Source organism: Xyrauchen texanus, chromosome 47 (genome assembly GCF_025860055.1).
Source record: "Xyrauchen texanus isolate HMW12.3.18 chromosome 47, RBS_HiC_50CHRs, whole genome shotgun sequence".
Taxonomy (NCBI): Eukaryota; Metazoa; Chordata; class Actinopteri; order Cypriniformes; family Catostomidae; genus Xyrauchen; species Xyrauchen texanus.
In genome coordinates, this window is record NC_068322.1 from 14,527,173 (window position 1) to 14,631,931 (window position 104,759).

At 37.6% G+C, this 104,759-nt stretch overlaps 5 protein-coding genes across 7 annotated transcripts; 1 reads left to right on the plus strand and 4 right to left on the minus strand.

Moving 5' to 3' along the window:
• Positions 1 to 2,474: 2,474 nt before the first annotated feature.
• On the plus strand, positions 2,475 to 20,190 carry LOC127638719 (N-acetylglucosamine-1-phosphotransferase subunits alpha/beta-like). Its single transcript, XM_052120370.1, has 21 exons — positions 2,475 to 2,717; positions 3,028 to 3,113; positions 3,316 to 3,435; positions 4,276 to 4,326; positions 4,610 to 4,806; positions 5,162 to 5,226; positions 5,650 to 5,784; positions 7,416 to 7,577; positions 7,701 to 7,880; positions 8,134 to 8,304; positions 8,419 to 8,542; positions 8,744 to 8,956; positions 9,927 to 10,951; positions 11,042 to 11,241; positions 11,513 to 11,732; positions 12,656 to 12,769; positions 13,864 to 13,949; positions 14,039 to 14,137; positions 14,566 to 14,733; positions 17,681 to 17,771; positions 18,945 to 20,190. The coding sequence occupies exons 1-21, from the start codon at positions 2,586 to 2,588 to the stop codon at positions 19,014 to 19,016; spliced, it is 3,711 nt and encodes a 1,236-aa protein (XP_051976330.1). The 5' UTR covers positions 2,475 to 2,585; the 3' UTR covers positions 19,017 to 20,190.
• Positions 20,191 to 20,476: 286 nt separating this feature from the next.
• LOC127638721 (cholinephosphotransferase 1-like) lies at positions 20,477 to 29,384 on the minus strand. The gene is made up of 8 exons (XM_052120374.1): positions 28,997 to 29,384; positions 25,655 to 25,802; positions 25,014 to 25,155; positions 24,813 to 24,897; positions 22,947 to 23,078; positions 22,672 to 22,830; positions 22,448 to 22,573; positions 20,477 to 22,070 (listed from the first exon to the last, which is right to left on the minus strand). Exons 1-8 carry the CDS (start codon positions 29,234 to 29,236, stop codon positions 21,960 to 21,962), a joined length of 1,143 nt encoding a protein of 380 aa, XP_051976334.1. The 5' UTR covers positions 29,237 to 29,384; the 3' UTR covers positions 20,477 to 21,959.
• Positions 29,385 to 30,884: 1,500 nt separating this feature from the next.
• On the minus strand, positions 30,885 to 79,856 carry LOC127638720 (myosin-binding protein C, slow-type-like). Of its 3 annotated transcripts, XM_052120371.1 has the most exons (31): positions 79,643 to 79,856; positions 70,939 to 70,956; positions 69,189 to 69,245; positions 65,092 to 65,133; positions 64,303 to 64,344; positions 63,593 to 63,703; positions 62,692 to 62,840; positions 62,482 to 62,599; positions 62,327 to 62,378; positions 60,381 to 60,437; positions 58,113 to 58,276; positions 53,769 to 53,901; positions 52,087 to 52,211; positions 51,172 to 51,277; positions 50,901 to 51,067; positions 50,603 to 50,768; positions 50,265 to 50,371; positions 49,612 to 49,748; positions 48,256 to 48,415; positions 48,063 to 48,167; positions 47,581 to 47,769; positions 44,536 to 44,670; positions 44,273 to 44,440; positions 43,370 to 43,458; positions 43,089 to 43,281; positions 42,760 to 42,899; positions 42,370 to 42,529; positions 39,543 to 39,679; positions 38,049 to 38,235; positions 32,806 to 32,845; positions 30,885 to 31,658 (listed from the first exon to the last, which is right to left on the minus strand). In XM_052120371.1, exons 1-30 carry the CDS (start codon positions 79,662 to 79,664, stop codon positions 32,829 to 32,831), a joined length of 3,453 nt encoding a protein of 1,150 aa, XP_051976331.1. In that variant the 5' UTR covers positions 79,665 to 79,856; the 3' UTR covers positions 30,885 to 31,658; positions 32,806 to 32,828. The 3 variants fall into 3 exon arrangements, with proteins under 3 accessions (XP_051976331.1, XP_051976332.1, XP_051976333.1); XM_052120372.1 differs by lacking the exon at positions 60,381 to 60,437; XM_052120373.1 differs by lacking the exon at positions 32,806 to 32,845.
• A 12,977-nt stretch (positions 79,857 to 92,833) lies between these two features.
• On the minus strand, positions 92,834 to 94,792 carry LOC127639293 (transcription factor Spi-C-like). The gene is made up of 5 exons (XM_052121228.1): positions 94,688 to 94,792; positions 94,246 to 94,330; positions 94,037 to 94,158; positions 93,856 to 93,949; positions 92,834 to 93,394 (listed from the first exon to the last, which is right to left on the minus strand). Exons 1-5 carry the CDS (start codon positions 94,688 to 94,690, stop codon positions 92,937 to 92,939), a joined length of 762 nt encoding a protein of 253 aa, XP_051977188.1. The 5' UTR covers positions 94,691 to 94,792; the 3' UTR covers positions 92,834 to 92,936.
• Positions 94,793 to 97,305: 2,513 nt separating this feature from the next.
• Positions 97,306 to 104,325, minus strand: LOC127639161 (dnaJ homolog subfamily B member 9-like). The gene is made up of 3 exons (XM_052121039.1): positions 104,260 to 104,325; positions 102,121 to 102,351; positions 97,306 to 99,658 (listed from the first exon to the last, which is right to left on the minus strand). Exons 2-3 carry the CDS (start codon positions 102,335 to 102,337, stop codon positions 99,246 to 99,248), a joined length of 630 nt encoding a protein of 209 aa, XP_051976999.1. The 5' UTR covers positions 102,338 to 102,351; positions 104,260 to 104,325; the 3' UTR covers positions 97,306 to 99,245.
• Positions 104,326 to 104,759: the final 434 nt, after the last annotated feature.

The window sequence follows — 104,759 nt, forward strand, 5'->3', positions numbered from 1 at the left end:
TTTTGTCTTTTCAAAATAATAGTCCCCAGTGTATTTGTTTTTTTTTATACTTAAAAGTCCTGCTTTATGCACCAAATCTTTGGTTGGGATTTTGGTTGAACAATAAACTGCATCTAAGATTTTATTCATTTAGGACTCTTTGTCATATAAGGAAAGAATAAGAATTGTTTTTGACATTCTATAGGCCATTTCAAGAATGTAAACAAAGATAAGTCCAAATGTTTTGGAATGCAAGTCTCAATGTTTTTGGAATGCTCTTGGGGAGTTTGGGCAGCTATGTAAACTTTCCCACCACCTTAGTTATTGTATCAGCAAAATCCACTATCGGTCAACCTCTAGTTTGGAACAACATGGGGGATGAGCCAAATATGACATACTTTTACTGTTTGGGTGAACTATCCCTTTAACTGTATTTATAAAGGATTCTGGGAAATACTGCCAGAAAGGCCAATACAGCAAAGAATGCATGGAAATGACATGCACTTTGAAGATCCGTAAGGATGAGAATGGTATGATATCACACTCTGAAGGACAGTGTACGTGACCCCAAAGACAAAGAACATTGCAGCCCCAAAGTCATGGACTGCCATCACTGTTGTCTCCTAGAACACAGCAAAACAGTCACAATGGCAAACAGATCAGTTCCATGAGTTCTATATCTATATACAGTTTATACTGCTCTAGAAACAAAATCACTGCAAAATTATCAGTTTCTCTGAATGTACTATTTATAGGTATTGGTTTGAGTAAAATGAACATTTTTGCTTTATAAACCACTGACAACATTTCTCCTAAATTCCCAAAAGATTCCAAAAAAATGGGAGAAATGTTGTCAGTAGTTTATAGAATAAATCTATTTTTATTTTATTTTACACAAACACATACCTATAAATGGTAAATCCAGAGAAACTGAGCAGTATATACAGATGTATATAGATCGATATAGATGTATAATATGCTTAACATCACAGTATCTGCTAAAAGCATATGATGATGCGAGTAAAAACACTGGATTCGTGGCCGGGGATAATTGAATCTTGCCTTCCCAAAACGTCTGGTGCCCCTGCCCTGCCTGATGGCAAATTTATCAACATTGCCCCCCTGAACATACAAGTGCCCCACCAAAAAGAAAAGCATATGAGCAACATCACACAACTCGCAATTGTGCGTTTGGTCTGAATATGATTACCTTATGATTATTTCTCAAAAACGTCAAAAATATTGTTTCTATATCTATAATCAACAGCCTAAAATCAATAGTTTTATATATCTGCCATTTTTGTATTCACTGGCATCATTTTGCAGTGCTTCATGAGATTGTAGCTCCTGCCCTCATGAAAGATGGGAGGTACACAGCCTTGTACCTTTGTCTTTTTATCCAATGTAAAAAAAAATCAAAATGTATTTATTTTTTTTTTTTCATCAAAACAAATTTCTTGATGTTGTGATTCACCTCGGAGCTGGTTGGTTTGGTCCATGGCTTACAACTCTTTTATGAACCATTTTATGAGAAGTCAATGGAAGAAATTAATGCTTCTGTAACCTAGACAATGCTTAAGTGTGCCGGGCACTCTATTAGACACTTAAAACTGCAAATAATAATAATTATATCAATATTAATAACAAAAGAATAAAATAATTTTGAAAATAAAATATTAACTCATTTTAAAATATTTTTTACATGTTATAGTTTAAATGATTGAAATTTCAAATAGTTATATATATATTTTTTTAAATAATAATAATTTATTATTTTTAAAGGATTTGTTCAACTAATAATGAAAATTCTCTCATCGTTTACTCACCCTTATTCCATCCCAGATGTGTATGACTTACTTCTGAAGAACACAAACAAAGATTTTTTTGAAGAATATCGTTTTTAGAAGATTATCTCAGCTCTGTAAGTCTTCACAATACCAGTCAAAAGTAACCAGAACTTTGAAGGTCCAATAGGGTCATAAATGCCTTATAAACGTATTTCATAAGTCCTTTTTTACTGAATATCTACACTTTCACTTCCACATTCTGGTGTGTCACTTTCACATTTAGCCACCTACAGGTTGGGGCTGCTCAAAGGTGGAGATTGATGGTATAAAATAAAAAAAGGCCTGTCACCCACAGCTATAATATTGCTTCAGAAGATATGGATTTTACCACTAGAGTCTTTTGGATTACGTTTATGCTGCCTTTATGTGCTTTATGAACCTAATTAATTTTGGTCACTATTCACTTGCATTGTGAGGTCCAACAGAGCAGAGATATTATTCAAAAAATTTGTGTTCGGCAGAAAAAAGATATTCATACACACCTGGGATGGCGTGAGGGTGAGTAAACCATGATATAATTTTCATTTTTGGTGAACTGTCTCTTTAAATCCCACCACTGTGAATGCCTGTCCTCCTAAACACTAGAGAGCAGCCCCGAGTCTGTCACGAAAAGAGGAACTGCAATGTTTGAGTGGTGATCATGTGACAGTGTGTTGTAGTGAATCATGTCTTGTAAGGAAGCTATTTTTAATGCACCGCTGGAAACGTGTCCTCGTTAAGTGTTTATGGAGGAGGAGATGTTGATGTCCGGGGAGCGTCATGGTGATCATTAATTCACTGCTAAAACTGATACAGCGACAGACATACACCTGTTTGTCTCATCGCTATGGACTGTACCTGTGCTTTGGAGGACTTGTTATTGTGATCGTGTCCGCCTTTCAGTTTGGAGAGGTATGTACAATATGTGGGGTGTCTGATTCACTCATCAAAACTTCCTTAGATTCACATTTTGACCATGAATGCACCCTGTTGTCTGTGCATACTCTGTGTCAGTCACTGATTACTGATCAAAAGATGATAGTGCAGTGTGACCAGTTACTTGAAATCAAACTTCCACGGTCACTATGGTGCATGCATAAAATGTGTAATGAGTCAAAGGTCTTTAGTAAAGTCTTGGTGATACCCTGGCGCATATGGTGTTGTGTTTGTCGCAATGGTCTTTTGATGATTGTTTGGGTCTGGTTCTGTTGTGTCTTTGCAGGTCGTGGTAGAGTGGAGTCGAGGTCAGTACCATGTGTTATTTGATTCCTACAGAGACAATGTTGCAGGAAAGTCATTTCAGACCAGGTGGGTAGCACGTAAAATTAATTGTGGTATTGCCACAGTTGCTGATGCATCTAATCTCAAAATGGTCAAATATTGACAGATTTATCAGTCAACTGCTGTTGACCTTAAAAAAATGCATGATTGTAAAATAAAAACGCGCATATGGTTGTATGCTGCTAGATTCCCAGGCCTTTTTTTGCTTCATATGCTTGTACTATTTCAGGCTTTGTCTGCCGATGCCCATTGATGTGGTTTACACTTGGGTAAATGGGACAGACACAGACCTGCTGAAGGCTCTCCATGCCATGAGACAGCAGTTGGAAGAGGAACAGAAGGCACTGAGGTACATCGCCCCTCCCACTAAACACAGATACACGCAGAGGAAAACTTTTATTTATCTCCATGGGAGATGAAATTACAAACATGATTAGCAACACTCCTCATACAGCATAGTCTAAATGTGACATTGTGTTTTTTTAACCCTTGGATTCCTAAATGTATTCGATCATAAAGGAAACATTTTATTTTTAGTTTTAAAAACAAATATATAATAATTTCCAATCTCTTTTTTTTTTATCTGTGTATGATTTTCAAGATGTGTATGACTTTCTGTCTTCTACAGAACACAAATTATGGTATTTAGAAGAATATTTCAGCTCTTGTTTGTCCATACAATACAAGTGAATGGGTGCCAAAATGTTGATGCTCCAAAAGGTTCATAAAAGCAGTTTAAAAGTAATATATATCTATATCTTCTGAAGTGATGTGATAGGGGTGAGAAACAGAGCATTCTGTAATGTAATTCTGTAACGGTAGATGGTGATATGCATGAAGTGTGGAAATGAAAGTTGAGATTTATAGTAAAAAAGGATTTAAATATTGATCTGTTTCTCATCCACACCTATCATATTACTTCTGAAGGCATGGATGAAATCCACAGGAGATGTGTATGGATTCATTTTATGCTGGCTTTTTGTGATTTTTGGAGCATCAAAGATTTGGTCACCATTCACTGTGCTTTGTATACACCTATAGAACTTAGATATTCTTCTAAAAATGTAATTTGTGTTATAAAAATTTTCATTTGTCATACACATCTGGAATGGCATGAGGATATAAATGATTACATTTTCATTTTTGGGTGAACTATCCCTTTAAGAGTTTTTATTTGTTGTTCTTTTAGGGAACGTCTGGGAAAGAATGCATCTGAAATGACCGAAGCTCCTAAAGGAAGGTGAGTGTCTAAAATAAGTAGAAAAAAGAAATTAGGCTAGAAATGAGTTGAAATGATTTCATTCTCAGCATGATCATGTGTACTGCAGTACTGTGTGGTTTGAAGGTTTTCTGTTTCTCAGCGAATAGAGCCTTTTTCACTGCCACATAGTTTTATGCTAACAGCACTTTCCAGTGTTAAAGCAACTGCAGCAACAGAAAATGTTTGTAAATATCTGATCAATTCTGTTTTAACGACCAGATCTCGTTGAGTCCTTTCATTTAGTCTGTGTGTCCTGTGATAGGCCAGAATGTCTGCTGTCCCACTGTATCATGGCTCCTGTGCTGGTGCTGGATCCGGCCCTCCCTGCCAACATCACCTTAAAAGAGCTGCCAACTCTTTCAGCTGCTTTCTCGTCTACCAAACAACTCCTACAGGTGGCCAAACCCCTTCATCCTTCCACAAGCGTGTCTGTCCTTCTTTTCCACTCCCATAATGAAGGTACATTCATAACCTTCAGACACGCACACATACTAAAAAATTACCAAATTCATATACTGTGGTATTTACAATACATAGAACTTGTATAATGGAAGAATACCATTATACTACCAAGGTACATGTCCCAAATAATCATGGTAATGCCATGGTACTTTTTTGTTATTGGCTACTTTATAATTCAAGGCCAGTTTATAAAATATGCTTTACAATTTTTAACATAACAATCAGGTGAATATCTGGATGGAACAACCCTTGAAATAAATGTAGACACTGCGTATTCCAGCAATAAATGTGAAATGAGTTCAACATTTATTGCGCATTCACCTAACGTTAGTCTTTATCTTTTCTACTCTAGCTGAAAAGGCCCATACAGATGCTGTGAAGAACTCCCTGACACATTCCATCAGCAGAGGTTACCTGGTGAGGAATCTAACTGCTGTTCTATCACTTTTCAGGTTGATAAATGTACACAACCAGAACAAACACTAGCATTCCCATTTTGTTTCTTTATGTGTCATCTTTCCAGCATTGGACACCAGAAATGTATGTGGTCAGAGAAATCAAGTTGAAATATCCCAGATACAATCTTGAAATGGAAAGCATGAGGCCAAAATATAAAGCCCCTCTTTCTGATAATGATCAATCCCAGAAAGGGAACTGTGGTTTCTGTGGTGTCTGTTGTTTATTGTCTCCTCAGGACATTTTACAGTTTGATCACCTTGTTAAAATCATGTTTTGATCTATGAACACATTACAACAGAGTTTCTGGCGCTCATGTTTCAGACCTTGTGAAACCTCTTTAGTCCAAACAAGTGATTTTTATTTATTTATTTTTTTGCACAGACAACTGATAAAGAGGCTCCTGGTTTGGTCCGCATGCACACTCTGGCCTACCTGAGTGGCTTCCCAGGGTCATTAAAGGAAACTGAGCAGCTCAGGGTCAAACTGCCAGCTGTGGTGACCAGTAAAATCAAACAGGTAAAAACCTCACAAACAAGTCAGTGTTCAAAATGACCACATGGTGGCGCACTAGATTGTAAAATTCATCAGAAACTCTGAGGTGTAATACCAGAATGAGTCATGTAGTGAACTTTTTAAAGACCTTGTTCCCATCAACACACCAGACAGTATTACAGAATTGGTCATTTGATCTATTACTGGCTATCAGGCAGAATAAGCACTTGTCAGATTAGATCTCACATCCATAGATTTATGAAATTATAATCAGTGTTGTGTTGTAGATCTCATATTTGTTAGGTTGATGTGTGGTGTCTGTCCTCGGGTCATGTGATAGGAGTTCAGGGTATTACAGTGACACTCGAGTGCAGTGACATTACAACAACTGTTTGAAATGGCCCGGCGCCAGGGTTTAGGTGACCTTCCATCTCCATTTCCACAGTCACAGTTCTTTCTGACTTTCTGCTCTCTTTATTTCTGACTTTCTTTTCTTTATTTCTTTCCTTCTTTCTTTCTCTCTTTTCTGTCTCTTTCTGACTTTCTGTCTTTTCCTTGCTTCCTTGCTATTTGTCTTTTCTTGCTTTTTTCTTTTTCTCTTTAATTGTTCTGTTTTTCTCTTTCTCTCTGTGTGTCTGTCTGTCTCCTTGCTTGCTTTCGTTTCTTACTTTTTCTGACTCTGTTTCTTTCTTGCTTGCTTTTTTGTATTTTCTTGCGGTCTGTCTCTTTCTTTCTTTCTTTCTCGTCTTGCTATATGCTGTCACTGTGCTATTGTATTTATAGTGCGTGTTAGCCTGTTAGCAATGTTGATTATAGCTCTCCCATGACCTCTGTCAAATCTACACACAGTTACTCAATACATACTGTCAGTGGTGTGTGTGTGTGTCAGCGAGCTAAAGGATGCATTCAAATGTAATGAAAGTTTATTTTCTAATAATACATTTACTAAAGATAAACTGCTGTGGCGGTCTGCTGCCTTCAGTTGGCATGTGAGAAGTCATACATGTTGTTTTAGAGGAAACTTGATCTGACAAACAGATTCATCATCAGAGGAGCTGTGGCTGCGCTCCGGCTGTAACAAGGCTGCTGGAATTCCTCTCAAACCTTCCAGACATAGGAAAAGGAAATAAAGAATAGCAGGAAAAATATCTTGTTTTGAAGAATTATCTACTCAATATTATGTACTAGGCATTTGTGTATGCATGTATATTGCATGTATAAAATACTAGTGGCATATTCTGTCTGTCTTTTCATGTAGAAACAAATAAAATAATAAAAGCTCAATGCATCTATACATAATTGCATAAATACACACGCTCACACATCTGGCACCAGGTATGAAAGTTATTCCCCCAGTCATAAAGCCATGGGGACACTGTGTGTCAGAGTGACTGTGAATGATCTTCGAATAGTGAGCTTTGTGTCTGTCTTCGGGTGAGCTCCCTTCTCAAATTTTTCACTCCCTTAAAGTGATAGTTAACCCAAAAATGAAAGTTCTGTCATCTCTCATGCACCCTCATATTGTATGACTTTCTTCTGTTTGGGTTAGTCTATATTCATTATGATTAACTTTATATAAAAAACAAAAGAAATCTAGTGTACATCTTCATTTAGACAGTTAAGTAAGCTTGTCTGTGTATGTTTGTGTTTCTCAGTTGCAGCTGTATTCTGAGGCCAGCATCGCTTTGCTCCACTTAAACAGCGCTCAGGATTTCACTGATCTCACCCAGCAGGCCAAGAAGAACCTGACGCTGGATGGGAAAGAACTGACAGTCAGCCCAGCATATCTGTTCTGGGACCTGAGCGCCATCTCACAGGTAGACATGTCACTCCAGTATCACTGCCGATTTTGCGTGTCAAAATTAATAAATGGAGTGCATGAACGACAGCTGCACAAATACAAGCATAACTGGATTATAGATGATCGTCCTCTCTTTCAGTCCAAGCAGGATGAAGATGTGTCTGCCAGTCGCTTTGAAGATAACGAGGAATTGCGCTATTCACTGCGCTCTATCGAGAAACATGCACCCTGGGTGCGGCACGTCTTTATTGTAACTAATGGGCAGATCCCGTCCTGGCTTAACCTGGATAATCCACGAGTTTCTGTGGTTACCCACCGGGTGAGCTCTGCAAAGCCTTTGTTGTTTAGCAGTGCCACAAAATGTATTTTTTAGAATTTAAATGTAGTTTTTGGGATGGCTCTGAGGGTTCCTTTGAACAGTGAAAAATGTGTGAGCTCCAAAAAGGTGTGCTGGGATGCAAACAATTTAGCATTAGCATTTATTGTGGTATATCGATACATCTTTGTAGTTTTAGGAAATTACTGGCAAGATCTTTTATGCCAATTTGGAATTTGTGTTTGCTGTCTCTCAGGACATTTTTCAGAACCAGTCCCAACTTCCTACATTCAGTTCTCCTGCCATTGAGACCCATATACACCGAATCCCAGGACTCTCACAAAAGTTTATCTACCTCAATGACGATGTCATGTTCGGTAAGGAGGTGTGGCCTGATGACTTCTACAGTCACTCCAAAGGTCAAAAGGTCAGAAAGACTGCCACTGAATTCACTGAAATATAACAGCCTTGTAGCTTAGTAGTCTGAAACAAATAATGATTTATGTCTGAGGAGCACCATTGATCTACTCTGCATTCACAGGTTTATCTCACCTGGCCCGTTCCAAACTGTGCCGATGGCTGCCCAGGCTCCTGGATCAAAGATGGCTACTGCGACAAGGCCTGCAATAACTCGGCCTGTGACTGGGATGGAGGGGACTGTCAAGGTGTTTTAACACTTTTATTTACATTTACATGTATGCATTTGGCACATGCTTTTATGCAAAGCAGCCTACAGTGCATTCAAAGGATTGATTCAGTATGAAATGTTGATATTTGTCTGACTTATAATTTTCAAACGAATGTTTGGCTCTAGTTTCTCCTACAATCCTCTCATCTTTTCCATCGTTTCTTGTGTTCTATGGCAGGTGCTGCAGGCAGCAGTCGTTTTGGAGGAGGTATAGGTGGTGGTTCTGTGATTGGAGGCGGGCAACCTTGGCATTTGTCGGGTGGCCTAGGAGGGCTGGGGGGCGTGTCCTTCTGTAACCAGGGCTGCGTTAACTCTTGGTTAGCCGATAAGTTCTGTGACCAAGCATGCAACGTTCTTACCTGTGGGTTTGATGTGGGTGACTGCGGACAAGGTGAGAGTGTTGAGTATTTTTTAAAATTACACCCTGAAAACCCTAATAAGTTGACTACTTTATTGTTTGAGTAAACTTGTTCCCTTTATTTAATTGAGTAATAACGTCTCCAAAACTTGTGTAAATAAGTTCAATTAACTTGGTGTTCAGATTGAATAAACTTTACTATTTAGGTTAGTATTAAGTTGGACTATTTACTCAGATTTGCTATATAAATGATTTTGTTTCAACTTAATAATTTGAACTGAATGGTCTAAAATTTAGATCATACAATAGCACAGCTTCAATTATGAAGATTATAACTGATTCTAGATACAAAAGAGCTAAAAATGAATTGTTTAATTTTACTATGACTTCTTAATAACAACTCTTTAAATGTCCCCATAAGGTCCCTTTGACCAAGGAAACATAGTTAAATAATTCAAGCGCATGGCATTGAGGGTATTTCCCACAGCCTCCGGTTTTTTTTACCCAATAGTATGGGTTATTAACACTTAAAACCTTAAGTCTATGAATTTTTAAGAAAAATAAAAGCAAGAAACTTAGATATTTGAGTTATTTCAAGTGATTTTTACAGTACTGACAACATTAGGGTTTGCAGTGCAGGCTTTCCATGATCATGGACAAAGCTGGAAATATCAGGAAATGTTAAAATTGTGATTTTCAGGCTCGAGAAAGTCATGGAAATTAATAGAATCTTTAAAAGTAATGGAAGTTTCTATTGTGAATATATATATTTTTTCTAGTGTTACTCAGCTCTAAAATATTTTAGCACCTAGAAATTGGCCTTTGTAACTATAAGCCTAATAAAATGATTTTTTTTTTAAATCTCTATACATTAATTACGAAAAAATGGGGAAAGTTGGTCTTCAAAACCCTGTAATTACTTGCTTATGGAATTTTACCAAGTCTATCAATGTTTGATTTGGAATTAAATTATTTTGTTTAAATTTTTTTGTGCTTTCCACAGATAATTTCAACCAGCTCCACCGTGTCATCCTCCAGAAAAGCCAGACACACTACACCCTGCCTCAGGGAGAACTCCGGCCATACTTTAGCTTCTCAGGCATGGCCAACCGTGTGTCAGAGGCTCAGGTCGGTGATAGCCCAGCAGTCCGTCACACTTCTGTCGCCAATAAATGGAAGACCATCCACCTACTGCTGCTGCCTGGACACAATGCCACCCAGATCCAGTACAACATCACTTTCCAGGGCACCGACAACCAGGACTTCACCATGATCTTCTCTGTTGTTGTGGATACCAGAGAATTACCCAAGTCTAATGTGTCTGAACCTGTTCAGGAGAAGAATGAGCTTGCACCTAAACCAACCGTGGTGACCCCAGAACCAGAGGTCCACTTTGAAGAAGTTGCCAAAGAAAAACAAGGCCCTAGAGTTAGAGAGATGACCCTTGGCGAGATAGAGACTGTGCAGGTGCCTGCGTTAAACGAATCTCTTTTGCCAGAGGAAGTGAAAGTTGAGTTACGGAAACTAAATGAGAAGCTAAAATTGGGTGATATCACCATTAAAGGCTATAATTTGACCAAAGCTGTGCTGATGGAGCCCTACAAGCACAAAGCTCAGCTTTCACTAAACAAAAAATTCCCTGCAGAGAAGCAGGACCAGAACAAAGAACAAAAAAAAAAAGGAAATTTAGCCAATACACAGCAGGCAGAGAAGGCGGCAAGGGTGAAAAAAGCACAAGAAGACCCAGGAGTGGTGAAACATCACCAAATAAAAGTCTTGCCATCTCTTATTCCAATCCAGATTGATGGGGTTACTCCCAAAGCTCAATCTCGATTGGTTGGCATGGAGAAACCTCATGCGTCTAAGTTCCTCAGCACCATGGTGGGGAACATGTCCAAAGAGAGAGGTCCAAAAAATGAAGCCCACATCCGGGGGCGGCCCATGAGCCGTAAACTCCAGCACTACACCAGCTCAGACCGTGGCTTCCTTCCATGGGAGAGGAGAAAGTTCTTTCAGGATCTGTTGGAGGTGAGATGTGTATAACAGCAGCGTAGGTTACATTCGCCAGTGTGAATGTAGTTTGTCCCACTCTGTATGTGTCTCCTTTGCGCTTAATAGGAAGAGAAGCGTCTGGAGAGAGAGCTTCTATATACAGCTGATAGTGCCACCTATGGCAGGAGGTTGCAGGACACTTTCGCAGACTCACTCCGCTATGTCAACAGACTCTTGAATGCTCAATTCGGCTTCACCTCTCGCAAAGTGCCCGCACACATGCCTCACATGGTTGACAGGCTTATCATGCAGGAGCTGCAGGACACGTAAGAGACACAACACACACACACCTGAGCACGGACATTACATCTGTCAAAGCAATCACATTTAGGAATGGGCTAAATGAATTTAGGAAATGGTTAGTCTGGAGCGTCGGGTTCCAGGAGTGCTAAAATGCACTATAGTAAAGGCTATTTCTTACCTGTTCATCTTGCTACTGTAGATATCACTGAACACCAGCCATCGCACTTGTCAGGGACTATTTCTAATATCATATTTTCCTTTTCTTTCTGTACTTACTGTCATCCATCCATCCAGTTTACCTCAGGAGTTTGATAAGACCTCATCTCACCGTGTGCGTCACTCTGAGGACATGCAGTTCGCCTTCTCTTATTTCTACTTCCTGATGAGTGCAGTGCAGCATCTCAATATATCAGAAGTGTTTGATGAAATTGACACGGATCACTCCGGTGTGCTGTCCGACCGCGAGATCCGCACACTGGCCACACGCATCCATGAACTCCCCTTAAGTCTTCAGGTATGCACAACCTTTCCATCACAGTGTGGTGAGAATGACATGATTTACCCAAGCCCTGATGTGTATCAGTTTTTCATGGATATATGTCAAAATGGGATTACAAAAGCAGATGTTGAACAGGAAGTAAGAATGGGCTCATATTGCATTGGAAAATGCAAATGAACAAGTTTTGTAACCACAAACCTCTTTCTTCACTATACGTTCATGCTTCTTTAAGATGCTGTAAGTGATTTTAGCCTTTCTGGACCTTCCATCAGACCAGCCTTTGAATTAGCCACACCTCCTATTTTCAAAACCCCTCTCAAAAAATGCGCACACAGACACAATAGAGAACTTGTTGGAGCAGATGGAGGGGGAGGTCTGACCCTGAGCATTGCACAGGAGCAGGACACCGTACTGGCACTTATGAGCATATAAGGGTTACTATTATGAAAACGCGCAATAATTGACAAGTAGAAAGTCTTTAGATTAGCTAAACAAACGATCTGACAGTGGACAAATCCCACGTTGTTTACCTAGCCTAGGGCTGTTACAGAGACAGGTGGGATATTTCATGGCACCTATTTCAGATATATTTGACAGGTAATAGAGGCATTTTCTGCATCTCATTCCATAACAAAAATAACTTACAGCACCTCGAATGGAATCCATTTACAATAGAAGAGTTCAGTCAAATATGTATACAACATAAAAACATAGTGTTTTGTCAAATGCTGTTGCACAACACAATACACACACACCTATCTATCTATCTATCTATCTATCTATCTATCTATCTATCTATCTATCTATCTATCTATCTATCTATCTATCTATCTATCTATCTATCTATCTATCTTATTGGTGTAACTGTGTTCTTTTTTTTTTTTTTTTTTAAACAATGTTTTGAGGAGAGGATATCTTGTCTCTATTACTATAAACAGGATTTGACCAGTCTGGAGCAGATGCTCATAAACTGTTCGAAGACTCTTCCATCCAACCTCATACAACTCCACTCTTTCAGCCCCACCCAGGAGGCCTATTATGACCCCAGCATGGTGAGAACCACCTTCTTTAGTCAGGGATAATACAGTCTACTGGTTATCGCAAAATAGACCCAGACAGTGTGATCACCCTGAAGTGGTTTATTTTGCAATAACAACCAGCTGACTGTACATTATCCCCCTTATTACATGGCTACTAAGCATAAATTTGGACACAAAATATTGATTTGCTTTGAAATTATGTGAGAAGAAATAAATGGCTAAACTGAGTTCTGTTGGTGTTTATTTTATAATTAATGAACGTCTGACTCCTCTTTATGCATCTTATTACAAGGCTACTTGACAAATAAATAAATGGACATGAAACATTGATTTGAGTTTAAATAATTTTAGTAACATACTTTTAGAGATTGCATCGTGATCTGAGAAGTAGGAAAGATGACTTGCAATACTTGAATGAGTGGCCTGATACGTCTTAATCCCTGGATATGCAGTTGTTACTCAGAAATAACTGACAGCTAGATGGCGCCATTGACCAATCAGATTCGAGTATTCCAGAGAGCCATGTAATGAGTCTTAATAATATTCGGAAAGACGAGGATAACCAGGGTACCACATTACAATAAATTTTTTCAAGTTAATGTTAGTTAATGCATTATGTATCATGAACTAACACAATATTTTGGACAATATGAACATTTTATAATTTTTACAGCATACCGTATATTTATGTTGCTTAGTGTTACATTTTTAAATATACTATTGCTCATTATTAGTTCAAAATGAATGTTAACGTATATCATTTTTAATGTAAAAAATATTGGTCTACAGGATGTTGAAATCAACTAATCAAATGCTTGAATGATGCTTATATAAGTATTGTTCATTATTTGTTAGTTCAACTATTACATTAACTAGTTTTTATATGCACAACCTTTGTAAAGTGTTACTATTACCAGTCTAATATCACATAGACCAAAACTCACAATATCAGATTGAACAATGATTATTTGGACACCATTACGTCGTCCATAGCTTTTGGCTATTGGCATCCAAATGTTTGCATTTGGGTACTGTATCATATCAGTTTTTGTATCTGTGGATTTGTTGGTACTGTTAATAAAATATGTGTTTTGATCTGTGTGCAGCCACCTGTCACAAAAGATCTAGTCATCAACTGCAAAACCATCACAGAGAGAATACACAAAGCCTTTAGGGTCCAGAATAAATACAAGTAGGTTTTCATTACCTGCCCAAAAGAACACCCACTTCATTGTCTTTTAAGTGACTGGATTTGTGATGCAGGCTCATGTTCTCTTATAGGTTTGAAATAATGGGGGAGGAGGAGATCGCATTTAAGATGATACGGACCAATGTCTCACATGTAGTGGGACAGCTGGATGACATCAGGAAGAACCCGAGGTATATGCACAGGTTTTGGTTTAATGTAATACATTTTTTTTATTGTTGTTTTCAATTCCCAAAAAATTACATAAAAGAATAAAGAACATAAAATATCACTCTAGAACACCCCTGTGCCCAAATGAGACCACATACAATGAAAACAAAAATGAAGTACACTAAACTTTTAGACCTTTTAGTCTACACCGACCAGTTCAGATGTATGAGACCTTTTTCATGAAACTGTGGTTATATCTTTGTATTGTGGTTTAGTTCAGTTCAGATACGGTTTATTGGAATTCGCCATTCAAATTTTACCTAATGATTTGAATTTCCCTCATGAATTGAACTTCCCATTAGACTTGTCATACCACTGCTTTAAATGATAGTTTTCTTTCATATTAAGATGAGGTTTAGCGACAACATTCACTCTATTATTTAATCCATAGGAAGTTTATCTGCTTGAATGACAACATTGACCACAGCCATAAGGAAGCCAGCACAGTTAAAGCAGTACTGAGGGACTTCTACGAGTCCATGTTCCCACTGCCCTCTCAGTTTGAGCTGCCTAGAGAGTACAGAAATAGGTTCCTCCACATGTCAGAGCTACAGGAGTGGTAAGAATTCAGTCACAAGTGGGTTTTATTTGTGATGTGAAACAAAAATTTGAAGAAATGCACCAAACTTTAATTGTTTTAAGTTGCACATTCCAGCTAGCCTGTGTTTGTTAAATGAGGAAAAAATAGCTCAACATTTGACAAAGCTGTTAAACACCTACAACAAGTCAAACTGGTTTGAACACATACCACAGTTTGTATTATCAGACAGATCAGGTCTGGCCAATTCTGATATGAATAGTTTTGTGAAACTTTCAGTAGCTTCTAACAGTTGAAAATGAAACCGAAACATTCACTTCATATATATTTATATAATATAGCATGTATATACTGTTTTTAAATGGGTAAATGTGGATATATTGTCCATGTATATATTAACCCGTCTGTCACCAACAATCATGCCACGGTCCAAATCACTGAGATCAAATTTTTTCCCCATTCTGATGGTTGATCTGTATATTAACTGAAGCTCCTGACCCGTATCTGCATGATTTTTTGCACTGCTGACACACAATTGACTGATCATGTGCCAGATTGGCTGGTTTGAGTATTTCTGTAACTGTTGATCTCATGGGATTTTCATGCACAACAGTCTCTAGAATTTACTGTGAATGGTGCCAAAAACAAAAAACATCCAGTGAGCGCCAGTTTTGCTGAAGGGAAATGTCTTGTTGATGAGTGAGGTCAACAGGGAATGTTCAGACTGGTTTAAACTGAAAGTCTATGGTAACTCAGATAACTGCTCTGTACAATTGTGATGAGAATAATATCATCTCAAAATGCTATTCTAAGATACGAGTTGGCGCTGTTTTGGTGGCACGATGGGGACCTACACAATATTAGGTAGGTGGTTTAAATGTTGTGGCTGATCGGTGTATGTGGACACAATATTTACTGTATGGTGAATTGAGGATTTCTTAAAAAATAATGACATAAATAGTTTTCATTTATCACTAAATGTCATATAAAGTCCAGTAAACAGAAAAAAACAAAACTGAAAAAAGGTAAATCAATATTTGGTGTGCACACTTTTACCTTCAAAACAGCACCAATTCTCCTACTCGCAGCTGGACACAGTTTTTCTTGGTTGTTGGCAGATAGGATCTTCCAAGCTTCTTGGAGAATTTGCCACAGTTCTTCTCAACTCCTTCTGTCTCTTCATGTAATCTCAGACTGACATGATGTTCAGTGGGGGGCTTTGTCGAGGCCATGACATCTGTTGCAGGGCTCCCTGTTCTTTTATTCTAATGTATTCTGTTTTCTGTTTGGGCGTTTAAAATGTATTTTTCCCATTGACAAATTCTATTAAGACAAAGGCTTTTGTAAGACATCTTAAGTGCCTAAGACTGCACTGTACATTGAACGTTAGTATGTTTTTGTTTTTACCAGGATAATATAATCGTTTTAATTGTAATGACCTCAAGCCTGTTTTACAAGTCGGTGTGTGTGTGTTTAACTATAGTTGTGTGATTGTACTCGTATGATTTATAGCCTGTTTCTTTTGCTCTCCTTGTGTGAATGAAAGTAAACAGTCCTTCCTGTCATCATAGTGTGAGATGGGTTATAGCTGTCATCACTAGCTGGAATTCTGAGTATGGGGAGATGGTAGAGAAGCCGTTTGTGTGTCGCTCCTTTGGAGGGGTACTGGCTGGAAATTATGACTAGCACATTCACCATTCATGCACAAACAGCCAGAGCAGCTCTCTGTTACACACAGATGCCCCATAAAGCCTCAGCAGAGCCATGTGACCCTCCTGCCTGCCTGGACAGAGGGGCAGTGCGTTATTTTTGGGCACTGCCAGGCTCAAATAACCCCATTGACTCCGTTTAGGAGCACTGTGTCCATGCAGATTGCCTCATACATACACAGAGACACGCACTCTGGTGACAAAAGTGTGAAAGGCTGCAGTCTTCAGAGTGGGTGATGTCACCTTATCAACCTCTCACCTCAGACAACCCGCTGGGTTACATCAGAACTGAGCCAATGCCAGTAGGCAAGGACGTCACTGTAAAGTGTTTAACATCTTCAGAAATATATTGTATTTATATTTAGTTATTAACAAATTAAATGAAATTACATTAGGGACATGTAAATGCAGTTCTAGACCCTGTTTTTTGTTAAATTAAAAAGACAACATTTAATCAAATCTACGTGTTTTTGTTTGTATTTATTTTAATGAGTTGACATTGAACAGATAGTCAAATTTATTGTTTTATAATTATACAATGGAGACATTTGATTGTTTAAGTTAGCTACTTCTCATACTGATTTATGTAAAATATTAGTTTAGGGCTTTTCAAATCAGGTCTTTGAGGGCCACCATCCTGCAAAGTTTACTTTCAGTGCTGCTTTTACACACCTGCGTGTCTTTTTTTTTTATTTTTTTTTTTATAGTCCAGAAGATATTTTTTATCCCCCCTTTTCTCCCCAATTTGGAATTCCCAATGCGCACTATGTCCTCAGTTGCGTCTGAGACCGTCAATCTGCGCATCTTATCACTTGGCTTGTTGAGCACGTTTCCGTGGAAACACAGCGTGTGTGGAGGCTTCACGCTATACTATACTTCACGCTATACGCTATAGGCATCCACACCCAACTCACCACGCGCCCCACAGAGAGCAAGAACCACATTATAGCACCTACGAGGATGTTACCCAATGTGACTACCCTCCCTAGCAACTGGGCCATTTTGGTTGCTCATGAGTCCTGCCAGGAGTCACTCAGCATGCCCTGGATTCAAACTCGTGACTCCAAGGGAGGTAGTCAGAGCCACCCAGACCCCCCCAAATAAAAGTTAATCTAACATATGTAAAAACCTAGGATTTGTGCCTCTAATGCATTATTGGGTCACCGTTTTTTTTTTTGTCTATTTATGGAAAGTGCCATTTTGTTGTGGTATATATTTAAAGTCTTTACAGTATCCTTCCTTTTTTTGGGCTTTCACAGGCGAATATACAGGGACAAACTGAAGTTCTGGACCCACTGTGTGCTTGTAACATTGGTTGTCTTCACAGTCATGTCTTTCTTTGCTGAGCAGGTCAGTACGTTTCAGCTTACACTTCCATTGTCCACTTTCTTTTATATACACACACAAATGCACACACACACACAATCAATCCAGAATCATGTGTGCTAAGTCTCTGCAGCCTTGATATCCCATATCAGTTCCACGAGTAACTAACATATTGAAATTTACTCAGCTGCCATCTGTCATGGTGTTCTTTTAAGGAAATAGTACTAGGCAAAATGCTTACGCTGATATCATGATATCATGCCTATGATTGATTGACATTTCTCAGCCTCAACCTTGCGGCTCGCTGAAAGTTGTTGCAGTATTCGTCGCTGTATCATCTGTTTTCGAGAAGAGAGCTCAGGTTTTTTTTGTTCTGATCCTGGGGAGAGATTAATGGACACGGTGACCTTTTAAGACAATATGTCTTCATCTGTCCATAGTGACAGAACAGGAATCTGGACACTCACCATGAATTTAAAGATGGAGGTGAGACATTCTCAGTGACATGCCTCCCGTGCATGCTGTATATGTAAAGACGTGTTGTTTATATTGTTCAGCAGCAGTCATTATTTTTTACGGACTAGCCCATTAACAGGCCTAATTACTGTACTATATGTCATTATAACAGATTTACAGTCTACCGCCACATCGTACTGCCTCTTCCTTGTTTACTTGACAGATGGCTGCCTTCACGTCATGTTTGAATGAACATTTTTCCAAGAAATTAAGCAATAACCAGTGGAATTTTCTTTATGTCTCAACTTTCCACATTGCATGTCAATGAAATAACAATAATGATGAAATTCACCCAAAAATGAAAAGTCTGTCATCATTTTACTAACTCTCATGATGTCCCAAACACGTAGGATTTTTTCTTCTATGGAACACAAATTGAAACATCAGTCACTATTCACTTTCATTGCATTTATTGTCATACAATGAAGTGAATGGTGACTGAAGTTAACATGTTGGAACATGAGTGAGTGTAAATTATGACATAATTTAATGTTTTTGGGTGCACTATCCCTTTAAAATCACTTAAACACTGATCACGTCATAACTACAACTTCCATACATGAGTTTTTCTCTTGTTTCTTTCCTTCCCTCTTTTTACTATCATGTGTCTTGTCTCAAGTTGACTCGTAGCATTCATAACCGCTTTGGTTGACACTCCTTCCTCTTCTTTCTGTCCCTCAGCTGATCATGTTGAAACGCCGGCTTTTCCCCAGACGCAGGGTCAGTAAAGATGTAAACCCTGAGCGTGTGTGAGCTTTACGGCCATTCCATCTTCTCCTCACTGAACACTGTCCCTTTCACTCAGAGGGCTTGAATCAACAGGCATGCAAGGAGAATATGACATACTCTGAACCAGAGACCAACTCCTCAAATGCTTATGTTAATGTCCGTCATACAAACCGACATTTGTGAGACCATTTGGATGTGACTGGACCACAGTTCTTGGAGAAACGTCATGGTACATGCCTTTGTGAGCTGCCTCCACTGAGGGCAATTTGTGAGACTCTGCAGGCACAAACTTGCTTGCCTTGTGGACCGCAATCACAATTCAGGTTGCGTATTGACTGAACTGAACTCAAATATGTGTGTTGCACTCAGGGACATATTATGACTTGCAATTATCTCCAAGGACCCATTTTTCATTGTTGATGTATTTTTGAGCGAGGGGATCACCAAACTAGATCACGCAACCTTAAAGGCAAGGGCCCCTGGTAGTCAAGGGCCCCTAGGCACTGGCCCCATTGCCCCAGTCGGTAATCCATCCCTGGTTGAACTACATGCCATATGACCTTATGTGTTTGAATTGTATTTATTAAAATAGGATTTTAAATTCTACCCATTGAAGGGATGTTCTCTCCATTCAGTGCCTGCCTTTACCACATGAATGAAGCCAGTGAACTTTGATCTGAATTGCAATTCTGAAATAAGGAACATTTGGGGGGGTTGATTTACATATATAAGGAACTTTCTCCCTCTCTCTGTTTTAAATGCTTGCCATTCATAATGACAACTTTTGCTTGGAAGTCTTATACATGCTTGTCTCTTGGTGAGACTATTAAATACTGACTGTCTGAAATTCAGATGCCACATCCTGTGGCCCTGGTGTGTATTAACTCAATTAATTTCTTACTCACACATTGTTACTACTGACCTACCCATGTGACACAATGTATACGTGCCTGGCTAAACAGACTTGAGTATTGAATGATGATGCTGATCTAGGATGAAATGTTTACGTTTATTTATTGGAATATAAAATATATGATTAATCTCCTTTTGTTTCATTTTAAAAGTTTTGGTTGCAGAGATTCTGCATCCTAAAAATATTTTTGTTTTCCTCAAAATTCTTCTGACATCTGATCAATTTTATCAGTTGTAAATTCAACCAGCAAGGTGCCATGTTATTCTTTAATTGCTCGAGGACAAAAGCCAGTTTAATAATGAACTTCTACACTTGACATAATCTGAATGAGAATATAATGAAATGGTCAAATCTGTTTTTTATAAAGTGTGACTTCAAAGCATGATTTTCAAAGTCACGATTGCTTTGATATGCCTAAACAGTAGGTAAGAATAAAACGAACTGTGGTTAGTTGCTGAACTTATCGGTTCGACTGTTAGTGGGCAATTCTGGGCCAGAATAAGCTGCAACATGCACCAAACTTTGAAACCATGAAACTAATAATGCGACATGTCAAGCAAATCTACATTGATCGTTTCGCCAACAGTCAGGGGGGGGACCCAAGGCAAATATCGATTGGCAATGCTCCCCACCCCATCAGACCCAGTCATGCTCCAGATTGTGAAAACTTTCAGACTTTGCCACAACCATACATGTATCAATACCCAAAGCACTCAGACACTTCAGACCATGTTCTATATTTAAATCACAAGAAATTTGTTTTATTAGCCCTTTAGGGAGGAGAAGATTGTAAGCAGGCAAATATGTCAGTGTATCAAACAACAGGCACAAAAGATCACCACCCCCAAACCCCCCAAAACAGAGTAAAAGACAGAACACAAGCTCTGTAAAGAGCTCACTATGAGCTGGAGGAAGTAAAATATACATCAAGGACATCTGTGTACAATGGGATTGGGTGACTGGGGTAAAAGGGGGTGGAGCTCTTCTCAAAACAAGAGATTTATGTGTTTTTAGCACACAGCCACAATTAAACTTGACAATTACATTTCTAATTTTAAACAGACTTTAATTATTTTAACACAGAATTTTGTCAAATTACTAATATAAATACAAACACTGTAATCACTGGACAATCACTAAAAGTTTTTCTTAACATCTGAAAGCTACAATGACTGTTTGGCCAAAGTTATTTTTTTCTTTCTTATATAAAGTCTCACATGATCTACAAATAGCTGCTTGTGTTTTCTAATGACAATAAAAATCTTCTACCATAAAAAAGGTTGTGTGGTGTAAACCACTGGCAGTTTGGTGGGTATATAAGGTCATAAAACAATAAAAATATGTTCTTAAATACTTGTACTGTAAATAAATACGGTAAAACATGGGACTAAATGAAATTATGGATTTCTACGGTCGAGTTAAAAAAAAAAACTGCCAGATTGTTATTAATTGATGCCCAAACTGCAGATGTAGCTTCCCTTTGTTTCAATAAAAATTGTGACTTTAAATTCAGCATAATCAAACCCAAAAAACAAAGTGCAAATTATTTTGTAAAGCTCTCCAAAAATTATGTTGGACAAAAGCTCGAATTGTTAAAATTTACAAAACCATTTGGTTATAAAGGGCCAATTCAAAATCAGCCAGATTAATATTATTCGATTTCCAACCAATTATCATTTTGTCTTTTAAAATAAAAATAATTTTGGGTGCATTCCCGAACAGAATGAACCATTTAAAGGCAACAGATAAACTTTCACTTTGCTGAGCCACCCCGAGGCCTTGTTTTGTAGATTTGATTTGGTGTCTAAACTCTTAATTTTCATGCAGTGACATACAGTCCAGTGTGGTTAAAAAAAAACATGTGCTGGTCTTTCTTACGATGGTCCAATCAAACCTGGTGAAATGCTGACGATTATTTTCCATTCTTTTAGTTTGTGGTGGTAATGCTGTCAAGGCCGTTGCGGTTTTGGTTTGTGGGGCTCTCCTGCTCTAGCTTGAAGCGAGACAATGTCTTTCTTTTTAGATCCCGCTTCCTCCTCCCGCTGGGCAAAATGTCAGTCTCTGTGGGCCTGTGGGGCGATGCTGAAAACTCTGATTCGTAGGTGGGAGGCAATTTGTAGGCACAGGCCTGTGCAGTAATGCACCAGATCTATCAGGGACAGCACCTGAACATTACATGATGGAGAAGAGAAAGGTTTATTTGTTAGATGAACAACTGTCCATCTATGATTAGCAAACTATTTAGTTTTTTGGCAGCTATTCTGCACCAATCAGACATAATTTTGCTTTGTGATGTACTCCAGATATTTAAAGCTTAAGCTTAAAGCTAAAGATAAAATTGCCCCAACTTTTACTTTAATGATGAAGCGCCACATTTGAAAACCTTTGTTTTTATCTTCTGTGTCCTTGTGACCCAACATCCCCATTGAAATGAATTGATTCGCAGTGTAAATTCTATTGGATATGCAAGGAAATACTGAGTGCAGGTGAGTTGTGTTGGCTTGAAGATGCATGTCTGGCTCTCTGATCAATTGGAGCTCACCATGGCTATCCAAAGGACAATGTGCTCATCAATAAAGCTGTTGAAGTACTGGTTCAGGAAGAGCAGCCCAGGACCAATGAAGGCAGTGTCATGAAGATGAAGCTCGCTTTTGGTCATATGGGCCACCTGTTGGATAAGAAAGTGTGCTCGAGACAATGTTTTTGGATAACTTTATATTGTTAATAAACTTCGAATATCAACACAGAGGTACTAGCACAACTTACCACCAGCTTATTAGAGATCTTTGCAATCACCATGCCAAAGGTGAGGATGTAGAGGCATGGATGATGCTCAAAAAGCTGGCTGGAGGACTTCTTAAAGATGATGAAGGCCAGAGTGAGGATGAGGCCGACGTGTAGACCAGGAGCCAAAACACTGGTGTCCTGAGGAAGATGTGCACCGTTATAGTCAACATTGATCAAAGTTGAACGTATTTTACGTTTTTTAATACAAACTGCTGGTGTTATTGTGAACGATTCATGCTGGAGAGAAAACTTACTGCAACAGTTGAGCCGTTCTTGCCCACACCGCCATTCAGGATGACGTAGAAGTAGCTGTAGGTTGAAAACAGAAATCCGCCAATAATGCCAATAATTGGAAGGGTTCGCAACTTCACACCAAGCACAGGCAACTGGGTGAAAAAAAAAAAAAATCCATTGGGAAGGTTAGAAAAGTCTGATGTGCCTGTTGACCTCATCTGCTGTTTTTTTGGCAAGATCATGTCTATGGGTGACTAGTAGCCATGGTAACATTTTATACCTATATTTACCTTTTCAGTCTGCTTGTCCTCTGGAGTTGGCAGAGAACAAAAGCAAGACAGACATTCAATTTCAAGAACGCATTCATAAAGGCGGCTGGTCAGGATTCACATTTTTTTATTTGGAGAATTTGATAGTTTTTTTTATTTTGTTTAGCTTTTTACAAAAACTGTTATTTCTTGCACCTTTTAAACATATTGCCAAACTATAGCCACAATTCACCTGAAACTGAAACATTTGTCATTATTCACATTTTCTTTCTTCTTTGAAACAAAAGGAGATGCAAGCACATATTCCACTGGTTCTCACGTGTCACATGACTAATCGTGATGCAGCAAATTCCAGGCGCTACAACTGCCAACAACACAAATAAATGGTTTAGAGCGTTCACGTCGACGCGTAGACAGACTCAAGCCGTTACGTTGCGTCAATGGAAGCCCGGTGCAGACATGGTGCAAGGCAGAGGGCAAGACTGTCAGTTAATAATGGCATGGATTTCTGTCACAAAAACCTATGGTACTCCTATTTAGCTTTTTTTCCTTTAAGGAGCTTGGCAGCAGGTCTGTCATGATTATTATTATCATTTTTTCACCAAATTTGGTATGCCCAATTCCCAATGTGCTCGTGGTGTCGTAATGACCGGAAGGTGGAGGACAAATCTCAGTTGCCTCCATGTCCGAGACCATCAATCCATACATCTAATCACGTAGCTTGTTGAGCGCGTTACCGCGGAGACTTGGTGAGTGAGGAGACCCAAGCTATACCCTGCGGCATCCACGCACAACTCACCACGTGCCCCACCAAGAGCGAGAGCCACATCATAGTGACCACGAGGAGGGTAACCCAACATGACTCTACCCACCCTAGTAACCGGGCCAACTGGTTACTTAGGAAGCCTAACTAGAGTCACTCAGCCCGCCCTGGATTCGAACTTGCGACTCCTGGTGTGGTAGTCAGTGTCTTTACTTGCTGAGATACCCAGGCCACCAGCCTGTTGTGATTATTGTGCGCTACAAATTCCAATAATATTTTAGTATCCAAATAAGTGTTTTTTAAAGAATGTTTGTGTGTCTCATTTTTCAAAGTTATGGCATTATGTGAACACTCCAACTGAACTCCGACCATCTCATTGAGCCGCACCGCAGACCGTACTCAACAACTTCTGAAGAGCACATGATGATTCACTACCTTGAAGCACTGTGATACATGCATCGTTTCCAGAGAGTCGCACCAAAGTCCCGCAAAAAGATAAACAAGGATTTGGATAGTGAAAGCAAAACTATCTGGTTTAACTTTAATTTAACAATTGTGTACTGGCAAATGTCCTTGGTCATTGAGGGTTCATACACAGTGTTAATGACACACAGTGACACAAAGCAGGAGATACCTAAAGAAAATGCACGCATGAACATCTCAACGCTAATGAAATCTCTTTATGAGAAATGAGTTTGTAGGTTTAATCCAAGAGCTTTAAAATTCTTTGTGAAAGTGAAAACTTTAGGACAGAAATATTTTATTCTTGCATAGCATAATATAATATAATACCACCTGTTTTCAGCATCACATATCTCTTAGTATAATCCATAAGAGTATTAAAAGGTGCATACCATAGTCTCCCATAGACTCACTCCTCCGAAAGCTGACATCATATACATGATTACAATAGCAATCTGGACCTCTGTCACGTCAACCCTGCAGAAAGCATGTCAAATACACTTTAAATAAAAACATCAGTACTGGAGTTTTCTACACAGGCTATGACATTTTTTATAAAATTAGTAGAATATGCCATGATAAATTGCACTCACAATCCAAAGCGGAGTGTTCCAGACACATATGTTTGCCAGTGTGCGCAGAAAAACATGAACATGCCAACAAAGCCACAAAAAAACATCCAGTTGGGGTAAGCACCAATCCCACAGGATATACACGATCCCACAGCGACAAACACTATAAAGAGAGAAATCCAATTAGAGAGCTGTGAATACATGCATTCAGATCAATATATAACCCAACAGCATAACAGCAAATCTACTGCCTAAAATCAACAGCATCATCAAATTTTCTGAAAAAAAAAAAAATGTTAGTGGTGCAAAAGGCACCTCCAAGATGCAAGGGTGTTGTGAGTGGTTGCTAGGGTGTTGTTCTGATGACTGGACCAAGTCAAAAGAGCCCACGCACAAGTCTCTATATTCTGGTCCCTAGTCTTCTACTCAAAAACCATAAGAATAATCACTTAGAAAAGTAATATCACACCTCTCCACAACAAGCGGCATCATTTGAGGGATCGGTCATGTCATGGTGCAGGATGCGTTACACAAGTATCAAAGTTTTGATACTTAGTGGTTTGTTTGAGTAGGAGCAATTGTAATATTGATGCTTGACTTGGCAAACATGACAAAATATTTGTCCTAACTAAATGTTGGATGCTTGGACAAACTCTTTATACCTGTGGAAACGGCATCACAGCCATGGTCAAAGAGCTCCCCGAGAGCTGAGCTGCTATTGGTCCGTCTGGCCTGCTTGCCATCAATGGCATCCAGTGATTGGTAGATGAAGAGACCTAAGGCGCTGAGAAAGAAGGCCCAACCTGGAGCCTAAAAAAGGATAGACACAGAGTCAGTGCAAGTGAAGAAATAAAAAAAATACAAAAATCAGATGATCATGAAGTACAGTTCACTGGCTAACTGGATGTGAAACGGATAGTTCACCAAAAAATAAAAATTATCATCATTTACTCATCCTCATGCCATCCAAGATGTGTATGAACGTCATTCATCTGCTGAACACAGATGAGGATTTTTAGAAGAATTTCTAAGCTCTGTAGGTCCATGCAATGCATGTGAATGGGTGCCAAAAGTTTGATGCTCCAAAATCCACACAAGGGCAACATAAAAGTACTCCAGACGACTCTGGTAGTTAAATCCATGTCTTCTGAAGCGATATGATAGGTGTGGGTGAGAAACAATGTATGTCTTTTTTACAATAAATTTTAATTTTTGGGTGAACTATTCCTTTAAATGTGAGATGGAACAAAGCAGAGAGGAAAAGCTCAGACATTTTAACTGATTGCAACACTGACACACTTGCCTTGATCAGAAACAAAAAAATAAAACTGTTTTGAACATCTTTGTGGAAGGCAGTGAACTTGTTTGCTCTACTCAGTCAAATCAAATATGAAGAGTAGCGTACACAACCTCATTGTCTTCAAAAACCAATAAACACAGACACTGATCAAGCCTAATTCAATAATAAAGCATTAGATCCTTCACCCAGTTCTTCTTGTTTGACTAGGCCCAAAATCATTTTGTAAAAATAATTGTAAAGGTGACTCATTTATTTGTATTTCCCTACATTAAACCCATGAAGCTTCCTTGAGTGTTTGAGTGGATGTCTCTCTTATGCAAGAGGAGAAAGCAAAACCTTAGACTAAACTTTGACCTCTAACTGTAGATATGGATGCACTTGTGATAGCAAGAATGCTTGTATTGCTTTCTGCAAATTAGACAAACTTATCAGGGCTCACAAACATTGACACAAAGGTACTGTTTATCTTATTTGCTTTAATACAGTAGATACCATTATCTACACTGTTTTACCATACTTTCATTTCCTTTAAAGGCATTTTTGGAAGGAGCACTTTAGAAACAGCCATATACATTACTAAAAGGTAACCAACCTGAATAAAAATAATAACAATGTAAAATGTAGCTGCAAATTTGAAATGACTTTATCCCTTAGAGGACACTAGCATAATTGCCTGCCCTAAATTGGTGACACTTTGCTTTAGTCTTCATTTTTTTCCCCCTCTGTATCTATGTTGCTCTTCTATAACCAAACTCACTGTATATTATGAAAGTTAAGATTAGACTGGAAAAATAATTGTGTATGAGTTATAATAGGGTAATAATAATCGCAAAGGTCTAAAATAAAATAAAAAACATCATTTGGGATTAAGCAAAATAAAAAAAACACAAAAAAAACAAGCTGTTATATCAAGAGCAATCTGACTATGTATGTGTTTTGTGTGTGTGGTACAGTCTGATATGGGCAAGTTCCATGTGACCTTACTGGGTCACTGCATACAGGCCATCTGCTTTGACAGGCAAGCCAATGCTCATGCTGAACAAACCCCACTGTGTTTAAGAGCACTTTTATCATACCAATACTTTTCAATAAAGAAGCTCCAGCAAGAATGTAATGTATCAATGAATTCTCTATGCAGTTTAATAATAATATGCATAATAAATGTACATTCTGCTATGATTGAGCGCTTTATGCTAGTATGTGCTTTAAGTGGTTATTGGATGAAATCTGGCCCTGAATGCATTGTTTATAATTTGTTCATGAAATGTGAATATCATGTGAATATTTATAGTTTTGTGTAAAATAATCAGATTAGCATTTCCTGGAGCTAGCTGACATACTAATTTGGTCTTTTGCTGTACATTCAGCAACATTTATGCATTTTGAGCTGTGAATGTGTTTTCTAACAAACTGTTATAACAATGCTGTATTTTAAAAAGCAGGCTATTATTACTTGAACCGATTCCTTTGTTTCTGGGTCAAAGGTCAATCTAAGGCCACTTTTATCAATGTTGCACCCTGGTGACAGGTGGGTTAAAGTTGTGCATTCAGCAACAATCTCCAGAACTGTGTAGCAATAAACAGTGGAATCTGGACTTTGTCGATGGACTGTAGTTTGTGATTCTAGATATGTCCACACACACTGACATGAGGGCATAGTCTAGCCCAGAAACTGATAGAAAGAGTCAACAGCTAAAAAGCAAATAAGGTTATCCGAGCTGATTAAAAAAGAGCAATCTTTAAAATATCTAGCTTGAAATGCATGTCAAGTAAAACATTTATAGCATTTTCTTCTTCAAAAAAATAAAAAAAAATTATAATAATGCCTTTAAAAATGTCAAGTGGTGTAACCATGAAGTTAAAGCTATTAAAATACTTTCATAGCACCTTGAAATACATGTGAGTGTATTTAACTTAATGATGTTTAAAAAGGTTTTCAAGCATATATTTCAAGTTCTTTATATATCTATATCTATATCTATATCTATACATATATATACAATGAGTTTTTGAGTACCGAATATCATGACGTTTTCTTAGGGTAACTTAATTTGACCTGAACATAAAGCATATTTTCATAAAAATTATATAATCAGTAAACATAATATAATGTTTTAATATGTTATAATATGTTTTGTTTTGAGTTTTGTTTTTAAGTCATGAGTGTCTAAAAGGTGTCATCTCTGTTTTATGGTCACATGCATCATAGTTACACCACCTGATTTTAATGGACAAAACCTTTGTTTTATATATATATATATATATATATATATATATATATATATATATATATATATATATATATAAACAAAGGTTTTAGTATTTTAGTTTTATATATATATATATATATATATATATATATATATATATATATATATACATATACACACACACACTGTATATTTCACCAGATGATGTTTTTTATCATTATTCATGATATATGAAGTTGATTGTGAAGACAATTTATATGTTGACGGGGCACGTTAATTTCCAGTCACATTTTTCTTTTCATGGTCTCGCTTCAATTTAGACTACTTGATATAAGATATACATATATATATATATTTGCTTCAGCACCACCGAAAGCGATGCGATCCACAAATGTATGTTTATTTATATCCCTGCAGGTCATTGAAATAGAATGATACACGTCACGCTGTCACAGGCTCGTGAGAAGTTTCACTGTGCGTCTCACTCAACTCACCTCCTCCGTAGCTGTGGGGCAGTAATACACGAGAATGACCGTCGTTACAATATTAATAAGAAGTCCAATGATGGTCAGCGTGTTCGGCGCGACCCATGTCGGGATCTGCTGGACCAGCCAGTTCCAGTATATCTGGCACGGCGGCTCGAAGAGCGAGCGACCACACGCGCTGTACTTGTGTTCCTCCAGGCGCTTGAGCTGGACAGCTGACAGCGTCTCCAGACACACGCACTGGGCCATTGTGAGCGCTCACAGGGTCAGTGCGATGTTTTGGTTCAAATCCTCTGACGGTTACGTGTAGATCGTCATTTTGGATGAGCAGAACCGACAGTCTCCCCCGTTCCTTATAGTTGAGAGCAGATAAACGTAACGGAGAGACGCAGGAAACTGCGGTCCGGAAGAGGACGCAGCAGCCGGGAAATTTGAAAGGCTGCAGTACCGCGTCTGACCACTATTGGTGGGTTGTGAGCAAGTGTTGATTGACAGCTGTCAATTTCATAGTCTATTCTCACCACTTGTCACTTATTTTGGCATTTCCTACTAAATAAAACACTACTGGCTGGTGTGTGCTGTACAATTTAGAGACAAATAAAGTAGAATCCAAAAGTCTGAAAGCACTAGTAAAAATCGGCTCCACAAATTTGTGCACAAATTGTGTACTTAATTGGAAACAAGAAATTCTGACCTTTATCAGAGAAGTTAAAGGGATGGTTCACCCAAAATTTTAAATTCTCTCATCATTTACTCACCCTCATGCCTCCTAGATGTGTAAGAATTTGTTTCTTCAGCTCTGTAGATCAATACAATGCAAGTGAATGGTGATCAGAATTTTGTAGCTCCAAAAATCACATAAAGGAAACATAAAAGTAATCCATATCTTCAGAAGCAATATGATAGGTGTGGGTGAGAAATAGGTCAAAACTGAAGTCCTTTTTTACTCCAAATCTCCACTTTTACTTTTACATTTGAAAGTCACATGTGGTGCCTGTTTAATTTCAGATTCACATTTAGAGTAAAGAAAAATATATATTGTTAAATATTGTGCTGTTTCTAACCCAAACCTATTATATTGCTTCTGAAGATATGGATTTAAACACTGGGGTCTTATGGATTACTTCTGTTTCCTTTATGTGATTTTTTTGGAGCTACAAAGGTCTGATCACCATTCACTTGCATTATATGGACCAACAGATCGGATATATTTGTTCTGCTGAAGAAAGAAAGTCATACACATCTGGCATGAGTGTGAGTAAATGATGAGAGAATTTTCATTTTTGCGTGAACTATCCCTTTAACATTGTCAATGTCACATATTTGTTTTGACTTGATTGTAATGTAAAAATAGTGGATCATTTTAAATCTCTGTTCTTAATTTTACATTATATATTTGTATGTTATAAAATCTTTATTTTTTAATTTTTTTTATTTCCAGATTTAAATGTAAAAAATCCCACATTACAAAATGTGATCATACACTTTTGGTCCCCATTGTATTTATAAATATTTTGGTAACACATTAGTTAACAACATTAGTTAACATGAACTAACAATGAACAATGCTTGTACTGCATCTATTAATCTTGGTTAATGTCAATTTCACCATACACAAATACATTTTTTAAATCAGAAGTTAACATTAATTAGCTAGCATTAGATAATGTACAATGAACTACTGTAAAACATTTTATAATGTATCTTAATCTATTTTAATTGTTTGTTCATGATAAGTAACGCATTAACCAATGTTAAAGAATGTAACATTATTGTAAAGTGTAACCATAATTTCTGGTTGTACAAAACCTGTCTCAAGCCATCAGTTTGTACAGTATTTCTCCAATGCTGTCATTCGTATCTTTGCATATAGAGACAAAAGAAACAAGGGTTTTCCATTCAGATACATTTATTCAACTCAGTCATGCTAAATTGAATATTGGCAAGTAATGTCAAAATATCTTAGACAAAACATTTTCCTCTGCAACACTCAGATCTGACATTCTGATCTTTCTTTCTGATGTCTGATCTGACAATAGGACAGTATTGATATTTCAGATCTATGTTGTTGCTGCATTGTACATAGAGTACATTCAGGACATTCTCTATACACAATGTAGCAAAGGGGCTGGGAAAACTCCAAAGGAAAAAAAAACAACCAAGAAAAAAGAAAAGATGGACACAAACATCAAAACTTGAGCTCTAGTCAGTCCACCATTCTCTCCCATATCGCAGAAAAGCATAAATTAACTGCATCACCATATCTGCAACTGCACTCTATGTATTTCACAATAAAATGTCTATTTGTGTAATATTTTGAAGCTATAAACCAGTTCACTAAAGGCATGCATTTGAGTTTCAATGGCACTTCTTAAAACATACATGTACATGATAGCACAGTGACATACAAGACTTGTGACAAATCAGCTTTTCAATGACATATATATTGAAAATAGATCCATGTCTGACACGGCATACCATGCCAAAGTTTAGACACATGTGCCAGTGTTGGGAGTATTGGCACTAGTACATTTTCTGGGTAATCATGGGTGAATCATCCATCAGATAGATCCCTTCTTCTCTGATTCTGATGTCTTAGATTCGTTCATGTACTTATCAATGAGGTGTAAGGGAACTCCTCGCTTCATCAGCTCATAGAATGTAAAACCTCCTGAAAGAGGACAGGGAGATAGTCAAAAGAAGACATTGAAAACAATGACATCAAGGCATGAGTGAGGATAGGTTGAAGTGGGAAGGATTAAAAATGCACAAAAAAAAAAAAAAGGATTATGTTGGTTTGGGAAACCATAACATAGTAGACTCAGGCAGAGCATAGCAGGCCAAATCAGCAAGAACCTTGTAGTCAGTCCTCAAAATACGAGATTGTTCTTCCAAACATACAGTATGCAGAGAGACATTATGGGGGAAAAAGAGGAATAAGGAGAAGTGCAGACAGACAAACAAAGACAAAGAGGGGAAACAGGGTGAAATCAGGACAGAGAATCGGCAGTGTTCGGCAGGCGCAGCACAAATGTTGATTCATTGAGTATAATCGTGTCTTAATGAATACCAGCAGTGTTGGAGATTAACTAATTAAAAGAAGCAAAGCGACTTAACTTTTACATCTTCATTATTGTAACGATTCCATTAATACCCTTTTCAAAAGGGTATCATGACTATAGTTTAAACTACTTATTTAAAATATGAGTAGCTTGTTACTTGACAACCTAGAAAATTGATTTAATCTACTCTTAATTAAAGCTTCATTAAGCTTCAATATGAACACTGTCATAAATATACAATGGATTGGGTCACTATGTCAGAATCTGCAAAAATAATACATCAGAATTAAGGGTTGTCTGAACAAAAATGCCGGTCATGACTACTTGTTCATACCAGGGTTAACGTGTTCCCTTTACTAGTGCTACATGAGGGAACAGGCAAAATTACAGGGTTATAGAGGCAGCACAATTTTTTTTTTACATCTGAAACACCAATTTCTGACCTCAGCATTGGCTCACTCTGGTTTCCAAGTCAATGGAGATAAAATGTGTTTCCTCGTATGCAAGCCTGTGTCAGCCTGTAGCTTGCAAACATGTCTAAAGCATGCAAAGTAGCCTACACATTCTGGATTCTATTCTTCTTATAGAATCTTACACAAATTCTCAGCAAAGAACCTTCTTGATTTCGGAACATAAATCTTGGGTTCTAGCACATCACACACCAGCAAAGAGCGAAAAGCAGGATTATTGGCAACCACGGGATACAGAATGAATGAAAAATAAGCTTCATATGCCCGAAACCATATGAAAGCTTACCTTGGATGAGAACAATACAGTAACTATTCCTGAGTGATGACTGGGGGAAAAAAGAAAATAAGGATTAAACCCAAGTTTACATGAGGGAGTTATACGTGCCTCAGGGTACATTGTAGATTTAATATGAAAGAGTTAAAGGATGTACCACAGGAGACAGCATAGTCTTCAAAGAGGGAAGCACAACAATGAGACAATGTATGACAGAGTATGAAAGAACACATGATACACTAGGCAAATATGGACGTTCAATCAGAGTTAAAATCAGGCCCAGATGTTTACACAGAAATACACAGAATGGGTGTGAATGTGTTTGAAAGATTTACAATACATTGCATTATGGGATTTGTGGTCCAATGACACAGTATTTTTACATGCAATTTAAATTAAAGGAATGTTCTGTGTTCAATACAAGTTAAGCTCAATCGACAGCATTTGTGGCATTTTGACTCGTTCCTCCTTTCTTTTAAAAAAAGCAAATATCGAGGTTACGGTGATACACTTACAATGGAAGTGAATGGGGCAAATTGTTTTACATTAAAATACTCACAGTTTCAAATGTATAGCCACAGGACTTTGAGCCATTTCAGTATAAAGTTATATTCAATTTTACAACTTTGTTACCATGACAATGTAATGTCAACAAACTGAAATTTTAAACAACTTTACAGCTCAAATAATACACACATTTTAAGTGATTTTATCAAATTATGAGCTTCACATTTCTGTGTTTAACCCCCTTTAAAAATTGGCCACATTCACTTTCATTGTACGTTCTTCACATTAATACCGATGTTTATTATAATTTTATTTTTTAAAAAAAGGAGTCTAAATAATTTTTTGTGGTAATCAACATTATTCCAAAAATGACTGAGCTTAACATGTATTGAACCTGGAACATTCCTTTAAGTGTGGCTCGGCTTCGTCCATCATGCAAACATGTTAATTGGACCACAATTAGCCTCTGCGTTGTGCTCATGGTCAGAAAGACAGAGGTAGTGAGCAATGTGTTTTACGACACTTACACTTTGTCACGGTTCCGGTGAGTTCGTCGGTTTGTTCTGTTTGTTTTGTTATTTCTCTCCCTCATGTGTCTCAGGTGCTGCCGGCATGTGTGATCAGTGTTTAGCTGATCATGCCACTAATTGGCGTGCTAGCAGCAACTGATTCTCTGCTAATTCACTGCCTACTTAATCCCTTCATTGTGTCAGTATATTTGCTAGATTGTTGTTTGGTGTTGAAGTAACTCACTTCGCTCTCTCTGCATAGTTAGTCCTGTCTCATGTATCTGTTTTCGTTGCCCGCCTCTGCCCATGTGTCGAGAGTGTGGTTACCTTCCAGTTTGCTGTGCTTGTTCTCAGCACCCACAGTGCTTCAACGAAGGATTCCTCATGGATCTGCTCACTGTGTGGCCACGGTGCGCACACATTGACAAATAAACCCATCACAGTTATACTGCAGCCGGTGCCGGGTTTTCCACGCTTGACCAGCCCAGTTAAAGTTATCATTTATTGTAAATAAATCGTTTGAACTGTTCCTCTGCTCTTGGGTCTATTTCTCTCCTTGTGACAGAACAATCTTGCCTCGATGGACCCAGCGGAGGAATCCACTCTTTGCTTTGCCCTGTTTCAGCAGGGTGCCTTACTGGGATGTCAGCAGGATCAGATCTCCTCTTCTAACTGGGCTATGGAGATGATGGCGTCACAGTTCGCTGAGCTAACCTCAACTCAACTCAGCAACTCCGACAGCCTCCCGTGTTGTAGGATAACAGACATCCCTGTTGGGCTTTATTTCAAGCATTCATCACGTAGCTTCGATCTGACTTTATGATGACATCCAGGACAAAATCTATTCCTTGGACCTGGCCACGCCTATGCCACCGGCGTTCTCCACCTACCCGGGCGGCTGACCACCAAACCCAGTCCACAGTTTTATCCAGATCACGGTCCGACGCTGAGCCCATGCAGGTCGGGAGGGCTCTGATTTCTCATAAGGAGAAACAGAGACGCCTCATTCAAGGACTCAGTGTGCCCGGGCCGGGTCATTTCTCTGGTTCTTGTCCAGTAAAAGACACCATTAATCAGCAGGCAGGGGGTTACTGGCGAGCGCAACACTCCAAAAAAAAGCCCCCGGAATACGTACACTTCTCCTGGCCCGGCTGTCCCTGAGGAGGAGAATTACTAGGGAGCAATTGGTTCCATGAAAAGGTATATCAATGATTCTCTGGCAGACGGTCTCATCTGCCCTTCCTCTTTGCCAGCAGAGACGGGGTTCTTCATTGTGGAGAAGAAGGACGGCTCGCTTAAACCTTGCATAGATTATCGAGGGCTGAATGATATCACAGTGAAGAATCGTTATCCTTTGCCGCTGATGTCCTCAGCATTCGAACTCTTGCAGGGAATGTCCGTCTTTACGAAGATGGACTTTTGCAATGCTTATCACCTTCTGGGAGATCAGGGAGGGGGATGAGTGAATACTTTGAATATTTTGTTATGCCTTTTGGATTGGTCAACGGCCCAGCCGCCATCCAGGGGCTCGTGAAAAACATGATTGGAGACATGGTTGACCGTTTTGTGTTTGTCTATTCAGATGATATTCTGATCTTCTCCCAGAATATCCAGGAGCATGTTCAGCATGTCAGGCAGGTGTTTTAGCGGCTGCTAGAGAATCTGCTGTTCTTCAAGGTGGAGAAGTGCGATTTTCATGCACAGTCGGTTCCATTCCTGGGGTTCATAATTTTGTCCGAGGGAGTGCGCATGGACCCTACCAAGGTCAGAGCCATCTCCGATTGGCCAACCCAGGTTCTAGCAAGGCTTTGCAGAAGTTTATATTGTAAGTTTATTCGTAATTACAGCCTAGTCACCACGACTCAGACGGATCTCACCTCCACCATCGCTAGCGCAGTATATAGGCCAGTTCGTAGCCATTTACCCCATTTGCACAACTAATAGGACCTCTTTTAACCCCGACCGGCCTCCTCCAACTGCTGTCAGTCCCTTCAAGACCCTGGTCACACATAGCCATGGATTTTGTAACTGGTCTCTCCCCTTCCCTTGGCAACACATTCGTTTTGACTGTTGTGAACTGGTTCTCGAAGACATCTTGTTTCATTCCCCTCCCCAAATTACCCACATTGAGGGAGACGGCAGTGGCAGTCCATGTCTTCTGCATTCATAGCCTCCCGGTCAATGTGGTTTCTGACAAAAGCCCCTAATTTGTGTCACGTTTTAGGGCAGAATTCTGCTGAGAGCTAGGGGCTACAGTGAGTTTGTCCTCTGGCGAATCAGGAACTTGAGGAAACCCTGCACTGTGTGGCCTCCCGTAATCAGCCCCCTCTGTTCCCCTCCCAAGAGCCCGAAGTTCAGGTCCCGTCCATTCACGCTTTTATCCAGAGGTGCCAACGCACCTGGAAAGCCAACAGAGAAGCCCTCATATGGACTGGCACCATGGTCTAAGCCCCCAGCTTACGTGTGTGGTCAGAAGTTTTGGTTGTCCTCTAAGGACATTCCACTCCAACTCCCCTCATGTAAGATGGGTCCCAAGTTTATCTGCCCATTTCCCATCACCAAGATCATTAGTCCGGTGGCGGTCCATCTCAAATTACATCCTTACCTCAAATGCATCCACCCCGTTTTTCATGTTTCCAAGATCAAACCGGTTTTACATTCCAATTTACATCCCACCACACCTGTCTCGCCTAGTCTAGTTGAGGGTTCTCTGGCATATATAGTCAAGAGGTTGATCGCTGTCAGGCAGAGGGGCAGAGAGTTCCAGTACCTGGTTGACTGGGAGGGTTATGGACCTGAGGAGAGATGTTGGGTCCCGGCTTGTGGGCATCCTGGACCTCGCCCTCATAGATCAGTTCCACCCGCGGCAAGGTAATTCTGCTGGGGATACCAGGAGGTATCACTGGGGGGGTTACTGTCACGGTCCAAGTAGCTTTGTTTAGTTATTTCTCTCCCTCGTGTGTCTCAGGCGCTGCCGGCATGTGTAATCAGTTTTTCCATGGGAACACTGATTGCTTCCTTGGAAATGCTGATCATGGCACTTATTAGCGTTCTCTGTTTCTCCGCTAATTCACTGCCAGCTTAATCCCTTCATTGTGTCATTGTGTGTCGGAAGTGTTGTTACCTTCCAGTTTGCTGTGTGCTTGTTCTCAGCACCCACTCAACGATTCCTCACGGATCTGCTCACCACGCGTCCACGGCGCACACACATCGACGAATACACCCATTACTGTCATACTGCAGCCAGTGCCAGGTTCTCCACGCTTCACCAGCCCAATTGAAGTTATAATTAATTGTAAATAAATACTTTGAACTATTCCTCTGCTCTTGGGTCTCTTTCTCTCCTTGTGACACATTTAATACCATTGAGGCTTGATTAAAACAGCGCATATAAACATATTGAGTGGTGAGACTACAGCATGCAGCAACTCCAATGTGTATTCAGACAGGAGACAAAAATGTATTTGAAAATAAAAAGTATTATAATAATGGTCAAAAAGTTATAGAATTAAAGACATTAGAGCCTGAAAGACTTGCCCCAGTAACACATTGTAATAACTTTCATTAATAATTAATTAAAAAACATTGTATAATGGTTAACAGATGACGTACATTTAAATGTGAATGTATAGGGAAATATATAAATCAAATGTTTCAAATGTTTGTTAATGCTATTAATGCATGTTTTTATGGCAATTCAGATCTTTATACTCTATAAATACAGTTCTTAATGCTGGTGTAATAAAACAGACCCCCTGGTCGGATATACATACATACTAGCCTTTAGTTATTATATACACCTGAAGAGAATATGAAAACACAACACTAAGCTAAAACAAGATGTACAGTATAAACAAGGTACAGCTGTTCCTTAACAGACATCTCAAATATAGAGTAACTATTAAATCCGAGGGAATTAGTTCAGACTTTAGCAAAGCATTTGCTTTGCATTCACTTGACTTGGTTGGTTAGGTGAAAAAAGTAGTGTGTGTTTTGGAAGCACATAATGGGCCTTTTTCTGACTTCAGGAATCAAACAGGGCCTCTAGGCCTGATTGCAGCTCTCCCTATTTCATAAATATTGTACCCAACAGTGATATTGCACTGTTTTAATCCCAGTTGCGTGTAATTTGTCCTACTGAAGCTGTTTATTACTGTACGAGGCATATGTGAGGTGCGTTCCAAAGATGCTGAATCTATGTGTTAGGATACAGATAATAATTCTAATACATAGACCAACCTTTGACTTCTAGTTTGCAGTCCACCTGAGCCTCTCCGAGGTCATTGACTGCCTTGCAGGTGTACACACCTCCATCAAACGGGTTGGGCTTGCGGATCTCAAGCGTACACACGCCCTGGTAGCTAAACATGCGGTAACGTGGGTCATCTATAATGGTCATCTTGTTTTTCATCCAGATCACCTTAGGCTGAGTAGAGTAATTGAGAGTAAATGAACCACCAGAAATAAAGTAACAACTCAGGAAAACACAGTAATCAACAGATTTTTGGTTAAAAGTAAAAAATATTACTTGGAGTTATATACAGTATACATACAGTTCTATGCAAAACTCTTAGACACATTAGATGTTTCACAAACACATTTGTCTTAAGATTTAGTTATTTTATATCTTCTGCCTTATTGTGTCTATATAGGAAATACAAAGATCCCAGAGTCAGTCTGGGAATTATATAAAGAGACAAAAGTAATTGAGACAGCCTAAATACATAGATCTGTGGCAAGTCCTCTGAGATGCTTGGAACAACCTATCTGCCAACAATCTTAAAGACCTGTCATATATTTATTTATATGTTTATTTTTTTATTAGTGTGTGTTTGCCTTTCAAGTTAAAGGAAAGTTTTGAGGCAAGAGAGCGGGATTGGCACATGATTCAGGCAGGGCCGTTACAAGGGTCAGAAAATAACTTTTGATTTTCAGGGACATTTTATACCTTTAAAGGTCAATTTATTTCTAACAAAAAATATACAGTTTGCCATAGTTTTATTTCAGTTACTTACAGTACAGTAAATATAACTAATCAAGTAACATAAATTCTCAATATGAATAACTAGATTAAGAATTTATTACGTCTTACCCAATTCAATCAATATCAACTTGTACATACAGTACATGTATAAGTATGCCTAAAAAAGACAAAGTCGTAATTTCTGACCCTAGCCAGTAATTTCTGATCTTTGGGGGACATTTTGATCTTTAGGTTGGGCGAGTGCTTGTCTCTTTTTTCAGACCCATGTTGAGGGGGCACCCTTGATGGTTTCGCCATCCAAACGGAACTATGGGATAAAAGGAAATTCTAGGGGAGCAATGCTCCCCTTAGACCCGACCATGTGCTTAGGCCTGATTCAAAACCCTGTCCCTGTGAGCAAAACTGCTATAACATGTTAAAAGCATGTGCAATGTCCATCGTGACATGGCTCCGCCAAGGATTAAGCTTTTGACAGTAAGAGAATGTGATCCAGAGTTTGTGTCTGTGTGTGCACGTGGCCAAAGATTATAACTAGCAGGTGCTGTTAAGCCCACTGGTGTATTCACAGGTCAGGCCACAAAGAACTAACTACAGGTGTAAAGCCATGAGCACATGGTGGGTGCCCAGCAGAATCAAAGACTTTCTCAGAACTTGAAAGAGAACCACAATACGAGGTAGTATGAATTACTTTAATGAATACATGCTGATCATTACAGATCCCTGGCAAGTAGAGTCTGTGATTCACTTACCCTAGGGTTGGCACGCACGCTGCAGTTAAGGGTGGCATTGTACCCAGCGATGGCAAAGGTGTTGATTAGTGGATGAGTGAAACTGGGTGGCTCAGTGAAGTCACGGTCATTGTATTCAGGGTTCTTCAGCTGCAAGCCTGATCGAGAGTGAGAGGAAGAGGAGGAGGAATAGTGAGAGGGGAAGGGGTAGGGAGAGAGGGACTGTGCATGATACAAGCCGAAAGATGTATCATGTGGGAATTTCCCTTATGTGATGATGAGGAAGAGACAACATTTTTCATCAGCATTGGTGAAGCGTGACTCATACCGAAGAGGCCGTATTACGGAAACATTCCAGAATCCTATCTTATCTGATGAGTAACCATGGTGATAACAGGATGTCAAATTTGAATTCTGTAATACGGCCCCTGTTAAAGATATAATCTGCAATTGTGAAAACACTGTCACCACATTAATTTGTTGCTTAGGCAAATCCTGGTGTTTGTAGCATATAGACAGAGTACTGTAAATGCAAACGTAGAAGAGAGAGTCATTAAACTTTAGTCTTAAGCTGCTTAAACTACCCCAAATTGCAAATAACACATTTAACATTATAGTTAAGCCATTGAAGCACCTTTTATACAAAATTCTAAACAGGTGTTTCATTAGAGTTGGGGCTAAAATCTGAGGATAAGTAGCCCTGTGTCCCAATTCATATATTATCTGTATTATGCGTTATTGGAATTAGTGCATCCCAAATCATACGCTGAAAATAATATATCAAAGTTTTCATATATTTCAGGTGGTTTATTTGGAAGTCTGCATTTGTGCATGCTTTTTTAGATATATTTTAACTTTTCTATATTGGATACGTCCATTACATGATTATCAGGGTCATTTTTTACATTTATGGAGTAGGGCTGCACAATTAACCGAAATGAAATCGAAACCGCGATATGACCTTTTGCGATTATTAAATGGCAAAGGCTGCGATTTAATTAAATAAATAGTCTGCTCCCTTCAAAGTTTATTTGCATTGCTCAGTCCAATCTATGTTAAATTAGCTCATTATTATAGTGTTTTCGGAGCGGTTCTGTGCTCCACAACTCGTAACAGAAGTGATCAGAGTTCGGCTCCGTTTGCTTACATGCGCTAAACGCTTTATTTACACTAAATTGGCTTGTCATGCGTGAAGCGTTTAATATTATCTGCTGTAGCAGCATCTCGGTCTCCGCAAGGAACAGTTATCATAATAATATCGCAGAATACAAGATGGGGTATAATACAAACATCTTTATTACATGATTGATGAGCAAACAGCATTTACAGTAACACCTGTAGAGTCCACAAACATGCGCTCTTCATTCTCCTGTCATTTGTTTACCTCACGAGAGCGTGTCGCCCTTATTACACTCCCCGCGGAAACAAGTAAAAGCGGAACTAATATTACCAACATCCAACAAAATGAAAAGGAAGGAACATACATATAATAAATCTATATAAAATATTTTGTTACTGTAATATAATGCATTTCTAAATTAAATATAATAAAATAATGAATACAAATTATTAATTGAAATGGTGACAAACTAACAAAATTTCTACTTTAAATTTAATTACACCAATGCGTTATCAGCTCAACTTCAGTTTGACATTAAGCCTCATTCTTTAGGACCATCTTATATAGAGTAAAGAATAGTTTGTATAAGCCTACTAGTTTTTAAGGCCTAGAATAAAGAGTAACATTTATATTTTAAAATTATATTTAGTTTATACTGAATTATTCAATCAACCAACATTATTTTTGACAGCAAAAACTAGGCAACAATTATGGTTTTACCAACTGGATGGTAACATTTGGATATGAAGAAGACTTTGTTTCACTGTTTATATATTTATTTGTTTGTGGTATTTTTTTAGATGGAAATTTGTTATTCAATTGAAATGGATAAATCTTAAAAATAGGCTAAAATATTTTTTTTAATATGTGTATATATATATATATAAACTAGAAATATTGTTACGGGCCATTTTTTTGCCCCCACATTTTGAATTTTAGGGATTATTTGTTCAGCTTTGGTGGAATTTGTTCAACAAAAGACGGCATGCTGGCATGTTGGTGGCACCTTTGATTTAGCTCCCCCCTATTGCACCTATGACTAGAACAGTCCTTGCCTCTGAGATGTACATCATAAATTAATGCTTGAAAGTAAATCTGTTAAAAGGTGCACTCAGTAAGTTTTTTTCACATTGTCTTGGACTTACACTGACACATAGGGGCATGGATGCAGCATCACTCAATAGATTGTAGAAAATCATGTTCACAGTTAAACATGATTATTTTAATCCATTAGTGAAAGTGTGAAATTAAGTGAGTATTATTTGGCTGGTCATATGATTCTAACATGTCAGCCTCAAAGAGGGGACCCTCTTCAAGAAACAACTTTTATAAGGTTACTGACATAACTGGAATCTTCATCTCATGTAAGTGCTCATGATTGTATTTTATTAAACAACCCTTTGAAACTCCAATTGAATTTAACTGGATAGTTCACAAAAATACAAATTCTATTATCATTTACTCACCCTCACTTACACAGTATGACTTTCTACGCAGAATGAGAGACTCAGTCCCCATTCATTTTCATTGTATGGGGGAAAAAAATAAAACAATAGTGAAAGTGAATAGTGAACTTCTCTTTTTGTGTTCCACTGAGGAAAGTCATATGTATTTGGAACAGTATGAAGGTAAATGATGACAATTAAATGTTTTTGGTGAACTATCCCTTCAAGCCATCAGTTAATTTATAAAGTAAATTAAAAGCAGTGGAGCAGAGCTGAACCTTACCTTCCTTCACAATGAGAGCGCTTTCTTTAGTGGCAGTTGCACTTTCACTCAAGCCCACCATGTTCTCTGAGTAGATCCTGAAGAAATACTCATTACCCACCACCAGATCTGAGATTGTGATACATGTGCGATGGTAATGCTCCACACATGTGTACCATTCCTGTGCCACACACACACACACATATGCTTGTCAGTAAATCTTTTTGCATTCTTTGCTTCAGAAATTAAAGATTATTAATTGTGTATTTTATCATATATACTACATATAACAAATTGCTAATGCTAATATATTAAATATGTTCAATGAAAGCTAATTGTATTTCTGATTCCAATGTTAGATATTAAAATTAGTGTAGTACGGCGAAGAGAAAACTTAGATGATCTTCAGACCATAGTCTTTTTGTCAGCTTTCTGGATGGTGTAGCCTGTTATGGGTGCATTGCCATTGTCCTTCGGTGCGCTCCAGTCCAGTGCTACATTTGTGCCCCAGATCTCTTCAATCTTTACAGCCTGTGGTGGGCCTGGAAGGTCTGGTGCAAATTACACCAGAGAAAGTGCTCAGAACTGCTGCCACATAAACATCAACAAACTAGAACAAAATTATTTGACTTTGATATGTCATCAGAATAATATTAAAATGTGACTATAGGTCTTGATGATTGGTAACTGGTACATTACTGTTATTATTTTTTTTAAAAATTGTATATATGTGAACTAACCGACTATCTGTATGTCCAACATGGCTGTGTCGACGTGATTCTCCACCTCTATGGTCAGCTCGTATTTCCCAGAATGCTTTCGTTCTGCCTTGCGGATGAAGATGATGCTGTCGCATTCTGAGTTGCGAATGCTGACGGTTTGGTCGATTGGTTGACCCTCTTTCAACCAAGTGACCTTTGGCCTCGGCTTTCCCTAGAAAGAACAATTTTTGAGTTTTTGAGTTGTGATTAACAGTGGAATGTAATATATTTGGGGTTGTTATCATGATCTTTGGGCTCACCATAAATGGCACAACAAGGTTTACGACTTCACCGACTTTTCGAATGTATGTCTGCTTTAAATGTCGAGGTATGCGAATCTTAGGGGGCTCTGTGAAACACAAATAAGAGCATTTCTACAACTAAAACTTCCCTTTTAGAACCAAACACCTAACAGAATTCCTCTGAATTAATCTATATAATCAGATATGTGTTCATTAGTAATGCAAAGTTTGAATTCATTCATTACTTAAAGGCGTGTTTCCAAAAACCCCATGAAATCATTTTACGGGCACAGTTTTCTTTCCTCTGTTGACATATTCCTATTGAAAGTTTGGACACAACATACAATTCCTAAGGGCTTTTCCCTTTTCTTTTAAATAGCTAATTGGTTTCAGTTATGTCACAGTCATGAACCATGATTTTCTACTTGGAAGTGAGTTGCAGATGGTATTATTGGGAGGGGCATTATCTTGCAGAGAGCATTTAAATGGACAAATATTTGTCTAGTGCAAGAGAAGACATTAGTATTTTTGGTCCGCTTTCCTAGAAAAGTTCAAATGTGTGTCCTGCTAAAGGTTAGTTTTGTCAACTTGAAGGACTATACTCAGGGCCGCATTTAGGTACTCCAGTGCTTAAAGTCTTGCTGGGCCCATCGGCGAAGTGGCAGAAATTGTTATTCTATGACCATGTACTACAAGGACACATTTCACTGTTGAGCACCGTCTCTGTGTTTACTTCAGCATCCTCCCACTAAGCACGTTTGCATATGTGCCCTCCCGCCAACGTCGGATGGTGGATGCCGCGACTGGCCCTAAACTAGCATATGGACGGTGTCAAAACTTAGACATAGACTAAAAACCACAAAACACTTTTGATTTCATGGGGTCTTTAATAGCAGAATTAAAGTGGCAGGTGGATCTCACCTATAACTTCTTTCACCAGTATAGAGTGCTGTGTAGTACGGGGCGGACTGGCCCCAGCAGCATTTATGGCCTTAACACGTACTAAGATCTTCGCCTCTGGTGGCAGACCAGTTATGGTGTACTTTGTTTTTTCAGTCAGCTCTTTATTAGACAATATCCACTCGTCAGCTGTGAAACGCCAGCAGATTTATGGCTCCATAAAATCTGTACATAGCTTGAATACATATATATTTTTATAATAAATATACAGTATATAGTCTTACTTCCTTCTATGCAGTATTCAACTTGGTATCCATCAAGTCCTGCTGCTCCAATGGTGTCTGGAGGCCTCCACTTCATGGTTACTGTATTATCTGTGACATCATCCACCACCAGCATTGTGGGTTCACTGGTCACAGCTATTGAGAATGGATGAATCTTGCAATTAGAGTGGCTACAGTTAAATTTTTTTTTGCATATGATAATTATTGCAAACGGTGTGGTGGCTCAGTGGGTAGCACTGTCGCCTCACAGCAAGACGGTCCCTGGTTCAAGTCCTGGCTCAACTCCTGGCCTTTCTGTGTGGAGTTTGCATGTTCTCCCTGTGTTTGTATGGGTTTCCTCTGGGTACCCTGATTTCCCCACAGTCAGATTACAGTAAGTTAATTGGAGACTCTAAATTGCTCAAGATGGACTGGCTACCTGTCTAGGGTGTTTCGCTGCCTTCAGCCTGAGACAGCTGTAATAGGCTCCAGCACTACCTGTAACCCTACACAGGACAAGCTGCTATAGAAAATGGATGGATATATATATACTGTATATATATATATATAGAGAGAGAGAGAGAGAGAGAGAGAGAGAGAGACAGATACTGTATATACAGGGTTGGGAGGGTTACTTTTGAAATGTATTCCACTACAGATTACAAAATACATGCTGTAAAATGTTATTTGTAACATATTATGTTAGATTACTCAAGGTCAGTAACATATTCTAAATACTTTGGATTTCTTCTTCAGCACTGGTAGATTTTTCACTTGTTTTGACTATAAAAACTCTCCCAGTACAGTAAGACAAAATATACATGTTAAAAATACATTCTCTGAAAAACCTAAATATCTTATGCAGTGTTGTTTCTAATACAAGATCATTCAAACTGATCTTGTTTTAAGGATTTTTAGATATTTTTACAGTAAAATAATACAAAAAATAAATTATGATCCAACATGAATTTTCTTGATCATAAAATATGATCATGTCTGGTAACATTTGGTTGAAAAAAATAGCATATTAGCTTAGCGTAAAGCTGACAATTTACACAAGGTTTATTTCTATTTCTTCTGCTCCAAACTTACTTCAAATGTACTTCTCTGTCTGCTCGTATGAATGTAACACATCATCAGAAAGTGTTTCACCGCTGTTCAAATGCACTTTAGATCGCATCATTTATATGTATAAATGTTTTCCATCTGAAAGGACTAAATATTAAATGAAACAAATGACAATAAAATTCTAATTAATCTCTTCAGTAATCAAATACTTTTTGATTGTAACTGTACTCTGATTACCAATGATTTCAATTGTAACTATAGTGAAATACAGTTACTTATATTTTGTATTTTAAATATGCAATCTTGTTACATGTATTCTGTTACTCCCCAACCATGTATATATATATTTAATAATTATTATTATCAATTAATTCATTATTATAAATTAAGTTAAACCTTTGAAATGATGGACACACACACACACACACACACACACACAGTGTACGTGAGAGAGTACACTCCTTTATCTATCTGGTATGTCATGAATTTTAAGAGCTCTTATAAGAGTATACTCTTATATTCTAGCTCTATGTTACTCTACGTGTCTATGCTGTGACTAAGGCAGAGAGTCTACCTGATCACATAACACTCTAATCCCCAGATGATCTGGAAGCCATTATGAGGACATACTCAGTATCTCCTAAATTTCAGGCCTGTCCTCTGGAGGTCACAGTGCGAATGTTTCGAATACCGATGTGTGCCCAGCAACACCTGTTGCCTACATGCCCGAAATGGAATATGTCTTTATCTTGCTTAATGGGATATGCTTAAATTATCAAACTGCGTGTTATGTTACATTATGGAGACAACGCTTGTGATATAACTGATTCAAAGACACACAAAATCCTATTGACTCTTCTCTTGAGCCCTTGTGGTAAATACTGATCAGCCACAACATTAAATTCACTGACAGGTGAAAAACATTTATTATCTCGTTACAGTGGCACCTGTCAATGGGTGGGATATATTAGGCAGCAAGTAAACAGTCAGTTCTTCAATTTCATGTGTTGGAAGCAGGAAAAATGGGCAAGCGTAAGGATCTGAGCGATTTTGACAAGGGCCAAATTGTGATGGCTAGAAGACTGGGTCAGAGCATCTCCAAAACAGCAGGTCTTATGGGGTGTTCCCGGTATGCAGTGGTTAGTACCTACCAAAAGTGGTCCAAGGAAGAACAACCGGTGAACCAGCGACAGGGCCATGGGTACCCAAGGCTCATTGATGCACGTGGGGAGTGAAAGCCAGCCTGTCTGTTCCGATCCCACAGAAAAGCAACTGTTGCCCAATTTGCTGAAAAACTTAATGCTGGCCATGATTGAAAGGTGTCAGAACACACAGTGCATTGCAGCATGCGTATGGGGCTGCGTAGCCACAGACCAGTCAGAGTGCCCATGCTGACCACTGTCCACAGCCGAATGTGCCTACAAAGGCCACGTGAGCATCAGAACTGGACCATGGAGCAATGGAAGAAGGTGGCCTGCTCTGATAAATCATGTTTTCTTTTAGAACATGTGGACGGCTGGGTGCATGTGCATTTTTACTTGTGGAAGAGAGTTCACTAAGTGAAGAAAGCAGGCTGGTGGAGGCAGTGTGATGCTCTGGGCAATGTTCTGCTGGGAAACCTTGGGTTCTGGCATTCATGTGGATGTTACTTTGACACGTACCACCTACCTAAAGATTGTTGGAGACCACATACACCCCTTCATAGCAACGGAATTCCCTGATGGCAGTGGCCTCTTTCAGCAGGATAATGCTCCCTGCCACACTGCAAAAATTGTTCAGGAATGGTTTGAGGAACATGAAAAAGAGTTGAAGGTGTTGTCTTGGCCTCCAAATTCAATCCAATTGTACATCTATGGGTTGGACCAAAATGTCTTGTGGAGTCTATGCGTTGACGGGTCAGAGCTGTTTTGGCGGCATGAGGGGGACCTACACGATATTAGGTGTAGGTGGTTTTAATGTTGTGGCTGATTGGTGTAAATGAGCTGTCTGTATACTCACCCAGGGGAATGAAAGGTTTGGAGGGTTCACTGGGTTTGGAGACGCCGATGGCGTTAACAGCGAAGATTCGCACCTCATATGGAACACCTTCAATCATCTTTTTGGGCTCAAATGTGGTCTCTTTGCAAAGGTCAAAGTTCAGCCTCATCCATCGAGAGCTCTGTTTTTTCTTTCGCTCAATGAAGTATCCTGAGAAATATCAACAAATATATACTGATGCATTGCTTTACAGTATATGCTAAATGTATTATACATGTGTAACCCAACGGATGAACTTGAAAGTCAGTAAATGTTTTAAATATAAAACTATTTTAAATATAAAGCCTTACACTAATTTTTGGCTAAAAGTAATTTGATTACAGTAACTAAATGCAAAGAGATTAAAGTGAAATTTAAAAACCTTTTTCTACATACAGTATCATTTGAATAAACTTCAAAATTCACACATAAGTTGCATTTTTATGAACAGGTAGTTGATTTACCAATAATAGGGGAACCACCGTCGTAGCGCGGGGGATCCCATGTCATAGTGCACCAGTCTCCACCCACGTTAGGAACTAGAGGAGCTTCGGCGGGATCTGGGATGTCTACGTAAAATAAATTATGATAAGATTTACAATTTCACCTCACAAACTAACAATACAGAGTATGATCTCTCATGAGAGGGTGTCTTACCTACAACTTTGACTTTAATACTGGCTGTGTCCTCTCCAGCCTCATTCTGAAGGACGATCTTATAGTTGCCACTGTCTTCTCTTTCTGTGACATCAATGGTGAGGCAGGTATGGTCTGCAAAGTTCTCGGCCCGAACTCGACTGCCTGTATCAAGGATGACCTAAAACAACCCATAAGCTTGATTTAGTCCAGGTATAATTATTTTGATGTTTGCATATTTGTATCTGAATATACAACAAGTAACTGAAGACCAATCTCACTGCTGTGATGCTAAGGTGTTCTGGTTTTATTGACAGAATGTTGTTATGCTGATTCAAAGGTGTTTGTGTCATTGTTTGCCTGTTGCTGCATGGTTAGAGTGTTCTGGGTGGTTGCTAGGCAGTTACTAGGGTATATTGGGTGGTTGCTAGGTGGTTACATACTGTCAAAAAAGCCCACCCACAAGTCTCTAAGATATTGTGGAATATTGAACACTTGTCCTCACAAAAAGCCACATGGTTTCATGTATCATTTGTGTTAAAGTAATGCTGGACGAGATAAAAGGAATAGTTCACCCAAAAATGAAAATGATATTATCGTTTACTCACCATTATCCCATCCCATATGTGTATGGCTTTCTTCTGCAGATTTTTGCAGAAGATTTTTAGTTTAATATTTTAGCTCTGTTGGTCCTTACAATGAAGGTGAATGGTGATCAGACATTTGTAGCTCCAAAAATCACATAGTGGAAACATAAAAGTAATCCATATGACAGTGTTTAAATCCATATCTTCAGAAGTGATATAATAATTGTGGGTGAGAAACAGAACAATATTTAAGTAATTTTTACTCCCAATCTCCACTTCAACTTTCACTTTCAGATGTGTATGTGAAACTAAACAGGCACCATATGTGACTTTCATATGTAAAAGTGAAAGTGGAGATTTAGGGCAAGAAATCTCACCCACAGCTATAATATTGCTTCTGAAGATATGTATTTAACCACTGGAGTTTCATGGATTACTTCTATGTTTTCTTTATGTGATGATTTTTGGAGCTACAAAGGTCTGATTACCATTCAGTTTCATTGTAAGGACCAACAGAGCTGAGATATTCTTTTGAAAATCTTTGTTTGTGTCATAAACATCTCTGATGGCATAAGGGTGAGATAATGATGAGATCATTTTTATTTTTGAGTGAACTATCCCTTTAATACTTAGGGTTAGTGGTTTGAACCCAAATTATGGCTAGTGATGCTTGCCATAGTGAACACCACTATACAATAGTTTAACTGCAATTAGGAGCAAAAATCTGTTGACTTATTTTGACTGCTTCATCACTTCCTCTATTATTTTTCTGCTCTTTCTCTTCACTCACCCTTTCTCCCTTCATCCACACCACTCTGGGTGCTGGTTCTCCACTGACGGGGATCTCCAAACGGAGTTTGTTTCCAGCTACGATGGTCACAGTGTTGTCCTGGACATTAAGTGCCTCTAAATGCACCCTGGGAGGATCTGCAGAGTTGACCAAAATGCCATTTCTTTAGTGCTTGAAAGAGTTAACTATCATTAATAAAAAGTACAGGACTTGGTGGATCACCTTTTACATTGTTCTGTAAAATTGTTGCATATACAGAAGTACCATATTAATGAATTTACATATTTTGTCATGTTATGCATAATATAGTTACACTGCAAAGCCATTAAAATAATCTTTATTAATGTACAGAGTCATATATTAAAAGTACATTACATTTTAATTTCATATTTTAATGTGGTTGGTTCAATAAAACATTTCATTTTATAGCATCCTAATTTTAGCATATGTTGAGTTTAACTTGATGTAGCGTTCTTGTTTAATGCATATATTCATTTTTTTCACAAAACTAATTTGAGATCAAGCAATAATTACCCCCTTGTTGAAGACCCCTGGTATGTTGGCATCAAAGCTTTATGTTGCTTTTGAGGGACTGTTAACACTATTAAAGGTTGGCCCCTGTAATGTAGAAGAGGAAAACTGATTTCTTGTACCTATAATGTGCACTTTGGCACTCAGTGTCTGGGAGTATCCCTCTGGAACAAAGGTGTAGTCACCAGCATCATGAATGGTTGAGCACTCAACGCCAAGGCTGTGATTCCTGTGTAAATCAAAAATAAAACATAAAGGAAAAGGTGAAAAGTGTATGATGGTGCTTAGTGCATAAAGTTCAAGCTGGTATAGAGAGATTGTGGCTGTGAAATGTTTCTAAAATGTTTATGCAATAAGACCTTGAGCTGGTGTGATTGTGATTTATTGTTGTTTAATATTGGCTGAACAGGCGTGAAATACAAGAGGGTGTTTTGGTGGTAGGCCGGCTGAATAGGCTTACTTGGCTTTGTGCAAAATGTTGATGCGGTCATTAGGCTGGATCAGCTGGCCGTTCCTGTACCAACAGCCTGGGATATTCCCAGGGTAAATGTCACAGGCCAACTTGAGCGGCTGGCCCAACAACACCGTCATGTTTTGTAGATCCTGCAGAATCTTCAGAGGCTTCACTGAATCGCCAGACAGTAAGAGACAACATTACAGGAGGGAAAACAAGAGAAAAGGGCCGAAAATATATAAACAAGGGAGCTGGGGAAAAAAAACTATAAAAGGGAGCTTTCCAAAAATAAATATTGGCATACAGTCAACTTGAACGTGCGCTTCAGAGGTGCCCCCAGAGGCCATAAGGGAGTATGTGCCGGTGTCATCTTTCGAAGCATCCTCAATGATCAGCCAGTGCTTGGTTCCCTCAGATTTAACACGGTACCGTGATCGCACACCTGTGGGGACCTCCACCCCGTTCTTCATCCTGTATCAGACAAACAACAAAAAGACAAGGTCAAATGTTTCTTACTGGTTTGGTGAGGGCTGTAGTGAAGTATTTAGCTAAAATACCCCAAAACTCCCACATACCATTTGACCTTCGCCCCTTCCTCTGACACCTCACACTCCAGTTCAATCCTCTCATTCACTGTAGTTTTCACTGGCTCCAGCTTCTTCACTATGTTCACAGGCAGTTCTGCAGATGGCCCAGAGAGAGAGAGAGCATGATTACATCATTAAAAACGGACTGCTACAAAACATACTAATAATTGTTGGACTGCTAATAATTGTTTTACTTTCTTATATTTACATGTTGTACATTCATCGTTATTTAAGAACAAGTGAACACTTGGATGTGAGAGGAGAACTGATACCAAATTTCTGCAGAGCTGCAGAGCAGATATTCTGGGTTCAGCACAAGTTAAACTCATTCGACAGTATATGTGGTATTATGTTAATTACTACAGAAATCGATTTACCCTCCTTTTCTTTAAAAAAAGCAAAAATCTGGGTTACAGTGCAGCACTGGAAGTGACTGGGCCCAATCCGTAAACTTTAACATACTCACTATTTCAAAATGATAGTCACAAGATGTAAACAATATGTGTTAACATGATTTTAGTGTGATAAAAAGCTCAGTTGGTAGAGCGGGTCGGCTGCCAATTGCAGGGTTGGCGGTTCAATTCCTGGCCCACACGACTCCACGATTTCTTCTTTTTTAAAGAAAAGAGGGATGAGTAAAAATGTGTATTTTTTTGTAGTAATCAACATTATGCCCCAAATGCTGTCGATTGAGCTTGTATTGAACTTGTAGGAAATTCAGCTTTAATTAATCACTAAATGGGATACATTTCATCTCTCAAAAATGAAAATTCTGTCATCAATGCTGACTCTCATATTGCTCCGAACCTGTGTTAATTTTTTCTACTGTAAATGATGACGGAATTTTCATTTTCAGGTGAACTATCTCTTTAAGCAGGGATGGGCCTGTTAGGGTGGACATACCTTTGACAAACAGTTCAGTGGTGCATTTCTCATCTCCAGCTGCGACTGAATATGCAGCATCATCATTGATCTGACAGTTGTTAATGACCATTATCCTCTGAGTGCCTTTGTGTTCAAAGATATACCTACACAGTGAATTCAGTAGTTAATAACATTTAAGATCCCAGAGGTAGATCCAAAGTACTGAAGTGATGCATGACTTATTATATAATAACACATAATGTATATAGATAGAACTAGTGGAAAAATCTTCAGGTTTGGGGTAAAGAGGAAAATGCTTTTTTCAGAAGTGAAGGATGGCATGCCTTTTGTTTGACTATTAGGTACTTTAAACTATTAAAAAGTTTAAATTGACAAGAGAAAATAGAATTCAAATACAAAGGGGGGAAAAAAGAGAAATATTTTACTCTTAGACGTTTAATTGTAACATGTAAATCCCCATAGAAAACATAAAACCATCGAACATTTCCAATAGACTACAAATCCCAGCATGTATAAATCTGAATCCAAACAAACATCAGTGTTACAGGTTTTTTACAGGAGGACAGAGGTCACTTGTTTGGTTCAGATATACAGACTTACAGTCTTGATGGTAGGCTCACTTACTTCTTATTACTGTATAGTTAACAGAGGAGCCAGAACAGAGCCGGAGCACAGGATGGAGAAGGTGGAAGTGGAAGTTATGGCAGAGAGGTGGAATCACCATTGCATAACATATAGAACAGATAGATAGACATCATGTCTAGATCAAACAAGGGCTGAAAGAGCTGTTAGTGTTATAGTTGCTGAGAGAGAGAGAGAGAGAGAGAGAGAGAGAGAGAGAGAGAGAGAGCATTCACATAAACATCATAAGCAACCAGAAAACTGCACTGACCACCCAAATGGCTTTAATTTAGTTGCTCTGAACAGTCATGAGAGATGGTGTAAGAAGCTACCTTAAGTGTGACAGACCTTAAGCAAATATTAGTTCTGCAACATTTTGTCCCACAATTATTATCTTAATGAACAGCAGCAATACAAATTTACATATATAATACATTAGATCAATATTGCACAAATATTTGACACTGTATGGCTATTTTCCCGCTATTGAAAATAATTCCAAAATAGTTATCTTCTGGTTAACCAAAGCAAGATCAGCCGTTCTGTTTTGTCATGGCCCACAGACTGACACAAAAAGTGATGTGTTCCATTGCTGTTATACTAAATATCCGCAATCTTGAAACACTGCTTTGGCCAATCAGATTAAAGGAGCACAATTTGCACAACATTTCTAAAAAGAACATGCTGCTGATCATAAGAGATGTGCGTTCACAGAGAAAGCTGTCAAAGTTTTATTAAAGTCCTCTGAGGGCAGTGGTGCTGTTTTCCTGTCGGTAAATACAAAGAGCCATTATTGTCATTGTGCACTACATTTAAAAATGTAGCTCAAGAGCTTCACATTGGCCTTCAAACACATAACGTCCTTCAAACATTTCTGGAATTCACATACGGCACAGAATAATGTTTAAAGAACGTTACATGTTTGTCGGGCATGAAATGATGATGGTTCACTTGTTTTGTGTAGCATTGCTGGCAACAGAATAACATATGGGGTAAATAAGAGGTGATTAATCAGATTTGTGCAGGTTAATGTGTCTGAATGTAGTTCTGAAAAATAGCAAGAACAAGAATTGACATACTTTGGGGTAGGACGGATCTCTTGTCCATTCTTGTACCATTTTAACTCCACAGTTGGGTCAGCAACTTCCACCATTAACCGAATCTTCCCACCTTTGTCCGCCTGATATGCAGGTTCCAATCTCTTAGCAAATGCTGCAGAGTAAAGTTAATGCAGATGAATAGCTGTGATTCAAACTAATCAAATTACGACTGAACCCAGTACAATTAGCTTTTGTATGAATTCGCCACCTTGTAGTTTTGTGAACAATTCTCATTGAACTAAGATGGTCTGAAATTTGCTTATGTTATGGATTTTTTTTTTTTAAACATTTACTGATTCTTCAGATAAGAGACAAAACATGTTTAAAATCTGAGTTTTTATTTTTTTATACTAAATACATTTGAAATGGATACATTAGTAGACAAAGGTCTCAGCTAACTAACCATGTACGATAACAGGTTTTTATTCAAATGCTTATTTTCTGAAAATTTACATTAATTTACTTCATAACTTACATCTTACAGTAATTTGAGTCAACTCCGTCAGACACACTAAAAGCATGCCATTTTCATTTGATCCATCCAACAAGAGTGTAAAGTCTTTCTTTATCTAACAATGGTGTCCAGTAATGGAATTAAGTGATAAAATACATTGTATAATTTGTTTCTGTTTTCACACTATTCTCAAATTTCAGACGGATTTGGCAAAATTGAATACTTTTCCATCTTATTATATTCTGGGTTCAATACAAGTTGAGCTCAGTCGACAGCATTTGTGGCATAATATTGATTACCACAAAAATTCATTTTGATTTGTCTCTCCTTTTCTTTTAAAATAGCTTAATTCTGGGTTCCAGTGAGGCACTTACAATGGAAAAAAGGGGCCAAGGTTTTCTGTGTTAAGTTATAGCCAACTTTACAACTTCATTATCATGACAATGTGATATCAACAAACACTAAAAACCTCAAATTACTGTTAAAATGAAAATTTTAACCACTTTTAGCTCAACTAATACATGAGTTTTGACAGAAGAATTAATGTAATTGCTTTCAAAAATTGGACCCATTCACTTACATAGTAAGTCCATCACTGCAACCTCGATGTTTCCTTTTTTTAAAGAAAATGTGGGATGAGTCTAAATAATTTGTTGTAATAATCAACATTATGTCACAAATGCTGTCGATTGAGCTTAACTTGTATTGAACTGAGAATACTCCTGTTGTACACTGGAGACATTTACTTTTTTCCACAGTTGAAGCTGCCAAATGAAGTTGAAAAATGCCAAAATGTATCCCACAATTTTGTAGCTTGCTAGACTGCTAGCCTGCTTATCATTGCTAATTCTTATACGTTCATCGATTTATCCTTTGCCATTTTACCACATGCTTAATTTTTTCCACCTTTGACTGTTTTAACTGCATGTATTTTACCGTGCGCCCCTGTTTCTCTCTTTTTTCTTTTCTTTTTTCCGCTTGTCTAAATCTCACGTCTCGACTGCATGCATTTGTTTTCTCCTCTGTGTTTTACATGGATTATTGCATCAATCACAAACATCTGCTGATCAGGAACCACATCGAACCACATCGATCTCAAACCCTCGCCACTCAAGAACAACCATAACAATAACAAGAGCAAAATTGCAGTAAGTCATGACATCTGCTCATGTTATTTCTTCCTGCATTGCATGCCACATGTTTACTATAGTGTGGCATGGGCGGGGGCGGTGTGGTCGTATGTCGGTTTGCGGGAGAGAGCGAGAGCGGTAAGGATCTCTAACACCTGTGTCTTGTTGTAGTGATACAGAGAAAGACATTTAAGGGACGCCAAAGTGTTAAGAGGGAGAGAGAGAGTGGATCCAGAAAGCTCCACAGACTGAGTGTGCTATTGTTTGGTTTTGTTTATGTTCAATGTATATACGAGAGAGAAAGTAAAAGTCCTTATCTCAAACCTGCTTCACTGTCTCCTGACTCCTCCATTGCTCAACAAACCTGTTTACATATAGCTTCTTCCGACAGCAATGAGGGATTCACATGTGATAAATGTAAGGATTTAGTCAGGTTGATGGAGAAGGTTAATGAGAGACACGCATCGGAACGCTAGTTGAGGTCTGTGAGAAGGAGAAGCCGGTAGATACAGTTTCGGGTTTGGTAGTACAGCGAGCAACACACACTCAGTGATGCACCCACTGAGAATCATTTTGAAAGAGCCCTGGTTATAGCAGATTCTATTTTTTAAGGAACGTGGAAATGACCACTATTGTTAAATGCATCTCTGGGGCTCGGGCATCTGACATAATTTACAAGTGCTGGCTAATGCTAAACTTAGATTTTCTGAAATTGTTATTCATGTCTGCACTAAAGATGTCTGGCTTCACAAGTTGGAAATCAATAAAGATAATGTAAAAGAGGTGTGTGAACTTGCAAAAACTATGTCAGACACTGTAATATGCTCTGGCCACCTCCCTGCTCATCATGTTGACAAGGTTTATAGCAGATTAGTGTCACTGATCAGCTGGATGTCTGAGTGGTGTCCAGAGAATAGCATAGGATTTATAAACAATTGTATTGGAAGAGTCTGTGGGGTAGACCTGACCTGCTAAAGAGAGACGGACTCATCCCTCCAGAGAAGGTGCCGCTCTCCTCTCTAGTAATTTGGCTCATAGTCTTAATAATGATATTATTTGACTAACTGGGGCCCAGGTCAGGAAGCAGACAAACTGGTTAATCCGAATGTCTGTTCGCTGCCTTGAGAATCACACAGGTCACATAAACACATAGAGACTGTATCACCTAAATATCATATAGGGACTGTGTCTGTTCCCTGAACTACCAAACATAAATCCCTCCCTAAATCATTTAGAATTATTTTTATTAAGGTCAAACTTGAAAAAATAAATAATAATAATTAAGACAAATAACTAGTATTGGCATTATATTCATGATGTTTAGACAGAGGGAATTTGGCCCCCACAGTGAGTCTGGTTTCTCCCAAGGATATTTTTCTCCATTAACCAACATCTTATGGAGTTTTGTGTTCCTTGACACAGTTGCCTTCGGGGTTCTAAATACAATTATTATTTAACTATTTAATCATATATTTTAATACCCATTTTGCAATTAACACAATGATGACTCTAAGACTTTATAGAAACTTAAACATTGTTTGTTTAAAATATATAAAAAAAATATCAAACTTACCAGACCACATGTCCTACTGTGTCATCCACCATGAGCAGGAAGTGAGAAAGGACTACTCAGAGTTATAGTGTCACCATGACATTGTCTGATGTATTCAGGATTATAAAACAGTTGATGCCAAGTGTGGACACAAATTTGATAGACAGTTTTTATGGAAAATATAATTTTAAGTTTACTTTATGTTTAGTTTGATATCTTACAGATTCCAACTTTCCATTGATATTTATATTTATTAATTTGTTGCATTTTAAACACTTTGTTTGGCAGATAAACTTTGTGACTTCTTTCTGAGGACAAGTTAAGTTACATGTGCTTCCAAGAATAAAGCGTGCATTTTAAATAATCATAAAGATTTAAGAAAAAAAAATATGAGCAATAAATTCCCTGAGTATACACATTTCAATTAGATGGAAATGTCTTGATTTTTAACATAAAAATGACTTTTGTATTCAAGACAGGCTTTGTCCCTTATCTCAAGAATCAGTGAATTACAAAAAGCCAGTATATCTGAATTTAACAGAATGAATCCAGAAATGAACGTTCTGTCATTATTTACTCACCAAAATGGGTTAAGATCTCAATTCGGTATGCTGTTATTTTTCCCATGGAACACAAAAGTAGAAACTTTTTGTAGAATCATTACTCTTGTAATACACTGACATTCCAAAGTGACCAGGGTCTGTCAAGCTCCAAAAACGACAAAAAGCACCATTAAAGCTGTCCATACAACTCGTGTGAAACATTCCAAGTCTTCTATACCCATTAAAATGCTTGAAGAACAGATCGAAATTGTAGTTGTTATTTATTGATATTCATCACCTCTGCCAGATTCGAGACAGATTTCTGTCTGTTCCTTCCACAAAGCTATTGTACTTTCAGAAGACTTAGAATATAACATACATGGTGCTTTTTTGGGTGGGTTTCTTGTTGTTTTTGGAGATCGGCAGTCACTGGTTACTATGAACAGTCATTGTATGTGTAAAGAGTGTTATAATATTTCAAATTAAAATTTTCTATGTTCCACTTAAGAAAATAACTACTTACTGGCTTAAAATGACATGAATAATAAATAATGGCAGAATTGTCATTTTTGGGCATATTATTTCTTTAAATTATGGTATAATTTTGTGCAAAAATAACACATCTAATTAAGTTTTAATAAGTACCTTCACTCTTCTTCTCTTCCTTTTTGGATTTCTTGAGTCTTTTCAGGAGGCCTCTGAGATCTGTGATGCCATATGTAAAAGCAATCTTCTCATATTCATCGGGTCGAGCGGTTTTCAAAATCTCCCACACGTCAACATCGGGAGATTCTTCTTGCTTGTGCTCCCTGACACCACAGAGCAGTAACACAGTGTGAGGTCAGAGGTCATCGCTAGGGCTCTCGCAACATGTAGTGAGGAACCAGATTGCTATCTAGGGATGTTCACTGCTTAAATAAGAAGGTGTTGATAGCCTGAGGGCTTCTGCCATTTATTTTCTTTCTCTCTAATTCCTCAAGACATGTCACACAAAGAGATGGGCTGCCTGTGTCCAAATTTTATGATACAGGGTGGGTTGGATCGCATGATCATGGAATGCACGCACTGCTTTTATGACAGAATGGATAGTTGGGGAAAAATTGTTATACATTTATTTATATTATAAATAAAAAAAGTCTCTCTTGGTAGTGAGGAGCTACTACATTTCAGTTTAGCTTTATGATTGGAAAGGATATGGTCAGTGACAAAGGAAATCATTATTTTGAGGTTATCATGTGGGTGTAACACATGATCAGGGTTTATAATGAATGTACAACATAAAATAAACTATTTTCTAATAAACAATCCCTAATAAACAAATAGTATTCTCACACTGTTCTACATTTTAAACTGTACCCATCTCTTTGGTATTTGTCTTAGTTGTCTTATCTAATATCAATTAGTGAAATAGTTAGATGAGGTTTTTCCATTAGTTAGAGGTCAGGGGTTATTAAGAGTTAATAATATTGTTATAACACGATTGTTACACACGATTGTTACACATCATCACCTTTTGTCATTCAGCCCCTTTCTTGCACAGACATTTTCCTGAATGTCCGGATGCTCGGATATAGAAAGAGCAACAGTATTATTTTTTCTTGTTTTTTAACGTGTGCTTCAAGTCTGTAGTTGTTCAGGCAAGTATTAAGAACACAGTTGTGGTTCTTGTTTTCTTGAATTTAATCAGAACAAGTACACGTAAACAAAAGTAGCGATAACACTATTTCACAGCTTCATGTAGAAGTGGTCCTCCAACTGCTCCTAAATGAGTGGAAAATGGTGCAGTTTCCATCATTTTGAGCATTGCTGAAACTTGAATGAATGCTGTTTTTAAATAAAGTGTTACCAGTCTACAGTAGGCCAACACTCTTGCTTTTACAGCTCATATTCAGTTCATGCTTGAATACTACAGGATTATAATACTTACCACTGGTAAGGTCTAATGGTTTAATTACCTACGGTACTAACCTGCTGTTTCTGAATGTGTGGGGAAGAAAAAGAGACAAGCCAAAATAATTTCCCAAATGTTTGGTCTGTTATGCAGGGGTTTACCTTTATACTATATATGTAAGTAATTAACTCTAAAGCAAAAAAGAGACAAAAAAAAAAAGAACCAAAACTCAAAAATAAGGATGGTGTAAAAGATTTCTTTCTGATAACTATTTAGATTTTGGTATGTCATTTGATATGTTGGCAACAGTATAAATTGACGTGTTTATAATTAAATCTTTATATGTTTTCCACATCATATACTGTAAAAATGAGTAGACATTTGAGGCATCATTTGAGGTTCCTCAGGAACCCTTTTCAAAACCTCTAGGCATTATTTTGGAGGTTTTGTGCTATTGTATTGTATATCAAGGAACATATAATTGCCTTGTATAGTAAGTTACCCTTAAAGAGTTCTTGGAGAAACTTTTTTTTCTCCAAGTTCCTTTGTGTTAGTTCCTTCAGAGAACTGCCATACTTGAAATGAACCTCAAGAATCTTAAAAATTACTTTCACTAATGAAACCTAATGTATCATTTGATGATGTTTGATAATGTATCAAACCTAAAGTTGCTTTCTGATGTTGCCAAATTAAGCAAAATTCAGACAAAACAAACATGTTGCCTCGGGTCTCTTTTCATTTTTAAAGTCTAGTATAACTATATATTTTTAGTGGTGTGTTTAATGGAGTGTGGACACTACCGGTTGTTGCCACGTGTCTGATGCCACAATGAATGATAATGATAATGATAATAAATGTTAATTTAAAGCATGTGAAAAGATACTGTTGGATTTTAACAACAGTGTAAATGTAAAAATGAAGAAGAAGTCACCCCTGTCAGGGCTTAAGACAAAATGGAAAGAAAGAAAATAAAAAAAAAAACAAGAAAGAATTGGTCGCTGGGACCGGACTGGAGTTCTCACCTATGTTTGAGAAGCCCACTAAAGTCAAGCTCGCCTGCATCGTCCTGGCCTTCATTGCTGTTTTTAACCAGAGCAGATTTATGGACAGTTAATCAGAAACAATCACAAGCATCAGAATCAAACAATGCTAAAAGAACAACGCAATAGCCTGCAATATCTGCATTAGTTCCAGACTAATGCAGGATTGAGGTGTACACAAAAACAATTCCGCTTTTTGACCAAGAGCAACATCACTGGCTTTGGGCAAACTGATTTGTGCACAAGCTACCAAGAGTAATCCTAATGGTCTCATGACTGATTCACCCAACATTGCTGCAATGTTACTGTGCAGGTACTTTGGGAAAGCAGTATGAACCTGGATAGTTTGCGTTGCTTTCTGACACATTGTTGTGGTGGAAGATCCCAGTGCAAGCATTGGCCCTTGAACTGATTTTAACACCTTTGAACACATTGGTTTGGTTGGATTGTTGTTTGGTTGACAGGTTGATTTGCTGGTAAATATCATGGTAGATAACTGAGAAATGTGTGGTTATCCAGCCATCATCAAACCATGTAATACATCGGTTTGTTGAGGATTTCTGGGACAGAAGTCCAGTTTTAAGCATCTGTCACTGTTATGTAACATTTATTCTGGCAATGAGTAATACAAGATTTTCAAAATCAGTTGGAACTGAATTTGATTTAATACTGAATAAAGATTTTCAAACATCGCTCTATGTATAAAGTTTGAAAAAGTTATTGGATACATTTTTTATCAAATATTATAAAATACAGAACTTAGAAATTTTATAACAAGAGTTTAAGAATTAAGTTGTATATAGCTCTGGAAACAATTAAGTGACACACAGCAAAATGATCAGTTTCTCTGGATTTACTATTTATAGGTATGTGTTTGAGTGAAATCATTTTTTTTTTTTTTTTTTTATAAAGTTCTGACAACATTTATCCCAAATTCCAAAAAAAAAATTGTCATTTAGAGCATTTATTGCAGAAAATGACAACTGGTCAGAATAACAGACCTCGAATAATGCAAAGAATACAAGTTCTTTCAAATTTTTAAACAACACAAAACTAATGTTTTAACTTAGGAAGAGTTCAGAAATCAATATTTGGTGGAATGACCCTGATTTTCAATCATGCACGCTCTCCACTCCATGCCACTCCTGGTGCAAAAAATAAAGCAGCTTTGATGTTTGATGGCTTGTGGCCATCCATCTTCTTCTTGATCACATTCTAGGTTATAGGTTTTCAGTGGGGTTCAGGTCTGGAGATTGGGCTGGCCGTGACAGCGTCTTGATCCGGTGGTCCTCCATCCACACCTTGGTTGACCAAGCTGTGTGGCATGGAGCATTGTCCTGCTGGAAAAACCAATCCTCAAGAGTTGGGGAACATTGTCTGAGCAGATGGAAGCAAGTTTTCTTCCAGGATAACCTTGTACGTGGCTTGATTCATGTGTCCTTCACAAAGACCAATCTGCCTGATTACAGAATTGCTGAAGCACCCACAGATCATCCTGATTTTCCACCTGGTCATCTAATGGTTAGACAGAGACCTGGAGAGGCCTTCAAGCCACAGTGTCTCGAACCCACTGTGAAATTTGGTGAAGGATCAGTGATGGTCTGGGGGTGCTTCAGCAAAGCTGGAATCAGGCAGATTCATCTTTGTGAAGGATGCATGAATCAAGCCACGATAGCCTCCACCAAATTTCACATTGGGTGCGTGACACTGTGTCTTGAAGGCCTCAAACACATATCTATAAATAGTTTTTCAAGGGAAACTGATCATTTTGCAGTGGTCTCTTAATTTTCCTGTATAAGCTGTATATAAGAAGTAAATATAATGTTGTTTAGGAATTAAACAACTGTTTTATTGAGTTGCCACCGGTATTTCATTAATTTCTCTTATCAAAAGGTCATTTTTACTGGGGGAGGGTGATCCCTCTTTACCTTCTTTTGAAAGCTGAGCGGATATCAATGCTTTGAGATGCCTCAGGAATTTCTGGAAAAAAGAACAGAAAAGGAAGGAATATATAAAAAGGATAAAATGGAAGACAGCACCCCCAGTCTTTACTTAAGTAGTTGTGTTGAAACAGAAAACAAACCTTTGACCTCCAGGTCAAAAGAGCAGCTATCAAATTTGTCTTTGTAGGAAACCTCACATCTGTAATTCCCAGCATAATTGTCCTTCGCCTTGATAATGTGCATCTCAAAGGTATGAGTCTATTGCAACAAAAAAACAAAAACAATGTCAGAATAACAATAGGAAGGTTACACAAATGACAGCATAAAATATGTCGAGTGAAAGGCATCACCTTCGTAATGCGATCAAAAGACTCTTTTATCTGCAGGTGTTTCCCAGTCTTGCTAGCCAGATCCATCCACTTGCCCTTAAACCATTTAATGGTTGGTTTACGAAGCAAGTCTTTGGCCTCCACCTTAGCAATGAAGGTGATATCACCACCTTTATGACAAATAAAACTGTTGTCTTCAGACTGCATATAGTTTTGTTTGATTAATTTTCTGAGGTAAATTTGTGATTTGCATTAAAAGCTGAGAATAAATAGAGACCTTTAAAACCAAAGTTTTTAAAGGGGTCATGCCATGCCTTTTTTATTATTTGAATGTTCCTTGAGGTTCGCTTATAATATTAGTAAAGGTTTTTTGCATGGATAGAGTCACATATTTGTAAAACATGATCATTTTCCACCCTCATTCTGACCCTCGGATTTGGTGCTGCCTCTCCTTTAAGACTTTAACACAGGTTTCTACAAATGCTCTCTTTGCAGTGAGGAGAAAGTTTTAAGTTCTGAAACTTACAGTATGTTTTATAGTACAATGGCCTCTTATTTGTTGAAAGCTCAATTAAAATTTGATCCCTCATGTCATGACCCCTTTAAGAAAAAATTTAATAAAAATTTCTTTGTTCTTACACTTAAAAAAGTGTTAACCTACAATTGTTACATCAGTAATCTATTTCTATTTGATCTCATTCATAAAAATTACTTTCGTTGGTGCAACATAATTTGTCAGGTTGAATTATTCAGATTAAATAACATTTTTGACTTGAATAAAAATGGTTAATTTAGATGTTACTACATGAAGCACATTTTTAAGGTTACCAGACAATAATTTTTACCTTCCAGATTCAGTTAATAAAACAATTACAGACTAGACCATAATAATATAGTTATAACATCCGCTGCATGTACTGACCTACAGTGATGGAAGCACTCTGAGGCTTTTCAATCAACAGAATTGAGAGGGGCTGATTCACAATCTGCTTGTCATTTTCCTCAGCAGGCTGCCCATCCCCCAGAGACCACACTGACCAATTAGGGAGAAAGAATTAACCTGTTTATCTCACTCATACATTTTGGTAACTTTGTAATAACTTCCATAAACAACATTAACAAATATCATATAATAATTAATTTCATTAGATAATGTACATTAAAATAAGCAATGTTAAGAAATGTCATCTATATTGATATGTGAATGTACATTATCTACTGATCTGATAAGCATTATGCATAATACTGTACTTGTTGATGACTCTGAAAGCTATACTAAAGTAAGAAAACCCATTATTTTACAATCAAATGTCTCTTGCACTCAATTGTCTGGACTCACTCGCATAAGTTCTCAACAAACACAAAAAGACACATCATAAATGTGGCAAACAGAGCATTCAGGATCATGGAAAGCATAAAGACATTAAACCACACTGACTGACATTTTATTGGGAAAAGAGCGAAATGGTTAACACATACAGTATATTGTAAAAGTTGTGTAGCAAAATCACTTGGGAAAATTCTCAAATTGCTCATTAAGATTTCGCTGCTCTTTTTTTTTATGTTATTGATGCCCACATTTCTGTTGCTTTCTAATGAAGTTAAAAGCTTCTGCTGAGGTTATTGAATTACCTGAGTTCTTTCTCTCCTTGCTTGACTCAGGGTCGCCATCATCTAAACAGAGACAGAAAGAGATTTACAGCATATCATAATTAATAGTACTGTAAAGTCTATTTGGACAAACGCACAATAGTGAACAAACATGTATACATACATGCCATGACGTGCAATTTTGCCAAAATGCTCACATCGTTTATGTTGGTCTGATCTTATAGGTCTGTTCATATCTTTTTCTTTTCTTCCTAAATGTTTTTCAGGAAACCTTATGTTTGACAAATGGACTTTTAATGTGCTTTTTGCCATTTTGAAGCTTGACAGACTCAGTCCCCATTTTATTTTATTATATGGAATAGAGCGGCAAAGATCCCATTCATAAATTGAACTTTTGTTCATTTCTGGGTCATTTTTTCCTTTAATTGTGGTCCCCTGCATTAAACTGTTTAGGACAATTACTAAGAGTTAGTAGGCTAGTTTAAAAAAAGCTTTTTTTTATATAATGTTAATACTGTAGCCTTTACAATGCATTTGCTGTGACATCATAGAATTACCATCTACTATACAGAGAAATATGAATGTATGTGTTAGACAATCTTGCACCAACAGTAAACGTAAATACACAGAATACAAGGCTCGCTGTCTACTGTAAATATCCGCATCCTGAACCTGTTCATATCAGTTTGTTCGAATGAACTGAAGCACACAATAATCTCAAATTAAATCTTTCTCAGTCTGGATAAGTAGTTCTATGGGGGCTTCTACGCTATAAATATGATCAAGCATTAAATAGTTAAAGACTCTTACTAGAAATGTCAATAGAATGTTTCTTGGGTATGCTGCCATCCTCTGTGAAAGAAAACAAAATATAATTCGTCAGTATCTGTTTTTCTGAGGGAAGGAATGTTGCCTCAGACACATTATAATTAATTTAAAGGAATGTTTTGGGTTCAGAACAAGTTAAGCTCAATCAACATTTGGTGCATAATGTTGATTACCACAAAACATTACTTAGACTCTTCCCTTGTTTATAAAAAAAAAAAAAAGAAATCACAGTTACAGCAAGGCACTTAATAGAAGTGTATGGAGCAATACATAAACATTAAAATACACACTGTTTTAATCCACAAGAATTATACCATTTACCAGATTACAGGGTTTATGAGCATTACATCAAGATGACAATCCAACAGTTGGATTTAATTTTGCCACACTAAAATCATAAAAACATATATGTTTACATGTTGTTGCTATATTTTTGAAACAGTGAGTATTTACCTGTAAATGCTTATGGACTGGCCACATTCACTTCCAATGTAAGTGCCTCACTGTAACGTCGATTTAAAAATTTTCAAAGAAAGGAGAGACAAGTCGAAATAAATGTTTGTGGTAATCACCATTATGCCGCAATCAACATCAAATTATGTTGATTGAGCATCATTTTTTGGAGCCAGAACCATTCCTTTAAACAGAATTTAGATGAGATACCCTAATAAACTAAACTTCACATTCATTAAAGTGTGACAAAGACAATAAACAAATATGATTGACACAGCGCACACAGTATACAAGCATATTTGTATGTATATATTTATATACAGTATATATACATCAGATGTCTTCAACATCTCTTCCTTTAAATGGATATATAATTATATATCAACAGTATAAAGGGTTTAAATGCTTGTAGGAATGCATTGTGTACTTGACAAGCATTAAAAGCATGTGTGTTTGCACAAATACATTGGTATGAACACAAAATATCAAGTACTTAGCTTCAAATGTAGTACTTTGAAAGTCTTTCTGAGTCAAATTAATGTTACTGTGTTTTTATCATCCTCTTAAGATCCATTTGTTTTGTAAAACTACACTGCAATTTTCATCACAAGAACATTAGTTAACAACTACACTGATTTGATGAGGATGGGTCGTCTTGGTTACCGACCTGCTGGGGGAGGAGGTGATGGTGTGCTGGCCAAGAAGCCAACCGCTAATTCCTGTTAGTCAGTTGAGATTAGTCAACATGAACATGAGTTATTCACGAACTGGTGCAAACGTACCTACATCTGTACGACCGTTCGCAAAGAGAAATTTTCCAAAAACATGTCATGTGATTTTTGTTTTTGTTTTGTTTAATTAGTCTGTAAAAGTATTCAAATATACTCAGAGTGCCCACTCACTCATGTGCCATCTGTTGCTGAAGGCCAAGCACACATCTGCCCAAAGCAAGATATTGGCACATGTTATGGCAATGCATATTATGTTAGCCATGAATGCACAAGGTAAACATTACAAATGACACAGTATCTACTTAATATAGATGACTTTAAATCATCAACACGTAGTTAAAACTGCTTTTTTTTACTGGTTTATGTGAATGCTACTCATAGAATGAGGCATTAAGTTATTGATAACACATTTTATTGACATAATAGCAGATGTTTTACATGTAGTCTTGAGCATCCTTATATTTTAATGTACCTCTAAATGCCTCCCCAGTGGTGTGGCCTCTGTCTGAATATTCGCAAACAGTATGCCGTTGTTCAGCTGTTTCTAACTTCGTTTTGTCCCTGACCAAAAAACAAAGTGCTTCGCCGTGAGTGTGCTGGGGTCTTCGGGCAGATTGAGTACCACTAAGTGATGGTAGGATTTTCATTTTTGGGTGAACTATCCCTTTAAGGATGTAGTGAGATAAGAGTGTATTTCGCATGATAGAAACACTATGTTTACAAGCACGGTGAATAAAATGGTCAAACGCACATACTTCTCCACAAAAAACGCATATTGACTGACAAGTATAATTCACATCTTCCACTGGCATGACATTTTTTAAATTATAACAACTGATAAGTTGTTGAATGTTATGACCTGTGATTTAGCAACACTCACCAGGGACTTGAGGTGTGCTGGTCCCCTCTTCTTTTACCTCACTGACAGGCATCTCAGCCTCTGTCGGTTCTGGTTCCCTCTGCCCATTCTCTACAAGCTCAGTCACTATTGGCTGTGTTTCTGTGACCTCACCTACTACTGGCTGTTGTTCAGTCCCCTCAGTTACTACTGACTCTGGCTGAGGCACCTCAGCAGGTATGTGCACTGCTGCCTCAGGAAGCACTGGCTCTGGTTCTGTGATAGTCACTATGGCCCCTGAGTTTTTGGTTGCCGCTATAGCCTCTGTACAGCAAACACAGCCGGGCTAGAGCAGTAAGACTTCAGGAAGCCAGCTACAGCCCAGTTAATCACACACACACACGCACACACACACACACACACATGCAGAGATGTAGAGTGACAAGACTGGCCAAATAAGTGCATTACAAAACAAAGTCAAACACAATATGCATATGCAATTTGATATACATTTGTGTTTCTTTGTTGAAGTGGTTATGGCTATCCAGGTGTAAAGTAGAATATAGGCCACTGACCAGAGATCTAGTTAGTACGAGCACAGGTGTGTGTTAAGATGTGGACCAGCACAGTGTTTGTTTGTCTGTGTGCATATGAATCTTTTAGGCCGTACAGATTGTGTCTGTGGGTGTTTCTGCATAAACGTGCCATGTGTGAAACAATTGAATTACCTGAACTGTTGTAGCACAAAGAGGTAATTTGGTGTAAACTTACAGTGGAAACAAACCAATGACACTCTCACACACGTGAGGTAACAGTGCCGTGGGTGAGCACAAAGAAGCGAAAGAAAACAAATAGAGGAGAGAAAGAAATAATCCTTGTATTATTTGTTCATTTCATATTCAATTAGGAATTTCAAATTGGAAAAACAACTTATTTCATTATTCGTTTACAAAATCAATATTAAAAAACAAATAATGACTTGTTTTTCGTCATTTTGATTTAATGCTCAAATAAAAAATAGGAAATTGGAAAACTAGCCACGGGACCAGGGACACATTTTGATTATTTGATTTCACTAATAAATGGCTTGAATATTTGATTCGCACATATGGATGAACCTGAAATGCCCCTTGCTTCTGATTGGTCAACCTGCACCCTTGTCTTCCTCAATACTTTGAGACAGAATAAAAGTCCTCTGTTGTTTAATTGTTCAGATGTATTCGTCGTTTATTGCAGCTGAGCCATCTCTTATCAAATAGTCATTGTTATCAAAACCCCTACACATAAACCTGCTGTCTTTGATGTTGCTCCTGTTTGAAAAGGCATGGTTTTAACTGTGGGGGTAAATGTAGTTTTAGGTTCTATATTCGTTGGATATTCGCTTATGTTGCGTTTAGTAGATCGCCAGAGTGATGGCTGTGCATATGAGTGTACAGTATTCACTAAAATCACTAAAATAAACGAAAACATAATTTTCACATTCTAAAGGTTGTAGTTAGTTCGCCAGTAGATATACTGACTTACAACAGGTGAGATTTCTACTGCTAGTCAGTCTATGCACTAGGAAGTTTACAAAAAAACAATTTGTGTGTGTGTGTGCAGGTATTTCCTACGTTGTGGGGACCAAATGTCCACACAAGGATAGAAAAACCTGGTATTTTTGGAGACAATCAGTCGGTCCCCATGAGGAAAACAGCTTATAAATCATATTAAATTATGTTTTTTGAAAATGTGAAAATGCAGAAAGTTTTCTGTGAGGGTTAGGTTTAGGGGATAGAATATATAGTTTGTACAGTATAAAAAAACCATTAAGTCTATGGAGAGTCCTAATAAAACATGAAAGCCCAATGTGTATGTGAGTGTGAGTGTGTGTGCGTGCTTGTGTGTGTGTGTTGTGGCTATTTTTCCAATTTCCTATTTTTAACTTGAGAATTAAATTGGAATAATGAAATAACAAGTTGTTTTTAGTTTTTCCGATTTTGAATTCCTAATTGAATATCAAATGAACGAACGAAACACAGATTAGAAAGGAGCGAGATGATGAGATTGAAACCTACCAGTTGGGGTCTTCTCAACTGAATTCTCAGATGGGGCATCACCTGGGGCAACATTCTCTGAGTATGTGGCAGACATAGCAGAGGAATATAAGGGACTCTTTCAAAGCATGAAGCAACACACACTGACACATACATGTGCTATAGGATCAGAGACAATACAATATACTCACATACAAACATTTATTTAGACACTGAGATATTTATATACATACATGTATATATATATATATATATATATATATATATATACACACTCACCTAAAGGATTATTAGGAACACCATACTAATACTGTGTTTGACCCCTTTCAGCCTTCAGAACTGCCTTAATTCTACGTGGCATTGATTCAACAAGGTGCTGAAAGCATTCTTTAGAAATGTTGGCCCATATTGATAGGATAGCATCTTGCAGTTGATGGAGATTTGTGGGATGCACATCCAGGACACGAAGCTCCCGTTCCACCACATCCCAGAGATGCTCTATTGGGTTGAGATCTGGTGACTGTGGGGGCCATTTTAGTACATGAACTCATTGTCATGTTCAAGAAACCAATTTTAAATGATTCGAGCTTTGTGACATGGTGCATTATCCTGCTGGAAGTAGCCATCAGAGGATGGGTACATGGTGGCCATAAAGGGATGGACATGGTCAGAAACAATGCTCAGGTAGGCCGTGGCATTTAAACGATGCCCAATTGGCACTAAGGGGCCTAAAGTGTGCCAAGAAAACATCCCCCACACCATTACACCACCACCACCAGCCTGCACAGTGGTAACAAGGCATGATGGATCCATGTTCTCATTCTGTTTACGCCAAATTCTGACTCTACCATCTGAATGTCTCAACAGAAATCGAGACTCATCAGACCAGGCAACATTTTACCAGTCTTCAACTGTCCAATTTTGGTGAGCTCTTGCAAATTGTAGCCTCTTTTTCCTATTTGTAGTGGAGATGAGTGGTACCCAGTGGAGTCTTCTGCTGTTGTAGCCCATCCGCCTCAAGGTTGTGCATGTTGTGGCTTCACAAATGCTTTGCTGCATACCTCGGTTGTAACGAGTGGTTATTTCAGGCAAAGTTGCTCTTCTATCAGCTTGAATCAGTCGGCCCATTCTCCTCTGACCTCTAGCATCAACAAGGCATTTTCGCCCACAGGACTGCCGCATACTGGATGTTTTTCTCTTTTCACACCATTCTTTGTAAACCCTAGAAATGGTTGTGCGTGAAAATCCCAGTAACTGAGCAGATTGTGAAATACTCAGACCGGCCCGTCTGGCACCAACAACTATGCCACGCTCAAAATTGCTTAAATCACCTTTCTTTCCCATTCTGACATTCAGTTTGGAGTTCAGGAGATTGTCTTGACCAGGACCACACCCCTAAATGCATTGAAGCAACTGCCATGTGATTGGTTGATTAGATAATTGCATTAATGAGAAATTGAACAGGTGTTCCTAATAATCCTTTAGGTGAGTGTATATATAGTATAATATATGGCATCATTACAGACACATGTCATGACAAAGAAAATGGAGAATGACCCAAAATATTTCTGTTTTGGTGGGTGAAAGACAATGATATGATCGCTGAAGCATGAATAAACATAATTTTAACAAAATTGCTTATAGAATGCTTATAGAATCTATAAAAATGTGTATAGTCCAGACAAAATGTAGAGATTCTGACTATTGAGCTGACAAGGGAACAGCAGTGACACTTGTGATTGCTCTTAATTACTACTGATTCACCACTTACCTTCAGGTTGGCCATCATCTGTCAGAGAAAGAAAAAGAGAGGAAAATATTATATTTTGTTATCTCATGCATTGACTTTCATACATTTGCATTTATTAAGTATACATTTTGGGGGGCACTGTAGCTACAGAGAAGTGTTTCACGGTACAGTGATATGTGCTTTGTCTGTCTCAGTGTAACATTCAGTTTTCACTAGGGGTCAGGGCAGTATTGTGTTAGTTCTGGTGCATATGTATAGACGTATAGGAATCGTAACAGTTTAAAGAGTGGCACAGTATTACACTAAACCCAGCAGAGTATGATGAATGGGCCACTGTGATTAGAGGATTTCAGGAAAGGCATAGCAGGATCAATGAGTGCATACATCTCTTGGAATGATAGTTCTAAAATAAACCTGCTGCTTTATTTATAGATTACCATAGCATGGACTCATGACTGACATTTGCCGCTTTCTAGGGACAACTTGCAAATTATCTCATGGACGGTCTGATGCTAAACTCAACACTGAATGGAGATTTATTCTGCTTCTCTATGTTCGTGGCTTTTGATTCATCATTTATTTTGATTTCTTTCCCTATTTTGATGAGTAATCATGTCTGCAGTTTACATATTTATGCCAGTAGGTGTGAAAAATGAAAAGCAACGACTACCAAAGCCATGAAAGTGCACCAGAAATATTCAGAAAAAAAACGTAAGAAAACTAAAGCTCAAAATACGTATTCGTTCACAATCACAACACTGGTTTGAAACCGAAGTTAGTATTGAAAGCAGTGCAGAGAGAGTTAGATTCATCATTTATTTTAATTTTGTGCACTGATTCGTTGAGAAATCATGTATGCAGATTATCTATTAGCGCCAGTAGGTGGCGACAAATGAGTGTATTTTATGCTATGAGTGAACATTTGAATCATTGGCTCAACTGATTCTTCAGAAAACACAGAGTGAAAAATGTGTTCACTTAAAAGATAAAAATTCAAACCAGAGTTAGTACTGAAAGCAGAGAGAGTTGATGTGTCACTATTTCACAAGGTGTGTCCCAGTGTCCATACAATTCTCTAAACAATTCAATTATATCCTGAGTACAGCTGTTAAGATCACTGATTTATTTCTTTATAATTTCTTTAATGTACTTTAGCCTTTCTCTGGTATCGTTTCCATGCAAGGAACACTGTTACTTCACCATTGCATGTTGATTTAAAGATACTTAAATTCTATTCCTTCAGCAAATCAGCTTAAAGTGTATCTGGTTAGCAAGTCTATTTTAAGTTTCATTGTTGTGAGTATTGTGTACCTGACATGACATTTCAAGCACAAGCTGTACCATTATTATCCATGCAATAGGACTTCTTATTTATAGAAGAATTATTAGGAGAATGTAAAGAGAAAGTATTTAATCATTGAATAAACACTTCACCTTTAAGTTAACTCTAACTGATAACTCCAACATGTATTCTGAGCTATAAAGGAGCAAGCTGTAACATTTTCCTCTAGGTTATTACATAATATAAATGTCAGCAACTTTTGTCTCAGCAACCAACCTTTGTTGCCTTGGCATGGGCTGTTGTGAATTCTGAGAGGGTGCCAGCCTAGGCTGAGCATAGCGATCTGTGTAAACTGCTCTGTGCATGACTGCTCCATTTCTGCCCCCTGCTATCAAGAGCCAATGTGAGGATTCTCCCTGTTACAAGGCCAATGTGAACACCTGTGCGCCTCTCCTCATTTAGTCTCTTGATATTTTTGACATCTCTCAGCTTTCAGCTCTCTATTTTTGTTTGCTGTCTCTGTCAATCCATCTCTCCTACTGCCATTCTTGTGTATTCTTCAGGTTGCCATTCTGTATAGTCTCTGTTTGCACTCGTACTTTATAGAGGTTCATGTGCACTACAGTTTCATCATATCTTGTCATTTCGTTCCTGATTTGTGCCTCGTTATTTTGGATGGTTGGTTGTCTTTAAATCGCCATATACATGTTACATATACATGTTGAAGTGCTGAGAGATAAATTAAGCTTGTTGAATAACCCTTAGTGAGGGTATTCATATGTAGGGTGAAATGTGTGGAATTTCTGTCGAATTATAGAAAAGACTGACTTTTTTAGTTGAGCCAATGTTGCTTTGTGACACTGATCAGGATGTCAAACATACAGACCAATGTTCTGATTGTGCCACAGAGTAACAGTGCTGACACTTTCCAGGGAATCAACCTTCAATACAAATGGCATACTTATAGTTGACTCTGCATATTAAGATGTGAGAAATAGTTTTCAAAAATTACACACTTCACCTTTAAAAAGATCAAGAAGTTTCTTTGGAAACACCATGGCATCACCTTTTCATTTTTGTTTTGTCTTTCTCTCTCTCTCTTTGTCTGCGGATGGTGATACCACCATGTCAGGTCTTTGGACACCTCAGCACCAATTTGAAAATGACGTGGATCCTTCCACCCATTAAAAAGCCATTTATGTCACAGACGATCTGGCTGCAGTGGCATTCTGCCCGTTTCGAGATCCTCTCTGTCTCCAGCAATAACAACAATTCTGAAGGGTACTGTTTACTGTTTCAGTGCAGCACAACAGTATGCAGGGATGTTCAGCTGTCCGTGCTGCTGGTGTGAGGACAGACAAGCTTATGTTGTCTCCACACAGCCAAACCGTTGTCACTTCCACCTCCAGCTTAATCCAGATCTTTTAATTCAAACCCCATTTAACAAAGAGGACTTCAACTACATGACAATCTAAAGTATTGTGACAATCTGTTACCACTGCCAACTTGTTTTTTTGTAGCAGATTGCCAAAAACTTATCAAGCTATAGTGTGTAAAACATTTATATATATATATATCAGCAGTATTTTTGACATTCTTTTGTTTTTGTTTTAAGAAGCCTGTTAAGAAAAAATTATTTAAAAGTAAATTTAATATATATCTTAACCTCAGTAACAAATTTGCTATGTTAGTAAATTTAACTTGTTTTTAAGGATGTTAGGATATTTTTACTTGAAAACAAGACAAAAACACTGATTAAGCTAATTAATTTTGCAGTGAAATGCTCTCTGCGTCTTTAAGTAAGCCTTCGGTTTCCCTGATGCAGTGCACGAATATTCATACTTCCCTGAGGTGCTAAATGGTAAATTAAACTTGCTGACTCCTGAACTTCGGCCTCGTCTTTAATTGATCAAACACACAGATCCTGCCACAACTCATGCCATTGGTTGAGCCAATGTTGCTTTGTCACGCTGATAGGGATGTCAAACAAACCAAGCAATGTTTTGATAGTGCCGCAGAGCAACGGTATTGACACTTTCTGGGGAATCAATCTTCAATATAGAGAAGATTCTTTGGAAACACCATGGCATCACCTTTTTTACTTGAAAACAAGACACAAACATTGATTAAACAAATTAATTTAGCAGTGAACTGCATCTTTAAGTAAGCCATTTGTTATTTCTATAAGAAATGTATAGTGTGGCAAAAACAGTATGCCAATGAAGTAGTATGTCCGAATGCTCAGTATTCATAAAACAGTAAGTGAAAAAGAAAAAACAGATGACCTACTTTTTCTGGACAGATTCTGAAGTGTGGATAAACTGGACACTTTGCTATACCATAATCCCTTGGAAGCTGAGGCGACGCCATGTTCAAAACGCTTGATTAAAAAGAACGGTGTTGAACTGTGAATCAGATGGCTTGGAATACTGTATATACCAAGAAAGTTATTTCTTGTGCTTAAATGAATGTTTATTGTTTTTTCTGTTGTTATTACATCATATGTTCGGATCATGGGTCAATACCCACATCCCCGGATGAAGTATGTCCGGAATCCATACATACTGCAAGCATTTACACCTAAAGGACGTACGGTTTTAACTACCAATAAGGGCTTCCTTCATCAAATACAGTACATACATTGACAGTACGCAATTTTGGACACAAGGTTTGACAATGTGACACTATTAAAACATTAACATTAGTTCAATTATTGCCGTGAGTTAAGGGGCGGGACAACCTATTTGCATAACCAATGGAAGATGGGGGGAGTGTTTGTGACGCTTTCTTCAAAGCAGTCCTTTTTTGCAATTCCATTTGGTGTTGCTAGATATGAAGCACAGAAATAGCACAGTTCACCTTAAATGGGGTGAGGACACAACTTGAGAATACAATTTGAGAATACATCTTTCTTTTTTTGTAAATGATCTCTCAAAACAAAGCATTATTGTACAAGCCCTGCTAACTTTATTGGCACAGAGACTGACAGAGAGACAGACAGCATAGAGCAAATGACAGATTGAATATGTTGTTTCTCTCAGGGTGAGGAAAGAGTGAGAGCTATTTATATCACCTATTTGGAGGAATCTGAGTTAATAGAAATGGGTTTCCCTTCACCTTTAATCTTTTCTGTAAGTTACTTAGCAGTCATGGGGCAGTTAATAACTCTGATATGAGTTAATGTCACATTGACTGACTTTAACTTCCTACCGTGCTGAAAGAAAACAAAAAACAGATTAATGCAGGTCAGGCTGGTCTGTTTGCTGTTTTAGATGGGTTTTGTGAACTTTTCAGCTGGCTAGGCAGGGAGACCAGCTGAAGACCAGTGGCTCGGAGACCATCTTAAACCAGCTAAGACCAGCAAACCATTTTTAGTTGGTTTAATAACTTTTTTAGATATACCGATTTGTTTTGTTCCTTTGTTGTTTTCCCGAGGGATGCTATTTGTGTTGCGGTCATATGTGACAGTGGCAATGGATTTTAACCTCCATCATCTGATATTATTTATCACAGAGATCAAAGTTCAAACAAACAAGAGCTCAGGATTCTCTGCTTGGTAGAGACAATTAGTCACTAGATGAAAGATAGGAGGACCAGAGATAGAGAAAGAGGGGTGTGGGGATTAAAAGTCTGCTCATTCTGAACTATTCTCGTGGTCTGGAATCCAGTTCCCAGGGGGGTCCAGCCCTATTCATCATAGGTGGGGGACTCGAGTTACATGACTTAACTCGAGTCACAAATTTAAGGACTTGTGACTTTCTTGACTAAAAGAAGAACATTTCTTGACTTTGACTTAAGAACCAGTGACTCGAGATTTGACTTGAACTGAATGACTTGACAATGACTTGAATGTTTTTTATTATTATTATTTTCAATAACTGATTATAAACAGTTATGAAATGCATTTAAAAAATCTTGCAACATCAATTAATTCATATGCAAAAATGTAATTCCGCCAGCACCACTTATCAGCATCTGCGCAGTTAACGCTGCGCTCATAACGTGCCAAAATGACAGATGATTGTCAAGTTCCCAAAATAATTTCCTTTGGATATAAAGATTTCGAATTGGACTGTGTGAATAAAAAAAGATTTGCCAGATTCACAATATGCATCGCAAAAATATCCGATACAACCACCACAACCTCAAATTTCACCAAACATTTTAAAAACCACAAAGTAAGGTAAGTGAATCATTTCATTATCATTTCATTATCCAGAAAGATTAATATGTAAAATTAATGTTCAAATGTTTGAGGGTTGTCAGTAAATTAAAATGATTCACAATTAATCACAAGTTTGAAATTACCCGACATTTGCATTTTCATCCCGTCTGCCCTTTTTGTTAGATAAATGTGAAAATCTGACCGCATTTTTACACAGCATACACGCAGTGTTATACATTTTAATTCTAAAAATATAAACAATTGGTATAATAAAGTTTCTAGAATATTCAAGGTATTTTTAATTGCCCACGATAAAAATACTTTTAATCATAGCAATTTACTAATATATATATATATATATATATATATATATATATATATATATATATATATATATATAGTACAACACATTACTGTTATACAATTAATGTAAAAATTTATGTAAAGATATGTATATAAGTTAATCTTTTCAGAACAAAAAGAAATATTTATTAAAAAAATTAACCTCCCTATTTTAGTACTGTGGCTTGACTTGACTTGACTTGACTTGACTTGACTTGCTTGAGGTGAGTCACTGACTTGACTTGCTTGATTTGTCTGCACTGCACTTGAGACTTGATGGTTAAGACTTGAGACTTGCTTGTGACTTTCTCCCACCTCTACTATTCATCCCTCATCCAGCCTTTTACATCCTGGAGTCTGTGCTCCATGGCAACCCCAACCTCTCCCTCATCAGCTGTTCCCTCAAATTTATGAGAACAATCTTTTTTTTTTTCAAACCAACGTAATCACAAAATCTAATACTCTTTCTCTGTCCTTTCGGGGTTATTATGGAATGCATGTGAGTGAACCTTACAGGAATTTGTCATAATCTAATATTAAAGCTGGGATGTCATTTCAAACCACACAGCTTAATATTTAGTTTTGTGGTCTTTCACAGTAACCAATTAGAAGCCTTTGTTTATGAATCTAGAAATGATCACTCTTAGATATTTGAGGCAGGATATGTTTGCTTTTGCCAGAGGTCTTATCCCTACTTAAATAACAAACATCTTAATCCAGCCTAAGCTGGTTTGCTGGTCTTAGCTGGTCTCCCAGGCTGGTCTGTTGGATGGTTTTAGAGGGGGGGAGGGGGGTGGTGGTGCTGGTATAATGGGAGCCAGCTGGTACATGATAGCTGTGCAGTGTGTGTAAACCTCATTCCCCTGGACTCAAGTGGTGCACTAGCAACTGACGCTAGAGGCTGTAGCCTTTAGCATCCTCATTAGCGCACACACCAGTGACGCCAGTTCAAATCCCACTTGGAGCGGGTAGAGCAGGACAGGTTACACAGACTACCTGGCTAACCACCTAAACCTGCTGAACACCAACTTAGACAGGCTGAGAGACCACCTTAACCGGCTAAGACCAGCTGGACCAGACAGGGGACCAACTAGACCATCTTAAACCAGCTAAGACCAGCAAAGCAGCTGGGGTCAACTACAAGTTCCCGTGGGATTCAATCATGAAATACATCTCAAAACCTCCTGAAATGTTTTATTTAAGGCCAGCAAAATCATCACTACAAAGTGGATTAAATTTATTGTGCCTGTCAACCAGCAGCGGTGTTGCATGTCCACAGAAATGGATCGTACTACCTTGCTTTGTTTATGGCCATGTTTATGATCATCATCAACATAGCTGCCATGCCATCAATATCCCAAACCCCCCTCCTGCTTCATATTCCCCATTGTCCAGGGGTTGACATAGACCAATCCTGAAAGACCAATCCTTTGGGAGTGCCATCCTGAGAGGATATGTTTAGAGACATATATTAAAATATGAGTCATTTCCAGAGGGAAGATAAAGCCAGAACAAAATAAAATATAATGCCACTTGTGCTGTTCACAAATTATTAAATCTCTTTAAAAAAAATAAAAATTCCATCATCATTTAGTCACCCTCGTGTTGTTTTTCTATTGGAAAAAGGAAATGTTGGGCAAAGTATGTTAGTCTATGTAAGTTACCATTCCCTTTCATTGCATCTTTTTTTAATGCATTGAATGTGAATGGTGACTAAGAATGTTATGACAAATGTTTAGCCCAAACAACTCCTTTGTCTTCCGTGACAGAAAGAAAGTCATATGGGTTTGGAACAACATGGAGGTGGTTAAATGATAAGAGAATTTTCCTATTTTGACAAAGCCTGTCAATGAAATTAAAAACAATCAGTTCTAGAATCATAATAGAATAACTCATGAATCACATGAGTGCAATGACACAATGCTGCATCTTCATATTTCACCATCCATCCTTTAGGCATTGGAAGCCAATCTCTATATCATCACCTCTGAAATATTTCTCCATCGGAAGGGGACACCCCAATCCTCCGCTCTTCACTGGGCTGTCAGCATTGCATCATCCATCAGAGATGCCTCTGGCACCACAGTAAAGCCGGGCTCTGTGTCTTGTATCTCAGAGCTGGGTAAGTCAGCACCATTCCAGACTCAGAATCCAGCACAGCTCAGCTGCCTGTGCACTCCTTATCGCCTTGACTATGTGCCATCCATCATAGCAACAGTCATGACAATGCTTGCTTTTTTTAAAGCTTTTTGGATCGCCTCATCATCATCCAACACAAAGACAAATCCAAAGTCGCTCTATCATCACAGAGCTTATGGTGTGTGCTAGGGTCACTTTGTCATGCTCATTACAGTAGGGACGCAAAAAAATCCATAATATTAAGGCAAATACAGAGCTGATTCTGCCTACTGCTACAAACTCATGTACATTATGAATTTTATATTAAAATCTGTATAGGCAGTACACCGTTTATTTCATTTTACCCAATGCTCACTATGATGAACAATACTTAACAATGTTCTACAGTCTCTCAACTTGTGCAGAGTGAACCAGCCTTAAGTTTACATTGTATTTCTGCTATAGTATGTTCATCATAGGCAGCATGTGCAGTGTTATCTTGGGATAAACTCACCAAGTCACATTCATTGTTTATGCAAATCTTCATGGCTTATAAATTTGGCTCTGTCTCCAGTTAGCATCAAAAAAGGTGGAGCAAACCACAGTGCAATTTTTTTGTTATGAGCATGATTGTTAGTAAATTAAAACTATATATTGAGGCGACAACACTTAAAACTTTTGTTTTGTTTCTTGATTTGGTCATATAAATCTCTTGCTATCCTAAAACCATCCTTTTCTATCTTTTGCGGTTTGATTGGCTGTTTCTCCACCTAACTACATGATTCAAAGTGTGATGATGGACAGCATCTGATTCTCACCTTTCTTTGTGGGCTCTGGCATGTTGAGCCGTTATCCGGTGGACTGGGCACCAGTCGGAAGGGTTCAGGGGCTACCAACCCTTGGTCACTTGAGTTTGTGGTGGGTTGTCCTTAAGCCAGTAGGTGTTTGGGTAAAGCTGGAAGTGAAGAAAGCTGCACCAGAGACTGTGGCAGTAAATGAGGATGAGTCGAGCGCAATGCAGGACAGTGAAGGAGAAAGGTAACAGATCTGAGGGAGATGAACAAAATGGGGTTTAAATAGCTCTCATCCTGGCCACTCCTCTCTCTGTTTGATAATGAGGCCCAAAAACATCTATAGCACCCTCCCTTCCCTTCTCCCCTAAACTCCTGGGATTAGATGTGTCTTGCTCTCCCCAGTCTCCTCACCAGCTGGAGTCAGACAGGGAGAGGGGCTTTGGCTAACGGTGGTTTCAACACTACTGTAGTTGTCATACAGAATGCATTGCTGTGTTTAAAGACCCAATTAAATTAGAATTGGAGCTTAATGGCTTTCAGTCCATGCCTGTTAGCTTTGAGGCTGTCTTTATGCAAAAATAGCTGGTGCATGCATTTAAAATACAAGTATAGAAATAGAGCGCAACAATATCCGACCAATTTTTCAGCCATCTGGGTTTTTTCCCATGAATTTGTTTTCTACTGGGATTTCATAAAATAGTTCTAAGCCATGAACAAAATCAATCAGCTCCAAGGTAAATCACAATGACCACCCAAACTTGGATTTGAAGCAAAAACGTGTTTGAAAATTGGACAAAAATTCAAAGGTACTTGCCATCTTTTATGAAGGAATGAACTGCCATCCAAGAAGCATTGAAGATAACGTAATTGTATTAAAGCCGATGGAGGAACATACAACTATTAAAATAATGTGGTTGATTATAAATATACTGTAGATTTAATATATTTAAAGTATATTCCATAATATACAGTACTGTGCAAAAGATGTCTCACAAAAGCATTTGTCTTAAGATGGTTATTTATATCTTCAGCTTTAGTGTGTCAATAAGAAATATAAATGTTAGACTCCCAGACATTACTTTTGCAAATAGAAAAGATTAGAATAGAAAAACAGAGAGCCCTGCAACAGATGTCATGGCCTTCTCAAAGCCCCCCACTGAACATCATGTCAGTCTGAGAATACATGAAGAGACAGAAGCAGCTGAGACAGCCTAAATAGTTAGAAGAACTGTGATGAATTCTCCAACTTCCTATCTGCAAACAAACAAGAAAAACGGTGTCCAGGTGTACCTAAGAGAATTGGTGCTGTTTTAAAGGAAAAGGTGGCCACACAGAATATTGATTTAGCTTTCTTATGTTTACTGGACTTCGTATGACATTAAGTGATAAATGAAAACTATTTATTTCATTATTTTTGAAGACATCCTCACTATGCAACATTTTTCACATGTGCCTAAAACTTTTGCACAGTACTGTATGTTGCTTAAGAGTGATGGGAAACCTACTCAGTACTTCATGGGAGTTTGCGGTCTCTGCATAGAAATTGTGATGCGTTTTGCTGCAATTCTTTGATTGGTGGATCTCTGCATGATCATAAGTAGTTTAGTTCTTCACCAGGAATTCTGCTATTAAACACACTTTAGAAAATGAAGGTGGTATAATGTGGATTAATGGTTTCAGCAGAAGCATATCCCATCGATGAACAACCTCAGAGCTCACGTCGGACTGTTTGTAAGTGTTATCCTTAAAAAGTTATTCCCCTACGGAAAAAAATGAATGGGTTTTTTACTTATGGAACCAGACTTATTCTATTAAGCGTTCATGGGGTCTTAAACACTGTTAATAAAGTGCTTGTAATGAAAAGACTACTCTGCTAATGGGTAGCTGACATGACATGTCAAGTAGTGACAGCAGTGTCTTCCAGTGAAACTTTGTCCCATGCCAAGGTCATTCACTATAGTTATGGATATTTATAAAGCATCGAAACATTACTGGATCTTGCTGTCATCCAGGGCTTCCCAGAGTCTAAACCCCAGCCTTTCGCTAGAAGTGCTGCTGGGTGATATTTATGGTGTGAAAAATAGGAAACATTTACTTCACCATACAGCGAAGTGTCAGAGACCAGTGTGATCTAATGTGGATGAGGGCCAAGTGTGGTGATCTAAACTACCAAGGCTAGAAATTCTGTCAGATGCCTGAGCTATGCTTTTATAGTCTATTATTAGAAAACCATCCTGAACTCTGACATTCAGCATAGCCAGTATGGAAAGATGGCAGAAGTTTGGAATTGTTGTAATTGTCAAGATGCTAATTAACCTGTTATCACTGTAATTCTCACTATAAATCAGACCTTGCTGCTTCTTGTGGATGTGGCAGTAATTCACACAGTGAGGCCTTCAGGCTTTGATGGTTTTAGACAGCTGCCTGTCAGCTGCCTCACCAAGCTTCAAGACTCCATTTAAAGGAAACGCTGTATTTCATTTAGTGTTTAGTTCATAATTCCAGAAACATACAAACAAATGCATTTCAAATAAGAATTTCAATTGTATTGTGTTAAATTGAAGTCACAGTTACTAAAACTCTCCTTACTGTGTTCCTTAATTATTCTGAGCCACAGTTACTTAAGGCAATTAAGTTCTGTTAACTAGATTCCATCTGTAATCTGAGGAAAAGTGGCAGTGCTCACTAACATTTTTAGCAAGGGTTAGCCTACTTAAAAAGATAAAACTGACGTAATGTATGTGTTTCGTTATATTCACTCATCCCTGTATCAATGAGTGCAACTTGGTCATTAAATGAACATTAAATTAACTTTCACTATCGTTAGTTTACTTAATCCTCCCATTAAAAAAATATTGCAACCAAGGGAACTTAAATGACTGATTAAAAGTTGATTCAAATAAAAAAGTGTCTTGTCAGCTTTACGTAATCCACTTGTGTTGCTACAACATGAATACTTTTTGTTCTGTAAAATGGGCAGAGGATTTCTACTTCTCAGCCTGCTTTGCATGGGACTCGATAGGGAGAGTAAATGTTAAAATGAAGTGTTATGTCTTTGTGTCTAAGTGTATATAATGGGGGAGAGTAGTTAATGTTCAAGGATTTGTTATGTTGACATTTAGAAGAATTTCTGTTGTAGTAGTTTTGGGGGTTACCATTATGGTGAAGAGTGGGGCTCGAGCGTATACTGAGGGCCAGTACATTTAGAGAATGCTGAACAGTTGATGTGCACTCAGTAGTGTTTCCTACCAGCATGCACTGTATTTAGTTTGCTACCATTTCCTGTCACTAGCTACCATATTACTAATTATTTTGACATATTTTGTCGGGTTTACTTGATTCAGTTATGTTCCCTCTACTTAAACAAATTAAGTTAAAATTACACAGTGATTTAAATTTAAAATAACTCATTTCAAGCATGCAGAAACACTGGCCATGACTGAATCAACCTCAGCTAAAGAGTAAAGTTTTTGAGTGGGTGCTATGGTTAACAGCAATAGTTCAACAGATCAATCAATATGTAAATGTATATTATTGGTCCTCAACCTACACTCAAGCTCCACTCTTCACCATAATGGTAACCCCCAAAACTACAACAATTCTCTCCCTTTATATTAATCTTGCGCAAAAACACATAAAAAATATTTTTTTATATTTACTCTCCCTATCAAGTCCCACGCAAAGCTGGTAACTAGAAATCCACTTTTTATGGCACTCATACAAATCAAGTTATCTTAACTAGGGATATCTGAGTAACTAAGGCATTTTACCAAAACAGTAAGAATAACTAGATACACATTACTTAAGCAGGGCCAGACCTTCGCACAGGCTAACATGGGTTACAGTGCAGGGCCCTGTGTTGCAGGAGGGGCCCAAACAGTATGTGTGAGAAGTTCGGAGTGGAACGAATTTGCCAGAGGAGAGTTTTTTCTGAGCTCGAAGACCGCTCTGATATCGCTCCATCACAAGCATTACATACAATATGTCAACGACTTAAACGGTCAGAAAGAATGGATTGAAATATCAGATGGTGAGGATTTACAAAAGTGTGGGGAAATAATTACCACAATCAAAGATGTATTGGAATTTGAAAATACATGGTCAAAAAGCATGACTAAGTGCTCCTTTCACAAAAGGAAAAAAGTAAATGTGGGTTAAGGCTCTCTCTCTCTCTCTCTCTCTCTCTCTCTCTCACTCTTAAAAATATGATATCATCATACTTATACAAATATTGCACAAACATGCATTCAATTTAAATATAATGACCTTAGTGGACATTTTTTTATTATTATCAGGGATTAGAAACAGTTCAGAGAATGAAAACTGAAAAAAAAGTTGCACATTAAGTAAAGTCAACAAATTAGTTTTTTTAAGTTAGCCCATTTGTTGAGTTTTACAGTGATAGTTCATGGTTACAGAATTAAAATTTTTAAGGGTAAACTATTAATTAAGCTCTTTGTTGAACTGTGCGCATTATGACAAAAATTGAGGGATCAAAATGTATACTTATCAGGTGGTCCCATACATAGCACCAAGTAACGTTAAATTGGTCTTCTGGGTTCGTAACATAATACATAGGAAGCCACAAGTCTTCTTCAGGAATTTCAGACTGTTCTTGAAAGACTTAGATGGGAATTATTCAACAGTCATTCTATAAGAGTCTGTCACGCTGTATTTACAGTACATGTGTTCCATTAACAAATTAATTTGAAATTGCACTTAAAATGGTCTGTGTATTACGTAAGGAGGTTATGAATGGCATGCCATAGTCTGAATCCATAACAAACCAGTACAATGTAGTCTTCTGTTGCAGTGTGGCTTGACCGAGTGTATTGTGAGTATGATTTTTGGCCTTTATTGGTAGCAGACACTCAGTTGAGGGGCTCCATTTATAACTCAGTACAGCAGGGTGTTGAGGAAGTATCATGTGGTCCTGCCACAAAGCACACCAAAAACCATTTGTACCAGACTGCATGGCAAGGGTTCGTGCCATCCATGGGTATTTTACTTTTACAGTTACCATAAAAGCTCTGTGACAGACAAGAAAGGCACAGTAGCACCTGCCTACACAGAAGCACACACACACACTCTCACACACACAAACACACACACACAGACAGTAGTGGCCCCATACGTTTTGGACTTAAGCCACATTTTTAAAAGTAGGAAATTGCATAGGTAATAAAATATGACACAAAATGTAGCAGCATATGCAACTAATGATGTCAGTGAATGTATAAAGTCTGTTACCCAGTTAACTCAGGTGTCTGAGGTGACAACCAGAAAGTGTCCAAATATTTTTGTCCTCATCTTCAACAGTGTATACAGTATATCAAACATATTTTTGTGAAATGTTTTATTTGTGCAATCTTTCTAAAAAAAAAAAATGAAATGACATTCATGCATGTTTATGTGACTTTAGTGTCAGAATACTATTTAGGGCCACTGTATACAGGAAGAACTCATACAGAGAAGAGATCTACTTTACAATTTCAACATCTCATTAAGATTCAGTACGTTCTCTAAACCACAAACTTGTCCCAGCGGAGTAGAGAATGCTTCAGATGTAGTGATCCATTATGGAAAGTATGAATCCAAGGTGCATAAATAGATACCACTCTGTGAATAAAAGAGATGTTCAGGGACTATATAGGGAGGGAAAAGCCATCGCTGACTTAAATTTAGAACAGATCTGGGTCCTCTTCACACTCTTCTTGCATCAGTATTTGCACTGCACTGTGAAGTTAATGACCCTCAACTAGACAGCATGTTCACAGTGGTCCCAAAATGTATGAGGACACTTAAGCCACACTTACAGATGTATGAATTAGAAGAGAAAAAAAGAAAAATACTGTATCAAAGAGATATTTATTTTAAAGAAAATTTTGCACTGAAAAAAATTAAAGGAATATTCCAGCTTCAATACAAGTTAAGCTCAATCAACAGCATTTGTGGTATGATGTTGATTACCAGAGAAAATTATTTCGACTCGTCTCTCCTTTTCTTTCAAAAAAGCAAAGATCGAGGTTACAGTGAGGTGCTTACAATGGAAGTGAATGGGGGGTCTACCAGCAGAAATATGAAGCTTATATATTGATAAAAGCACTTGCATTAATTCTTCTGTTAAAACTCATGTATTATTTGAGCTAAGTTGTTTAAATTGTCATTTTAGGGTTTTAGGGTTTGCTGACATTTCATCGTCATGGCAATGAAGCTGTAAAATTGGCTATAACTTTACACAGAAAAGGTATGTGATTTGATCACACTACTAAATAATATCAACTGCTTTTATTGTTGTTTTTTGTTGCCACTGTTAGTTAATTGTTGTGCGGTGATGTTTAGAGCTCATATTTTATACTATACCGTTATTGTGGTTTGTGTGTTAAGATTAAGATTCAACTTTATTGTCATTGTACCATTATTGAGCCAATTGTTTTCGCATAGCCCAACTAAGCTGGGGTCAGAGAGCAGGGTCAGCCATGAAACATCACCCCTGGAGCAGATAGGGTCAAGTGGTATCTTTACAGTGCTGGGGCATGAACCCCCGACCTTTCGGTCAGTAACCCAGAGCCTTTACCGCTGAGCTACCACTGGCCCTATGGGTTGAGGTCTATTGTGTGTCTATTTTAAACAACTGTACTTACTGTCTTGCCTTGCAATACATATCTTTCTTCAGAAGCAAAAATGTACAAAAATGTAAAATGCAGTTAACATCGTGTTAAAATATTTAAAACCATATATGAAATTGAAATGGGGACAAAATTAATGTTCTCGCATTGCAAATTGATTGTTGGCTGAACAAGAAATAAGTAGCTCTCTCAACAAGAATTTTTGCATTTTGTGAACTAACAAATTCAAACTGACCAAACAAAGCAATGTTACTGAGGACAATTATTAATACAGTTGTTTAGAGAACTCAAAAATCATACTGCACCATGTTGCTGTGATTTTATTTTTACTTTGCTCAACAGTTCCTTTTTTTCAGGGGGGCCTGGGTAGCTCAGCAAGTAAAGACGCACATGGAGTCGCAAGTTCGAATCCAGGGTTTACTGAGTGACTCCAGCCAGGTCTCCTAAGCAACCAATTGGCACAGTTGCTAGGGAGGGTAGAGTCATGTTGTGTTAACCTCCTCGTGGTCACTATAATGTGGTTCTTGTTCTCGGTGGGGTACGTGGTGAATTGTTCCTGGATGCTGTGGAGAATAGCGTGAAGCCTCCACGCGCCCTAGTTCTCCATGGTAACGAGCTCAACAAGCCACATGATAAAAAGCACGGATTGACAGTCTCAGATGCGGAGGCAACTGAGATTCGTCTTCCGCTACCTGGATCGAGGTGAGCCACTACGCCACCACGAGGACCTAAAGCGCATTGGGAATTGGGCATTCCAAATTGGGGATAAACAGTGAACATTTCATACAACAACATAAAAATAACACAAAAATGTTGCTTAGGTTTTCAATTATAAAACAACAGATATACTACTAAGAATTGGAAACTTTCTGGTCATCAAATGAACATGGTTATAGTTAATGTGATGATATATACACATACGTCACTCTGCTAGGACACCTGTGTAAATATACAGTATCTCCATCTTAAGACATGCAGTTAGATGTCAGTGTAAACATGGCAAAAATGTTTTTTTAGGATCAAATGCCACTTGGATTGATTTTATCTAATGCAATGAAATTCATGCATTTAGCATGTGGTTTAAACATTCAAATGCTTTTCAGGGACACTGAATTTATACATATATAAAGAAAATACATTTAGAAAATTCTAATGATCCACTTTTGTACAGCACATGGAAAGATGGTTGATTTAGTGATCATGTTATTTAAGTTGCTGGATAAACAGATATGTATCTACAGTGCTTTTATTTGTGTCCAACATAAACATAGGGAAAAACAAAAACTGTATATGTTTCTCAACAAACATATACACTTTTTCTTATTCCTAAAATAAACAAAACACAACAGTAAAATAGTGACAGTGTCTAATCCACTAAATGAAAATCTACTATAGCAACAAAACCATGTAGCAGCATTGCCACCCATTGGGGACTCATAAGCTGTACAGGAGTTAGAAAATATTGAATAATAGTTTTTATTTGTTGTTGTTGAACTTGAATTTTTCATTTGAACTTTTCTGAAAAATGCCTGCTTTTTATGACTGGTAAAGAAAGAAAATCAAGAGACATATATTATTATACTTTATAATGAAAAAGCTTGACATGCTTTGAAAAAAAGATATATACATATATGTGCATTATTTAACAACAAGCCATATGTTTATTATTCATGAGATTCCTTTTAAATGGATACAACATACAAAAGACTGCAAAACTTTCATAAAATGTGTATTTTAGAGCCTGCTATATAAAATACAACATCATAGCTTATTAGATTGGCATAAAACACAATCGATATAGAATCTAACTTTAGCATTCTACTGTGACCAAGCCTATTAAGATGCCATAACACTTTTTGACTGTAATGCACTGTAGACAAACAGAGCCGTGCTCTACTGCTCGGTTATAGCTGTCATTGAGATCCACATGGTGCATTCTTTATTCCATGTTGACTTCTCAAAGTTGATAGAGTAGCAACACTGAACTCGTAAGTCAGTTTCTTTTTCACTTTAATGATCTCTCCCGAGCGCGAGTAATTTCTTAGGGCACAGGACATTTTCTGATAGGTCATAGGCATTTGGTTGCCCTTCCTCTGCCACTCTCTCCTTATGCCTGGCAGAAAAGCGGAAGATGCTAGCCGAAGCTGGCAACCAGCTCACACAGTGAGCCATGGTCCTCTAGCACTTCAAACAGGAAGTGGAATAGATGCAGCATTTTCCCTGCAATCATGCAGACGATTGTGGTTGAACATTATTTGTTTGTTGTTTGTGTGAGTGAGTGTATACATGTTTGGCTACACTTGTAAGCCATATGTTATAAGTCATAAGGGCATATGATTTGTTTTTCACAAATATTGTGAAAAACAGTAAAAAGCTCAGTAAAAATTTGTCAAATCAAGTGGTACTTTTAATCTACTGATATCAACCAGTTTCTGTGAGGGTTAAGTTTAGGAATAGGGTTGAGGATTAGCATATCATCATCTTTATATAGAAGATGAGCAGTAACACTTTAAGAAATGTTGTATACATTAGCATTAGGCAACACAATAGTTAAATGATTGTTCCAGGTTCAAAGCAATTAAGCTCAGTCAGCAGCATTTGTGGCATAATGTTGATTACCACAAAAAATCATTTTGACTCGTCCCTAATTTATTAGAAAAAGAAGGAAAAATTGCGGTTTCAGTGAGGCACTTACAATGGAAGTGAATGGGTTTGGTCCATAATGTTAAAATGCATATTGCTTCCAAAACCACAAGATGTAAACTTATATATGGTAACATGATTTTTGGGTAATATACAATGTTTACCTCTTGTGGGTATTATTTTTAATAAGCGTGTATTTTTACATTTAAGCAGTGTACTGGCCCCATTCGCTTCCATTGTAAATGTTTCACTGCAACAGCAAAAAAAAACAAACAAGGGGCGAGTCGAATAAACAAACAAGGGGCGAGTCGAAAATACTTCTTTTAGTAATCAACATTATGCCACAAATGCTGTCGACTGAACATAACTTGTATTGAACCTGAAACAATCTTTTATCATGAATGAACAAGGAACAATTCTTTAGCAGCATTAATTAATCTTGATTCATTTTTAGCATTAAAAGGTGTGTATGTTAACATTTGTATTATGAACTAACAATAAGCAATAGTACAGTATGTTTATAAATGAACATTATCCAATAATTACCATTAATTTATCTAGGAAATATGAGATGTCCTCACTAATATAGGCAAATCAAAGTATGTGTATGCGTACCTATGTGTATGCGGGTGTGTTGTGCATGATGGGGTGGGCAGAGTCCTCTTGAAACTATTTCCCATAAAACAATGCACAATTGAGCCTTTATGATGATTTAAGATAAGCATCTCCTGAACATCAATGGTGTACACAAGACCAGAGAAAATGAGGGAGAATTGATATTCTAATCGACAGTTATGGGCAGAAAGGTCTGCTCCCGAGCTCCAGTTCCCCTAGGTTAGTTCTTATCCTAGATAGCATCTAAATAAACCACAAAAGCAGAACTGGCTGAGCACATGTTAAAGTTGATGTTAAAGGCCTCTCTGGTCTGTTTAGGGCATTTAAATCCTGCGTGTTAGAAGCATTGTGAAGGACCGATGACTGATTGTGCAGTAACGCTGCAACTTGTATCACAATTCGTATATGAGTCAGATCTGTTTGCTTCAGCCAGAGATTCCATGACATGTTAAATACAGTAAAGGGAATTTAAGATAGAAATCCGGTGCAAGAATGGCCCAAAGGCATATAAAGTGCTATATAGTTGCAACATTTTTCACCTGCTGAGCTACAGGTGCAGAAGGCTGCAGCTGGAACTCTTTTTGTCTCCGGGAGTGTCCACAATTTCACTAGTTGATATGGCACAGAAATACCTTGCTGCCATTGCTATACAAACAAGCATTAGAGTCAATCAACAGAAGATGATTGTATCTTCTATGTGACTTAAGCTTCTTTCTAACTGTTTTCCTTTAGGGATTTCCTTCTAGATTCCTGACTGCAGTGCTCCTCAAACAAATTCCAGAATCACCTCTAAATCAGTTTGATTATCCTGTGAATTGTTCTTCTAAAAACATTATTTGTCTTTATTTGAAAAAAAAAAATATATATATATATATATATATATATATATATATATATATATATATATATATATATATATATATATATATATATATATATATATATAAAAGTATATATATATATATATATATATATATATATATATATATATATATATATATATATATATATATATATATATATATATACAGTATATACAAATAAATTATATATTTTAATTTGTAGTTTTTTAAGTATAGTTTTTTTAACCAAATTATATGTATATATATTATTTGGTTAAAAACTACACTTCAACTACAATTCAATTTGATGGAATTTGTAATAAAATTAAAATGTGTAAATCTTAAAAATACAAATGCACAGATTTAGCTGTTTTGGAAGGAAATTGGTACTTTAATTCACCAAAATGGCATTCAACTGATCACAAAGTATAGTCAGGACATTACTGATTTAAAAAACAGCACCATCACTATTTGAAAAAAGTCATTTTTGATCAAATCTAGACAGACCCCATTTCCAGCAGCCATCAATCCAACACCTTATCCTTGGGTAATCATGCTAAATTGATCATTTGGTACTAGAAAATCACTTGCCATTATATAAAACACAGTTGAAAGATATTTGGTCAATATTTGGTCAAAAATGGCAAAAAAAAAAAAAAAAAAAAAGACACAGCTTTCTCTAGAAACTCATCAGTCAATCATTGTTTTGAGGAATGAAGACTATACAATGCTTGAAATTTCATGCAAATATGTACACTACAGTCTTCAAAGACAAAGCACAACTGGCTCTAACAAGGACAGAAAGAGATGTACAACTAAACAAGAGGATAAGTACATCAGAGTCTATAGTTTGAGAAATAGACGCATTCATTGATTTCTACCTGCTCAACACCAGTTTCATGTACAACAGTAAAGAGAAGACTCAGGGGTGCAGGCCTTATGGGAAGAATTACACAGAAAAAGCCACTTTTGAAACAGAAAAACAAAAAGAAAAGGTTAGAGTGGGCAAAGAAACAGATATTGGACAACAGATAATTGGAAAAGAGTGTTATGGATCTTAAACACATTGAGTTTTATGGGATCAGCTAGACTGTAAGGTGTGTGAGAAGTGCCCGACAAGACAGCCACATCTATGGCAAGTGTTACAGGAAGTGTGGGGTGAAATGTCACCCGAGTATCTGAACAACTGACAGCTAGAATGCCAAAGATCTGCAAAGCTGTCATTGCTGCACTGGAGGATTTTTTTATGAGAACACTTTGAAGTAGTTTAAGAAGATCTGACCTTTTTTTCAAATTGTAACAGTAATTTTTCACGTTATTAATGCACACACACACATACTCGCTAATTTCCTTCGAACCCATGTCTCTTGCGTCAACCTTTATGGAACTAGTAACCGCATTCTCTTCACTCTCAGAGATAACAACCACAGCCACATAACAATGACACACACAGGCTCCACAGAGCACACACATTCATTTATGCTCTCAGGGTCAAGAATTAAGGTTGAGAAACACAAAGTGAAATGCACAGAAATTTGTTAAATGCATTGTTTAAAACTTCAGCTATAACATCTGACATAATTGCTTGAGGCCAGTGTTTATTGTCCAATCTGAAATGTATACAGCAGCACTGCATTGGTGTTTGATTGTTATCTTACAAAGAGGAAGGTGGTTTGAGATCGGTTTGAAAATAAAATACACAATGTAATCATGCTCAAACCAATTGTGTCTCTGTAAAACTAGATAAGAGCTTGGCTCATTGCATTTTGCAAAAAAATCAGGGCAGATGTTTATACAGTGGTTTCTAGCTCTTACAGAAAAATTTAACAAACAAATGAATTGGGATTATCAATACTGGAAGATTTATTTGAGTGATAAAAATCTGGTCAGCCCCTTACACATACAAGCTGAGTGAAGCAGAGATAATCACAAAGAAAGAATGAGAAAGTAGACATACAGTAATATTTACATTTATTCATTTAGCAGATGCTTTTACCCAAAGCAATCTACAAAATAAGCAATATTAGCAATCCGTCATACAAAACAATATCTGCAGTGTCACCCTGCCAAATCCTAATCATAAGGAGTAATGTAGATGTATTTGTAGAAGAAAGACACAAAAGAAAGAAACAGACACAACAGACATACACCCCCCAAAGAAAATGTAGTTATTAAAAATTAGTCATGGTACTGTATGAATGTACTTGCTTATGTTGTATACAGAAATTTAAGCTAACATTTCAGCCCATTATGATTTTTTGCATTGTGACATAATTTTATGAACACTTAAGGTTATTTCTCACCAATTCTCATTACCGCAGCGCTGATTTTTATACATTTATATCAGCAAAAATTAAAGACAGTACCAGTACTATGATCTATAAATACCTTTCATATATACAGTATATATATATATATATATATATATATATATATATATATATATATAGAGTATATATAACATTATACCAAATTATCACTAAAACTGTTTTATTTACTGCATTTACTTCTCATCAGTTTACATGTTTATTTGAAAGCATCACCAGCAGTGCAAAAGACGTAGAATTGCCTCATGATTTCTTCTGGAGATCACTGAGATGTTTTGGAGTCTTTGTGCATTGTCAGTACAGTGGCGAGGTCATACTCGTCCTGGTCCGAGTACTGTCCATACCAGTAATGACAGTCAGGTACAGCAGAGCTGTAGTACACATGCTCAGCAGAGTTTTGCTGATGAAGAGCCATCTCTCTAGATGAAAGTGTGCTCAGTCTCTGCAATATTGCTGGATTAAACTGATAAGTCAGTTTGCGGCGCACTTTCACAATCTCACCGGTGCGGCTGTAGTTTCGGAGGGCACGTGCCATTTTCTGGTAGGTCATGGCCTTGCGGTTCCCCTTGCGTTGACCCCAGCACTCGGCCAGTTTCTCTTTATTTTTGGAGATGAAGTGAAAGATGCCGCTCCCTCGGTCCATCCACTGGATGGAGTCACCCATGTTGTCGTCATGGAGAGCCTCGTGAAGATACTCATATAAGCGTAACTTTTTACGACCTAATGAGGAAGAGATATGTGAAATAAATTTGCGTGAAGCACTTATTTAAAATCTTACCTGTAAACATTTTATTGGTAAGATTTTAAAGATTTTGTTGGTGTAACCATTGTAGTTGGGTTGATTCAGTAATACTAAATAATACTTTTGAATAAAACCAGTTAATTTAGCTACCACACAAAGCACCTTTTTAAGGTTAAAAGACAAATATTTTTTACAGTGATGTAGCCCATTTAAAATCAACTCAAACTTTCCTGATACTGTATACCTCATCTGTAGAGCATGACTTATCAATGCCAAGATCATAGGTTCAATTCTCAGGGAACTCACTTAAATAAAATGTGTAGCTTAATGCACTTTAGATAAAAGTTACTTCCAAATGCAGTAATGTAAATGTAGCCATTTCAGGATTAAGCATGGTGTTGGAGTATGAGTAAACACAACCGATTTTGACTCATCTTACCTTTTCTATGGCGCTGTGGTAAATTTGAATAAAATGCTGGCTCAGTAGAACCCAACGGGCCCATAGATGCATCCGGTACAATGTGAGACCATGACTACAGGTACAGAGAGAATTTTTGGTCACAAAATTTGTGTTTAACTGTTGACAATGAGAGTTAAAATGAAGTGTGTTGTAAACATACCAATGACTCATTCCAGTCATACATGGGTGCTGGAGGCTCAAAATGAGGTGTGAACTGATAGTATGAGATGGCATGTCTCGCTGACGAGTGTTGAATTTCCACATTCTCATAGTATTTATTTTCTGAAAGAGCAAAAAACAAAAGACAATAATTAATAGAGGAAATAGAATAGAATAGACTATTATAGGATATAATTTTATGATATATACCCGTGTCATAGTGTATCTCAGAGTGACGCTGAATTACATCAATGGCATCTTGAAAGTCTTGATTGATGTCATTTTCAAGAGTTTCCTGCAAGAAATTGTATTAGATAAATTACATATATAACTTATATAAAATGTGTAAAATAACTAGATATAAATAATACATTTAATATAAAAAATATATAAATAACCATATTATATTTTTGATTATATTTAATTATGTAATTTGTTTTATAATTTTTTTTATTGTATTGACATTATATATATATATATATATATATATATATATATATATATATATATATATATATATATATATAATGTAAGTATTATTATAAGTCTTATTAATGTCATATTTATGTAATAAGCAAAAAACATGATAAAACAAACAATTTACAATTAAATTTTCAGACGCTGGAGACAAAGACTTGCAATGGCAACTCACCATTTTGGCCTTGGAAAACCTAACACTGTATCTATATGAACTTCAACTCTCTTCCAACTGGCAATGTCCTTAATATCTCAATGATAATAAGTGAACAGATAAATTGAAGAATGGCTACTGTACAACTAAGCAAGCAACCTTTTATATACATGGGTCCATTTAAATGTGCTACGTCAACATAACATGGAGCAGTAATTTTAGCATGATACTCTACTTCTCTTTTTGGAAATAAAGACTAGGTAGGATTCTCGTGGTCTCTCTATTCTGTTATCTCCATATCTCAATCCATGGAAAATGAGAGAACGAAACAGAGAGAGAGAGAGAGAGAGAGAGAGAGAGAGAGAGAGAGAGAGAGAGAGAGAGAGAGAGGGGAGAGATTGAGTCCTAACCACTACTTCAGGAATCCTCCTTTGTGTTGGGGAAGATTTGCATTTCTGGTCAGAAGGTTTCAACGGCACATTAGTTTATTGGTCCTGTAAAAATGCATTTAGAGGCCCTGAACAATCTCTGATCTGATAATCATTGCAAAAATGACAACAAATAAAAGCTAAGGGAAAGGGCATCATATTTTCATATGAATTGTCATGCTCCACTGTTTCTGGCATTTAAACCAGATTATGTCACCATTATGTGACTGTGAAGTATTTAGTCTATAAGAGTCTATGGAAGAGTATGTAGCTCGAAACATCATGTGTTTGGTCAGAATAGAAATGTGCCAACTTTGCAGCATTCTGTGAGATACATTTTGCTAGTCCTTTTGGGACATTCTTCAGGTGAAATGTGTCATGTTAAGCAAACTCATTTCCAATTTTTTTTCTACTCAGTCAATGCACAGTTTTATTGGTGTGGCTGTTAAATGACAGGGAAAGATGATGTCAGAAATAGTTTTTCAAAAATGTAAAATATTCCATAAGCAGAATGCAAACCATGAAAATGATGTCCCATTGTTTTTATTGTAAAATGTGGCAATTCTTTAATTTCTAAAGTGCATAATATTTACTTTAATGCACTGTGTTGTTCTGAGCTCATTAAACAACATTTTTTTCATTTCATGTTGTCTTGACACAAGTTTTAAATATCAACTGATTGACGCGGAGTTCCCCTTTCAGGTGTGCAGAGAATGACAATAGACAGGGCTCACTGATAAAACAACAAGGTCAGATTTATGGGACCACATAGACACAGTCTACAGAGATTACTGCTATATGTTCAGGTGCAAAATCTATACACTAGAAACATATGCTTTTGAAGTACAGTATATGGCCCAAACTGTATAAACAATTCATCTCACTGACAGCAGTTAATCAGTGATAAATCATTTGTCATCAGGACACACAGAGTGTAACACATTGTAAACTAAACTGCTGTTACTGTCAATCAAATGTTTGGACACACTTGGCTGAGTTTATGTTGCTTGTGATCATACATCATATTACGATTATGATATTTCAACATCATAAATGTGAACATGCATCAAATCAGTTTGACTCATAAAAAAGCAGTGGAAGATGACAATCAAGAATAAAATAATAATACCATTTTTTTTTTATCAAAGTACAAAAAAGTAAATGGAAAATGTAAATGAAGAATGAATGAATACGAACATAGATAGGAACTCATCATGGTATAAAACTTGTGTATATCTCTCTCTCTCCCTAAAGTGTTTATGTGAATCTTTTTATTTGTTTATGAGTCTGCCACAGTATTTACATTTTCTGGCAAAGCAGTAGCAAGGGCTTTATCTTTCCAAACAAAGAGCTGCTTTCCTTCCCCTTCTCTTCAACCCCTATTCAAAAGGACCATTAATACCAAACCCAATGAGGGAAGGGCAGAGTAACCACAACACAGCTCCTATTCAACTTCTTTATTTACTGGCACTCAGTCATAAGTTCACAAAGAGCCAACACAGGTAAACATATCACTCAAGCTGTCTGATAACGTTAAACTCAAACGTGTATCTCACCAATTCTGGGCAAAAAAACAATGGTGCTCTAATTGCTTGTGTTAGGCCTGGCTTGTTTCCTTTATACAGTTTATGGTTCATTGAGTCTTGCTTTTATTTTGCTTGGTTTAATTTTCAAATGCAAATTAGGTTCAACTTTAACAACAGTTAAACATTTATCATCACTTATTACTAAACTGCAGAGATATCTCTGTCAACCTTTTTTCTATCAACTGCTTCATAATTCCATGGTTGTTGATTGGATGAAGTCATCAGTTCATCAATAACAATAATTATTTATCTTCGCATTTTCTGTTCCTTACTGGTAGCTGAGTTTTTAGCACACAAGTCAAGTAATTTTTATTTGTATAGTGCTTTTCACAACACACATCATTTCAAAGCAGCTTTAAAGGAAATCATGCATTAAAAAAAAAATGCTCATGAGATTTTTTTAACTCAATGGGACTTCCTGGTAAAATAAAGGTAAACAAAAAACAACACATACATTTATTCTAGAGGAACATATACTTATTATACATGCTCCTTTGTATGTGTGCTTTTTGTTAAAAACATTTACAATTGTGACTAAGTAAACCATTGGTTTAAATCTTTTATGAAAATTAAAATAGTAGAGAACAGATTTACACACCTATGAAAACGGTAAAAGGCACGCACACACAAGTTTCGCAATTAGGAAAAGTAAGAGGCATTAACTACACAAGGTGCTTGTTCTGATATTTCATGTAATTCACAAAGCTTTGACATGAGGTAATTGTTGTAATAAAAGGCACATAAATAAAATGACACTGTTCTCTTTGACATATTTGAAAACTGATTGGCAGAAATGCCCAGCTCCAGTTTACAATTAAATCTTAAGACAGCCAAAATAACTACAAGCTTGATCACAGAACTACAGCAAGTGTAGGTTATTTTTGTTCACCCCATAATTTACATATAGATGAAAATTATTTAACATTGCTTTTGCATGTCATTTACTAAAGTGCCCCAGGCAATTTATCTGCCACAAAAAGAAAAATCATCACAGAAAACTACATGGAAATTTGAAATGATACCAGAGCCAAGAGAAGAAAAAAGCCAACCGTTTACAGTATGTAATTTTATTTGATCCTATACTGTTGCCTTTTATTCCAGGAAAGCCCTACAGCTAACAGGATTCCCAAACAGCAAGGAGATCGGAATTAATCATGCAAATAGGGGATTTCCCATCATAAGAGCCACATCTAGCTCAGGTCTCATATTAGCGGAGATGGAAGATATACAATTGTGTCACATGCATGTTAAGGACAGCACAGTCAACAAAAAGAGCATTACAAGACTTTCAATCTTTTTCAACATTGTGCAACATCAAGCAATAACTCAGGCAAACCAAACATTAATACAAACATTCATAGGGGAACTTCACTTTCTTGAATTTTAAGACACTTTGAATGTTTGAATGAGAGCATGTAAACGCCTCAGACAGGCTCAAGTGCAATGGCACTTCTTGATTAATGCAATAACACATTTTAAGGCCTCAGATGTAAACAAACGTGAAACACTTTTCCCCCCCGAAAACAAATTACGTTTTTAATTAAGCGGAGCACCCTAAATCTTGACAAAGACAGCTTAATAGGAGTTTATAAATAATTGACAACCAGATTAAAGTGCCATTTCAACCTCAGGTTATTCTGTTCACAGTAAATTGTTGTAAAGTGTCATTGCTGGGTTTTTTTTGTATTTTTACAAAAAGTTGTAGATGGATGGAATTCTCTCATCATTTACTCACCCTCAGGCCAACCCAGATGTGTATAACTTTCTTTTGCGCGTGCGCGCACACACACACCCCTTTTTAGAAGAATATTTCAGCTCTGTCAATTCAAGTCATCAGGATCCAAAACTTTGAAGCTCCCAAAAGCACATAAAAGGTAGCATAAAATTATTCATACGACTCCAGTGGTTGTCTTCTAAAGCGATCCAAACAGTTTTGGGTGAGAACAGACAAACATATAACTCCTATTTACATTAAAAATCTTTACATCAGCAGCCTCATTCGATCATGATTTCAAGCTTGATTTAACTTCCTAGCACCATCTAGCACACTGTGCAAGCATCAAGTACCAGGATGTATAATCAAGCTTGAAAACATGATCATGACTAGAGACATCTTACTTGCAATGGTAAGATGTACAATGTAAAAAGGAATTATATTTTGGTCTCTTCTCACCCAAAACGGATTGGATCACTTCAGAAGATATTGATTAAACCACTGGAGTCAAATTGATTACTTTTATGCTGCCTTTATGTGCTTTTTGAGCTTCAAATATTTGATCACCATTCACTTACAGAGTGAAGATGTTCTTCTAAAAATCTTCCTTTGTGTTCTGCTGAAGAAAGTCATACACATCTGAGGTAGCCTGAGGGTGAGTAAAAACTTTACATTTTTGGGTGAACTATCCCTTTAAGTTAGGTTTAGGTTCCCTACACTGAGGACGATTTCCTCAGCAATGTACTATTCACTTAGAAGTCTTTCCAGAGGACATCACCACTGATTCAAAACAAAGCAAAACAGCATTCATTCAAATTTCAGCCAACACAACATTTCCACGTGTGGAGGGTTCAGGAGCAGTCGGTATATGTAGTGACCATGTTGCCCCTTCGCTGTGTGACAGTCCTACAATGCTGCCTGGCAGAACCATGAAACCTGCTCTGAGTCCGAGTTTGTTGTCCATCAAAAGAAAACATCCTCTCCATGTCTTCAAACATATCGTCAAACATACCACCACCGAAATTGTGGTGCCTCCTGTGTCTGCCTTGGGCTTCTTTGTGAGCCTGAAAGTGATTCTCAAAATGTCTTTCACTGTGGGAGTGAGGGTTGTGCCCAAAGATGTCAAAGTCTGTGAATAAATCGTCAAAGTTGAAATGTTGATGGAAGTGGTCACCACCTCCTCTCGTGCCCTTTCTAGAGAAAGGACTGCTCCCCATCTGATCGTACTCCTGTCTCCGCTGGTCATCAGATAATGTTTCATATGCTGGGAATAAAAAGGTGATATGTTAGGTGAGTTGAATACTAGGGAGTGACAGCCTTGGTCACCATTTGCAATTATTGTATAGGGCAGTGTTTCCTAAAATTCTGCCACGGCACACTTTTTACGAAAAAAAATTATTTGGCACGCCAATATCCCACATAGGCTAACCATTAGCAATATTTTTCCATTTCAAGAACTTGTCCATGTTTTCTGTCCATCTTAGTAGCGTTTTACTTGTAATGTTTGAAATTCGGCTATGCAATTTTTTTTAAATAAATACAAAATAAAAGCAAGCCACATAGGTAGGCTACGCTGTGTGAGGTTACAGGTGGCAAGAGCGCTAAATGGGTAATGAAAAAACAACAAATTTGCAGATTTGTTTCTTGCAATGGCACAACAAATTACAGGGATGCAAACTCATGAGGGGGGAAAGTTAAGACAATCACAGGTCTATGAAAAGTTTTTCTGAGGACATTTATTATAAAGAATAAGCTAAAAGCACCAATTCCAGCTATTTTAGTGATTCAAGTATACTCAAGTTTACAATTGTACAGAATTAGCTGCAAAATTTGTTCAAATTTATTAACCGAGTAGTTCAGTGACCCTTTCTGGAAATGTCACTAAGTGGCAACAAATGAGCATCTTATGTTCTATGAGTGAGTCAGTGAATCATTTTGAGTCGTTCATGACCGAAATCTACCAAGAGACTTTATAGTGTTTAAGCATTAAAAGAACAAAGCAGATCAATAGTCTTCCATCAGCCTGAGCATTATTTTTCATCCAAAAACACAACAATAATAGTGAGTTTCAATAATGTCCTTATCTTCTCCTTTATTAAAACTTGCATGGCTACAAATCTACAGACTTCAGTATAAGAATTATAAACACAAAGCAGATCTATGGTATAATTTTCCAACAGTAGCCCATTTAAACTGCTGAGCATGGCTTTTATCAGAAAAGACCATAATAATAGACAAATAATAATACTTCTGAGTTTCAATAATGCTCTTTCGTCATTGTAAAGTGCATTTCACATGAGTTGAGTCATTGAAGCAAAAGTTGAAGCAAAAATGTGTGTGTGGAAAAACCCTTTGAAGTCTATGAAGTGAAGTCACTTTACACCAATGTATTCTGCAGCGCTAAAGCGAGTCATGTGAAAGACTTTTAACGCGTATAAATATCAGTCACTTTTGCACATTAATCATTGCTCTTCATAATCACAAAAGTGATTCACCGTTTCAAAACGGTGAATTTCTCTGAAAGGTGAGGAGATTGGATCCCTGAAATTATTACTTTTTTCATGCATTTATTTATTTTGTGGAATTTTATAATTTTCCGCAGCACACCTGACAGTCTTTCATGGCACACTAGTTGAAAAGCATTGGTATAGGGAAAAGGCATTGCTAACTTTCTTCAAACTTTCTTCTCTTGTGTTCCACAAAAGAAAGTCAAATGGGTTTGGATTAAATGACAAAATTGTCTGTGCTGTCTGACACCTGTGTGAGTGTTTGTCTTTTTGTTTAGTTCTTCATTAAACTATTATTTATATCATCAAGCCGGTTCTCATCTCCTCCTTTCCATTAATCCCCTTCATCCCTCGCATGCCCCATCAGGCTGATAGACGCGCGATCCGGTCCCCTTTCCAGCCCAGCCCAGCCCCGCCTTCCTCCGCTCGACAGATAGATCACCCCAAAAAATTAATTCTCATAATTTATTCACCCTCATGCCATCTTGGATGTGTATGACTTTCTTCTGCGAATCACAAATGAAGATTTTTAGAAGAATATCTCAGCTCCGTAGATCCATACAATGCAAGTGAATGGTGACTAAAACTTTAAAGGTCTAAAAGCACATATAGGCAACGTACATGTAATCCATACGACTCCAGTGGTTAAATCCACGTCTTTAGAAGTGATATGATATGTGGGGTTGAAAAACAGATGAAACTAGATGTCCTATTTATACTATAAATTTACACTTTCATATTCTTCTTCTTTTGTTTTGCCAATTCACTTTCTTTGTACATACCGTCTGCTGGACAGGGAGGAGAAATGATAGTAAAAAAGGACTTCAATTTTGATCTGATTCTCAGCCACACCTATCATATCGCTTCAGAAGACATGTATTTCACCACTAGTCTTATGGATCATTTTATGCTGAATTTGTGTGATTTTTGGAGCTTCACAGTTTTGGTCTTCATTCACTTGCATTGTATGGCCCTACAGAGCTGAGAAATTCTTCTAAAAATCCACATTTGTGTTCAGCAGAAGAAAGAAAGTCAGACACGTCTGGGATGGCATGAGGGTGAGTAAACGAGGAAAGAATTTTCATTTTTTGGTGAACCATCCATTGAAGTCTTTGGTGCTATGTCACCATCATATGACCAATACGTAAAATGCTTAGGAAGGTGTGTCCTCCTGTGTCACTTTTAATAGGTGTGTTGATGTCATTGAAAGGAAACTCACCCTCTGCAATCTCCCTGAACTTTGCTTCTGCGTCAGGGCTTTTGTTTTTATCGGGGTGGAACATCATGGCTAGTTTGTGGAAGGCTTTTTTGATCTGCCGGTCAGATGCATCTTTGGGGACACCCAGGATCTCATAGTAATCTTTCTCAGCTAGAATCAGCTCTGTGATGAGCAGAATGCACACAGCCACTGTTAACACTGACTGAGCTGTTGCCATGCCTGCAGTCAAACCTGTAAACAGGAAAGAGGCGGCGATAGATCACAGTTTATTTGCAGAGTTCCAGAGCAGTCTCAGACAGACAAGTCACTGTAGTAGTTTTTTTTTATTTTTTATCTATAGGCTATATACGCTGCATGGCAAAAAAAAAAAAAAAACACGTTGCAGATTGGATTTAAATAAGCAGATACTTAGGAGCTTATGATTGTATCATTATTGCAGTGATTAATATGTTTCAGCTTGCAACAATTTTAATCCTAAATGATGCAGGGTGTAGTTTCTCATTTCTTAAACAACCATGTCAGAGGACTTATCCCATGGTCGTGGAAAAGATGTTACTGTGTTTCAGAAGGGGCAAAATATTGGCCTGCATCAAGAAATTAAACAACTAAGGAGACTGCTGATAATTGGGTTAAGAATTGGGTTAAGAACTGTCCAAAGCATTATTATAACCTGGAAGTATGGTGGTGTACCATCAGCTTCACTGAAGAAATGTGGTCAGAAAAAAAAATCTTTAATGATCGTGATCAGAGATCACTAAAAACTTGAAGTCACATCATTAAAAAAAAGAAATCCACAGTAGAACTCATGACTATGTTTAATAGTGAAATTAAGAGCATTTCCACACACACGTTAGTGATGCTAATCAGAAAAACAACTTCAAGTGATTAAGGATTGGACTGTGCAGCAATGGAAAAAGGTCATGTGATCTGATGACCTTCTGATGACTCCAGATTTACCCTTTTCCAAAGTGATGGGCGTGTCAAGGCAAGAAGGGGAAGCGCATGAAACGATGAACCCGTCATGCATAGTGCCCACTGAACAAGCCTCTGGAGGCAGTGTTATGATCTGGGGTTGCTTCCATTGGTCAGGTCTAGACTTGTTATGCGGCAATAAAATGAAGTCAGCTGACTACCTGAATGTACTGAATGACCAGGTTATCCAATACATTTTTTCTTGCCTGACTCAAAGGCATATTCCAGGATGACAATGCCAAGATTCATCAGGCAATTGTGAAAGAGTGGTTCAGGGAGCATGAGAAATCATTTTCACACATGAATTGGCCACCACAGAGTCCAGACCTTAACCCCATTGAAAGTTTTGGGATGTGCTGGAGAAGACTTCACGGAATGGTTCGACTCTCCGGTCATCAATACAAGATCTCGGCCAAAAATAATGCAACTGGATGGAAATAAATGTTGTGATGTTGCAAGGTGGTGGTGGGGGCTGATATTGGAGGGGTCGAGGAGGCCGATTGCACCACCTAGTGAGCCACTGGCGCCCCCCTTTACATGGCACCCCTATGCTGGTCATTAATTAGGGGTCGTTCACACCGAAAGCGTTCATGCATCCGTCCGCGCTATATTTAAGTTATTTTCTAAGAAAATATCTACTACACGGACGTCTTTGACCGTTGCGGCGCGTCTCATTTTTAGACGCCGTGTCAAGTTAACTCCAACTGTTACAAACGCTGCGTCGAGCCTTTTTGGCGCGCAAGGACCCCTTAGTTTGAGCACGTTTTAACTCTACACAAGAGCAATCTAGCTCAAGAGATATTTTATAACAGCGCATAACAAAAACATATGATTAATTACGGTGCAGACCTTGTCACGACTTCCCCAAGCCTGGAAAACAGTTTTAAAATACCTTATATTTCCAGGTCTTCCATAACCATGTGAACCCTATAACAGCTAGTCTGTTTAGTGTAACTGTTCTCCAAATACTATGAACTCCAAACTTGAAATTGTTTAAAAAAACAAAAAACAAATGGAAGATTAACCGGATAGCACCTGGACAGAAATGGTCTAGAACTTTCTAAATGAGTGTGTATTGAAAAGTTTGACACATAGATCGTAAGCACAATTAATGTGATAACCGCTATTATATCATATTTTATATAGGATTTAAGTGTTTTAACTTACCCAAGCAAGTAAACGCAGTCTGTCCCAAAGTTGCATCCACCGCAGAACAGCTGATCGCTTTTTTCAGCGCTGTGAAAGCGCAAAAGTGAATGCACCACGACTCGCAACGCGATTGGCTGTTTCACGCGATGAATGACTAAAAGAGTTTTGATTGGTCCAGACCGTTGAGCACATGGAACCTTTCCCGCTCGTCACTTCCTTGTGTTTGCATACAATAAATCAATGAGCTTTTATCCGTAAAATTATATTTTGCCCTGTTTTAGTTGGGCTCTATTGAGTGGCCAAAGTTTCCCCTTTTGACACAGAAAAAAGCCCAAGTGAGAAGATCTCCAGTCTCAAGGCCAAAACCAAAGTACTGAAAAGACAGAAGGACTGCACTGTAGCAAAGATCAAACTGCAGAGCAGAAGATCATCTTTTATTCTGCAGGCACTACATGAAATATAGGTTTTGGTTTCTGTTTTGTAAATGTTTATTCAGAAAGGGGATTTGGAAAAGTGAA

Excerpts from the sequence above, each read along its gene's own strand:
- LOC127638719 (XM_052120370.1), top strand. The coding sequence starts at position 2,586 with ATGGTGATCATTAATTCACTGCTAAAACTGATACAGCGACAGACATAC. Across the intron at positions 8,957-9,926 it reads TGTGGGTGACTGCGGACAAG|ATAATTTCAACCAGCTCCAC; the intron begins GTGAGAGTGTTG and ends TGCTTTCCACAG. Across the intron at positions 11,242-11,512 it reads ATGCAGGAGCTGCAGGACAC|TTTACCTCAGGAGTTTGATA; the intron begins GTAAGAGACACA and ends CCATCCATCCAG.
- LOC127638721 (XM_052120374.1), bottom strand. The coding sequence starts at position 29,236 with ATGGCCCAGTGCGTGTGTCTGGAGACGCTGTCAGCTGTCCAGCTCAAG. Across the intron at positions 25,803-28,996 it reads GCCCCACAGCTACGGAGGAG|GCTCCAGGTTGGGCCTTCTT; the intron begins GTGAGTTGAGTG and ends ATCCTTTTTTAG. Across the intron at positions 24,898-25,013 it reads GGAACACTCCGCTTTGGATT|GGTTGACGTGACAGAGGTCC; the intron begins GTGAGTGCAATT and ends TGCTTTCTGCAG.
- LOC127638720 (XM_052120373.1), bottom strand. The coding sequence starts at position 79,664 with ATGCCAGAGCCCACAAAGAAAG. Across the intron at positions 63,704-64,302 it reads CAAGGAGAGAAAGAACTCAG|TGTGGTCTCTGGGGGATGGG; the intron begins GTAATTCAATAA and ends CTAATTGGTCAG. Across the intron at positions 47,770-48,062 it reads CGGTGGTTCCCCTATTATTG|GATACTTCATTGAGCGAAAG; the intron begins GTAAATCAACTA and ends GATATTTCTCAG.
- LOC127639293 (XM_052121228.1), bottom strand. Across the intron at positions 94,159-94,245 it reads TGAGATACACTATGACACGG|AAAATAAATACTATGAGAAT; the intron begins GTATATATCATA and ends TTGCTCTTTCAG. Across the intron at positions 93,395-93,855 it reads ACCACAGCGCCATAGAAAAG|GTCGTAAAAAGTTACGCTTA; the intron begins GTAAGATGAGTC and ends CTTCCTCATTAG.
- LOC127639161 (XM_052121039.1), bottom strand. The coding sequence starts at position 102,337 with ATGGCAACAGCTCAGTCAGTGTTAACAGTGGCTGTGTGCATTCTGCTC. Across the intron at positions 99,659-102,120 it reads GTTCAGGGAGATTGCAGAGG|CATATGAAACATTATCTGAT; the intron begins GTGAGTTTCCTT and ends TTTTATTCCCAG.